Consider the following 125,379-nt stretch of genomic DNA (forward strand, 5'->3'; position numbering starts at 1 on the left):
GTGTCGAATGAGTGAATACCAGAATATGCCATTTTTATTTTATTTATTTTAGTGAGAGAGGGAAAGAGAGAGAGATGAGGACAGGCAGAAAGGGAAAAAGATGAGGAGTGCCAACTTATAGTTGTCAAACCTTAGTTGTTCATTGATTGCTTTCTCATATGTGCCTTGATGGGGGGGGGGGGCTCCAGCCAAACCAGTAACCTCTTGCTCAAGCCAACGACTTTGGGGTTCAAGCCAGTGACCATGAGGTCATGTCTATGATCCCATGGTCAAGCTGAAGACTCCATGCTCGAGCTGGTGAACCCGCGTTCAAGCTGGCGATTTTGGGGTTTTGAACCTGGGTCCTCAGCATCTCAGACTAATAATGCTTTATCCACTGCACCACTGCGTGGTCACACCAGAATATACCATTTTTAGAACTTCAGTGTGCTGTAACTATACAAATAAGTTCATAATAACAGTATTATCAAGTGTCCAGTGCCTAGCCTGTCCTAAGTGTGTATATTGTCCCTATTAATCCCCGCTTTAACCTGTTGAGGAAGCATTCTATTATATCCATTTGACTGATGAAAAGACAAATTAAAAAATGTAACTTACCCCAAATTATACCCCAGCCAGACAGAGTACAGGCAGGTGGTTACTTATCTGCACATTTGCAATCTTATTCCCCAAGAATTTACCAGGATGCTTGGCATTTGTAGCTGATTGTCTGTGATTTGCTAAATTTAAATGGTCGTGCCCTTTGATTCAGAAAGTCAACTTTGAAGAGTGTATGAATGTGGACATGTAGAAAACCATGTGGACACAAGAATATTTATTCCAGTATTTAGTGTTCTAACAAATGAGTAGAAACCTAGCTGTCATCGATATGGGGCTCGTTAAATAATCCATGGCTCATACAAGGGAAGTTCGGTGGGTCAGGAATTAGGTGGAACCATAAATGCTAAACACGTCACAAATTGAGATAGATCAGGTGCACAACAGAGAGCGCCATGTGCCATAAATGTAGTGAAACAGTGAAGGCTTCTCTCTGTGTTCATGTGTGCACATAGAAAGGCTGCCTGTTCGTTAACACGGTAAGAGGGTGTCCAGGCAGGAGAAAGAATATTCTGTATATTCATTTTGTTCTATTTGATTTTTACTCCATGTGTATTTATTAAATTTATTATCAAAAGCAAATTCTCTTTCTAAAGAGGTTGCTTTTCTGTCCAGTCTTATATGTTTCATTCATTCTACAGACAGAAAACTATTAATATCAGATGGCTCAGTTCAATAAGCAGTGGGTGACAAGCTCTGTTACACTGTAAGTGACTTTGGATCTTGCACATTATTCAATATAGAAGGAAGTTCAGGCCCAAGACAAGGTGGAGACAAAGGTGGAGAACATGAAAGGTCAGAGGTCAGGGTGATGAACCTCAAGGAAAACCCAACATTTTATCCCATTTCCATATTATTTTGTTCAGATCTGGGATTGTGAGAACAGCCCTATGAAACCAGTTTGGAATGAATGGAATAGTGGGTGTTAAAATAGAACTCTGGTTGGTCATCTGTTTGTTTATTCAGTCATCAAGCACACCCCTTGTGTCTGCGGTTCCCAGTGCTGAGGAATCCTGAGAGAAGCGAGGTAGGAGATGTCTGGGAAAAGTCATTTGATTCTTTATTGACCCACCACTTAGAGTGTTCCCTGCATGCCAGACAGTCTTCTAGGCACAACCCACGGAAGGCAGAATGGCACCCCGCCCACGTGCTCACAGAGCATGCAGGAAGAGCAGACACTGACTGAGTGCTTTCCGTGTGCCAGGCACTACGCTCAACATGCTGTAAATACGAACTCAGTCCTCATAATCACCCATGAAGTGGGTACTGCCATCGGCCCCACTTTACATCTGGAGCACAGGGAGGTCAGGTAACATACCTGGCCTCACCCAGCACTGAGTGATGGAACACAGTTTGAATCCAGAGCTTTACCAGCATGGCACTTGCCAGAAGGGGTAAGGCTTAGGCAGAGCCTTTACAGGGGCTGAGCAGGAACTTGTCAGTGCCACAGAGCAGAGGTAGAGCTTTGCTCTGCAGGAGAAAGGATTGCTTGTGCACAGGTACAGGGGCGGGTGGCCTGCCTTCCTCTTTTCCAGGGAGAAGTACTGCTACAGTGTAAAGTCCAAGGCTGATTAAGGGAACCTGTTGACAGATTCAAGAATACACACTGTGTTTATTCAGGCATCTGAAGGGTAGGATCAGGGTGGCTGCCTCTCCCCTTTTGTTGAACTCTTTTAATGTCCTTTCAATCCTTATTTGTCCAGGAGGCTGGGGCGGGGGGACTGTGAAGTACTAGGAGGTGGGGGTGGGAAAGGAAGACAAGAAAAGGCAAGAGAAAGATCCCAAGGGGGAGAAACATTTTCAGAAAGGGGCAGCGCTCTCCACCCTTCCTGCCCAGCCTCCAGTCTAGCCTCTCCTCCGAATTCGTTGGGCCTGACCCTGCATGGATTCCATGCCCAACTACAGATTCAGCCCCGTGCCCGGGGTCGAACCCCGCAGGAAACTCAGCCTCTCCACGAAAACCGGGCACGGGGTTGAACCCCGCAGGAAACTCAGCCTCTCCACGAAAAGGAAGGTCTGTCTTGGCATTACCATTATCACCATTCTTTGTGTCGTGCTGGTGGTCACCGCAGTGGTGGTCGGAATCCTGTGGCCCCAGGCGCCCAAGCACAAGGAGTGGAAGGGGACAGGATCCACCTCCAATTTTTCCGAGCTCGTCCTGGGAAGGTGTTACACCTACACTCAAGTCCTGCGGCCGGAGCTGAGGTGAGTGGGTGGCGGGGGCGCGGCGGGGGCGCACGGTGGCTACTGCGCAGCGTGGGCATTGCGGGCACGGGGCGGTGGTTACTGAGTGCGACAGGCTCGGCGGGTACTGCGCGCAGGGCGTACCGCGGTCACGGAACGGTAGTTTCTGCGCGTGGTGGGCTCGGCGGACATGGTGCGGTGGATACTGCGCTCGGCGGGCACGGCAGGCAGAGCGCGCGGGGGAGCTGTCGGATTGCCGAAACAAAGCAGCTCCTGTTCCGTGACAGCTACGAGCCGCTGGGCAGCGCTGCGGTCCGAGTACACGACTGCGCGGCGGGCAGCGGTGCCCTGGAGCGGCGCGCGCGGAGGAGAGCGCGCGCAACCGCGCAGACCGCTGCCCGCTGGGACCACTTGGCTGGGACGGCAGCCCTCTGGGCAAGGCGCCTCCTGCCTCGTGCCACTGCGGGGACCTTCCAGGATGCGCGCAGAGGTGGGTGGGGTTTGGTGGAGATCTGTACTTTGCACTGGGTTTCCGTTCACCGTTTAAGACTTGCAAGTGTCCCGACTGTTACAGAGGACACCTGCTTAAGTGGTTTGCGCAGCTTGAGGTGGAGGGATGGCGTCAGAGCCAGACCTCTGCACGGAGTTGCACTCTCTAACAGAAAACAGCACCCGATTCCTCCTGCGCGTCGTGAAATGAACGTGGCCAGAAAGCTCATTAACCAGACAAAACAAACCAATAACAAGTAACAATTGAGCTGTAACTAACACGGTAGCGGGAATCAGCTTGATGAATCTGTCCAAACCCTGGGAACACCATCCGCACCAGGCTGTGGGATCTTAACAGATGGTTCCTCATGCACCCTTCCTGCTGGCTACTGATCTCCCCCTGAAGGGAACCGCTGTCCTGGATGCCATTCCCAGGGCTTGGCTGCAGCCCGAGAACACATTTTTGAAGTTGTACATGAAGTAGATCGTGCTGGGGAGGAGAAAGCTGCTTCTCAGGCTGCTGAAAGCGGCAGGAATAGCCGTAACTTTATGCTATCAGTTTGAGACTGCACAATTTCAAGGCCCAAACACCTGCAGTTTCTAGACAGAAGTTGTAAGATGCCCCTCCACCCCATCTCCATCTTCCAGCCTTTATGCTCTCAGCCTCCAAGCTCCTCGCCTCCCTGGGGGCTCAAGGGTGAGGCTCTGTAAGATTTGGGTCCAGGGACTCTTAGGGAAAATGTCAACTAGCCAGGTTGAACTTTGGGTGACATGGAGCCAAGGCAGTCCCTTAACTCTCCATGTAAACAATTTCAGTTGCTAGCTTACAGCTCCCTGAACCTTAAACTTCATGCCGGTTAGCCATTCCCCACTTACACTTATCTGGACATTCCCTTGCTTGGTCATTAGTCACTACCTCCCCATTGTTTGCCCTCGCAGGTAACGCAAGTTTCCCCTGCAGCCAGAAACACAGCCACTCTCAGTCCGATAGAGGAAGGGGCTTTTCATCCTCTCGCTGTGGACGCCGCTAGGGTCAGTCTTATTCTTAATGCCATGAGGTGACTGAATAAGGTCCATCCACATTATGGAGAGTTATTCGCTTTACTCAAAGCTTATTGTTTAAATGTTAATCTCATCTAGACAGTACCTTCACAGAGACATTCAGATGTGTTTGACCACATATCTGGGTACCATGGCCCAGCCAAGCTGACACAGAAAATGAACCATCATACACATGTTTCAGGTTCTTGTTACGTAGCACCTCACTGCAGGTGCCACTCCCCTTCTGGTGCCTATTGCTGCCAACTAGTCAGCAAAGGTTCACTGGCTTGAGTGGGAAAGTCGTCTACAAAGTCTCAAATCTCACCAGCTTCAGCCTAGAAGTCATTAACATGAAAAGACCAACATCTTAGGCTTGAACAAAGGAACAGTGAATTGGCCCAGCTCAAGGCACATACAAAAAGCAATCAACCTGACAGGGTGGTGGCGTAATGGCCCAGTGGATGAAGCGTAGAACTGGGACCCAGAGGGCCCCGGTTCGAAACCTTGAGGTCACTGGCTTGAGTGCGGGCTCACCAGCTTGAGCATGGGGTCACTGGCTGGAGTGTGGGATATAGACATGACCCCCTGGTCACTGGCTTGATTCCAAAGGTCACTGGCTTGAACAAGGGGTCACTCACTCTGTTATAGTCCCCCCAGTCAAGGCACCTATGAGAAAGCAATCAATGAACAAATAAGGTACTACAACAAAGACTTGATGCTTCTCATCTCTCTCCCTTCCTGTCTGTCTGTCCCTATCTGTCCCTCTCTCTGTCTCTGTCACACACACACACACAAAAAGCAATTAGTGCACATGTAAAGTGGAAACAACTACAAATTGATGCTTCTCACCCTGTCTCTCAAAAAAAGAAAAATAGTAGAATATCATTACAATACTTCACAGCTTTAAGAGTATTTAATTCTTTTTTTTTAAAGTTTCTTTCTTTTTTTTTTAATTATTTTTTATTTATTTATTCATTTTAGAGGGGGGAGAGAGAGAGAGAGAGAGAGAGAGAAGGGGGGAGGAGCAGGACGCTTCAACTCCCATATGTGCCTTGACCGGGCAAGGCCAAGGTTTTGAACCGGCAACCTCAGCATTCCAGGTCGATGCTTTATCCACTGCGCCACCACAGGTCAGGCAGAGTATTTAATTCTTTAATCTTATCCAATGACCACCTATGTTCAATTTTCCACGTTTTTCTTTAAAATGGGACAAGGAAAGAAACACGAAATCCCTGTAGAGGTTCCTGTATTATTCAGACGGAGCTGATGTCATCTGGACAGTGATGGACGGTGGTGGAAATGCACAGAGAGAATGGAGTGTCCGTTTATTCAGTGACTCAGTTAAATAGGGGTCCAGTAAAAGTATTTTTACCATAAATAAATTTATATGTGGTCAGAATTTTTTGTTTGTTTGTTTGTTTTTTTGTGTGTGTCATTAAAGGCACCTCTTAGAAATGTCAGAAAATTACCAACACAAAGTTTTCTTTAAATAATGGATAGTGGAAAGAATGGATATAGATTTCTGAGAACAAAACAGGAAACTGAACGATAGATGAAATAAAGAAAGGATTTTTTGTGTGTGTTTAGATGTCTATGTGTGTGTTTCAAATACTAAGTATTTGGAAGGAGTCAGAGTTTAAGTATGTGGAAGAAGAGGAGTGGTAAAATTCAAGAAATTTTGTAGGTAATCTGAGTGGTGGATAAGGGTTATGTTTTTCAACAAAATATCACTGGTAAATATTCACTCTGGAACAAGGAAATGATAAAAACCTTTTTTTGAGAGAGAGAGAGAGAGAGAAAGAGAGAGAAGGACAGACAGACAGGAAGGAAGAGAGATGAGAAGCATCTTAGTTGTTCATTGATTGCTTTCTCATATGTGTCTTGACTGGCAGACTTCAGTCAAGTCAGTGACCCCCTTACCGAAGCCAGTGACCCTGGGCGCAAGCCAGCGACCTTGGGCTCAAACCAGCAACCATGGAGTCATGTCTATGATCCTACACTCAAGCCAGTGACCCTACACTCAAGCTGGTGATCCTGCACTCAAACCATGAGCCCATGTTTAAGTTGGTGACGTTGGGGTTTCGAACCTGGGTCCTCTGTGTCCCATGCTATTGCTCTATCCACTATGCAACCGCCTGGTCAGACAAGAACTTTGTTTTAGAAGGCAATAAAGAAAGTAAAAACTGAGGTCATAAATCTGAAGAACAGATGGAACAAAAGGATAACGTTCTGTTTCCTTTCAATGATTCTCATTTTTTTTTCTAATTTTAAAAGTGAAACAGTGTAGGACACTGGGGGAAGTAAAAAAAAAAAAAAAAAGGAAATAATACAGAATCACTTAACCCTGAAGTAGAATTCTAAATAGTGGGGAATGTCACAATATCAAAAAAAGTAAAAAGATTCACAAAATGAATCTATGTATCTGCTTAAAGTGATGGCCTCACCATACACAGTGTTATAGACATAACTCAAATTTCTTCAACAACCTGACCTATGATAATTTGCTAAGCTCAGTTTTTCACTTCCTATTGGAATGTAGCAAACATGATACACCCACAGGATAGGAAGTTATCTATATCTTTGGTGTTTGGATGTTTTAAAACAGTTATTAAAGCGTGACCTTACGGAACATTCGAAATTCCCCAAAGGCATATTGGACTTGGCCATGATCTGCATTTGCCTTGATATTGTTCAAATGATTTTTTTTTCCTGATTGGGACTATCAAGCAAATATAAAACCTTTTCTGCCTTTGACACCTCATGGTTTCAATATTCTGGAATTCATGATAAGGTTGGTTTCTTCATTATCTTGGTTCCTAGGAGTCAGAGTTTATTTATGAACTAACTCATCTAGAGCAGCAAAGTTGGCAATCATGAAACCACCTTGGGAATTCTTCAATAGCAAAGAAAGACTGAAAACATGCAGTTAAAATGCGGGAAACATTTAGAATCCCAAAGGAATGTTTGAGACTTAGATCAAAGTCTAATAGATCAATTGATCTCATTTTGGGGACTTGGTTTCATATTTTAATACTCTGAATATAATATTTTAAAGGTACCTTTGAACCCCAGGATATGAACATATCAGTTTATGGCTGAGAACGGACTTTTGTTTCCTCCAGGTCTAGTCTTCCTCGTTCTTTCCACTCAAGGGAACTTTCTCCCTCTTGCATATTTCGTCTTCCCCAGTCAATATCTTCTCTTAGTTTTTCTACTTTAAAATAAAAAAATGTTTAATTTTGAAAATTGCAAACACACTAACATGTTTAATTTTGAAAATTGCTAACACATTAACATGCCCACAGAATATTACATGTATTTATTTATTCATTGTGTGTTAACAGACAAGTTTTTTTTTTACCATATTTGCTACATATTTTTTTTCTAGTTTATAAAGAAATAAAATGTTAGAGAAGAGAATCAAACTACCTTCCCCTCAATTTCTTTTTTTTTTCTTTCTCCGAGGTAAATAATGATAGTTTTTTCCCTGTATCTTTCCAGAAATGTTCTCTGAATACATATGTTTATATTCATGACTTCCACACATACTCCTTTCTTCTGTGTCTCACTCCCCCCGTCCCCCCCCAACTACACATTACAGAACCTGCTGCATTGAAATCCTTATGTGTTTAAGATAGAATCCTGGAAGTGGAATCGCTAATTTAAAGACAATAATCACTGTTTTAATTTAGAAAACAACCAATTTCTCCGTATGAGGTGATTCTCTTGTGGCAATGAGAGTTTCTATTTCCTCATAACTATGTTGTTTTGATATTTGAGGGAGAGATTTTCTGGCTTTCTGATTTTTATCAGTATGACAAAGGGAAATGTTATTGCAGTTTTATTTTAATTTGTCTTCATTTTGTGTTTTTCCCTATAGAATAAAATTTGCTTTTCCCAGTTAGATTCCTAATTCTCCACCTGGCACTTCATAAGCACTCTGTATTTATTGAACAACAAAATGGAACTAGCCCTGGCCGGTTGGCTCAGCGGTAGAGCGTCGGCCTGGTGTGCGGGGGGACCCAGGTTCGATTCCCAACCAGGGCACATAGGAGAAGCGCCCATTTGGTTCTCCACCCCGCCCCCTCTCCTTCCTCTCTGTCTCTCTCTTCCCCTCCCGCAGCCAAGGCTCCATTGGAGCAAAGATGGCCCGGGCGCTGGGGATGGCTCCTTGGCCTCTGCCTCAGGCGCTAGAGTGGCTCTGGTCTCGGCAGAGCGACACCCCGGAGGAGCAGAGCATCGCCTCCTGGTGGGCAGAGCGTAGCCCCTGGTGGGCGTGCCGGGTGGATCCTGGTCGGGCGCATGCGGGAGTCTGTCTGGCTGTCTCTCCCCGTTTCTAGCTTCAGAAAAATACAAAAAAAAAAAAAAAAAAAAAAAAAAAGGAACTATAAAATAGATAAAGTTGTGTTTTACTAATATAAATATACTTTATAAGTTCATGTTTATATCAGTAGGATATTATAGCAACGATAAATAGATTTTAATGAATATAAGAAATTGAAGTAAAAGGTTACAAGTGACTGTCACAAAATGATTTGGACCTCAACATTAAATTTCCTTTGCTAATTTTTTTCCTTTACAGGTTTAAGATAATTTCCATTCCAACAGATAATTAGTAAGGAACGAGCTTGCTTAACATTGTAGGAGAAGATGTGTTCCAGCCTAAAATGGGGATGAGAGGAGGGAGCGTGAGAGCATACATTCCAGGATATTGCATTCTTAGTGATACACCAGTTAAGGTATGTTTTTCCCAGGATGTTTCTCCAATTAAATTCACAAAATACATTATTAAGTGTAAAAGAAAAACCAACAATTTAGGATTCAATAATAAAAAGATAGCCATTGCATTTGCAAATGAAAACGGCTCCTGACACGACTTCCTTGGTGATAATTCAGACGGTCAGTTCTCAGTCTTCATATTCCTTGACTAAGCAAGAGCATCTGACACCATCAAACATCTACCTGCCTAATGTACTTTCTTTAACCAGTGTCCAGTGTAAACCAATCTTCTATTTTTATGTCCTGTATCCCTGGAAGTACCGTTTCAGTCTTTGTAGGTTTCTTCTCCCAACCTCTTATGTTGGTTTCAAGACTCAGTTCTTGGTTATCTTGTTTTCTTTGTCTTTTGACGCTTTGGGTAGTTTCATGGCTTTATTTCTCCTGAACCTCAGGCTCATATATCCATCTGTTTATTCCACAGCGTCACTTGCATGTATTTGTTTATTTATTTATTTATTGTATTTTTCTGTAGCTGGAAATGGGGAGAGACAGTCAGATAGACTCCCGCATGTGCCCGACTGGGATCCACCCGGCACGTCCACCAGGGGCGATGCTCTGCTCACCAGGGGGCGATGCTCTGCCCCTCTGGGGCGTCGCTCTGTTGCGACCAGAGCCACTCTAGCGCCTGGGGCAGAGGCCAAGGAGCCATTCCCAGCGCCCGGGCCATCTCTGCTCCAATGGAGCCTCGGCTGCGGGAGGGGAAGAGAGAGACAGAGAGGAAGGAGAGGGGGAGGGGTGGAGAAGCAGATGGGTGCTTCCCCTTGTGCCCTGGCCGGGAATCGAACCCGGGACTTCTGCACGCCAGGCCGACACTCTACCACTGAGCCAAGACCTTTGGGTCTAGCCGCCAAGGATATCACTCTTTCACCATTGCCATAGCTGTCACAGCCTAAGGCTTTCTGTCCCATCCCTTCTTACCCCATTCACTGTACCTGTCATCTGGGAAAACCTGTGCCTGTTCTGGTCTTCAACTTGTCATGTGACGTAGGGAAACGGCCACCCCTCCGGGGTCTGAGGTCCTCGTTTCTCTGAGGAACAGCCTGTTACAAAGGCTGGGGCTTGTCCTGACCCTGATGACTGGACTGTCCCAGTGGAAACCCACGTCGTTGCCCTGAGGGAGTGCTGGGCTCTGTTCACGTGTTAACACACGTACACAAAGGAAGTTCCACCTGCTGTCTTCTCCAGCACCCTGTACAATCCTATCAGTTCCTCCTGGGCTGCCGGCCTTCTAGCCACCAGGAGATGTTTGAAGGGGACCTGCTGTTAGAATTTCCATTTCAGACATATTTCTTCTACTGGGGGGCCACTTCAGAATTTTCCAGAGAGATTATTCAAATATAAATTCAAATGAGATCAAATCCATGCTTAAAAGCGTCGAATGGCCACCCACGGTAATTAGACTAAAATTTGCAATCTTTTTTTTTTGGTCCAAAAGGTCTAAGGGATCTCCCTCTCAATTCTTCCCTGACTTGACTTCTTACCATACTGCCCCACCCTGATTTCGTTACACCACAGTGATGCCGTTTGTCTCAGTTCCACCAAATCAGCCAGTTCTTCTCCGTCTCAGGGCATCTGCATGTGCAGTACCCTTGGTCTGGAATGCACTTTTCCTCATCATTTAGCTGCAGCTTACACGGTCTCTCAGGGAGAGCGCTCCTGACCAGCCTCCCCACAGCGGTCCGTCCTTCGGTTTCTGCTGTCACACAGCCCTGTCGATTTCCTGCGTACTCACAGTCACCTGTGCTTTTTTTGGTAACTTATCAGCTTGTCTCTGTTCTGTTCTTCTCTCTAACCAGAGGATGAGCTCCATGTGGGCAGGGACTTGGTAGGGCAGGAAGGTTAATACTCACCCATAAGTGTGTTGTACAGATTAGGTGAGATTGTATATAGGGATTACACAGTACTCAGTAAATGCGTCCTACAGGACAGTGTTTGTGGGAGAGGGTAATTATTCTCCAAGGACATGTTTGCAACCTCATTATTCATGATTTATTTTATTTTTCATGTTTCATCTCACAGACATAAAGACTGCCACAAGATAGGGAAGGCGTTCATGAATGCATTCCTTTCCAAGGATCCCTGTGGCTCTACGGAACAAGACTACCAGCCGCTGATGGAGCTGACCAATCAAAGCGTTCCCTGCCACAAGGTAACTGGGTCAGGTTCTTGGTTTGTCCACAGAAACTGAGAGCCAGAGAGAAGCGGTCACAGGACCAAATGTAGACCAGGATGAAGGAAGAGGAGTAGGTGTGGTTGGAGGGGTGAGTCTGTGGGGTGAACAGGAGACCGAGATGTGATTGGGATTTAGGACGGGAGAGGGGAGTAAGAGAGAGAAACGGGAGCACACAAGCGGAGAAGGACTCTTGGTTAAAAATAAGGCAAAACAAACCTAACAGGAAACCAATCCAACCCCAAACAAATCCAGCCCAACCTCAGTAATTACAATGCCCTCCCCTGACCTCCGGTGATACAATAGCAACCACAACCACAATGACACCCGTTTGCATTTGCCGTCCTGTGGAAGAAGCAGGGCAGTGACTCCGTGCCCATCCCACCAGAGAGAAGGGGGCACCCTGGGGAGCTTAGGGGACCAGCACCTCCTCCGGTTGGACCATCTTGAAAGTGACTGGTTGAAATAGCACAGGATTTGGAGCCAGACAGGCCTGGCTTCTAATACACTGATTATACCGGGAGAGTCTGTCCTGGAGTGAATCTTTTCTGAACTCTGTATAAAAGGGAAAATGCACCATGCCCCAAGTCACCCTTGTGAGGCCCTAAGCCATGGACAGCCTGTAGTCCCATTGGGAGCGAGCAGGGCGCACAAGCACAGGGCTCTCACAGAAGAGCCGCGTGGCAATAAACATCCAGGGGCCACTGCGTGGAGGGGCTGTGCCCCCACATGGGACCTTGCACTTCACTCGCAGTGTCTCATTTAATCTCCTCCACATCCTGACAGTTTCTTTCAATTGTTCCTGTTACCATTTTATAGCCGGGGACAGTGGGGCTCTGCGATGCCGTGGTTGTCCCAGGTCAGGCAGCTCAAAGCAGTGACACTGGGCTTCATGAAGCCACGTGACTAGGGGGCCTGGGCTTCCAACCACAGCACCATAGCCTCCGATTCAGAAGAGAAGGTCCATGGAGCTGAGGCATGTTCTGAAATTTGGTTTTTCGTGCCTTTGAAAAGAACCCTGGAAAACTCTCTGAATTTGCTCTTTTCTTCTTAGTTTTTTTTCAGTGAGAGGAAGGGAGGCAGAGACAGATTCCCACATGCACCAACTCGGATCCACCTGGCATGCTCACCAGGAGGCGATGCTCTGCCCATTTGGGGCGTTGCTATTTTGCAACTGGAGACATTCTAGTGCATGAGGTGGAAGCCATGAAGCCATCCTCAGCACCCAGGCCAATGCACTTGAGCCAACTGAGCCATGCCTGTGGGAGGACGAGAGAGAGAAAGGGGGAGAGAGAGAGAGAGAGAGAGAGAGAGAGAAGGCGGAGGGGGAGGGGGAGGGGTGGAGAAGCAGATGGGTGCTTCTCTTGTGTGCCCTGACCAGTATTCAAACTCGGGACTTACACATGCCTGCTGATGTTCTACTGCTGAGCCAAAATGCAAGGGCCTCTTATTTCTTTTCATTTTTTCTTTTTTTATTTCTTTGGGGGTGATATGGGAGATTTGGGAGAGGAAGCAGGGGGTATAGAGCTCTTTAAGAAACAGAGAGAACTTCTCCAAAAAAAGAAGTAGCACGTAGGCAAAATTATTTTGCAAATAACTTTAGGAATTCTGTAACTTGCTAATGCCTCCTCCAGATGTGTTCCAATCTTGCATTTAATAAAGGATTTTGTTCAGTGGCTTTCAGAGGTTTTTTTTTACTTAAACCCAAAATAATAAGCTCATTTTACATTGTGACCTAGAACACACACACACACACACACACACACACACACACACCCACACACACACACACCAGCCATGCACTCAACAACACTCACTCAGACTATATGTGACTTACTCTGTTATCTATTGGTCTTTCATTTAAAAGATGTGGATGCTTTCCCAGCTTACTAAGTTGATCTCAATAACAGCTTATGCTTATTTGTTCCTAGACTGTCTTGTGGAGCAAATCCAGCGAGCTGGCACATCAGTACACAGGGATCCTGAGGGACATGTTCACGCTGGAGGACACGCTGCTGGGGTACATCGCTGACGGCCTCAGGTGGTGCGGGGACGAGAGCTCCTCTGGTGAGGACCTGGGCCCGATGGGACTGTCCATCAATGTGCGGGATGAAGGGGCTCTGAGCTCGCCCAGGGGCCCAGAAAGATCAGTGTGGAGGACAGAGCCCCTGTACCCACCTGACACCATCTATTCTTAGACCCAGCTCATGTGCACACCTTTTACCACACCTCTGTGCCTTTGCATGGAGCACCTTCCTCTGTCTCTGTCTGCAGGCTCTTCTTCATCCTTCAAAATCAACTTCAACGTCCACCTTCCCAGTGGTGCTGCCAGCGCCCCAGCCCCAGCTGATCTGTCTTCAGTTTATTCCATTATGTTGAATCACGTGGTCTCTGTGGGCAGGGCTTCTGTCTCTAATTGATCTCTCGGTCCCCAGAACTTAATTTAACACTGAGGTGTTTGTGCAGTCAGGTTCAATGGACAGAGAAAATGAGGCACAGGTATATGCATATACCATAAAAGACCATTCAGCCTTAAAAGTAAAAAAAGCAACCCTGTCATTTCCATCGACACAGATGGATAGGAGGGGCATTTTGCTGAGTGAAATAAAACAGAGAAGGAAAATACCACAAGATGTCCCTTATACGTAAAATCTAAAAATTTAAAATGAAATGAATGAACTCATAGAAAGAAAGTAGGAAAGAGTTTGCAGGCGCAGGGGTGGGTGAGACAGGGCCAGGCTGAAGGGGCACACACTTTCACTGAGAAGATGAGTGAGGTCTGAGCTTGTGCACAGCGCGGTGACTGTAGCGGACGCACCGTAGGAGCGTGACGGGAATGATCTGAGCGTAGGACCCGTGTGCTCTCTCACAGACACGCGCACATGCACACAAGAGAAATCTGTGAGGTGGTGGGTGTGCTAATTATCCGCACATGGGGAAAACTTTTTACAGTGAATATATGTGTATCAAATCATCACACTGTGCATCTTAAATATATATTTTACAATCTCATTTGCTAATGATATGTCAAAAATAACTAAAAACAGTGTGTTAAGGCAGTGTCCTTGGGAGAGGTGACATGGAAATTAGGCACAGACACGCATGCTCTGTGCTGCTGTGTCTCACGGGGCTTGAGCCTGTCTCGATGGGAGGGTGTGGAGACTCCGAGCCCTCTGAGCCCACCGTGTGGGGCTGAGGGAGGAGGGGCGCTGTCAACAGGAGAGGGTTGGCAGGAAGCAGAGGGGCCCAGTGTGGTCTCTGGTTTCTCCTGCACAGGGGATACTGTTGTGGTCTTGTCTATGTCTGATGATCTTTCTGCAGTTTCCCAGAAATGTGACTCAAAGCTGGTCACAGTGTTCCTGTGTGGGATGTGGAGGACAAGCTAAGGACTTGGATGGGACTCAGGGGCACTCAGTTAAATTGGGTCGAAACATGTCCATTCTCCATCCTCCATCTTGGCAGTGATGTCATTGGAAAATGGCTCCACTGTGACTAGTCAGGGAAGAACGGAGCTTAATTACTGCTTTTATTTTCCACTTTGATTATTTTCTATAAACTGTGTCTTTTAGAAATGAAGCATCAGTCTTGTCTGCAAGTGAGGGAAAACTGCAGAAGAAATATCATTTCTGTATTCTGGGATACGGTGTCTAAACCAGTAAGTATAAAATGTGACATTCTAGACTTCAGGAGACCAAAGCAGCAAGTGGTCATCTAGTCAGTGGTTGGTCTGAATTATTTTGGGGATTATTTCCTGTGGACAATGTTCTGGATACATTCCAGAAGACCTTCCCACATCATTTAGGGCAGCATGGAGGGCCCCTGGCTGCGGCTGGAGAATCCTTGCTCTTACCCAGTTTTTGGCTCTGGCGTCCAGGAATCTGCTGCTTGGTTTACCCTCTGGCCCCGGCGTTGCACAGTCTGTGATTCCTGGAGGAGTCCTAGTAAGCTGCAAGTGCAGCCCACTCCCTGTGAGCAGGCCCGGTCCTCAGGTCTGCTCATGGATTAACATCTTTCATCCTCACAGGAGCCCCTGTGACAGTCACCGTGCTGTCACAAGGATGTACAGGTGACAGAGCAGGCTGCGGGGAAGTATGCAGCCTGCTGGGTGTGCGCACTGTGTGGTGGTCTGGAAGCTGGCCTCACCCTGTCCCACTGCAGTCCGCAATCCCGGCTGGGAAATACCTTCTTCCTCGCACCCTTCTCTTTCTGACTTCACTCGAAATGTGTGTTTTAATTTTTCTTATAAGTCACTGCTTTGCACACAAGTGGACCTGGAGTAAAGAAAAACAGGAAAGTAAAGAAGGAAGAAAGGAGGAAAGGAAACGAGGGAGAAAGTGAATCTGTACCAATTGTCCCGTATTAAATGTAGACACTGAGGAGCAGGGGCAAGTGCATATTTCAGACAAGTCCTGAGCCGGGTCCTAACTCTACGTCATCCTAGTTAGTCCTCACAGTGGGTGCTGACGGAAGGTTATGATGAAATGAAGACTCAGAGGTTAAGGGGCTCATCCAGGGTCAGTGGGGTAGGAAGGAGACAGAGCCCAACTCCTGCTAAAGAGATTCAGGTAAAGCCTGATGGAATCAAGATAATAGCCTGCTAAGGGCCATAAGGAGACCATTCCAACTCAAAGAGATCTTTAACCACCATCTGACCTACAGGGTCCTCATTTGTCAGAGTCCTCATTGTGGGAGTGAAACTAATGCTTGTCCCATAGCGCTACCACAATGTTTAAACAAGACACCACTGCCCCGTTCAGTAAGAATGCGTTTCTTTAGCAAATAATTGTGGGGCACATACTAAGTGCTGCAAAAAATCAGAGGGACAGTATAGTTTTATGTTTGTTTTGTTTTGTTATTGAGAAAAGTTTCTGTTCTTTCTGAGAAATGTGTCTATTTTATCACTCTATGATATGTTCTGGGACCGTGCAGTTGATGTAAACTTTTAAAGCCAAGCCACATTTTACCTGGCAAGCACCTGCATGTGTTTTCCATATCATCCTGGGTCGTAGGAGCTCAGGTGAGGCGATCGCAGGTGCACCCTACCATTGAGAGCTATGCCGGACCGAACCTTTGTCTTGGCCAAATGCTCGCTCATGGATGTATGCAGACAGCCTTCTTTTATCAGACTAGATCCTGTCTTTTTCTGACCAGAGAGACAGTGCCTCTTGGGTTTGAATCCCATTCCACTTTGTTTCTTCCAAATGTCCTTGGGGTAAATGGACCCAGTATTTCCTTTGCAGGGGCTGTTGAAGATTACATAGTATTGCAGGCTCAGGGCTTGGCACCCAGTCAGCTCTTGGGTCAGTTAGCTCCTGTGAGTGATACTTTTAGGGCCTCTGTCCTCTGCTCATCACCCCCAGCAGAACGACAGAGGCCACATTGGATTTTCCCCATCCTTTTTCATATTGGTCATGGTGTTTCATCACCTGCAGACAGACTAAAGGTCAGGTTTCTAAGCAAAGCCTTCATGGCCCTCCATGAACTAAGCTTTCCAGCCTCAGAGACTGCCCTAGTTACCCCTAAACACCAGTCAGTGTTCTTCTGAGCCCCTCGGCCTTCTGTTTGCGGCTCCCTCCGCCTCTACTAGGGGAGTCCTACCCACCCTCCAGCTTGTGTTGCCCTCTGCTGTGTTCACTCTATTTCTTTCCTCACCTGCATCACGGAGGGTTTGGGCCTCTTGCTTCCTCTTTCCCGTCCTTCCTCCCTTCACAGGTTTCCAGGGGCGCCCACTCTGTGCCACGTGTTGGTGTCCAGGCCCCAGGGCTGAGTGGCAGCAGGACAGCCGGGCTCACTGCTCTCAAGGAGCTCTCGTGTCGTGGCCACACCCGCAGGAAGCTCATCCTCCCTTGTGAGATGGCCCGACAAAGTGAGAAGGGGACCTGGGCTGGTCCCCGCGGACGGTCGTCCTGCGGAAACATGTAGATGCCGTTGTTCTGTTCACTGTGTCTTCTCCAGCGCCTAGCAAAGGGTCCGGCTTGCTTAATATTCATTCATTCATTCATTCATTTCCCATTTCTCCTTGTGTCTGTGCAGGCCTCAGTGTCCCTTTCGTGGTGTCCCCATTTCCCTTACCCCTGAATCCTCTGTCCTGCGCCCTACATTAAATGTGCGGTGTCTACAGTTTATGACACTAAAGAAGCCCCTTCATCTCCCTCCTGCTGCGATGCTCCTCTTCCTCGTCTGCACGCTGACTTCTGAGCAGCGGTTGAGTAGCAGTGATGTTGAGCTTCCTTGTGCAGACACAGGGCAGAGCACCTGCTTCCAGAACTCTCCTGTGAAGCGGAACCTTCCAGGGTTTGTGCTGGAAGCACATCCTCCCGGCGTCCTGAGCTGGAACCACACAGTCTGTCCCCTCCCCCAGCTCGTGCTGAGAGCTGCTTTGGGGGCCGCCGCTGGGGTGTGCCGATGAAGTTTGCATGCTGATTGATTGTGGGCTTTCTTTTTATTTTAAGTTTGTGGAAAATGCCTGTGGTGTGGTCCAGTTGGTGCTCAATGGGTCCATCAGTAACACCTTTGATAAAAACAGGTACCTATTTCTCTGCGTTCTATTTGTAAGCGTTAGTTAGCCTCCATTGTGTATTTTGTCTATGAACACATATATTTCTTATCTTTAGGAACAGTACTGCAAATTTTTGCTAAGAAAGGTAAATCTTTTGTATTCCATGGAGAGATTTGTCTTTCTAAGTGAATGTTTTGTCTGTTCTCTCTGTTGCTTATAATCCTTTAAGGGTCCTAATGGTCCCACACTCTGACCAGCTCCTGTCTAGACTTTTCGAGGCCTGGAGGTATTTTCTCAGCTCTGGCCTCCAGTACACTCCATGATGCCTGTTTCCTGCCTTTGTTCACGTTCTTGCCCCTCCCATAACCTGCTCCCTCCCCTCTTCTGCCTATATAAGTCTTCACCATCACAAAGGTCTGTCTTAGGACCTGTCTCTCCTCCTTGAACACGTGAGTCCCAGTCCAGCACTACAGCTGCTATGGGGACATCAGGACCTGTGCTGGCTCTTGACCTCCATTATCTCTTTGCAGGTGTTGTCAGCAGTTTAGTTGAAGTGGGATTGCTGAGGCCCTCACGTTTGGCATATGTGATTCTAGGCAAGGCACTTAACCTCTACTTTGTTAAAAAGTTTTATTTAGTGATTCATGGAGAGAGAAGAGAGAGGAGAATGGAGTGAGAAGTTTCAACTCCTAGTTGCTTCTCTTTAGCTGTTCATTGATTGGTTGTCATGTATTTCTTTACCTGGCAAGTCCAGGATTTCAAAGGGGCAACCTCAGTGTTCCAGGTTGACGCTTTGTCCACCGCACCCCCACAGGCCAGGCAGGGCCCCTAACCTCTTTGAGTCCTTTAGTGAGCACGTGCAGGATGGTGGGTATTGAAGATTGAGATAAGGTGTGACAGATGCTGAGCTCTGTGCCTGAGAAAGAGAAAGTGCTCAGTGAGTCTCAGGTATTCTCCTCTCATTTAATCCATGTCCCTGGCCACACCTATGCCTTCAATTACTGCTGCCTTCTATGCTCAGTGTTTGCCACGAGGATGACCTTTTCCATCCTTGTTCCTCAGCCCTTCCCTGGGCAGGGCAGGACTGAGAGGAAGGAACAGTCCAGGTGCCCCAAATTAAATTTCCTTCTGTCTTGTTTTTATATCTAACTCTATGAAGAATCACATGTCCTTTTGTCTTCTTCTTTCGACCTCAACCTTGTGGGATTTGTGGAGAAAGTGCTAACATTCTGCATTTCATAATCTGGTGGGAGGGACCTAAGTACCTGCTGTGGAGTGGCAGGTGTGAGAGGCCAATGGGGAAGAGCTCAGTGTGGGGTCAGAGCAGGACACAGGGTTGGGCAGAGTCGTGTCCCACTTGCTGAGCGTGTGGGTCCCCTGGGCTTGCCAGACTGCAGAGGGTGGCTCAGTTGGGAGTGGGGACCCTGGGGCTGCTATTCCATGAGCCCCCAGCCAATGTCGTTATGTTGGTCCAAAGGCCCACTCTTGGACAAACAAGTACTTAAACGATCAACATCAAAGTACAATTAAGAATCTTCTTTTGAGGATCTTATTCAATGAGGGTCATGCTGAATGAGTAGAGATGGTGTCAGTTTCAGAGGGTGGGTTCTACCCCTTTTCAAAAGAGGCCGGGGTACCTGAACGACTTAGTTTGGTGCTGACAATGTTTCCTCTCTGTTCGATTTTAGCACATTTGGACTTGTAGAAATCCACCACTTGAATCCCCTGAGGGTTCCTATATTACAAGCCTGGGTGATGCATGACCTTGACGGAGCACATAGGTACGTGTTCCTGCCTCGCACCCACATGTTCTTAGGGTCACTGTTGGAGAGTCCACAAGAGAACCCACAGTCACAAGAATGCAGTGAGGAAAGACTGGCTCAGGAAATGAGTAGGGTCTTACTCTACATTCAGCCCATCCCAACGGCCTCTCAATTGTACTTCCCAAGTAGGTATCCACCTAGGGCACACCTTCTGCTTTCCTGCTGCCCTATGAATTCTTAGAAGTGACCTGTGCTCCCCCCCCCCCTTTATTCCAGCCTTAGTGCAAGGGATAGACTGACTCAGAGAATAATTGCACGACCCTGTTATGCTAACACTTTCTCCTTTCTTTCCCAGTCACTCCTGCTCGAGTCCCTCCATAAATGATCTGAAATTGATTTTAAACAGAAGGAATATTACATTCACCTGCCAGGATGACTACTGGTAATCAATCAATCAATCAATCTGTTGTTGTTGTTCTTTTTTTTTTTTTTTTTTTAGGTGATAGGAGGGGAGATAGAGAGGCAGACGCTTGCATCAGCCTTGACCAGGATCCACCCAGCAACCCTGTATGGGGCCAGTGCTTGAGTACTGAGCTATTTTCAGTGACTAAGACTGATGTGCTCCAGAGGAGCCATCCTCAGCTCCCAGGGCCACACTCAGACCAACTGAACCACTTGCTGCAGGAGGGGAAGAGAGAGAGAATGAGGAAAGGAAGGTGGAGAGAAGCAGATGGTCACTACCCCCATGTGCTCTGACTTGATATCATAATTTGGACATCCATATGCCAGGCTGATGCTCTACCCATTGAGCAACTAGCTAGAGTTGATTTGTTCTTGAAGAAGAAATAGCCATGTCTCCATCTGCAGCCATTTTCCCTTGGGCCCTGATGGTGATCTGGGATGTGACCTATGGCGATCTCTGTTCCCTCTCCTTCCCACCCACTACCTGACCCAGAGGTGCTCCCAGCCAGTGGCCTTCTGAAGAAAATATGGGGGTCCTTTCTCAGGGTGCTGCTTCTTGGTCATCAGCGACATCCATAGCCCATATCTCTGCCCTGTTAGAGCCAGACATTCATTTCCATCCCACATCTGAGCATCAGACAGTTCTCCTCAGTATTTACTCTGTGGGTCAAATGAAACTTCACAGGGCCTCCCTTGAAGTTATTCAGTCTTAGGTGCCTGGCTTCTTCTCCATGCTGTCCTGCAGGGGAGGAAACTGAACCGTGGATAACTTAACCTCTCGATCCTCTTCTTTACTTTCTTGTCACAGGCCCATCAAGCTGCTTCAGTGTGTGAAGAGCCCTGAGCATGCGCTCTGCAGTTCTGCAGCATAAGCCACCTGCACGGAGGTTTCAGGTCCTCGAGCCCTTGGCGACCTGGCTGTGATGCAGGGATGCACTAGAGGGGACCTGAGGGCCCGGGGGACCCTCCGTCATCATGTCAGCATCGGAAATGGGAGCTTTCCCCCCCCAGAGTCTTTACAATATCTCGAGCTAGTGGCATAGTTTTAATTTTCATTTCTTAATATTCAAGAAAAGAGTATTATGTAACAGAATGGCAATTTCTTGTTAACTGTTTTTAAAAATTTTTTATGAGTTGATTTGAGCCAAACTGACATATGCTGAGAGCTAGATCTTAAATGCTCTCTTACGTTATCTCGTTTTAATGTTCACATACTTCTGTATTATTTATATGTTGTCAGCACCCTTCCATTGAGGAATGAGCACATCGAGCTCTCTTATTGGAACAGGCCAGTAAAGAAAGGCAGATGCCCATGGTCTTCAGAAAATGTTACATTTCCAGATGAATCACTGCGCCCAGATATATTTCTGTGCCCTTTCTACAGATAACATTGGGAAACAAAATTTTTGTTGCATCCACAAAAACACTTGTTCTTACCTAATTCAAGTGTGCTGATCTCAAATCTGACATTACTTTTTCTCTGTAAGCTACAGTTTTTTTTGCAATTCAGGATTTTACGTCTTCACCTGATTGTAAAATTATCAACATTTAGTTTAACACAGGGGTCCCCAAACTACGGCCCGCGGGCCACATGTGGCCCCCTGAGGCCATTTATCCAGCCCCGCTGCACTTCTGGAAGGAGCACCTGTTTCATTGGTGGTCAGTAAGAGGAGCATAGTTCCCATTGAAATACTGGTCAGTTTGTTGATTTAAATTTACTTGTTATTTATTTTAAATATTGTATTTGTTCCCGTTTTGTTTTTTTACTTTAAAATAAGATATGTGCAGTGTGCATAGGGATTTGTTCATAGTTGTTGTTTTTTTATAGTCCGGCCCTCCAACGGTCTGAGGGACAGAGAACTGGTCCCCTATGTAAAAAGTTTGGGGACCTCTGGTTTAACATAATGAAGTAGAATGTCTTCTTGGGCATCATATTTGTGAAAATATAATAATTTATATAATGCAGTAAATACAATAAAAGATATGATTGCATCAGAAGTTGTCTACAATTTCAAAATAGAACATATTAAAACACTTATTTTAATCATAAAATTTGCGCAAAACTTATTTAAATTCTATTCAGGAAAAAATTGCGTTTGTAGCTCTTGAGTTTGTGTACTTGTTGAGGACGATCTTGTTTGATGCCCCAGCAGTAGTCAGCCATCATATTTCTTTCCCATCATCCCTGATAAAGCTCTTCCATCGTCTTCAGATTTTGATGAAAGCGTTCTCCCTGCTCATCACTAACAGCTCCAAGATTTTTGGGAAACTTATCAAGGTGACTGTTCAGGAAGTGAATCATAATGCTCCTGTTACATTGAATGTCACGGACAGCCAACAGCACCCTTTGAACCAGAAGTTCATAGTTTTCTGCTTTTTTGTTGCCAAGGAAGTTCTTTGTAACTGCCACAAAACACTGCCATGCTGCTTTCTCCTCCTTATTCATTTTCCTGGCAAATTCTTCGTCATGTATGAGGGTTCGAATTGGAGGTCCATTGAATACACTTGCTTTTATCTTCTTGAAAGACAAGGCAGGAAAAGCAGAAATAATATGTTGAAAGCATTCATTTTCTCTATTCAAAGCCTGAACAAAACTGCTTCATTAAGCCAAGTTTGATGTGAAGTGGGGGGAAAATGATCCTGTCTCGATTAACTACAGGTTCATTCACAATATTTTGCATCCCTACTTCCAGAGCTTCACGTTTCGGCCACTCCTTCTGTGTCCAGTGTTTCTCCCGAGCTCGGCTGTCCCACAAACACAGAAAGCAAGGATACTTCGTGAAACCTCTCTGTTTCATGAAGGAAATTTACCATTTTAAGATCCACACAAGTGATCCAGTTATGCTCCTCATACTTTCATCAGTTGAAGACAGTTTTTATGTCATTATAATCTTCTCGTAGATGAGTTGAATAACCAATTGGAATTGCTGCATAAACATTACCATTGTGTAGGAGAACACATTTCAGACTTCATTTAGAGCTGTCAAGAAATAGCTGCCATTCTGTTGGACTGTAAGTGGTAACACCTAGCTGGCTGAGAAGACTACTGATATCATGACAGTAAACAAAGTGTTTGTCTTCGGAAAAAAAGTCCACAAAAATTTGTTCACGCTTCCTGAAATGGGATACTTTAGCTGACCAGTGAAGTACATTCTTTTCTTGAAGCCTGGAGGCTAATAACTCAGCTGCTTTCTTTGATAGGCCCAAATCTCTTACTAAGTCATTCCATTCGGGTTGGCTAAACTGCTGAGGGGTTAATGACTGCTTGGTATCAGAAGAAGACCCTTCAGATTCTAAAACCATTTCCTTCTACATCTTATCAAAATGCACTTGATCACCATGTTCACTTTCTTCATTCTTAGAAGAAATGAAACCATTGAGAACTAGAACTGGGAGTGTCTCAGAGTGTGGGATAGGTCGTATTGCTGAAAGAATATTAAGATATTCGATCATATGCCGTTTTTTCTTGCTGATGCCCTTTGTATGGGTCAGACAGAAATAACAGTCACTGCTGTGGTCCGTAGGTTCACACCAAACCATGGGAATACCAAAAGGCATTCCTTTATGTTTTCCTTTTGTCCAGTCACAAAGCATTTCCTCACAATTATGACATACTATATGAGGAGCCCAATTCTTGTCTTGATCGCCAAAGGAAACTTGAAAATAGGCAATATATGCACGTGTCACAAATGATGAAATATTGTGCCTTTGACATTGAAGTGTGTAACAGCCACATATATAACAGAGGGTGTCAGGACTATTCTTATATTTACGCCTACTTGAAGAAGCCATGATTGAATCCTAAAACAAAATAAGAGGGTGTTTTTTATCAGATAATAATTTTTTACATTTAAAAACAACTACAATTATGTAAAAGTGATGCTTGTAAAACATTAATTGCCTTGTGGTTATGTTCAATCCAAGAGTTGTTGCCGTTTAACTCCAATTTAAAAACCAATGCATGCCATTAACAGTAACAAAAAGAGATTAAAATTGAATAAAAACTAGAGCATGCACCAAAAATCGAATTTCAGACTTGGAATCAGCAATGCAGAAATATATAGAAAAAAGTTATAAAACCTCATGCAACAGAAAATGAAAAAAAATTGTTCCCCAGTAAAAACTATCCTGCTGTGGTTATGGGTCATCTTGGGAAGATATTCTGTAGGATATAAGCTACCCGTTCACTTGGTGGCTTACCTTTAACCCTCTAACATCTCTGTGAGGTTGACATCATGATTCCCCCGTTTGATAGAGGAGAAGATGGAAGAGAGGTTATATAATTTGGCTAAAGTCATACATAGAGTTCAAGGTAGAGGCTGAGTTTGAACTCAGCTTTGTCTAACTCTCCAGGTCATGTGCTTTCTCCTTCTAGTCCTATAACACCAGCCAACACTGCCTTACGCTCTCTTCCAATAAGTGCCTGTTGAGTTAAACTGAATGCAACTGAACCTAGAATGTGCTTTTCCTCGATGATGTCAAAACAGATACATTTCTTGCTCCTCTTCCTCATGGTCCTGCTCCTGGTGCTCAGTGTCCCACAGAAGGAGGAGGATGGCAAACATGTGTCGCTCCTGACACTGGCAGTTCAGATTGTCCATTTCTCTTATTCTCTTGGTCAGTCTTGCTCGGGGGTTATCACTCCCGTTTCTCTCGAAGAACCATGATGATGACAGTTAACAGGATGGCACTGGACAGCAGGTTCTGCTAGGAGAGGCGGTCTCGGTGTCCTCATTGCACACACGGGGAGGTAACCATGTGAGGTGCTGGGTGTGTTAAGTATCTAAATTGTGATAACCATTTCACAGTGTGTACAGATACTAAAATATTACATTGTATACCAGGGGTCCCCAAACTACGGCCCACGGGCCACATGCGGCCCCCTGAGGCCATTTATCCGGCCCCCACCACACTTCTGGAAGGGGCACGCACCTCCTTCATTGGTGGTCAGTGAAAGGAGCATAGTCCCCATTGAAATACTGGTCAGTTTGTTGATTTAAATTTACTTGTTCTTTATTTTAAATATTATATTTGTTCCCGTTTTGTTTTTTTACTCTAAAATAAGATATGTGCAGTGTGCATAGGGATTTGTTCATAGTTTTTTTTTATAGTCCGGCCCTCCAATGGTCTGAGTGACAGTGAACTGGCCCCCTGTGTAAAAAGTTTGGGGACCCCTGTTGTATACCTTAAGATATATTTATTTGTCCATCATACCTCAATAAAGCTGGAAAAACCTATAGCAATCACCTCTGGCACTGATGGAAGAATTGAATAAGTGGGCAATGAGCTGCCCAAGGCAGCTGGTCCTCTCCACTCCCCTCCCAGGGTCGAGTGACATGGGCAGATAGACGAACCATGGACCGTTGTCCTGGGCATGTGTTGTGGGAGGGGGAGGTGGCCCCAAAGAGTCCACACTTACAGTCTGTGGAAGAACCCAGAATTCTCACTAACTCCTCTTTATCCCTTGAGACATCAATGGAGGATCAGTGCTGTTTGCTTTTTATTGAGAGCCACACAACACTCCTGTTCTGTATTAAGAAACCCCGCCCTGAGCTTTTCCGGAGTCTATGGGATGGAACGGTGAAACGTGAGATTATTAGCAAGGTGCACACATGTGAAATGTTTAAAGTCTTGATGCCAAATATGGACCTGCTGAGAGATACTGTCACACATTGTACCAGGCATTTCACTTGTGTGTCTGCCAGTGACCTCTGGGCCATCACAGAGTACCACTTAGGCCAGAAATCAGTTTTCCTGAGATTAACAAGAGCTTCCTGGTTCTCCAGGAGCCGAATAAAGGTTTGAAAGCCTCCCAGTCAAGAAAGACATCTAAAATTTCTCCATGGACTGGTCAAGCAGAGACGTCATTCTTGTCCTAAGGATTCTCAGCTGTTACGTTGTCACTGTGAGACATGGCCACTGTTGTTTCTGGGAATAGAAGTAATAAAGCGGTTGGCACACAGTTCATGGTAGATGGTGCATGAAGCGTGGTACCTGCCCCTTGCACCCAGCCCTGGCTCATGACTGCACAGAGCCTCCTGAAGCACCGGACATGACACAGGAAACGTACCAGTACAGAGCTCGGTTTTTCTTCCTGTGAAATGGGATGATGGTAGTGCCTATCTCTGCATTGTTTTAAGCATTAATTAAGATGATAGATATATTTTATACTAATGGTTGATTCTTAAGAAGAAATCTATTCTAGAATCTATGTAAACAATAAATTAATAATAAAAAAGAAAAAATCCATTAAGGTTGGGTTTTTTAACTTAAAAAAAAAAAGGTTGGAACCTGTTTTTATTCTGAGGAAATTCCTTGCCAACCTACTTGGTTGAGAAGCTGAGACCTGGGAGAAATGGAGATAAGGTATGGCCCTCTGACCATCAGCACGGTCAGCCACACAAGGTTTCCACGGACTTGGACAGCTAGGACGTGTCCACATGAGAGGACTGGGTAGGGACCCTCCTGAGACCTTCCAATACAGCTGAATCCGACCTGAAGTTGGATGTTAAATGGTATCTGGATGATATCCACATGCCCACCCACACAAAACCTAAGAATTAAAATTGTCATTCTTCAGCCCACCGTGAGCTCAGCAACTTCCCCTCGAATTGGCACTGTAAATCCAAGCCCTGCCTCATGACCAGAGCACAGCACTGTGGTGACAGTGAACAAATGTGTGCAGCTCGCTTTAGTAGCATGAAATCAGAAGCCACAATGTGCTGGGTGTACCTGTTCCCTCCAGTTGTGATCAGCGATTCTGTGTAAGAACAAATCCCCCTTTCTGAACGCTACTTCATAGTCAGTTCAGTTTCCAGAGTAGCCTTCCCGGGAACTTCTCACCAGTTCCGGTTTCCATTGACACTTGTAATGTCTGCAAGTACTCTTTTCCTTTCTCTCTGAGATCCTGTTGACTATCTCTATTTCCCTTGAAATTACTCAATTTCTTTTATTTCCAATGGTGATTCTTCCCCTTTCTCACTCAGCATTTTTTTTTTTCTATTCAGTAGAAGAGAAGCAATTCCTCCAAAGAAAGGCCATGCTGATACAAAAAGGGGGGAATGTTAGATGGAATGAACAATACATGTATATGACATTCTATCTCTTTTTTGTTTTTAAGTGAGAGGAGGAGAGACAGAGAGACAGACTCCCTCATGAGCTTGGATGTGGATACCTGGCAAGATTTCTGCTGGTGATGCTCTGCCAATCTAGGGTTGCTGCTCTGCAACTGAGCTATTTTTAGTGCCTGGGGTGAAGGCTCCAGGGAACCATCCTCAGTGGGGTGAAGGTAGGGGCAAATTGCTGGAACAAATTGATTCATGCATGCAGGACAGGAAGAGAGATAGAGAAGAGAGAGGGGGAGAGGGACAGAGCACATTCTCACTTCTCCTGTGTGCCCACACTGAAAGTTGAACCTGGGCTATCCACACACGGGGCCATCGCTCTACCACTGAGGCAACTGGCCAGGGCCAAGACTCACTATTTCTGTAGTAACATTATGCTGGTTTTCTTGTCTCTCTTTTCTCATCACAACACATAAAATTCGGCATTTCTTATTTTTCACTAATCATACTAGTACCTCTTATAACAATCGTAAACACTTATGGCAGTGTGGCAGTCGGGGGAAGGTAGCTTCTGTAAGACCAGAAAGCAAATTGCTTCCATTTTTAAAGGTGCTAAGGAGCTTCAATTTTGTCCTTAGAGCAATGGGGATTAAGTGAAGAATTAAAAACCTTTGACAAGAGAGATGTATGATCAAATATATACTTCAATCATTAATTGCTTCAACAAATATTATTTACTGTGTGTGTGTTCCAGGCAGTACTCTAGGTACAAGAATCTTTCAGCAAATAGACAAAATTTTGTGCCTTGTTGTAGTGCACATTCTAACTTAACAATCAAGAGTTTATGGAAAAAAGGAAATTGCAGGTTTTAGAGAAAAAATATAGCAAGGAAGGGGTATAGAATGCTGGGCTGGGGGCTATGGTATTAAATAGGGAGAACTAGATAGGAGTCCCGGGGAAGAGGACACCGTGGAGGGACCAGCCGAGCTGACATCGTGGGCAGAGCACTTCGGGCAGAAGGAGCAGTGGAAGCAAAGGCCCTGCATGTCCAGGACCAGCGAGGACCCAGGACGGGGGACCAGTGTCAGGGAAGGGAGGAGGTCCCGCTGGGTGGGTCGTCCAGGCCACCACAGACCTGTGGTCTTTTTCTGCCTCTGAACGATGTTGATGTTGCTTGTTCTTTAATGTTTTGTTTTTCAAACTGAAGAAAACATTTTTCTTTCTTCACTCTTAAGCTATCTATAACTCACATTAACATGATAAATATCTCTCATTCATTTTCTCTGAATGAGAGGAAGAGCCATTAGAGTCCCACTGGAAAGAGCCTCTGGCCACAGCAGGTAGATGCCCCACACTCTGGGTGAGGATATCAACCAAACAGAAATCACTAAGAGGGAAAGTGCCGACCTGGTAGTTCCGTCAGGCAGTGTGTCACCTTTCGCCTCTATGTCTTTAACGTAATGTCGTATCCGAAATACATCACAGCGTTCTCTTCTAGAATGTCAGATTACAAATGTTACAGCTTCTGTCAAAGCTGTGTCTATCTCAGATCTAACACAAATGTTCCAAAATTTTATACAGAACCACAAAAGACCCCCAGTAGCCTCAGCAATCTTGAGAAAGAACAATAAAGCAGGAGGTATCACTCTAGCTGATATCAGACTATACTATAAGGCCATTGTAATCAAAACAGCATGGTATTGGCATAAGAAAAGGCATACAGATCTATTGGACATAACAGGGAATCTAGAAATAAACCCATGCCTTTATGGTCAATTAATATTTGACAAAGGAAGCAAGGGCATACAGCAGAGTAAAGACAGTCCCTTTAATGGTGTTGGGAATATTGGAGAGTTATGTGCTTAAAAAAGAAAAGTAGACCAACAACTTATATTATATACATGAATAAACTCAAAATGCATACAATAGATTAAACGTAAGTCTCAAAGCCATGAGTATCCTATAAGGAAATATAAGCAGTAAAATCTCAGACATCTCTGATAGCAATATTTTTGCTATCCATCTTCTTGGGCAAGGGAAACAAAGGAAAAACTGTAAAAATGGGATAAAATCCAACTAAAAAGTTTTCAGAAAGCAAAAGAAAACATCAACAAAATAAAAAGGGAACCCACTGAGTGGGAGAACATCTTATAAGAGCTTGATTTCCAAAATATATAAAGAACTTACATACTTCTACAACATCAGGAAGACAAACCATCCAATTAAAAAATGGGCAAAGAGGCCCTGGCTGGTTGGTTCAGTGGTAGAGTGTCGGCCTGGCGTGCAGGAGTCCCGGGTTCGATTTCCTGCCAGGGCACACAGGAGAAGCGCCCATCTGCTTCTCCACCCCTCCCCCTCTCCTTCCTCTCTGTCTCTCTCTTCCCCTCCTGCAGCCAAGGCTCCATTGGAGCAAAGTTTACCTGGGCACTGAGGATGGCTCTGTGGCCTCTGCCTCAGGCGCTAACAGTGTTTCCCAACCTTTTTTGTTCCATGCCCCACCTTAACCTTTCTAAAATTTTTATGTCCCCCCCTATGTAACATACATAATTTTTAACATTAAAAAATTGATTTGTTCACTTAATAAACATAAATGATAGGTTCTAGGAAGAAATCACTATGAAATTGTTAACAAAACACAGTAAGTAAAATTTCAAAACATATAATGAAAAACAGAAATTTAAATTCCAAATAATTTTAATACAGATTTTTCTATATTAATTTATTATTTTAATTTAGTGTGATCCTTGCGCTTGATGCTTGCTGCACAGAGATTTTATATTAGGTTCCAATTTGGTTAGCTTTAGTCTCAAGTCTCCACGTTGTGTTATATCCAGCCAATTTCTTTTTTTATCAGTAAATCATTTACAGCACTAAATCCACATTCAGCTAAAAATGAAGATGGAAACAGTAGCAATAGTTTTCTTGCACATTTGGTTGAATTTGGGTATTTGATTTCTGTTTCCTCACAAAGCCATGCCATCGCTCCTTTGACATTAAATAAAGCTTTAACTGACTCATCATTTTGTAATTCTGCGAGTTCTTCTTGATACTGCATATTTGATATATCAGACAAATCCACTAACATTGGCTGCATCATCCATGTTGGGAAATCAATTTGTTTTAAATCAGAAAATCTTTCTTTTAAATCAGCCGATAGAATATTCAAATGATTGACAATAACAAGTAAAGCAGTATCAGTTACTTCACATTTTTGGAGCCAATGAAACTGTTTAAAGTTTTTGTTGTTAATATGTTTCTGACATAACTCAATATTGGTAATGAAACCAAATATCTTTGCTTTTGCATCAACAAGAGTTTTATTTGTTCCTTGAAGTTGCTTATTTAATATATTTAGTTTTTCAAAGATATCAGCTAAATAACTCACCAATGCTTTACCATCTATTGTTAACAGATACTTCATTTCAGGTTTGTCGCTTAAAAAATCACTAAGAGTATCAAACAGTTCCATAAATCTTTTCAAACAGTTTCCTTTAGATAGCCATCTTACTTCAGTATGAAGTAAAAGTCGCACTTGGTCTTCATTTTGTTCTTCACAAAATAGCTTGAAAAGACGCTCACATTTGGCACTAGCTCTAATAGCATTAACACACTTTATTACTGTATGTAATACTTCATTCATAACAGGCGAGATGTTTTTAGCTACCAAGTTTTCCCTATGAATAACACAATGCACAAGAATCATTTCTGGATTCGCATCTTTCGTCAATTTTAAGCAGCCATTTTTTTGCCCATCATATTGGGAGCACCATCTGCAGCACAAGATGTTATATTTTTCATTGGTATATCATTGACATCTAAGTAGTTTTTTAGCTTATTATATATATATATATCTTTGGAGGTAGTGGTGCTTTCTAATCTTTTACAGAACAACATTTCTTCAGCAAACTGTCCTTTGTCAATATATCTTATGTAAGTTATCAATACTGCCTCACTGTCTCTCAAAGTTGATTCATCCATTTGCAAGGAGAATTTTCTTGTTTTCAGCTTTTCAATAAGTTGTTTTTCAATATCCTCACTCATTTTGTCTATTCTTCTGCTAACAGAATTGATACTGAGTGGCATAGCTTTTACATCTTTGTCATATTTTTCAAGAACCGTTTTAAGAAATGCTGATATCGACGGTTTTATTAAATTCTCTCCAATAGTGTGATTTTCTCCAGTTTTAGCGATGAATAAAGAAATTTGATAACTAGCATCAAGAACACGATCATTAGTTGAAGTACGAGCAGTAAATAGAGACTTTAATGTTTTATTTTTTTCAAAATTTTTCTTTAAAGTTTTAAAATAACTGAAATCTGAATTAATATGAGCACTATGTTTCGCCTTCAAATGCACCTCAAGACGACCTCGTTTCATTGATTCATTGGTCAAGCATTGCTGGCATAAAAGACAAAAAGGAATCCGCTCATCATGAACAGCGGGTATGAACCCAAATTTTAAATATTCCTCCGAATATTGACGAGTTTTTTTCTTGCTTGCACCACTCATTTTACTATGGGCTATAATAAAAATAAGATCAATTAAAAACTAATATTAAAATATGTGTTAAAATATATTCAATGTGACATAGAGTAAACGTATACTAAAAATTCATATTTATTTAAATGTATATAACACATTTACTACACTACCACCACAAATCAAAAGGTATCTATATTTTTTCCACTTGACAAAATTTTCTGGAAAGTTATGCTTCTAAAATTAAAATTGTCATGCATGCACTATTATAGCCCCAATAATATTTATAAAATATTAGTGCTTTCTTGCCCCGATGCAAGAAGTACTTAATAAAGAGTTTAATATTGATAAAAATAAAATCAAATACTTACCAATTATATCTATACAATATATATATGTATATTTATTAAATCAACGAGCTTTTACAACAGTTTTGACTGACACTTATTTCAAATTAACACCAACTGAATGATGTGAAACACTACAGAAGTTGCGATGGGCCAATTAGGTGAGAATAACTGCGTTGTTTAGCGAATTTTTAAAACGTCTGGGGTTCCCCGCGGCAGATGGCACGCTTTGCGGTGAACCCAGGACAAAGTTTACTTGATGACACCAATCATCCAGTTGATATTTTGGTCTCGTCAAATGAAATTATACTTAATAATTATTTACCGCAATTATTTAAGAATTGCATTTTTTGTTAAATTTGGCACCGATACCTAGCATTGCATTTAAAGGGCCTGGGGCGAAAGAGTTAAAGTCATGTCGAGTCCATTTTCAAATTGCCCCCCTTAACTATCAAATTGCCCCCTGTGGGGTGTGGGCCCCACGTTGGGAAACACTGATCTAGACTTTTCGAGGCCTTGAGGCATTTTCTCAGCTCGGGCCTCCAGTACAATCCACACTGGCTGTTTCCTGCCTTTGTTCCGGCTGTCCCCCCATCTGTCCTGCCCCCTCCCTCCTTCTGTCTGTATAAGAGGTCTGTCCTTGGACCCCTCTCTCCTCCGTGGACATGTGAGTCCCAGTCCAGCACTACAGCTGCTATGGGGACATCAGGACCTGTGCTGGCTCTTGACCTTCATTATCTCTTTGCAGGTGTTGTCAGCAATTTAGTTAAAACCAACACTGCAGAGGTCCTCACATATGACATATGTGACTCTATGCAGGGTATTTAACTTCTTGTTTTTTTTAAGATTTTATTTAGCCTGACCAGGTGGTGGCGCAGTGGATAGAGCGTTGGACTGGGACACAAAGGACACAGGTTTGAAACCCTGAGGTCGCCAGCTTGAGTGCGGGCTCATCTGGTTTGAGCAAGGCTCACCAATGTGAGCCCAAGGTTGCTGGCTCGAGGAAGGGGTCACTCGGTCTGCTGTAGCTTCCCAGTTAAGGCACATACGGAAAGCAATCAATGAACAACTAAGGTGCTGCAATGAAGAATTGATGTTTCTCATCTCTCTTTCTTCCTGTCTGTCCCCATATGTCCCTCTCTATGTCTCTTTCTGACTCTGTCTCACACACATATACAAATATTTTATTTAGTGATTTTACAGAGAAAGGGGAGAGAGAGAAGAGGGTGGAGTGAGAAGTATCAACTCCTAATTGCTCCTCTTCAGCTGTTCATTGATTGCTCGTCCAACGTGCCTTGACCGGGGAAGCCCAGGATTTCTAACTGGCAACCTCAGTGTTCCAGGTGGACGCTTTATCCACTGCACCCCTACAAGCCAGGTGGAGTCCCTAACCTCCTTGAACCCTTTACTGAGCACATGCAGGGTGGTAGGTAATGAAGATTAACTGAGATAAGGTGTGACAGATGCTGAGCTCTGTGCGTGACAAACAGTAAGTGCTCGGTGAGTCTCAGCTATTTTCCTCTCATTTAATCCACACCCCGGGAACACCAACGCCTTTGGTCTCTGCTGCCGTCTACGCAGGGTGTCCTCGAGGTACAACAGCCTCGACATAGGACGTTCAGAGTTTATGATGCTCACTGCCATGAAAACTTTAAAAAATTGAGACGTGAGTGTTTCGGCTTACGCTGTTATTGTCGCCCTTACAGTCTACGTGGGCGAACTATGGTTTCCCGCGGTGGAAGGATACACCGTACAGTGTGCAGTACAGTATGTTTGTGTCCTTTTTCTTTGGCTTAATTGTGCTTTTATGTTCCAGATTATGATTTTAGAACTGTGTTAAGGTAGGTAAGTGACTTAAGCAAGGGTGTGTTTCAAGTTAAATCAAAATTGGGGTTATGTCACTATTGGAGGAAGGAAACTGCATCTCTGTACTCAGTGTTTGCCACGTGGGTGACCTTTTCCGTCCTTGTTCCTCAATCCTTCCCTAGGCAGGGCAGGACTGAGAGGAAGGACACTCCACGTGCTCCAAATTCAGTTTCCCTTTCTCTTGTTTTAATATTTAACTCTGCGAGGATACATGTGTTCTTTCGCCTTCTTCTTTGACCACAACCTTGTGGGCTTTGGGTTGAAGGTGCTAACATTGTGGATTTCATCATCTGGTGGGAGGGACCTAAGTACCGGCTGCAGGAGTGGCAGGTGTGAAGGCCAATGGGGAAGAGGTCAGTGTGGGGTCAGAGCAGGACACCAGGGTCTGGAAGAGCTGTGTCCCGCTTGCTGAGTGTGTGGGTCACCTGGGCTTGTATGACCGCAGAGTCTGGCTCAGCGGCGGTTGGGGACTCTGGTGCTGTCATTCCACCAGCTCCCAGCCAATGTCATTATGTTGATCAAAGGCCCACTCTTGGAAAAGCAATGAATTAAACTCAACATCAAGGTTCAGATTCAGAGTTTTATTTTGAGGATCTTATTCAATGAGGGTCATGCCGAATGAGGAGAGGTGGCGTCAGTTCCAGAGGGTGGGTTCTATCTGATGGCACCCTGCCTGCTTCCTTTTCAAAGGGGTGGGGTTGCCTGAACGATTTAGTTTGTGGCTGACAGTGTTCCTTGTCTCTTCCATCTTAGCACTTTCGGAGGTGTGGAAACCCACAACTTGAATCCCCTGAGGGTTCCTATATTACAAGCCTGGGTGATGCATAACCTTGACGGAGCACACAGGTACGTGTTCCTGCCTCGCACCCATATGTTCTTAGGGTCACTGTAGGAGAGTCCACAAGAGAACCCACAGTCACAAGAATGCAGTGAGGAAAGACTGGCTCAGGAAATGAGTGGGCTCTTACTCTACATTCAGCTCATCCCAACGGCCTATCAATTGTATTTCCCTAGAAGGTATCCACCTAGTCAGCACCTTCCACTTCCCTGCTGGCCTGTGAACTCTCAGAAATGACCAGTGCTCCCTTTATCCCAGGGCTTAGAGCAAGGCCTGCTACCTAGCGCACAGACTGACTCAGAGAATGATCGCACGCCTTGTTATGCTAACTCTTTCTCCTTTCTTTCCCAGTCACTCCTGCTCGAGTCCCTCCATAAATGATCTGAAATTGATTTTAAGCAGAAGGAATATTACATTTACCTGCCAGGATGACTACTGGTAATCGATTAGATTTTCTTTTGTTTTTGTTTGTTTTTAGGTGAGAGGAGGAGAGATAGACAGATTCCCATGTGTATCCCCACCGGGATCTACCCGGCAGCTCCATCTGGGGCTAATGCTCAAGTATGGAGTTATTTTCAGTGCCTGAGACTGATGTGCTCCACAGGAGCCATCCTCAGTGCCCAGGGACACGCTCAAACCAACTGATCCTCTGGCTGCAAGAGGGGAAGAGGGAGAGAATGGAGCAAAGAAGGGGGTGAGAAGCAGATGGTGGCTACCTCTAGGTGCCCTGACAGGATATCATACTTAGGACATCCATATACCGGGCTGATACTCTATTTCAGGTGTCCCCAAACTACAGCCTGTGGGCCACATACGGCCTCCTGAGGCCATTTATCTGGCCCCCGCTGCACTTCCGGAAGGGACACCTCTTTCATTGGTGGTCAGTGAGAGGAGCACTGCATGTGGTGGCCCTCCAACGGTCTGAGGGACAGTGAACTGGCCCCCTGTGTAAAAGTTTGGGGACCCCTGCATCACTGAGCCACTGGCCAAAGTCGATTTGTTCTTGGAGAAGAAATAGCCATGTTACCTTCTGCAGCCATTTTCCCTTGGGCCCTGATGGTGATCTGGGATGGTGACCTATGGCGATCTCTGTTCCCTCTCCTTCCCACCCACTGCCTGACCCAGAGGTATTCCCAGCCAGTGGCCTTCTGAAGAAAATATGGGGGTCCTTTCTCAGGGTGCTGCTTCTTGGTCATCAGCGACATCCATAGCCCATATCTCTGCCCTGTTAGAGCCAGACATTCATTTCCATCCCACATCTGAGCATCAGCCAGTTCTCCTCAGTATTTACTCTGCGGGTCAAATGAAACTACACGGGGCCGCCCTTGAAGTCATTCAGTCCTGGGTGCTGGGCTCCTTCTCCATGCTGTCCTGCAGGGGAGGAAAACTGAACCGTCGATGACTTGGACGGCCTCTCAATCCCCTTCTTTGCTTTCTTGTCACAGGCCCATCAAGCTGCTTCAGTGTGTGAAGAGCCCTGAGCACGCGCTCTGCAGTTCTCCAGCGTGAGCCACCTGCACAGAGGTTTCAGGTCCGCGAGCCCTCGGCGACCTGGCTGTGATGCAGGGATGCGCTGGAGGGGACCTGAGGGCCCCGGGGACCCTCCGTCATCACGTCGGTACCGGAAACGGGAGCTTTTCCTCTCAAAGTCTTTACAATAACTCGAGCTACTGGCACAGTTTTTATTTTCATTTGTTAATATTCAAGAAAAGATTATTATCTAACAGAATGGCAATTTTTTATTAACCTGTTTTTAAAAATTTTTTTGTAAGAGTGGATTTCAGGCAAAATAAAGATATATGCTGGAGAGCTAGATCTTAAATGCTCTCTTATGTTACCTCATTTTAATGTTCACATGATACTTCTGTGTTGTCTATATGTTGCCAGCACCCTTCCATTGAGGAATGAGCACATCGAGCTCTCTTATTGGAACAGGCCAGTAAAGAAAGGCAGATGCCCACGGTCTTCAGAAAACGTGATTCATTTCCAGATGAATCACCGCATCTCAGGATTTATCTTTGTGCCCTTTCTACAGATAAGCTACCCTGTTTATGTGCTGTGGTTATGGGTCATCTCGGGAAGATACTCTGTAGGATATAAGTTATCCTTTCACTTGTTTGCTTACGTCTAACATCTCAATGGGTTGATGTTTTGATCCCCCACTTGATAGAGGAGAAGATGGAAGAGAGCGTATATAATTCGACTAAAGTCATACATAGAGTTTAAGGTAGAGGCTGAGTTTGAACTCAGCTTTGTCTGACTCTCAAGGTCATGCGCTTTCTCTTTCTATTCCTATAACACCAGCCAACACTGCCTTATGCTCTCTTCCAATGAGTGCCTGTTGGATTAAATTGAATGCAACTGAATCTAGAATGTGTTTTTTTCTGGATGGCTTCAAAACAGATACATTTGTTCCTCCTCTTCCTCTTGGTCCTGGTCCTGCTGCTCAGTGTCCCACAGAAGGAGGGGGCTGTGAAACTGGTGTCGCTCCTGACACTGGCAGTTCAGATTGTCCACTTCTCTTATTCTCTTGGTCAGTCTTGCTTGGGGGTTATCACTCCCATTTTTCTCTCAAAGAACCATGATGATGACAGTTAACAGGATAGCACTGGACAGCGGGTTCTGCTAGGAGAGGCGGTCTCGGTGTCCTTACCACACACACAGGGAGGTAACCATGTGAGGTGGTGGACGTGTTATGTATCTAAATTGTGGTAACCATTTCACAGTGCGTACGGATACTAAAATATCACATCGTACACCTTAAATGTATATTTGTACGTCAATCAGACCTCAATACAGCTGGAAAATCCTACAGCAGTCGCCTCTGGCATTGATGGAAGAATTGAATAAGTGGGTGATGGGTTGCCCAAGACAGAGGGTCCTTTCCCCTCCCCCTACCCCAGGATCAAGTGACACAGGCAGCTGGACGGACCATGGGATGTTGTCCTGAGCACGTGTTGTGGGTGGAGGAGATCACCCAAAAGAGTAAATTTATAGTCGTGGAAGACCCCAAAATTCTCACTTAACTCCTCTTAATCCCTTGAGTCATCAATAGAGGATCAATGCTTTTTGCTTTTAATTGATAATTACAGAACACACCTTTGTTCTGTATTAAGAAACATTGCCCTGAGCCTTCCCGGAGTCTATCGGATGGCACGGTGAAACGTGAGATTCTTAGCAAGGTGCACACATGTGAAATGTTTAAAGTCTTGATGCCAAAAGTGGACCTGCTGAGAGATACTATCATACATGGTACCAGGCACTTCACTGTGTGTCCCCCAGTGAACTCCGGGGCAGCACAGAGGACCACTCAAGCCAGAAATCAATTTTTCTGGGATTATCAAAAACTTCCAGGTTCCCAATAAGCCCAATAAAAGTTTGGAAGCCTCCCAGTCAAGAACAACATTTAAAACTATTTCATGGACTGGTCAGGCAGAGAAATTGTTCTTGTTCTAAGGATTCTCAGCTGTTACTTTGTCTTGTGAGAAGTGGCCACTGCTGTTTCAGGGAGCGGAAGGAACTAAGTAGTTGGGGCACCTGTCATAGTAGATAGTGAATGAAGCGTGGCACCTGCCCCTGTGCCCAGCCCGGGCTCACGGCTGCCCAGAGACTCCTGATGCACAGGGAACATACCAGAACAGAGCTCTGTTCTTCTTCCTGTGAAATGGGGTAATGGTAGTGCCTATCTCTGCGTTGTTTTGAGCATTAATTAAGATGATAGAAAGATGTATCTCAGACTAATAGTTGAGTCTTAAGAAGAACTCTATTAACGTTGGGTTTCTAAATTAAAAAAAAAAAAGATTGGAACCTGTTTTTATTTCAGAGGAAATTCCTTGCCAACCTACTTGGTTGAGAAGCTGAGACCTGGGAGAAATGGAGAAGGAGGTAAGGTATGGCCCTCTGACCATCAGCATGGTCAGCCACACAAGGTTTCCATGGTCTTGGACGGCTAGGACATGTCCATGTGAGAGGACTGGGTAGGGACCCTCCTGAGACCTTCCATTACAGCTGAATCCCATCTCAAATTGGATGTTAAATGGTATCTGGATGATATCCACATGCCCACCCACACAAAACCTAAGAATTAAAATTGTCATTCTTCAGCCCCCTGTAAGTTCAGTAACTAACCCTTGAATTGGCACTGTAAATCCAAGCCCTGCCTCATGACCAGAGCACAGCACTGTGGTGACAGTGAACAAATGTGTGCAGCTCGCTTTAGTAGCATGAAATCAGAAGCCACAATGTGCTGGGTGTACCTGTTCCCTCCAGTTGTGATCAGTGATTCTGTGCGAGAACAAATCCCCCTTTCTGAACGCTACTTCATAGTCAGTTCAGTTTCCAGAGTAGCCTTCCCGGGAACTTCTCACCAGTTCCGGTTTCCATTGACACTTGTAATGTCTGCAAGTACTCTTTTCCTTTCTCTCTGAGATCCTGTTGACTATCTCTATTTCCCTTGAAATTATTCATTCAATTCCTTTTATTTCCAACGGTGATTCTTCCCCTTTCTCAGTTGGCAATTTTTTTCTATTCAGTAGAAGAGAAACAATTCTTCAAAAGAGGCCATGCTAGTGCAGAAAGGGAGGAATGTTAGGCAGAATGAACAATACATGTATATGACATTCTATCTCTTTTTTGTTTTTAAGTGAGAAGAGGAGATACAGAGAGACAGACTCCCGCATGAGCTCGGATATGCATCCACCTGGCAAGATTTCTGCTGGTGATGCTCTGCCAATCGAGGGTCATTGCTCTGCAACCGAGCTGTTTCTAGTGCCTGAGGCAAAGGCTCCAGGGAACCATTCTCAGTGGGATGTGCAGGATGGCAAATTGCTGGAACAAATTGATCCATGGATGCAGGAGGGGAAGAGAGATAGATAAGAGAGGGGGAGAGAGACAGAGCACATTCTCACTTCTCCTGTGTGCCCACACTGAAAGTTGAACCTGGGCTATCCACACACGGGGCCATCGCTCTACCACTGAGGCAACTGGCCAGGGCCAATACTCACTATTTCTGTAGTAACGTTACGCTGGTTTTCTTGTCTCTCTTTTCTCATCACAACACATAAAATCGGCATTTCTTATTTTTCACCAATCATACTAGTACCTCTTATAACAATCGTAAAAACTTATGGCAGTGTGGCAGTGGGGGGGAGGTAGCTTCTGTAAGACCAGAAAGCAAATTGCTTCCATTTTTAAAGGTGCTAAGGAGCTTCAATTTTGTCCTTAGAGCAATGGGGATTAAGTGAAGGATAATAAAACTTTGACAAGAGATGTATGATCAAATATACACTTCAATCATTAATTGGTTCCACAGATATTATTGTGTGTGTGTTCCAGGCAGTACTCTAGGTACAAGAATCTTTCAGCAAATAGACAAAACTCCATGCCTTATTGAAGTGCACATTCTAAGTAAACAATCAAAAGTTTACATAAAGAAGGAAATGGCAGATTCTAGAAAAAAATATAGCAGGGAAGAAATACAGAATGCTGGGCTGGGGTTTATTGTTTTAAATAGGAAGGTCCCAATAGGAGTCACAGGGAAGGGGACACTGTGGAGGGACCAGCCGAGCTGACATCGTGGGCAGAGCACTTCGGGCAGAAGGAGCAGTGGAAGCAAAGGCCCTGCATGTCCAGGACCAGCGAGGACCCGGGACGGGGGACCAGTGTCAGGGAAGGGAGGGGGCCCGGCTGGGTGGGTCGTCCAGGCCACCACAGACCTGTGGTATTTTTCTACTTCTGAACGATGTTGCTTTTTCTTCAATGTCTTGTTTTCCAAATTAAAAAAAAAACAAGAATACATTTTTTTTTCTCTTAAGCTATCTACAACTCACATGAACATGATAAATATATCTCACTCATTTTCTCTGAATGAGAGGAAGAGCCATTAGAGTCCCACTGGAAAGAGCCTCTGGCCACAGCAGTAGATGCCCCACACTCTGGGTGAGGATATCAACCAAATAGAAATCTCTAAGAGGCAAATTGCCAACCTGGTTGTTCCGTCTGGCAGTGTGTCACCTTCCACCTCTATGTCTTTAATGTAATTTCGTTTCCTAAATACATCACAGTGTTCTCTTCTAGAAAGTCAGATTACAGATGTTACAGCTTTCGTCAAAGCTGTGTCTATCTCAGATCTAGTAGAAATACTCCAAAAATTTATACAGAACCACAAAAGACCCCCAATAAACTCAGCTATCTTGGGAAAGAAGAACAAAGTAGGACCCATCCCACTGGGTGATATCAGACTATATATACTACAAGGCCATTGTAATCAAAACAGCATGGTATTGGCATAAGAAAAGGCATACAGATCTATTGGACAGAACAGAGAACCTAGAAATAAACCCATGCATTTATGGTCAATTAATATCTGACACAGGAAGCAAAGGCATACAACAGAGTAAAGACAGTCTCTTCAATAAGTGGTGTTGGGAAAATTGGAGAGTTACGTGCAAAAAAAGGAGAGTAGACCAACAACTTATACCATATACAATAATAAACTCAAAATAGATACAATAGATTAAATGTAAGTCTCAAAACCATAAGCATCTAGAAGGAAATATAAGCAGTAAAATCTCAGACATCTCTGATAGCAATATTTTTGCTATCCATTTCCCTGGGCAAGGGAAACAAAGGAAAAAATGTAAACATGGGATAAAATCAAACTAAAAAGTAATTTGCTTTTTTTGTGAATTATTTCAAGAACTTAAACATAAACTGTACATTTATATGTGTGTGTATGCAACTATATATTATATGTATATAAGCATGTATATATGTGATTGAAAAGATAAAGATATTTAAAAATTTGTAAATTGTGCATATTTTCAAATTATTTCACAAAAGCCATGCATTATATTTTTGATCTGAAAAAACAATTTAATAAATGCATTTTTTTAAAAAAGGAATAACTTATCTCTACATTCTTGGTAATATTCTCAGTAATTAATGCAATAAAGAGCTGAGCTACTTTTGTGTGCATGAGTTTTAATGATTAGAGCTTTAGATTGTTTCCATTTTAAATTTTTTAAAATTTTCATCATTTCTTATAATATCAGTAATAATATTTTCACCCAAATTCTAGAAATTTATTGTAAGAAGATTATAAAAAATGTGCCCAGAGCATTTTTTAGTATGTTATAGCATAGCAAAATATTGGAAATATTTGAAATCAGAATAATGATGCAATAAACTGTGGTATGGAAGATGATGCATTATTAGAAATACTATCTATTAAGAATGTTTAAAGGCATGTAAGATATTTATCATGTAACGTAGTTAAAATCCTAGAATATAAAATCTGAGAAAATGATCTATCACATCAAATTATTCATATTTATGACATTTGTTTCTGAGTGATGGATTTATTAGTAATTTTCAAAATTACAGATGAGCACAAAATTGTTCTAACATAAAAATTATTTGTAGAGATGTTATTTGCAAAAAGGGATACTTTTTTCTAACATAACTTTGAACTTTGCTTTGACTACTAATTAGCAAAAATAAGCAGGATTTTAAAATTTATCAGGTGGAAGAAACGTAGTCTCAGAAATGACACAAAATAGTCAAAATGTCCCTCAGAGAGAACGGATAAAGGCACTGTGTGCAGTCAGACAGGGGAATGGTATTCAGTACTAAAAGGAGCAATCAACCATGAAAACACATGGAGGAATCGCACACCGATTACCCAGTGAAAGAAACCAATCTGAAAGGGCTACCACTGTGTGATTGTGACTGTCTGACACTCTGGAGAAGCAAAACCAGGGAGGAAGGAAGTAGATCAGTGGCTGCCAGAAGTCAGGGGAAAGGAGAGGTGATAGGTAGAGCCCAGCGGATGCCCGGGGCAGGGAACTGTCCTGTATTCCACCACAGCAGTGGATACTCCCAGTTCCAGATTTGTCCAAGCTCATACAGCCTACAACGCCAAGAGTGAGCCCTAATGTGAGCTATGGACTTTGGTTGACTATGCTATATTACTTGATTATGATAGGTTCATTGACTGAATCAAAAGTAATGAATGTAGTTATCTAGGACCTCAACAGTGAGGGAAGCCATACATGTGTGGGGGCAGGGTCTTGGAGACTCCCTGCTTACTTCTGTTTTGCCATCAGCCTCAAACTGCTCTAATAATTTAAATTCATTAAAGTAAAAAATAATAAAGCAAAATAAAATCAGGGAATGATATTTAATATCCTTACTTTTCATGAATTCTACTTGGGGCTTTCCTTTAAGTTTCTCTTTGTTTTGTCGTTTGCCTGCTCTGAAGAACGCTAGGCTCGGAAAACATGGAAGAGTTGCCTCTTAGATACTCAGGTATGTGTTCCTCCCCCAGCTGAGATACTTGACCTTCAGTCTCTTTGTGTTGGAATATAAGAACAGAAAACACAAGCGTCCCGAGGAATCAAGTAAACTTCTCATAAGAAAAGCAGTTGAGAAAATCTTGGCATGAATTTTGGAGTGTTCCGGGTGGTCTGAAATGTATATGTGAAATGACTAATAGATAAACTTTGCCCAAGTTGCTTTGACAGGGCTAAATTTTTCATCAATAAGTGTGCTTATCTTCTGTTTTTGAAATTCAGCATCTATTTACCCTTATTTGGCGTATCTGGACGACATTCTAACCAACTGAACTATTTGGCCAGGGCTGTTTTGACAACTTTTAAAACTGTCAAAGCTTAGAATAAAGACGATAGGATAGATAACAAGATGTTAATGGTAGTTAATTTTGGGTTTTGGAACAGGGGAACATTTTTCTTCTTTTGTCTATTTCCAATATTTAGAATGTGATGATATTATAATACTTGCGTGACTGAAAATGACTAATGAAGTTGACCAAAGAAAGGTCATTCTAGAGCCAGCACTTCCACTGCCTGGCTGCGTGGCTGAGAAGACATTACTTCTCTGGAGTCCCAGACGTTCCAACATCCACACTGCAATTCTTCCTGGTCTGCTTACGTGCCTTTCCCCCCTTTTTGCAGTCCTTGCTTGCCTGTCAGCAGCCTGATCTAGTGTCACCATCTTTGCTAAGACTTCCTGTTACCTATTGGGACATATTCGATCTCCTGCCTGTACACAGCTGTCCCCGTATTGGTGTTTATTTGATGGACACTTGCTAGTGCTCTCTGCAGACCTCAGACACTCAGCTAGGTTCTCCACGTGCTTCTCCTGATTCAATCCTCAGAGTGATTCAGTGACGCCGGCAGAAATTTTTCAGCCGCTTTACAGAAGAGAAACTTGTCTTTCAGAGGAGTTTGGTTCCTTGCACGAGCAGCAGAGCCCACTCTGGTCTACCTGACCTAACTGCCCTATACTGGTTTCATCCAGGCCAGTCTGCTCCTGTGTCCGCAGCAAGCTGCATGGCGCCTGCCACACGCTGTTCCTTAATATGTGTCAAATGAATGAATACCAGAATATGCCATTTTTATTTTATTTATTTTAGTGAGAGAGGAAGAGAGAAAGAGAGGGAGACAGGCAGGAAAGGAGAAAGATGAGAAGTGCCAACTTATAGTTGTCAAACCTTAGTTGTTCATTGATTGCTTTCTCATATGTGCCTTGATGGGGGGGGGGGGGGGCTCCAGCCAAACCAGTAACCTCTTGTTCAAGCCAGTGACTTTGGGGTTCAAGCCAGTGACCATGAGGTCATGTCTATGATCCCATGGTCAAGCTGAAGACTCCATGCTCGAGCTGGTGAACCCGCGTTCAAGCTGGCGATTTTGGGGTTTTGAACCTGGGTCCTCAGCATCTCAGACTAATAATGCTTTATCCACTGCACCACTGCGTGGTCACACCAGAATATACCATTTTTAGAACTTCAGTGTGCTGTAACTATATGCAAATAAGTCCATAATAACAGTATTATCAAGTGTCCAGGGCTTATCCTGTCCTAAGTGTGTATATTATCCCCATTAATCCCTACTTTAACCTGTTGAGGAAGCATTCTATTGTATCCATTTGACTGATGAAAAGACAAATTAAAAAATGTAACTTACCCCAAATTATACCCCAGCCAGACAGAGTACAGGCAGGTGGTTACTTATCTGCACATTTGCAATCTTATTCCCCAAGAATTTACCAGGATGCTTGGCATTTGTAGCTGATTGTCTGTGACTTGCAAAATATAAATGGTCGTGCCCTTTGACTCAGAAAGTCTACTTTGAGGAGTGTATGAATGTGGACATGTAGAAAACCATGTGGACACAAGAATATTTATTCCAGTATTTAATGTTCTAACAAAGGGGTGGAAACCGAGCTGTCATCGATATGGGGCTTGTTAAATAATCCATGGCACATACAAGGGAGGTTCTGTGGGTCAGGATTTAGGTGGAACAATAAATGCTAAACACGTCATGAATTGAGCTAGACCAGGTGCACAACAGAGAGTGCCATGTGCCATAAATGTAGTGAAACAGTGAAGCCTTCTCTCTGTGTTCATGTGTGCACAGAGAAGGCTGCCTGTTCGTTAACACGGTAAGAGGGTGTCCAGGCAGGAGAAAGAATGTTCCACAGATTCATTTTGTTCTATTTGACTTTTACTCCATGTGTATTTATTATATTTATTATCAAAAGCAAATACTCTTTCTAAAAGGGTTGCTTTTCTGTCCGGTCTTAAAAAAATGTTTCATTCATTCTACAAGACAGAAAACTATTAATATCAGATGGCTCAGTTCAATAAGCAGTTTGTGACAAGCTCTGTTACACAGTAAGTGACTTTGGTTCTTGCACATTATTCAATACAGAAGGAAGTTCAGGCTCAGGACAGGGTGGAGATGAAGGTGGAGAACATGAAAGGTCAAAGTTCAGGAAGAGGAACTCCAAGGCAAACCCAACATTGTATCCCATTTCCATATTATTTTGTTCAGATCTGGAATTGTGAGAACAACCCCATGAATCCAGTTTGGAATGTATGGACTAGTGGGTGTTAAAATAGAACTCTGGTTGGTCATCTGTTCGTTTATTCAGTCATCAAGCACAGCCCTTGTATCTGGGGTTCCCAGTGCTGAGGAATCCTGAGAGAAGCGAGGTAGGAGATGTCTGGGAAAAGCCATTCGAATATTTATTGACCCACCACTTAGAGTGCTCCCTGCATGCCAGACAGTCTTCTAGGCACAACCCACGGAAGGCAGAATGGCACCCCGCCCACGTGCTCACAGAGCATGCAGGAAGAGCAGACATTTACTGAGTGCTTTCCGTGTGCCAGGCACTACGCTCAACATGCTGTAAATACGAACTCAGTCCTCATAATCACCCATGAAGTGGGTACTGCCATCGGCCCCACTTTACATCTGGAGCACAGGGAGGTCAGGTAACATACCTGGCCTCACCCAGCACTGAGTGATGGAACACAGTTTGAATCCAGAGCTTTACCAGCATGGCACTTGCCAGAAGGGGTAAGGCTTAGGCAGAGCCTTTACAGGGGCTGAGCAGGAACTTGTCAGTGCCACAGAGCAGAGGTAGAGCTTTGCTCTGCAGGAGAAAGGATTGCTTGTGCACAGGTACAGGGGCGGGTGGCCTGCCTTCCTCTTTTCCAGGGAGAAGTACTGCTACAGTGTAAAGTCCAAGGCTGATTAAGGGAACCTGTTGACAGATTCAAGAATACACACTGTGTTTATTCAGGCATCTGAAGGGTAGGATCAGGGTGGCTGCCTCTCCCCTTTTGTTGAACTCTTTTAATGTCCTTTCAATCCTTATTTGTCCAGGAGGCTGGGGCGGGGGGACTGTGAAGTACTAGGAGGTGGGGGTGGGAAAGGAAGACAAGAAAAGGCAAGAGAAAGATCCCAAGGGGGAGAAACATTTTCAGAAAGGGGCAGCGCTCTCCACCCTTCCTGCCCAGCCTCCAGTCTAGCCTCTCCTCCGAATTCGTTGGGCCTGACCCTGCATGGATTCCATGCCCAACTACAGATTCAGCCCCGTGCCCGGGGTCGAACCCCGCAGGAAACTCAGCCTCTCCACGAAAACCGGGCACGGGGTTGAACCCCGCAGGAAACTCAGCCTCTCCACGAAAAGGAAGGTCTGTCTTGGCATTACCATTATCACCATTCTTTGTGTCGTGCTGGTGGTCACCGCAGTGGTGGTCGGAATCCTGTGGCCCCAGGCGCCCAAGCACAAGGAGTGGAAGGGGACAGGATCCACCTCCAATTTTTCCGAGCTCGTCCTGGGAAGGTGTTACACCTACACTCAAGTCCTGCGGCCGGAGCTGAGGTGAGTGGGTGGCGGGGGCGCGGCGGGGGCGCACGGTGGCTACTGCGCAGCGTGGGCATTGCGGGCACGGGGCGGTGGTTACTGAGTGCGACAGGCTCGGCGGGTACTGCGCGCAGGGCGTACCGCGGTCACGGAACGGTAGTTTCTGCGCGTGGTGGGCTCGGCGGACATGGTGCGGTGGATACTGCGCTCGGCGGGCACGGCAGGCAGAGCGCGCGGGGGAGCTGTCGGATTGCCGAAACAAAGCAGCTCCTGTTCCGTGACAGCTACGAGCCGCTGGGCAGCGCTGCGGTCCGAGTACACGACTGCGCGGCGGGCAGCGGTGCCCTGGAGCGGCGCGCGCGGAGGAGAGCGCGCGCAACCGCGCAGACCGCTGCCCGCTGGGACCACTTGGCTGGGACGGCAGCCCTCTGGGCAAGGCGCCTCCTGCCTCGTGCCACTGCGGGGACCTTCCAGGATGCGCGCAGAGGTGGGTGGGGTTTGGTGGAGATCTGTACTTTGCACTGGGTTTCCGTTCACCGTTTAAGACTTGCAAGTGTCCCGACTGTTACAGAGGACACCTGCTTAAGTGGTTTGCGCAGCTTGAGGTGGAGGGATGGCGTCAGAGCCAGACCTCTGCACGGAGTTTCACTCTCTAACAGAAAACAGCACCCGATTCCTCTTGCGCGTCCTGAAATGAATGTGGCCAGAAAGCTCATTAACCAGACAAAACAAAGCAATAACTGTAACAATTGAGCTGTAACTAACACGGTAGCGGGAATCAGCTTGATGAATCTGTCCAAACCCTGGGAACACCATCCACAGGAGACTGTGGGATCTTAACAGATGGTTCCTCATGCACCCTTCCTGCTGGCTACTGATCTCCCCCTGAAGGGAACCGCTGTCCTGGATGCCATTCCCAGGGCTTGGCTGCAGCCCGAGAACACATTTTTGAAGTTGTACATGAAGTAGATCGTGCTGGGGAGGAGAAAGCTGCTTCTCAGGCTGCTGAAAGCGGCAGGAAGAGCCGTGACTTTATGCTATCAGTTTGAGACTGCACAATTTCAAGGCCCAAACACCTGCAGTTTCTAGACAGAAGTTGTAAGATGCCCCTCCACCCCATCTCCATCTTCCAGCCTTTATGCTCTCAGCCTCCAAGCTCCTCGCCTCCCTGGGGGCTCAAGGGTGAGGCTCTGTAAGATTTGGGTCCAGGGACTCTTAGGGAAAATGTCAACTAGCCAGGTTGAACTTTGGGTGACCTGGAGCCAAGGCAGTTCCCTAACTCTCCATGTAAACAATTTCAGTTGCTAGCTTACAGCTCCCTGAACCTTAAACTTCTGGCCAGTTAGCCATTCCCCACTTACACTTATCTGGACATTCCCTTGCTTGGTCATTAGTCACTACCTCCCCATTGTTTGCCCTCGCAGGTAACGCAAGTTTCCCCTGCAGCCAGAAACACAGCCACTCTCAGTCCGATAGAGGAAGGGGCTTTTCATCCTCTCGCTGTGGACGCCGCTAGGGTCAGTCTTATTCTTAATGCCATGAGGTGACTGAATAAGGTCCATCCACATTATGGAGAGTTATTCGCTTTACTCAAAGCTTATTGTTTAAATGTTAATCTCATCTAGACAGTACCTTCACAGAGACATTCAGATGTGTTTGACCACATATCTGGGTACCATGGCCCAGCCAAGCTGACACAGAAAATGAACCATCATACACATGTTTCAGGTTCTTGTTACGTAGCACCTCACTGCAGGTGCCACAACTCTTCTGGTGCCTATTGCTGCCAACTAGTCAGCAAAGGTTCACTGGCTTGAGTGGGAAAGTCGTCTACAAAGTCTCAAATCTCACCAGCTTCAGCCTAAAGGTCACTGGTGTGAAAAGACCAAGGTCTCTGGCTTGAACAAAGGAACAGTGAATTGGCCCAGCTCAAGGCACATACAAAAAGCAATCAACCTGACAGGGTGGTGGCGTAATGGCCCAGTGGATGAAGCGTAGAACTGGGTCCCGGAGGACCCCAGTTCGAAACCTTGAGGTTGCCGGCTTGAGTGCGGACTCACCAGCTTGAGCATGGGGTCGCTGGCTGGAGTGTGGGATCATAGACATGACCCCCTGGTCACTGGATTGAGACCAAAGGTCACTGGCTTGAACAAGGGGTCACTCACTCTGTTATAGTTCCCCCAGTCAAGGCACATACGAGAAAGCAATCAATGAACAAATAAGGTACTACAACAAAGACTTGGTGCTTCTAATCTCTCTCCCTTCCTGTCTGTCTGTCCCTATCTGTCCCTCTCTCTGTCTCTGTCACACACACACACAAAAAGCAATTAGTGCATATCTAAAGTGGAAACAACTACAAGTTCATGCTTCTCACCCTGTCTCTCAAAAACAGAAAAATAGCTAGAATATCATTACAATACTTCACAGAATAAAGAGTATTTAATTCTTTAATCTTATCCAATGACCACCTATGTTCAATTTTCCATGGTTTTCTTTAAAATGGGACAAGGAAAGAAGCACGAAATCCCCGTAGAGGTTCCTGTATTATTCAGATGGGAGCTGATGTCATCTGGACAGTGATGGACGGTGGTGGAAATGCACAGAGAGAATGGAGTGTCCGTTTATTCAGCGACTCAGTTAAATAGGGGTCCAATAAGAGTATTTTTGCCATAAATAAATTTAGATGTGGTCAGGATTTTTGTTTTGTTTTGTTTTGTTTTTTTGTGTCATTAAAGGAACCTCTTAGAAATGCCAGAAAATTACCAACACAAAGTTTTCTTTAAATAAAAGATGGTGGAAAGAATGGATATAGATTTCTGAGAACAAAACCGGAAACTGAACGATAGATGAAATTAAAAAAGGATTTCGTGTGTGTGTGTTTAGATGTCTACATGTGTGTTTCAAATACTAAGTATTTGGAAGGAGTCAGAGTTTAAGTATGTGGAAGAAGAGGAGTGGTAAAATTCAAGAAATTTTGTAGGTAATCTGAGTGGTGGATAAGGGTTATGTTTTTCAACAAAATATCACTGGTAAATATTCACTCTGGAACAAGGAAATGATAAAAACCTTTTTTTTTTTTTTTTTTTTTTTTTTTTTTTTTTTTTTTTGCGTGGGAGGGAGGGAGAGAAAGAGATAGGGACAGACAGTAAGGGAGAGAGACGAGAAGCATCTTAGTTGTTCATTGATTGCTTTCTCCTATGTGCCTTGACTGGCAGACTTCAGCCAAATTATTGACCCCTTACTGAAGCCAGTCACCCTGGGCTCAAGCCAGCAACCTTGGGCTTCAAGTTAGCAACCTTTGGGCTCAAGCCAGCAACTATGGAGTCATGTCTATGATCTCACACTCAAGCCAGTGACCCTGCACTCAAGCTGGTGATCCTGCACTCAAACCATGAGCCCATGTTTAAGTTGGTGACGTTGGGGTTTCGAACCTGGGTCCTCTGTGTCCCATGCTATTGCTCTATCCACTATGCAACCGCCTGGTCAGACAAGAACTTTGTTTTAGAAGGCAATAAAGAAAGTAAAAACTGAGGTCATAAATCTGAAGAACAGATGTAACAAGAGGATACCATTCTGTTTCCTTTCAATGACTCTTATTTTTTTCTAATTTTAAAAGTGAAACAGTGTAGGACACTGGGGGAAGTAAAAAAAAAAAAAAAGAAAGAAAAAGGAAATAATACAGAATCACTTAACCCTGAAGTAGAATTCTAAATAGTGGGGAATGTCACAATATCAAAAAAAGTAAAAAGATTCACAAAAGGAATCTATGTACCTGCTTAAAGTGATGGCCTCAACATACACAGTGTTATAGACATAATTCACATTTCTTCTACAACCTGACCTTTGATAATTTGCTAAGCTCAGTTTTTCACTTCCTACTGGAATGTAGCAAACATGATTCACCCACATGGTATGAAGTTATTTACATCTTTGGTGTTTGGATGTTTTAAAACAGTTATTAAAGCGTGACCTTACGGAACATTCGAAATTCCCCAAAGGCATATTGGACTTGGCCATGATCTGCATTTGCCTTGATATTGTTCAAATTCTCCCCCCACCCCGATTATGACTATCAAGCAAATATAAAACCTTTTCTGCCTTTGACACCTCATGGTTTCAATATTCTGGAATTCATGATAAGGTTGGTTTCTTCATTATCTTGGTTCCTAGGAGTCAGAGTTTATTTATGAACTAACTCATCTAGAGCAGCAAAGTTGGCAATCATGAAACCACCTTGGGAATTCTTCAATAGCAAAGAAAGACTGAAAACATGCAGTTAAAATGCGGGAAACATTTAGAATCCCAAAGGAATGTTTGAGACTTAGATCAAAGTCTAATAGATCAATTGATCTCATTTTGGGGACTTGGTTTCATATTTTAATACTCTGAATATAATATTTTAAAGGTACCTTTGAACCCCAGGATATGAACATATCAGTTTATGGCTGAGAACGGACTTTTGTTTCCTCCAGGTCTAGTCTTCCTCGTTCTTTCCACTCAAGGGAACTTTCTCCCTCTTGCATATTTCGTCTTCCCCAGTCAATATCTTCTCTTAGTTTTTCTACTTTAAAATAAAAAAATATTTAATTTTGAAAATTGCAAACACACTAACATGTTTAATTTTGAAAATTGCTAACACACTAACATGCCCACAGAATATTACATGTATTTATTTATTCATTGTGTGTTAACAGACAAGTTTTTTTTTACCATATTTGCTACATATTTTTTTTCTAGTTTATAAAGAAATAAAATGTTAGAGAAGAGAATCAAACTACCTTCCCCTCAATTTCTTTTTTTTTTCTTTCTCCGAGGTAAATAATGATAGTTTTTTCCCTGTATCTTTCCAGAAATGTTCTCTGAATACATATGTTTATATTCATGACCTCCACACATACTCCTCTCTTCTGTGTCTCCCTCCCCCCCGCCCCCAATTACACATTGTGTGTTTAAGATGGAATCCTGGAAGTGGAATCGCTAATTTAAAGACTGTAATCACCATTTTAATTTAGAAAACATAGCCAATTTCTCCGTATGAGGTGATTCTCTTGTGGCAATGAGAGTTTCTATTTCCTCATAACTATGTTGTTTTGATATTTGAGGGAGAGATTTTCTGGCTTTCTGATTTTTATCAGTATGACAAAGGGAAATGTTATTGCAGTTTTATTTTAATTTGTCTTCATTTTGTGTTTTTCCCTATAGAATAAAATTTGCTTTTCCCAGTTAGATTCCTAATTCTCCATCTGGCGCTTCATAAGCACTCTGTATTTATTGAACAAAAAAATGGAACTAGCCCTGGCCGGTTGGCTCAGCGGTAGAGCGTCGGCCTGGCGTGAGGGGGGACCCAGGTTCGATTCCCGACCAGGGCACATAGGAGAAGCGCCCATTTGGTTCTCCACCCCGCCCCCTCTCCTTCCTCTCTGTCTCTCTCTTCCCCTCCCGCAGCCAAGGCTCCATTGGAGCAAAGATGGCCCGGGTGCTGGGGATGGCTCCTTGACCTCTGCCCCAGGCGCTAGAGTGGCTCTGGTCTCGGCAGAGCGACACCCCGGAGGGGCAAAGCATCGCCCCCTGGTGGGCAGAGCGTCGCCCCTGGTGGGCGTGCCGGGTGGATCCTGGTCGGGCGCATGCGGGAGTCTGTCTGGCTGTCTCTCCCCGTTTCCAGCTTCAGAAAAATACAAAAAAAAAAAAAAAAAAAGGGAACTATAAAATAGATAAAATTGTGTTTTACTAATATAAATATACTTTATAAGTTCATGTTTATATCAGTAGGATATTATAGCAACGATAAATAGATTTTAATGAATATAAGAAATTGAAGTGAAAGGTTACAAGTGACTGTCACAAAATGATTTGGACCTCAACATTAAATTTCCTTTGCTAATTTTTTTCCTTTACAGGTTTAAGATAATTTCCATTCCAACAGATAATTAGTAAGGAACTGGCTTGCTTAACATTGTAGGAGAAGATGTGTTCCAGCCTAAAATGGGTATGAGAGGAGGCGACATGTGAGCATAAATTCCAGGATATTGCATTCTTAGTGATACACTCATTAAGGTATGTTTTTCCCAGGATGTTTCTCCAATTAAATTCACAAAATACATTATTAAGTGTAAAAGAAAAACCAACAATTTAGGATTCAATAATAAAAAGATAGCCATTGCATTTGCAAATGAAAACAGCTCCTGACACGACTTCCTTGCTGATACTTCAGACGGTCAGCTCTCAGTCTTCATACACCTTGACAAGCAAGAGCATCTGACACCATCAAACATCTACCTGCCTAATGTACTTTCTTTAACCAGTGTCCAGTGTAAACCAATCTTCTATTTTTATGTCCTGTATCCCTGGAAGTACCGTTTCAGTCTTTGTAGGTTTCTTCTCCCAACCTCTTATGTTGGTTTCAAGACTCAGTTCTTGGTTATCTTGTTTTCTTTGTCTTTTGACGCTTTGGGTAGTTTCATGGCTTTATTTCTCCTGAACCTCAGGCTCATATATCCATCTGTTTATTCCACAGCGTCACTTGCATGTATTTGTTTATTTATTTATTTATTGTATTTTTCTGTAGCTGGAAATGGGGAGAGACAGTCAGATAGACTCCCGCATGCGCCCGACTGGGATCCACCCGGCACGTCCACCAGGGGCGATGCTCTGCTCACCAGGGGGCGATGCTCTGCCCCTCTGGGGCGTCGCTCTGTTGCGACCAGAGCCACTCTAGCGCCTGGGGCAGAGGCCAAGGAGCCATTCCCAGCGCCCGGGCCATCTCTGCTCCAATGGAGCCTCGGCTGCGGGAGGGGAAGAGAGAGACAGAGAGGAAGGAGAGGGGGAGGGGTGGAGAAGCAGATGGGTGCTTCCCCTTGTGCCCTGGCCGGGAATCGAACCTGGGACTTCTGCACGCCAGGCCGACACTCTACCACTGAGCCAAGACCTTTGGGTCTAGCCGCCAAGGATATCACTCTTTCACCATTGCCATAGCTGTCACAGCCTAAGGCTTTCTGTCCCATCCCTTCTTACCCATTCACTGTACCTGTCATCTGGGAAAACCTGTGCCCTGTCCTGGTCTTCAACTTGTCATGTGACGTAGGGAAACAGCCACCCCTCCGGGGTCTGAGGTCCTCGTTTCTCTGAGGAACAGCCTGCTGCAAAGGCTGGAGCTTGTCCTGACCCTGATGACTAGACTGTCCCAGTGGAAACCCACGTCGTTGCCCTGAGGGAGTGCTGGGCTCTGTTCACGTGTTAACACACGTACACAAAGGAAGTTCCACCTGCTGTCTTCTCCAGCACCCTGTACAATCTCCATCAGTTCCTCCTGGGCTGCCGGCCTTCTAGCCACCAGGAGATGTTTGAAGGGGACCTGCTGTTAGAATTTCCATTTCAGACATGTTTCTTCTACTGGGGGGCCACTTCAGAATTTTCCAGAGAGATTATTCAAACACAAATTCAAATGAGATCAAATCCATGCTTAAAAGCATCGAATGGCCACCCACGGTAATTAGACTAAAATTTGCAATCTTTTTTTTTTTTGGTCCAAAAAGTCTAAGTGATCTCCCTCTCAATTCTTTCCTGACTTGACTTCTCAGCACACTGCCCCACCCTGATTTCGTTACACCACAGTGATGCCGTTTGTCTCAGTTCCACCAAATCAGCCAGTTCTTCTCCGTCTCAGGGCCTTTGCATGTGCAGTACCCTTGGTCTGGAATGCACTTTTCCTCATCATTTAGCTGCAGCTTACACGGTCTCTCAGGGAGAGCGCTCCTGACCCGCCTCCCCACAGCGGTCAGTCCTTCGGTTTCTGCTGTCACACAGCCCTGTCGATTTCCTGCGTACTCACAGTCACCTGTGCTTATTTTGGTAACTTACCAGCTTGTCTCTATTCTATCTGTCTCTCTAACCAGAGGATGAGCTCCATGCGGGCAGGGACTTTGTAGGGCAGGAAGGTTAATACTCACCCATAAATGTGTTGTACAGATTAGGCGAGATTGTATATAAGGTACCACATGGTAGTCAGTAAATATTTCCTACAGGACAGTGTTTGTGGGAGAGGGTAATTATTCTCCAAGGACATGTTTGCAACCTCATTATTCATAATTTATTTTATTTTTCATGTTTCATCTCACAGACATAAAGACTGCCAGAAGATAGGGGAGGCGTTCCTGAATGCATTCCTTTCCAAGGATCCCTGTGGCTCTACGGAGCAAGACTACCAGCCGCTGATGGAGCTGACCAATCAAAGCGTTCCCTGCCACAAGGTAACCGGGTCAGGTTCTTGGTTTGTCCACGGAGGCTGAAAGTCAGAGAGAAGCGGTCACAGGACCAAATGTAGACCAGGATGAAGGAAGAGGAGTAGGTGTGGTTGGAGGGGTGAGTCTGTGGGGCGAACAGGAGACCGAGATGTGATTGGGATTTAGGACGGGAGAGGGGAGTAAGAGAGAGAAACGGGAGCACACAAGCAGAGAAGGACTCTTGGTTAAAAATCAGGCAAAACAAACCTAACAGGAAACCAATCCAACCCCAAACAAATCCAGCCCAACCTCAGTAATTACAATGCCCTCCCCTGACCTCCGGTGATACAATAGCAACCACAACCACAACGACTCCCGTTTGCATTTGCCGTCCTGTGGAAGAAGCAGGGCAGTGACTCCGTGCCCATCCCACCAGAGAGAAGAGGGCACCTTGGGGAGCTTAGGGGACCAGCACCTCCTCAGGTTAGATGACCTTGAAAGTGACTGGTTGAAATGGCACAGGATTTGGAGCCAGACAGGCCTGGGTTCTAATACACTGATTATACCGGGAGAGTCTGTCCTGGAGTGAATCTTTTCTGAACTCTGTATAAAAGGGAAAATGCACCATGCCCCAAGTCACCCTTGTGAGGCCCTAAGCCATGGACAGCTCGTAGTCCCATTGGGAACGAGCAGGACGCACAAGCACAGGGCTCTCACAGAAGAGCCGCGTGGCAATAAACATCCAGGGGCCACTGCGTGGAGGGGCTGTGCCCCCACATGGGACCTTGCACTTCACTCGCAGTGTCTCATTTAATCTCCTCCACATCCTGACAGTTTCTTTCAATTGTTCCTGTTACCATTTTATAGCCGGGGACAGTGGGGCTCTGCGATGCCGTGGTTGTCCCAGGTCAGGCAGCTCAAAGCAGTGACACTGGGCTTCATGAAGCCACGTGACTAGGGGGCCTGGGCTTCCAACCACAGCACCATAGCCTCCGATTCAGAAGAGAAGGTCCATGGAGCTGAGGCATGTTCTGAAATTTGGTTTTTCGTGCCTTTGAAAAGAACCCTGGAAAACTCTCTGAATTTGCTCTTTTCTTCTTAGTTTTTTTTCAGTGAGAGGAAGGGAGGCAGAGACAGATTCCCACATGCACCAACTCGGATCCACCTGGCATGCTCACCAGGAGGCGATGCTCTGCCCATTTGGGGCGTTGCTACTTGGCAACTGGAGACATTCTAGTGCATGAGGTGGAGGCCATGAAGCCATCCTCAGCGCCCAGGCCAATGCGCTTGAGCCAACTGAGCTATGCCTGTGGGAGGACGAGAGAGAGAAAGGGGGAGGGAGAGAGAGAGAGAGAGAGAGAGAGAAGGCGGAGGGGGAGGGGGAGGGGTGGAGAAGCAGATGGGTGCTTCTCTTGTGTGCCCTGACCAGTATTCAAACTCGGGACTTACACATGCCTGCTGATGTTCTACTGCTGAGCCAAAATGCAAGGGCCTCTTATTTCTTTTCATTTTTTCTTTTTTTATTTCTTTGGGGGTGATATGGGAGATTTGGGAGAGGAAGCAGGGGGTATAGAGCTCTTTAAGAAACAGAGAGAACTTCTCCAAAAAAAGAAGTAGCACGTAGGCAAAATTATTTTGCAAATAACTTTAGGAATTCTGTAACTTGCTAATGCCTCCTCCAGATGTGTTCCAATCTTGCATTTAATAAAGGATTTTGTTCAGTGGCTTTCAGAGGTTTTTTTTTACTTAAACCCAAAATAATAAGCTCATTTTACATTGTGACCTAGAACACACACACACACACACACACACATACACACACACACACCAACCATGCACTCAACAACACTCACTCTGACTATATGTGACTTACTCTGTTATCTGTTTGTCTTTCATTTAGAAGATGTGGATGTTTTCCCAGCTTACTAAGTTGATCTCAATAACAGCTTGTGCTTATTTGTTCCTAGACTGTCTTGTGGAGCAAATCCAGCGAGCTGGCACATCAGTACACAGGGATCCTGAGGGACATGTTCACGCTGGAGGACACGCTGCTGGGGTACATCGCTGACGGCCTCACGTGGTGTGGGGACGAGAGCTCCTCTGGTGAGGACCTGGGCCCGATGGGACTGTCCATCAATGTGCGGGATGAAGGGGCTCTGAGCTCACCTAGGGGCCCAGAAAGATCAGTGTGGAGGACAGAGCCCCTGTACCCACCTGACGCCATCTATACTTAAGACCAGCTCATGTGCACACCTTTTACCACACCTCTGTGCCTTTGCACACGCGCTCTCTGCATGGAGCACCATCCTCTGTCTCTGTCTGCAGGCTCTTATTCATCCTTCAAAATCAACTTCAACATCCACCTTCCAAGTGGTGCTGCCAGCGCCCCAATCCCAGCTGATCTGTCTCCGGTTTATTCGATCACATTGAATCACGTGGTCTCTGAGGGCAGGGCTTCCGTCTAATTGACCTTTCGGTCCCCAGAACTTAACACTGAGGTGTTTGTGCAGTCAGGTTCAATGGACAGAGAAAATGAGGCACAGGTATATGCATATACCATAAAAGACCATTCAGCCTTAAAAGTAAAAAAAGCAACCCTGTCATTTCCATCGACACAGATGGATAGGAGGGGCATTTTGCTGAGTGAAATAAAACAGAGAAGGAAAATACCACAAGATGTCCCTTATACGTAAAATCTAAAAATTTAAAATGAAATGAATGAACTCATAGAAAGAAAGTAGGAAAGAGTTTGCAGGCGCAGGGGTGGGTGAGACAGGGCCAGGCTGAAGGGGCACACACTTTCACTGAGAAGATGAGTGAGGTCTGAGCTTGTGCACAGCGCGGTGACTGTAGCGGACGCACCGTAGGAGCGTGACGGGAATGATCTGAGAGTAGGACCCGTGTGCTCTCTCACAGACATGCGCACACGCACACAAGAGAAATCTGTGAGGTGGTGGGTGTGCTAATTATCCGCACATGGGGAAAACTTTTTTTTTTTTTTTTTTTTTAAATAAATTTTTATTGATGTTAATGGGATGACATTAATAATTTAGGGTACATATATTCAAAGAAAACATGTCTAGGTTATTTTGTCATTAAATTATGTTGCATACCCCTCACCCAGAGTCAGATTGTCCTCCGTCATCCTCTGTCTAGTTTTCTCTGTGCCCCTCCCCCTCCCCCTAACTCTCCCTCCCTCCCTCCTGCGTCCTCCCTCCCCCCACCCCTGGTAACCACCACTCTCTTGTCCATGTCTCTTAGTCTCGTTTTTATGTTCCACCAATGTATGGAATCATGTAGTTCTTGTTTTTTTCTGATTTACTTATTTCACTCCGTATAATGTTATCAAGATCCCACCATTTTGCTGTAAATGATCTGATGTCATCATTTCTTATGGCTGAGTAGTATTCCATAGTGTATATGTGCCACATCTTCTTTATCCAGTCTTCTATTGAAGGGCTTTTTGGTTGTTTCCATGTCTTGGCCACTGTGAACAGTGCTGCAATGAACATGGGGCTACATGTGTCTTTACGTATCAATGATTCTGAGGTTTTGGGGTATATACCCAGTAGAGGGATTGCTGGGTCATAAGGTAGTTCTATTTGCAGTTTTTTGAGGAACCACCATACTGGGAAAACTTTTTACAGTGAATATATGTGTATCAAATCATCACACTGTGCATCTTAAATATATATTTTACAATCTCATTTGCTAATGATATGTCAAAAATAACTAAAAACAGTGTGTTAAGGCAGTGAGTGTCTTTGGGAGAGGTGACATGGAAATTAGGCACAGGCACGCATGCTCTGTGCTGCTGTGTCTCACGGGGCCTGAGCCTGTCTTGATGGGAGGGTGTGGAGACTCCGAGCCCTCTGAGCCCACCGTGTGGGGCTGAGGGAGGAGGGGCGCTGTCAACAGGAGAGGGTTGGCAGGAAGCAGAGGGGCCCAGTGTGGTCTCTGGTTTCTCCTGCACAGGGGATACTGTTGTGGTCTTGTTTATGTCTGATGATCTTTCTGCAATTTCTCAGAAATGTGACTCAAAGCTGGTCACAGTGTTCCTGTGTGGGATGTGGAAGACAAGCTAAGGACTTGGATGGGACTCAGGGGCACTCAGTTAAATTGGGTCGAAACATGTCCATTCTCTGTCCTCCATCTTGGCAGTGATGTCATTGGAAAATGGCTCCACTGTGACTAGTCAGGGAAGAACGGAGCTTAATTACTGCTTTTATTTTCCACTTTGATTATTTTCTATAAACTGTGTCTTTTAGAAATGAAGCATCAGTCTTGTCTGCAAGTGAGGGAAAACTGCAGAAGAAATATCATTTCTGTATTCTGGGATACGGTGTCTAAACCAGTAAGTATAAAATGTGACATTCTAGACTTCAGGAGACCAAAGCAGCAAGTGGTCATCTAGTCAGTGGTTGGTCTGAATTATTTTGGGGATTATTTCCTGTGGACAATGTTCTGGATACATTCCAGAAGACCTTCCCACATCATTTAGGGCAGCATGGAGGGCCCGGGCCTGCGGCTGGAGAATCCTTGCTCTTACCCAGTTTTTGGCTCTGGCGTCCAGGAATCTGCTGCTTGGTTTACCCTCCGGCCCCGGCGTTGCAGAGTCTGTGATTCCTGGAGGAGTCCTAGTAAGCTGCAAGTGCAGCCCACTCCCTGTGAGCAGGCCCGGTCCTCAGGTCTGCTCATGATTAACATCTTTCATCCTCACAGGAGCCCCTGTGACAGTCACCGTGCTGTCACAAGGATGTACAGGTGACAGAGCAGGCTGCGGGGAAGTACACAGCCTGCTGGATGTGCGCATTGTGTGGCAGTCTGGGAGCTAGCCTCACCCTGTCCCACTGCAGCCCGCAATCCCGGCTGGGAAATGCCTTCTTCCTCGCACCCTTCTCTTTCTCACTTCACTCGAAATGTGTGTTTTAATTTTTCTTATAAGTCACTGCTTTGCACACAAGTGGACCTGGGGTAAAGAAAAACAGGAAAGTAAAGAAGGAAGAAAGGAGGAAAGGAAACGAGGGAGAAAGTGAATCTGTACCAATTGTCCTGTATTAAATGTAGACACTGAGGAGCAGGGGCAAGTGCACATTTCAGACAAGTCCTGGGCCAGGTCCTTATCTACGTCATCCTAGTTAGTCCTCACAGTGGGTGCTGACGGAAGGTTATGATGAAATGAAGACTCAGAGGTTAAGGGACTCATCCAGGGTCAGTGGGGTAAGAAGGAGACAGAGCCCAACTCCTGCTAAAGAGATTCAGGTAAAGCCTGATGGAATCAAGATAATAGCCTGCTAAGGGCCATAAGGAGACCATTCCAACTCAGACAAAGCATCTTTAACCTCCATCTGACCTTCAGAGTCTGATTTGTCACGTGGGAGTGAAACTAATACTTGTCCCATAGCACTACCACAATGTTTAAACAAGACACCACTGCCCCGTTCAGTAAGAATGCGTTTCTTTAGCAAATAATTGTGGGGCACATACTAAGTGCTGCAAAAAATCAGAGGGACAGTATAGTTTTATGTTTGTTTTGTTTTGTTATTGAGAAAAGTTTCTGTTCTTTCTGAGAAATGTGTCTATTTTATCACTCTATGATATGTTCTGGGACCGTGCAGTTGATGTAAACTTTTAAAGCCAAGCCACATTTTACCTGGCAAGCACCTGCATGTGTTTTCCATATCATCCTGGGTCGTAGGAGCTCAGGTGAGGCGATCGCAGGTGCACCCTACCATTGAGAGCTATGCCGGACCGAACCTTTGTCTTGGCCAAATGCTCGCTCATGGATGTATGCAGACAGCCTTCTTTTATCAGACTAGATCCTGTCTTTTTCTGACCAGAGAGACAGTGCCTCTTGGGTTTGAATCCCATTCCACTTTGTTTCTTCCAAATGTCCTTGGGGTAAATGGACCCAGTATTTCCTTTGCAGGGGCTGTTGAAGATTACATAGTATTGCAGGCTCAGGGCTTGGCACCCAGTCAGCTCTTGGGTCAGTTAGCTCCTGTGAGCGATACTTTTAGGGCCTCTGTCCTGTGCTCATCACCCCCAGCAGAACGACAGAGGCCACATTGGATTCTCCCCATCCTTTTTCATATTGGTCATGGTGTTTCATCACCTGCAGACAGACTAAAGGTCAGGTTTCTAAGCAAAGCCTTCATGGCCCTCCATGAACTAAGCTTTCCAGCCTCAGAGACTGCCCTAGTTACCCCTAAACACCAGTCAGTGTTCTTCTGAGCCCCTCAGCCTTCTGTTCGTGGCTCCCTCCGCCTCTACTAGGGGAGTCCTACCCACCCTCCAGCTTGTGTTGCCCTCTGCTGTGTTCACTCTATTTCTTTCCTCACCTGCATCACGGAGGGTTTGGGCCTCTTGCTTCCTCTTTCCCGTCCTTCCTCCCTTCACAGGTTTCCAGGGGCGCCCACTCTGTGCCACGTGTTGGTGTCCAGGCCCCAGGGCTGAGTGGCAGCAGGACAGCCGGGCTCTCAAGGAGCTCTCGTGTCGTGGCCACACCCGCAGGAAGCTCATCCTCCCTTGTGAGATGGCCCGACAAAGTGAGAAGGGGACCTGGGCTGGTCCCCGCGGACGGTCGTCCTGCGGAAACATGTAGATGCCGTTGTTCTGTTCACTGTGTCTTCTCCAGCGCCTAGCAAAGGGTCCGGCTTGCTTAATATTCATTCATTCATTCATTCATTTCCCATTTCTCCTTGTGTCTGTGCAGGCCTCAGTGTCCCTTTCGTGGTGTCCCCATTTCCCTTACTCCTGAATCCTCTGTCCTGCGCCCTACATTAAATGTGCGGTGTCTACAGTTTATGACACTAAAGAAGCCCCTTCATCTCCCTCCTGCTGCGATGCTCCTCTTCCTCGTCTGCACTCTGACTTCTGAGCAGCGGTTGAGTAGCAGTGGTGTTGAACTTCCTTGTGCAGACACAGGGCAGAGCACCTGCTTCCAGCACTATCATGTGAAGCAGAACCCTCCAGGGTTTGTGCTGGAAGCACATCCTCCCGGCGTCCTGAGCTGGAACCACACAGTCTGTCCCCTCCCCCAGCTCGTGCTGAGAGCTGCTTTGGGGGCCGCCGCTGGGGTGTGCCGATGAAGTTTGCATGCTGATTGATTGTGGGCTTTCTTTTTATTTTAAGTTTGTGGAAAATGCCTGTGGTGTGGTCCAGTTGGTGCTCAATGGGTCCATCAGTAACACCTTTGATAAAAACAGGTACCTATTTCTCTGCGTTCTATTTGTAAGCGTTAGTTAGCCTCCATTGTGTATTTTGTCTATGAACACATATATTTCTTATGTTTAGGAACAGTACTGCAAATTTAGGCTAAGAAAGGTAAATCTTTTGTATTCCATGGAGAGATTTGTCTTTCTAAGTGAATGTTTTGTCTGTTCTCTCTGTTGCTTATAACCCTTTAAGGGTCCTAATGGTCCCACACTCTGACCAGCTCCTGTCTAGACTTTTTGAGGCCTGGAGGCATTTTCTCAGCTCTGGCCTCTATTACACTCCATGATGCCTGTTTCCTGCCTTTGTTCACGTTCTTGCCCCTCCCATAACCTGCTCCCTCCCCTCTTCTGCCTATATAAGTCTTCACCATCACAAAGGTCTGTCCTTGGACCCCTCTCTCCTCTGTGGACACCTGCGTCCCAGTCCAGCACTACAGCTGCTATGGGGACATCAGGACCTGTGCTGGCTCTTGACCTCCATTATCTCTTTGCAGGTGTTGTCAGCAGTTTAGTTGAAGTGGGATTGCTGAGGCCCTCACGTTTGGCATATGTGATTCTAGGCAAGGCACTTAACCTCTACTTTGTTAAAAAGTTTTATTTAGTGATTCATGGAGAGAGGAGAGAGAGGAGAGAGAGGAGAGAGAGGAGAATGCAGTGAGAAGTTTCAACTCATAGTTGCTTCTCTTTAGCTATTCATTGATTGGTTGTCATATATTTCTTTATCTGGCAAGTCCAGAATTTCAAAGGGGCAACCTCAGTGTTCCAGATTGATGCTTTATCCACCACACCCCCACAAGCCAGGCAGGGCTGCGATTCCATGAGCCCCCAGCCAATGTCGTTATGTTGGTCCAAAGGCCCACTCTTGGACAAACAAGTACTTAAGCGATCAACATCAAGGTACAATTAAGAATCTTCTTTTGAGGATCTTATTCAATGAGGGTCACGTTGAATGAATAGAGATGCTGTCAGTTTCAGAGGGTGGGTTCTACCCCTTTTCAAAAGGGGCCGGGGTGCCTGAATGACTTAGTTTGGCGCTGACAATGTTTCCTCTCTGTTCGATTTTTAGCACTTTTGGACTTGTAGAAATCCACCACTTGAATCCCCTGAGGGTTTCAAAATTACAAGCCTGGGTGATGCATAACCTTGACGGAGCACACAGGTACGTGTTACCACTGTGCACCACATGTTCTTAGGGTCACTGTAGGATCAGTCCACAAGAGAACCCACAGTCACAAGAATGCAGTGAGGAAAGACTGGCTCAGGAAATGAGTGGGCCCCTACTCTACATTCAGCCCATCCCAACATCCTCTCAATTGTACTTCCCAAGTAGGTATCAACCTAGGGCACACCTTCTGCTTTCCTGCTGTCCTATGAATTCTTAGAAGTGACCTGTGCTCCCCTCCCCATCCCAGGCTTAGTGCAAGGGATAGACTGACTCAGAGAATAATTGCACGACCCTGTAATACTAACACTTTCTCCTTTCTTTCCCAGTCACTCCTGCTCGAGTCCCTCCATAAATGATCTGAAATTGATTTTAAACAGAAGGAATATTACATTCACCTGCCAGGATGACTACTGGTAATCAATCAATCAATTTGTTGTTGTTCTTTTTTTTTTTTTTTTTTTAGGTGATAGGAGGGGAGATAGAGAGGCAGACGCTTGCATCAGCCTTGACCAGGATCCACCCAGCAACCCTGGATGGGGCCAGTGCTTGAGTACTGAGCTATTTTCAGTGCCTGAGACTGATGTGCCCCAGAGGAGCCATCCTCAGCTCCCAGGGCCGCACTCAGACCAACTGAACCACTTGCTGCAGGAGGGGAAGAGAGAGAGAATGAGGAAAGGGAGGTGGGGAGAAGCAGATGGTCACTACCCCCATGTGCTCTGACTTGATATCATAATTTGGACATCCATATGCCAGGCTGATGCTCTACCCATTGAGCAACTAGCTAGAGTTGATTTGTTCTTGAAGAAGAAATAGCCATGTCTCCATCTGCAGCCATTTTCCCTTGGGCCCTGATGGTGATCTGGGATGGTGACCTATGGAGATCTCTGTTCGCTCTCCTTCCCACCCACTTCCTGACCCAGAGGTGCTCCCAGCCAGTGGCCTTCTGAAGAAAATATGGGGGTCCTTTCTCAGGGTGCTGCTTCTTGGTCATCAGCGACATCCATAGCCCCTATCTCTGCCCTGTTAGAGCCAGACATTCATTTCCATCCCACATCTGAGCATCAGACAGTTCTCCTCAGTATTTACTCTGTGGGTCAAATGAAACTTCACAGGGCCTCCCTTGAAGTTATTCAGTCTTAGGTGCCTGGCTTCTTCTCCATGCTGTCCTGCAGGGGAGGAAACTGAACCGTGGATAACTTAACCTCTCGATCCCTTTCTTTACTTTCTTGTCACAGGCCCATCAAGCTGCTTCAGTGTGTGAAGAGCCCTGAGCATGCGCTCTGCAGTTCTGCAGCGTGAGCCACCTGCACGGAGGTTTCAGGTCCGCGAGCCCTCGGCGACCTGGCTGTGATGCAGGGATGTGCTGGAGGGGACCTGAGGGCCCGGGGGACCCTCCGTCATCATGTCAGCATCGGAAATGGGAGCTTTTCCCCCCAGAGTCTTTATAATATTTCGAGCTAGTGGCATAGTTTTAATTTTCATTTCTTAATATTCAAGAAAAGAGTATTATGTAACAGAATGGCAATTTCTTGTTAACTGTTTTTAAAAATTTTTTATGAGTTGATTTGAGCCAAACTGACATATGCTGAGAGCTAGATCTTAAATGCTCTCTTACGTTATCTCGTTTTAATGTTCACATACTTCTGTATTATTTATATGTTGTCAGCACCCTTCCATTGAGGAATGAGCACATCGAGCTCTCTTATTGGAACAGGCCAGTAAAGAAAGGCAGATGCCCATGGTCTTCAGAAAATGTTACATTTCCAGATGAATCACTGCGCCCAGATATATTTCTGTGCCCTTTCTACAGATAACATTGGGAAACAAAATTTTTGTTGCATCCACAAAAACACTTGTTCTTACCTAATTCAAGTGTGCTGATCTCAAATCTGACATTACTTTTTCTCTGTAAGCTACAGTTTTTTTTGCAATTCAGGATTTTACGTCTTCACCTGATTGTAAAATTATCAACATTTAGTTTAACACAGGGGTCCCCAAACTACGGCCCGCGGGCCACATGTGGCCCCCTGAGGCCATTTATCCGGCCCCCACCGCACTTCTGGAAGGGGCACCTGTTTCATTGGTGGTCAGTGAGAGGAGCATAGTTCCCATTGAAATACTGGTCAGTTTGTTGATTTAAATTTACTTGTTATTTATTTTAAATATTGTATTTGTTCCCGTTTTGTTTTTTTACTTAAAAATAAGATATGTGCAGTATGCATAGGGATTTGTCCATAGTTTTTTTTTATACTCTGGCCCTCCAACGGTCTGAGGGACAGAGAACTGGCCCCCTATGTAAAAAGTTTAGGGACCCCTGGTTTAACATAATGAAGTAGAATGTCTTCTTGGGCATCATCTTTGTGAAAATATAATAATTTATATAATGCAGTAAATACACTAAAAGATATGATTGCATCAGAAGTTGTCTACAATTTCAAAATAGAACATATTAAAACTCTTATTTTAATCATAAAATTTGTGCAAAACTTATTTAAATTCTATTCAGGAAAAAATTGCGTTTGTAGCTCTTGAGTTTGTGTACTTGTTGAGGACGATCTTGTTTGATGCCCCAGCAGTAGTTGCCATCATATTTGTCCCATCACCCCTGATAAAGCTCTTCCATCGTCTTCAGATTTTGATGAAAGCGTTCTCCCTGCTCATCACTAACAGCTCCAAGATTTTTGGGAAACTTATCAAGGTGACTGTTCAGGAAGTGAATCATAATGCTCCTGTTACATTGAATGTCACGGACAGCCAACAGCACCCTTTGAACCAGAAGTTCATAGTTTTCTGCTTTTTTGTTGCCAAGGAAGTTCTTTGTAACTGCCACAAAAGTCTGCCATGCTGCTTTCTCCTCCTTATTCATTTTCCTGGCAAATTCTTCGTCATGTATGAGGGTTCGAATTGGAGGTCCATTGAATACACTTGCTTTTATCTTCTTGAAAGACAAGGCAGGAAAAGCAGAAATAATATGTTGAAAGCATTCATTTTCTCTATTCAAAGCCTGAACAAACTGCTTCATTAAGCCAGGTTTGATGTGAAGTGGGGGGAACATGATCCTGTCTCGATTAACTACAGGTTCATTCACAATATTTTGCATCCCTACTTCCAGAGCTTCACGTTTCGGCCACTCCTTCTGTGTCCAGTGTTTCTCCCGAGCTCGGCTGTCCCACAAACACAGAAAGCAAGGATACTTTGTGAAACCTCTCTGTTGTCCTAGCAGGAAATTTACCATTTTAAGATCCACAAAAATGATCCAGTTATGCTCCTCATACTTCCGTAAGTCGAGGACAGTTTTTATGTCATTATAATCTTCTCGTGGATGAGTTGAATAACCAATTGGGATTGCTGCATAAACATTACCGTTGTGTAAGAGAACACATTTCAGACTTCATTTAGAGCTGTCAAGAAATAGCTGCCATTCTGTTGGACTGTAAGTGGTAACACCTAGCTGGCTGAGAAGACTACTGATATCATGACAGTAAACAAAGTGTTTGTCTTCGGAAAAAAAGTCCACAAAAATTTGTTCACGCTTCCTGAAATGGGATACTTTAGCTGACCAGTGAAGTACATTCTTTTCTTGAAGCCTGGAGGCTAATAACTCAGCTGCTTTCTTTGATAGGCCCAAATCTCTTACTAAGTCATTCCATTCGGGTTGGCTAAACTGCTGAGGGGTTAATGACTGCTTGGCATCAGAAGAAGACCCTTCAGATTCTACAACCATTTCCTCATACATCTTATCAAAATACACTTGATCACCATGTTCACTTTCTTCATTCTTAGAAGAAATGAAACCATTGAGAACTAGAACTGGGAGTGTCTCAGAGTGTGGGATAGGTCGTATTGCTGAAAGAATATTAGGATATGAGATCATATGCCTTTTTTTCTTGCTGATGCCCTTTGTATGGGTCAGACAGAAATAACAGTCACTGCTGTGGTCCGTAGGTTCACACCAAACCATGGGAATACCAAAAGGCATTCCTTTGTGTTTTCCTTCTGTCCAGTCATAAAGCATTTCCTCACAATTATGACACACTATATGAGGTGCCCAATTCTTGTCTTGATCACCAAAGGAAACTTGAAAATAGGCAATATATGCACGTGTCACAAATGATGAAATATTGTGCCTTTGACGTTGAAGTGTGTAACAGCCACATATATAACAGAGGGTGTCAGGACTATTCTTATATTTACGCCTACTTGAAGAAGCCATGATTGAATCCTAAAACAAAATAAGAGGGTGTTTTTTATCAGATAATAATTTTTTACATTTAAAAACAACTACAATTATGTAAAAGTGATGCTTGTAAAACATTAATTGCCTTGTGGTTATGTTCAATCCAAGAGTCGTTGCCGTTTAACTCCAATTTAAAAACCAATGCATGCCATTAACAGTAACAAAAAGAGATTAAAATTGCATAAAAACTAGAGCATGCACCAAAAATCGGATTTCAGATTTGGAATCAGCGATGCAGAAATATATAGAAAAAAGTTATAAAACCTCATGCAACAGAAAATGAAAAAAAATTGTTCCCCAGTAAAAACTATCCTGCTGTGGTTATGGGTCATCTTGGGAAGATATTCTGTAGGATATAAGCTACCCGTTCACTTGGTGGCTTACCTTTAACCCTCTAACATCTCTGTGAGGTTGACATCATGATTCCCCCGTTTGATAGAGGAGAAGATGGAAGAGAGGTTATATAATTTGGCTAAAGTCATATGTAGAGATCAAGGCAGAGGCTGAGTTTGAACTCAGCTTTGTTTGACTCTCAAGGTCATGCGCTTTCTCTTTCTATTCCTATAACACCAGCCAACAGTGCCTTACGCTCTCTTCCAATAAGTGTCTGTTGAGTTAAACTGAATGCAACTGAACCTAGAATGTGCTTTTCCTTGATGATGTCAAAACAGATACATTTCTTGCTCCTCTTCATCATGGTCCTGCTCCTGGTGCTCAGTGTCCCACAGAAGGAGGAGGATGGCAAACATGTGTCGCTCCTGACACTGGCAGTTCAGATTGTCCATTTCTCTTATTCTCTTGGTCAGTCTTGCTCGGGGGTTATCACTCCCGTTTCTCTCGAAGAACCATGATGATGACAGTTAACAGGATGGCACTGGACAGCAGGTTCTGCTAGGAGAAGCTGTCTCGGTGTCCTCATTGCACACACGGGGAGGTAACCATGTGAGGTGCTGGGTGTGTTAAGTATCTAAATTGTGATAACCATTTCACAGTGTGTACAGATACTAAAATATTACATTGTATACCTTAAGATATATTTATTTGTCCATCATACCTCAATAAAGCTGGAAAAACCTACAGCAGTCACCTCTGGCATTGATGGAAGAATTGAATAAGTGGGCAATGAGCTGCCCAAGGCAGGTGGTCCTCTCCACTCCCCTCCCAGAGTCGAGTGAGATGGGCAGCTGGATGAACCATGGACCAGCGTCCTAGGCATGTGTTGTGGGTGGGGGAGGTGGCCCAAAAGAGTCCACACTTACAGTCTGTGGAAGAACCCAAAATTCTCACTAACTCCACTTTATCCCTTGAGACATCAATGGAGGATCAGTGCTGTTTGCTTTTATTGAGAATCACACAACACACCTGTTCTGTATTAAGAAACCTTGCTCTGAGCCTTTCCAGAGTCTATGGGATGGAACGGTGAAACGTGAAATTATTAGCAAGGTGCACACGTGTGAAATGTTTAAAGTCTTGATGCCAAAAGTGGACCTGCTGAGAGATACTGTCACACATTGTACCAGGCATTTCACTTGTGTGTCTGCCAGTGACCTCTGGGCCATCACAGAGTACCACTTAGGCCAGAAATCAGTTTTCCTGAGATTAACAAGAGCTTCCTGGTTCTCCAGGAGCCGAATAAAGGTTTGAAAGCCTCCCAGTCAAGAACAACATCTAAAATTTCTCCATGGACTGGTCAAGCAGAGACGTCATTCTTGCCCTAAGGATTCTCAGCTGTTACGTTGTCACTGTGAGACATGGATGGCTACTGCTATTTCTGGGAATGGAAGTAATAAAGCGGTTGGCACACAGTTCATGGTAGATGGTGCATGAAGCGTGGTACCTGCCCCTTGCACCCAGCCCTGGCTCATGACTGCACAGAGCCTCCTGAAGCACCGGACATGACACAGGAAACGTACCAGTACAGAGCTCGGTTTTCCTTTCTGTGAAATGGGATGATGGTAGTGCCTATCTCTGCATTGTTTTAAGCATTAATTAAGATGATAGATATATTTTATACTAATGGTTGATTCTTAAGAAGAAATCTATTCTAGAATCTATGTAAACAATAAATTAATAATAAAAAAGAAAAAATCCATTAAGGTTGGGTTTTTTAACTTAAAAAAAAAGTTGGAACCTGTTTTTATTTCAGAGGAAATTCCTTGCCAACCTACTTGGTTGAGAAGCTGAGACCTGGGAGAAATGGAGAAGGAGGTAAGGTATGGCCCTCTGACCATCAGCACGGTCAGCCACACAAGGTTTCCATGGTCTTGGACGGCTAGGACGTGTCCACGTGAGAGGACTGGGTAGGGACCCTCCTGAGACCTTCCATTACAGCTGTATCCGATCTGAAATTGGATGTTAAATGGTATCTGGATGATGCCCACATGCCCCCTCTCACAAAATCTAAGAATTAAACACAATTGTCAACCTTCAGCCCACCGTAAGCTCAGCAACTTCCCCTCAAATTGGCACTGTAAATCCAAGCCCTGCCTAGTGACCAGAGCATAGCACTGTGGTGACAGTGAACAAATGTGTGCAGCTCACTTTAGTAGCATGAAATCAGATGACACGATGTGCTGGATGTACCTGTTCCCTCCAGTTGTGATCAGCGATTCTGTGTAAGAACAAATCCCCCTTTCTGAACGCTACTTCATAATCAGTTCAGTTTCCAGAGTAGCCTTCCCGGGAACTTCTCACCAGTTCCAGTTTCCATTGACACCTGTAATGTCTGCAAGTACTCTTTTCCTTTCTCTCTAAGATCCTGTTGACTATCTCTATTTCCCTTGAAATTACTCGATTCCTTTTATTTCCAACAGTGATTCTTCCCCTTTCTCACTCAGCATTTTTTTCTATTCATTAGAAGAGAAGCAATTCCTCAAAAGAAAGGCCATGCTGGTGCAGAAAGGGGGGAATGTTAGATAGAATGAACAATACATGAACACAACATTCTATTTCTTTTTTTGTTTTTAAGTGAGAGGAGGAGAGACAGAGAGACAGACTCCCTCATGAGCTTGGATGTGGATACCTGGCAAGATTTCTGCTGGTGATGCTCTGCCAATCTAGGGTTGCTGCTCTGCAACTGAGCTATTTTTAGTGCCTGGGGTGAAGGCTCCAGGGAACCATCCTCAGTGGGGTGAAGGTGGGAGCAAATTGTTGGAACAAATTGATTCATGGATGCAGGAGGGGAAGAGAGATAGAGAAGAGAAAGGGGGAGAGGGACAGAGCACATTCTCACTTCTCCTGTGTGCCCACACTGAAAGTTGAACCTGGGCTATCCACACACGGGGCCATCGCTCTACCACTGAGGCAACTGGCCAGGGCCAAGACTCACTATTTCTGTAGTAACGTTACGCTGGTTTTCTTGTCTCTCTTTTCTCATCACAACACATAAAATCCGGCATTTCTTATTTTTCACCAATCATAGTAGTACCTCTTATAACAATCGTAAAGACTTATGGCAATGTGGCAGTGGGGGGAAGGTGGCTTCTGTAAGACAAGAAAGCAAATTGCTTCCATTTTTAAAGGTGCTAAGGAGCTTCAATTTTGTCCTTAAAGCAATGGGGATTAAGTGAAGAATAATAAAACTTTGACAAGAGATGTATGATCAAATATATACTTCAATCATTAATTGGTTCCACAGATATTACTGTGTGTGTGTTCCAGGCAGTATTCTAGGTACAAGAATCTTTCAGCAAATAGACAAAATTCCATGCCTTGTTGGAGTGCACATTCTAATTTAACAATCAAGAGTTTATGGAAAAAAAGGAAATTGCAGGTTTTAGAGAAAAAATATAGCAAGGAAGGGGTATAGAATGCTGAGCTGGGGGCTATGGTATTAAATAGGGAGAACTAGATAGGAGTCCCGGGGAAGAGGACACTGTGGAGGGACCTGCCAAGCTGACATCGTGGGCAGAGCACTTTGGGCAGGAGGAGCAGTGGAAGCAAAGGCCCTGCATGTCCAGGACCAGCAAGGACCTGGGACGGGGGACCAGTGTCAGGGAAGGGAGGCTGGGTGGGTCATCCAGGCCACCACAGACGTGTGGTCTTTTTCTGCCTCTGAATGATGTTGCTTGTTCTTCAATGTCTTGTTTTACAAATTAAAACAAAACAAAACAAAACAAAACATTTTTATTTTTTTCTCTTAAGCTATCTATAACTCACATTAACATGGTTGATGCATCTCATTCATTTTCTCTGAATGAGAGGAAGAGCCATTAGAGTCCCACTGGAAAGAGCCTCTGGCCACAGCAGTAGATGCCCCACACTCTGGGTGAGCATATCAACCAAACAGAAATCACTAAGAAAGCAAAGTGCCGACCTGGTAGTTCCGTCAGGCAGTGTGTCACCTTTTGCCTCTATGTCTTTAACGTAATGTCGTATCCGAAATACATCACAGCGTTCTCTTCTAGAATGTCAGATTACAAATGTTACAGCCTCTTTCAAAGCTGTGTCTATCTCAGATATAGCACAAATATTCCAAAAATTTATACAGAACCACAAAAGACCCCCAGTAGCCTCAGCAATCTTGAGAAAGAAGAATAAAGCAGGAGGTATCACTCTAGCTGATATCAGACTATACTACAAGGCCATTGTAATCAAAACAGCATGGTATTGGCATAAGAAAAGGCATACAGATCTATTGGACATAACAGGGAATCTAGAAATAAATCCATGCCTTTATGGTCAATTAATATTTGGCAAAGGAAGCAAGGGCATACAGTAAAGACAGTTCCTTAAATGGTGTTGGGAAAATTGGAGAGTTATATGCTTATAAAAGAAAAGTAGACCAACAACTTATATCATATACATGAATAAACTCAAAATGCATACAATAGATTAAATGTAAGTCTCAAAGCCATAAGCATCTAGAAGGAAATATAAGCAGTAAAATCTCAGACATCTCTGATAGCAATATTTTTGCTATCCATCTCCTTGGGCAAGGGAAACAAAGGAAAAAATGTAAAAATGGGATAAAATCCAACTAAAAAGTTTTCACAAAGCAAAAGAAAACATCAACAAAATAAAAAGGGAACCCACTGAATGGTAGAACATATTTACCAATGATACATCTTATAAGAGCTTGATTTCCAAAATATATAAAGAACTTACATACTTCTACAACATCAGGAAGACAAACCATCCAATTAAAAAATGGGCAAAGAACTTGGACTTGGTGAACATGTTAAGGACACTACTCTTTTATGGATTGTTGTTGTATTGGCCAAGAGTTTTCTTAAAGGCTTTAATCACTGAAAAAAAAATAGAAGACTGGATAAAGAAGATGTGGCACATCCAGGCGTCCCCAAACTACGGCCCGTGGGCTGCATGCAGCCCCTTGAGGCCATTTATCTGGCCCCTTGCTGCACTTCTGGAAGGGGCACCTCTTTCATTCGTGGTCAGTGAGAGGAGCACTGTATGTGGTGGCCCTCCAACGATCTGTGGGACAGTGAACTGGCCCCCTGTGTAAAAAGTTTGGGGACCCCTGCAGGGTATGCTACTCAGCCATAAGAAATGATGACATTGGATTATTTACAACAAAATGGTGGGATCTTGATAACATTATATGGAGTGAACTAAGTAAATCAGAAAAAACCAAGAACTTCATGATTCCATACATTGGTGGGACATAAAAACGAGACTAAGAGACATAGACAAGAATGTGGTGGCTATGGGGGAGGGGAGGAAAAGAGGGAGAGGGAAGGGGGAGGAGGAGGGGCACAAAGAAAACTAGATAGAAGGTGATGGAGGACAATCTGACTTTGGGTGATGGGTATGCAACATAATTGAATGACAAGATAACCTGGACATGTTTTCTTTGAACATATGTACCCTGATTTATTGATGTCACCCCATTAAAATTAATAAAAATTTATTTATAAAAAAAAATGGGCAAAGGACCTAAATAGACACTTCTCCAAAGAGGACATACAGATGGCCAATAGACATGAAAAAATGCTCAACATCACTAATCATCAGAGAAATGCAAATTAAAACCATAATGAGATGTCACCTCACACCTGCAATAATGGCTACTATCAATAAATGAACAAAGAACAAGAGCTGGAAAGGATGTGGGAACCCTCCCGCACTGGTGGTGGGAATGCAGACTGGTGCTGTCACTGTGGAAAACAGTATGGAGTTATCTCAGAAAATTAAAAAAGGAACTGCCTTTTGACCCAACAACCCTACTTCTGAGAATATATTTAGAAATCCCCCAAAATAATTGGAAAGAATATGTGCACCCCTAAGTTCATTGCAGTGTTATTTACAATAGCCAGGATTTAGAAACACTGCAAGTGCCCATCAGTAGCAGAGTGGATAAAAAGTTGTGGTACATTTACACAATGGAACACTATACTTGGTCATTAAAAATGGGGACTCTTACCTTTTGTGGCTTCATGGATAGATCTGGAAATTATTATGCTAAGTGAAATAAGGCAGTCAGAGAAAGAGAAATGCCATCTGATTCCACTTATATGTGGAATTGAATGAAGACAATAACTAACAAAATAGAAAAAGCATTGATACATGGTACAGACTGACAGATTCATTTATAGGGCATTCATTAGAGAATAGATGTGTAATTTTAAAAGGTCAAATAACATCAGCATTTTGATTAATAAGATTTAATATCAATTAGTGAAGTTATGTATAAACTATTTGTTGTCAATACTTCTATATTCCCATAAAGAAACAGAATAAACAGTTCCCACCTGAGCCATGTGCTCATCACAACTTACATGCTGGCATCCTTTTCACTGTGGGTAGCTGTCACATAGCTCAATGCCTTTTGTAGGGTATTGTGGCCAAGAGTCTGTGCCTGGAAGTAGGTGGACAGGGACTGAAATCCATGCCAACCACACATAACCAGTGGGTCTTTAGTTAATTGACTTCTCTCTGTCACTGTTAGGATTCTTAGTTATGTACAACAGAACTGTCTGCCACTAGTGCCGTGATGGCAAACTTATGACATGCATGTCAGCACTGACACACGTAGCCATTTTCAATGAGACACCGGAGAAGTATGTGGCTGCATGCCAAGAAGGACGTTTCATCCTGGGCTCCTACACGGCCAGGTGCAGTAGGCGGGGATAAAACATTTGCTGTAGTGTAGACACTGTGCCGGAGGTCTGTAGGCCAAAACAACAGAACTCCGGCACAGAGTGTCTAGTTCTGGGACTTCCGGTTAGGTGGTTAGGGGATCTTTGACCTCTCTTCTGGCCAGTGGAGCAGGGAGCAGCAGAATGCCACGGGGGACGCATCTCTGGGGGCCCTGTGATCGCCACTACCAGCAACCACATAACCACAGCAACCATCATCCAATCTACTGTTCTGGGGTGTCGTGATTTCTAATTGACCATCATTACTGAGATAAGTGAGGGGGAGGCTGGGAGAGGCGAGGGCCTGTGCTATGGGTGCCGTTTCCCACCATTAGAAATAGCAGCAGCCATCTTAATTTACATAAGATGCTACTTGCAGAATTTCAAGACAGCATCTGGGCTCAGGTGTTTGTCAACTTGAGGTCAAAGCTTGAGAATCTGGAAAGGTACCGCTTGGAGAATCAAGAGGGGTGCTACTACGAACAGGAAATTTGGAGTGCCTGGAACTGATTACCAGACACTTTTAGCACCCTGAAAAATATAGCAATGGCTTTACTCACAATTTTTCCCTCTATGTACTTTTGTGAGACCTTATTCTCAGTGTGTTAAATAATATCAAAACCAACAAAAGAAACAGATTGACAGATGAGTTAGTAGTGCTTGCTTGGGCTTGAAGTGTACAAAATACCAACCTTCAATTGAAGATTTAGCCAATGAAATTCAGCAACAAAAAAGTCACTAATAGGCAGGTTAGTTAAAGAATTCCCCTCTCCCTCACTGATCTTAGTTCACGACACCCCACACAAGTTAAATAATATCAAGACCAACAAAAGAAACCGACCTACAGATGAACAAAGAAGTCACTAAGCAGGTAAGTTAAATAATTAGTTTTTGGTTTATTAAATACAGTTATATATTGCAATTATATATTTTTTGTTATTTATACTATAAATATCGCGAAATTATGTTTTTTTTTCTTGAAGTGACACACTACCCAAGTTATGCTTGGTTTTTTGGTGAATTTTGACACACCAAGCTCAAAAGATTGCCCATCACTGCACTAGTGTAATGCAGGACATGAGGAAGCTCCAAATCTCTGGGAGGGCAAAGGAATTCGAAAAGAGCCAGAAATAACATGCAAATTACACTATTTGTCCAGTGGCTTGCCCAGGTGTCTAGGCAAAGAACTGAAGACTTCACCATAGATGTGCAGTCTGAGATCTAACAGATAGAATCCTCACCACTGCTACTTCTGAAAATTCCGTGCCCATCACTCAGTTTCTAAATCTGTAAAATGTGTATCATAACAGTACCTACCTCATGAGGTTATTTTGAGGATTTTTAAATTTTATTTAATCATTTTTAAAGAGAGAAGAGAGGGAGAGCGAGAAGGAAGGAGGAGCAGGAAGCATCAACTCCCTTATGAGCCTTGGCCAGGTAAGCACGGGGATTCAAAGTAGCGACCTCAGTGTTCCAGGTTGACACTTTACCCACTGCGCCACCATAGACTGGGCATATTTAGAGGATTTAATAACATGATATCCATAGAGGTCAGTATAATTTACACACACACAATTCTCAGTTAATGCTACGTCTTTAGTTCCTTCTCTTCCTCCTTCCTTTGCTTCTCCTTTATTTCCTTCTTTCTCCTCCTCTTTTATTTTCTTTCTTGTTCCTTCCCTCTCTGTTCCCCAACCCCTTTGTTGCTCTTCCTCCTCCTTAGGGACAAGAAGCAGCATATAATCACTCAGCCTATGACATAATGTTCCTGGGCCCAGAGGAGTTACAGACAGGGAGACGAAGCGGCCATCATGTCACTGGATAGCAGCATGAACTAACAAACCTGCAGCACACCTACCTCTTCCTTTTGCATCTACCCCCACCTGCCCCAGTGGCATCACATAGGAAATGGGCTTTCTTCACACCAGAGCCAGGAGATGGGGGAGGGAGCTGTGCTGGAGATGGGAGCTACATGAGGGCCAGGGTGTTAGAGCACATCTTTGTTCTTTAAATCTATACAATTCCCATGCCATGAACAATGTACCATACATCTATACACATACAGGTAGAGAATTCACGTACCGTAAAATTCATCCTTTTGAAGAATACAATTCAATGGTTTATAGTATGTTTACAATTTGCAACCGTCATGTAATCTAAGTTCAGAACATTCTCATCACCCTAAAAAGAAACCGTGTTTCCACTGACAGTCATATCTCCCTCCCTCCATGCAGCCTGAGGCAATCATACATCTCTTCCCTGTGGCTGGATAATATCCCACTATGTGTGTGGAGGTCATATTTGTAAGGTCGGTGGATAATAGGGGATGGTCATGCGGGGAACCCAGACCCATGAACTTTGGCTAGGACTGCCCACAACCAAGCGCGCCAAAAGAAGCTTCGCAGGAACCCTTTGGAAAAAAGCGACCGTCTGCCAGCCAGTGGGATTTCACCACATCATATTGCCGGACTTCCCTAGAGGACCCTTTAAATATCTCCCACACAGTATAATCCTTGCAACTTCCCTGGCCTCCATCTTTCTTTTTTGGGGGCCAGGGAACCTTGCCGGATAGGTTGCGTGCTCTGTACTCAATAAAGCCTTTTGTTATTCCGTATTTCGTGGCTCTGGCCCCTTCCTTCCTTCTTGGCAGGGAAAAATACCTTACATTTTGGTGCAGGAGAGGAACTAGAGAGAAGTCCCTGGTTCAATCCTGGGTTTCGGCACCAAAATGTAAGGTATTTTTCCCCACTGAGAAGGAAGGAAGGGGCTAGAGCCACCAAGTGTGGAATAACAAAAGGCTTTATTGAGTACAGAGCAAGCATCCCGCCCAGCAAGGTTCCCTGGCCCTGAAGAAAGAAAGATAGAGGAGATGGAGGCCAGGGAGGTTGCAAGGATTATACCATGTGGGAGATATTTAAAGGGTCCTCTAGGGAAGTCCGGCAATATGATGTGGTGAAATCCCACTGGCTGGCAGACGGTCATTTTTTTCCAAACGGTTCCTGTGAAGCTTCTTTTGGCGCGCTTGGTTGTGGGCGGTCCTAGCCAAAGTTTGCGGGTCTGGGTTCCCCACGTGACCATCCCCCATTATCCACCGACCTTACAATATTTTGCTTATTCATTCACTGTTCATGAACATTTGGGTTCTTACCAGGTTTTGGTGATTATGACACTGCCGCTATGAACATTCACGTACATTTCTGTGTGGATGTATGTTTCATCTCTCCTGGGCAGGTGCATAGAATTAGAAGGCCTAGTTGTATATCAGCTCCAACACTGAAGAACTGCCCGGGTGAGGGCAAGGATTTTCATCTGGGTTGTTCACTGCTGCTACAATGATGGCATATGGTGAACTCAACATAAATATTAATTAAACAAAAAGAATAAATGAATATAGTTCTCTGGTGAATACATATTTTTTATATACAAACATGCAGAGAAATTTTGTTTGAACAATAAATATGAAATACAGTTGTTTTTCTTTTTTTTTGTAACGGATGCTTATTGAAAATGAGATTTTGAAAATTCCACTCTGGCTTGTGTAATTCTCAGAGTTAGTGATGTCCTGTGTGCCACCCTCACAGACTGAAACAAAAATCAATTAACTGAGTGTGAAATTCAAATGAGATAATAACACATATGCTAATACTCAGTTAACATAAAACAATTATGCATTAGAGAACGAAAAAAAATATGAAAGTAATTTCTTTACTCTTCTAGGCTGTTTATTGGTTGGCAGCTGAAAACCACACTTTAAGACTGTATCTAGGACCCTAACAGGATGGCTCAGTGGACAGAGCATCAGCCCGGAGTGTGGACGTCACTGGTTCAATCCCCAGTCAAGGAACACATGAGAAATGGGCATCTGCTTCTCTTCCTCTCCCTCTTCCCCTTCTTTCTCTTCCTCAGGTACTGAATACAGCTCAATGGATTCCACATCGGCTCAAGACTGAGGTTGCCAGGTTGATTCCAGTCATGGTGCCTGTGAGTCTGTCTATCCCAGCTCCACCCACTTAAAATAAAAAAGGACCCTATCTAAAACATGAGAACAAGGATTTGAGTCCTAACTTAATTCATTCCCCATTCCCTCACTCGTACGGTCACACTTCCGCCCATGAGCGTGTATCCTGGCGTGCATAGCAATCAGCTATACTCAGTTAACAGGAATTCCTTCTCCAGAATAGACCATAGGCCTGTACGGGGCAGACACTTTGTCTGGAAGGCCTTTTATATTCCTGGAATCTGGCCCACAGCAGGGCACGTAGCACAGGCTCAAGGCAGTTTTGGAATGAGTATGAGAATGAATGAGTCAACTCCTGTGACATTATTTTGGTGCTGATAGGCCATTTTCTTTTTTCGTGAATGATTTTAAGAACTTAAATCTAAGCTATGCATTTATATAATGTGTGTATGCAACTATATATTGTTATGACATAAATACATGTATATATGTGATTAGAAGAATAAACGTAAGTACAAATTCGTAAATTGTGCATATCTTCAAATTATTTTGCAAAAGGCATGCATTATACTTTCGATAGGAAAAAACAATGTAATAAATGTCTTTTTAAAAAGAAAGAAAATAACTTATTTCTAGGTTCTTAGTAACATTCTCAGTAATTAATGCAGCTGTGAGCTGACTTGCATAGATGAGCTTGGCAATGGTGTGCACGAGAGGAAGGTGCTGCAGGACTTAAGAAAAAAAAACACAAGACACAGTGTAGGAAAAGGTGGGTACAGGGGACTCCCAGTCTCTAGGACTGAGAGCCAGATCTCTGCAGCCTCGTTGTATTTATTCGTTTCTTTAATCATCAAGCAAATTAGCAGAGCCTGGGTTCAGGTGCAGAGAGGATGATTAATTACACCTTTCAGGTGTGCAGGGATCCGCTGCTTCCTAAACAAAATTACCCGTGCTTGCCATGGGTTCAAAGTCTGCACCCAAGATTGGTTTCAGGACAGCAGTCTACTTGGCCTTTTTCCTACACCGACTCCTTTGGTTTGCATGCGTTTTCATGATTATAGCTTTAGAGTGTTTCAACTTCAAATTTCCTTTGATTTTTGTCTTTTTTCTTCTAAAATGAATAATATTTTCACTCAAATTCCAGAAACTTATTGTAAGAAAATTTTATTAGAGATATGGCAGAGAATTTTTAATAGGTTATCACAGCATAGCAAAAGATTGGAAATATTTGAAATCAGAATTATGATGAAATAAACTATGTATGATGACACCATGGAATATTATGCATTATTAAAATGCTATGGATTAAGAATATTTAAAGGCAAGTAAAATATCTATCATGCAAAATAATGTTAAAATCGAAGAATCTGCATTCTGGGAAAATGATATACTCATATATTATACTAAATTATTAATGTGTATGACATTTATTTCTAAGCAATGAAGTTCTGAGTAATTTCATTTTTTTCTTTGCCATCTTCTTAATTTTTAAAATTACATATGATCATGAAATTGCTATTATAACTTGAAAACATTATTGTAGGGCAGTTCCTTTGAATAAGAGAAATCTTTCAAAATATAAATTTGAACTTTGCTTGACTACTAATTAATTAGCAAAATAAGCAGAATTAAAAAAAATTATTAGATTGAAAGAAATTTAGTCTCAGAAACAACACAAAATAGTCAAAATGTCCTTCAGAGAGAACGGATAAAGGCACTGTGTGCAGTCAGACAGGGGAATGGTATTCAGTGCTAAAAGGAGCAATCAACCATGAAAACACATGGAGGAGACACACACCGATTACCCAGTGAAAGAAGCCAATCTGAAAGGGCTACCACTGTGTGATTGTGACTGTCTGACACTCTGGAGAAGCAAAACCAGGAAGGAAGGAAGTAGGTCAGTGGCTGCCAGAAGTCAGGGGAAAGGAGGGGTGATAAGTAGAGCCCAGCGGATGCCCGGGGCAGGGAACTATCCTGTATTCTACCACAGCGGTGGATACACCCAGTTCCAGATTTGTCCAAGCTTATACAGCCTACAACGCCAAGAGTGAGCTGTGATGGAAACTATAAATTTTAGTTGACTATGATATGTTAATTGATTATGATAGGTTTATTGACTGGATCAAAGGCAATGCATGTAGTTATCTAGGACTTCAACAGTGAGGGAAGCCATCATGTGTGGTCCTGGAAACACCCTGCTTACTTCTATTTAGCCATCAGCCTCAAACTGCTCTAAAAATTTAAGTTCATTAAAATAAAAATTATAAAGCAAAATAAAATCAGTAAATAATATTTAGTATACTTGCTTTGCACGAATTCTACTTGGGGCTTTCTTTTGAGTTTCTCTTTGTTTTGTCGTTAGCCTGCTCTGAAGAATGCTAGGCTGCAAACACATTGAACAGTCGCCTCTTAGATATTCAAGTATGTGTTCCTCCCCCAGCTGAGATCTTTGTGTTGGAATATAAGAACGGAAAACACAAGCGTTCCGAGGAATCAAGTAAAATTCTCATAAGAAAAGCTGTTGAGAAAATCTTGGCATGAATTTTGGAGTGTTCCGGGTAGTCTGAAATGTATATGTGAAATGACTAATAGATAAACTTTACCCGAGTTGCTAAGAGTGGGCTAAATTTGATGCCAGTAAGAGGGCTTGTCTGCTGTTCTTGAAATTCAGCACCTATTTGCCCTTGTTTGGGTGACAATATCCTGGTTTTCCTCCTGAAAACTTCCCCTGTGCCCTTCTAAGCCCAGGTGTGGCTCCACCCCCCAGTTCAGGCAGCAGAAGGTTGAGACCTAATCTGATCAGAGCAAGACATCCCAGGCCACAGTGATGGGCTCAGAGCTAATGGAAAAGATTTTCCTAAGTGACTGATATTCTGTAGGGTGCGCCTGAGAGTGTTTGCTTAGCCTACAGGTGGCGTGGCTCAGCAGAGCATGTGTTCCCGAGCCCACCACTTGGGTTTGAGTGTCAGTTCCCCAGTTCCACCACCTACTAGCTGGGTGGACTTGGGTAGGTCACCCTGGGTCCCAATCTCCCCATCGGCCCCACTTTACATCTGGAGCACAGGGAGGTCAGGTAACATACCTGGCCTCACCCAGCACTGAGTGATGGAACACAGTTTGAATCCAGAGCTTTACCAGCATGGCACTTGCCAGAAGGGGTAAGGCTTAGGCAGAGCCTTTACAGGGGCTGAGCAGGAACTTGTCAGTGCACAGAGCAGAGGTAGAGCTTTGCTCTGCAGGAGAAAGGATTGCTTGTGCACAGGTACAGGGGCGGGTGGCCTGCCTTCCTCTTTTCCAGGGAGAAGTACTGCTAAAGTGTAAAGTCCAAGGCTGATTGAGGGAACCAACTGACAGGTGCAAGAACACACAGTGTGGAATGGTTTCCTCTTTCTTTGTTTTTAGATTTTATTCATTGATTTTTAGAGAGGTGAAGGGAGGGGAGGAGTGGGGAGGGGAGGGGAGGCGAGGGGAGGGGAGGGGAGGGGAGGGGAGGGGAGGCGAGGGGAGGAAGAGAAAGGGAAGAAACCAGAAGCATCAACTCATAGTTGCTCCCTGTGTGTTCATATGTAGGCATAGTCAAGGGTTTGGAACCAACCACTGCCGCAGTGGAGAGCGTGGACCTGGAACGCTGAATTCATGGGTTGGAAACCACAGGCTTGCTTGGTCAGGGCACATATGAGAGTTGATGCTTCCAGTTCCACTCCCCTCCCCCGACCCCGGTAAAATGAGTAAAATAAAAGAAGACACAGTATGTTATTCAGCCATCTGAAGGATAAGATTAGGGTAGCTGCTACCCCTCTTTCCTTAAACTCTTTTTAAGTTCTTTCAGTCTTTACTGTTGCAGCCAGCGGGAGAGCTCTGAAGGATGGCGTGGGGGTGGGAAAGGAAGCTGAGAAAAGGCAAGTGAAAGATAACGAGGAGGCACATTAAGAGGCAGCACTCTCCACCCTTGCAGCCCAGCCTCCAGTCTAGCCTCTCCTCGGACTTCGTCGGGCCCTACCCTGCATGGACCCCATGCCCAACCACAGCCACGGATTCAGCCCCGTGCCCGGGGACGAACGCTGCGGCAAACTCGGCCTCTCCACGAAAACCAAGGTCTGTCTTGGCATCACCATTCTTGGTGTCGTGCTGGTGGTGGTCACCACAGCGGTGGTCCGAGTCCTGTGGCCCCAGGCGCCCAAGCACAAGGAGTGGAAGGGCATGGGGTCTACACCCCATTTTTCCGAGATCGTCCTGGGACGGTGCTACACCTACACTCAAGTCTTGCGGCCGGAGCTGAGGTGAGTGGGTGGCGAGGACTCGCTGCTCTGCACGACCCGGTGGGTACAGCGCGCGGTGGGCTCGGCGGGCACGGCGCAGCGGGGAGCTGTCCGGATTGCCGGAACAAAGCAGGTCCTGTTTCGGGACAGCTGAGAGCCGCCGGGCAGTGCTGTGTTCCCAGTACCCGACTCGCAGTTCGGCGCGGCGGGCAGCGGTGCCCCGGAGCGCGCGGGCCTTGGTCCGCTGAGACCACTTGGTGGGGAAGGCAGCCCTCTGGGCAAAGCACCTCCTGACCCGCAGCCGCCCTGGGCGCTCACGGCCCCGCTGCGGGAACCAGACTCTCCGCGGCCGCGCGCAGAGGTGGGGTGCGGTTTGGTGGAGATTTCTACTTTGCACTGGGTTTCCGTTCACCGTTTCTGACTGAAAGTGCCCCACGGTTACAGAGGACACCTGCTTAAGTGGTTTGCGGAGCTTGAGGGGAGGGATGGCGTCAGAGCCAGACCTCTGCACGGAGTTGCACTCTCTAACAGAAAACAGCGCCCGACTCCTCCTGCGCGTCGTGAAATGAATGTGGCCAGAAAACTCATTAACCAGACAAAGAAATAACTGTAACAATTGAGCTGTAACTAACACGGTAGCGGGAATCAGCTTGATGAATCTGTCCAAACCCTGGGAACACCATCCACAGGAGGTTGTGGGATCTTAACAGATGGTTCCTCCTGCACCCTCCCTGCTGGCTACTGATCTCCGACCCCCACCCCACCCCCACTACCCCAAGGGACCCGCTGTCTTGGCTGCCATTCCCAGGGCTTGACTGCAGCTGAGAACACATCTTTGCAGTTGTACATGAAGTAGTTCGCGCAGGGAAGGAGAAAGCTGCTTCTCAGGCTGCCGAAGGCCGCAGGAAGAGCTGCGATTTTATGCTGTGAGTTTGAGATTGCACAATTCGCGCCTAAACCCTGCAGTTCCAGGACTGGGCGCGGTGAGCCGCACCTGCACCCCATTTCCTGCTTCCCGCCTCTATGCTCCCCGCCTCCCCTGGAGCTAAGGGTTCGTTTCTGTCAGGTTTGGGTATCCATTAGCCAGGTCGAACTTTAGGTGACCTGGCGCCAGGGGAGTTCCCCTAACACTTCCTGCAGGAATCTTGACTGATAGCATTCCTCTGCTTGACCCTCAGCATCAGGCCTGTTTGCAGTCCCCCACTCACACTTACCTGGACAGCCCCTGCTTGGTCATTAGTCACTACCTCATGGCCTCATCCTGAGGAGAGGATTAGATAAAGAAGATGTGGTGCGGATAGACAATGGACTACTACTCAGCCATGAGAAATGATGACACACTCCATTTATAAACATAATTCCAATTTCTTCTATATTCTAACCCTTAAAAATTTGCTAAGCTCAGTTTTTCACTTCCTACTAGAAAGCAGTAAACATGATACACCCACATGGTAAGAAGTTATCTACCTATTTGGTGTTTGGATGTTTTAAAGGAGTTAGTAAAGCTTGTTTTTTTTTTTTTTGTTTGTTTTTTTACAGAGACAGAGAGAGTCAGAGAGAGGGATAGAGAGGGACAGACAGGGACAGACAGACAGGAACAGAGAGATGAGAAGCATCAATCATTAGTTTTTCGTTGCGCATTGCGCCACCTTAGTTGTTCATTGATTGCTTTCTCGTATGTGCCTGACCGCAGGCCTTCAGCAGACTGAGTAACCCCTTGCTTCAGCCAGTGACCTTGGGTCCAAGCTGGTGAGCTTTGCTCAAACCAGATGAGCCCGCGCTCAAGCTGGTAACCTCGGGGTCTCGAACCTGGGTCCTCCCCATCCCAGTCCTACGCTCTATCCACTGCGCCACCGCTTGGTCAGGCGAAAAGCTTGGTTTTAAGGGACATTTGAAATGAACCCAAGGCATATTGGACTTGGCCAAGACATAGAGATTTAGAATTCCAAAAGGAATGTTTAAGACATAGAGCAAAATCCAGCTGATCAAGTGATCTCATTTCGGGGACTTGGTTTCATATTTTAATACTCTGAGTATAATGTTTTAAAGGAACCTTTTAACCCCAGGGTATAAACATACCAATTTATGGCTGGGAACGGACTTCTGTTTCCTCCAGGTCTAGTCTTCCTCGTTCTTTCCACTCAGGGGACCTTTTCTCCCTCTTCCATATTCCTTCTTCCCCTGTCAGTATTCTCTCTCATTTTTTCTACTTTAAAATTAAAAACTGTTCAATTATGAAAGTATCAAATATGCTAAAACACCTATGGATAATATTACAAATATCTACTTAGTCCTTATGCCGTGTTAACAATTTTTTCCCATATTCTTTACAGATCCTTTTTCCAGCTTTTAAAGAAATAAAATATTACAGAAGAAAATAAAAATATCTCTTCCCTCAATTTCCTTTTCTTCTTTCTCTGAGGCAAACAATGCTATTTGTTTTCCCTGTGTCTTTCCAGAAATGTTCTCTGAGTATATACGTTTATATTCACTCCCAACTCACACACACATCCTCTCTTCTGTGTCTCACCCCCCCCCCATTACCACTGTACCTGGATAATTGGTGTAGTCTCCTTCTAGGTTACATAGTAATCCATTTTATGGACTTTTTAAAAACCATGTCTAGACTGATAGGGATGGACAATTAGATTGTTTTTAAACATTGGCGGTACATTACAGAACGTGCTTCATTGAAATCCTGTGCGTTGAAGACAGAATCTTGGAAGTGGAATCACTAGTTTAAAGACTATAATCACCATTTTAATTTAGAAAACATAGCCAATTTCTTTGTATGAGATGATTCCCTTCCTGGGGCAATGAGAGTTTCTATTTCTCCATAACTTTGCTACATAGGTTGTTTTGAAATTTGGGGGGATTTTTTGACTTTTTTATTTTTGCCAGCATGATAAAAGAAGATGTTACTGAAGTTGCATTTTAATTTACCTTTATTTTGTGTTTTTCCCTATAGAATAAATTTTACTTTTTCCAGTTAGATTCCTGGTAGCCTGCCTGGTGCTTCACAAGCACTCTGTATTTATTGAACAAAAGAATGGAAATATAAAATAAATAAAATTGTGTTTATTAATATAAATTTACTTTAGAAGCTTATGGTTATAGCAATCATATAGTGTAATAATGGTAAATAAATTTTCATGAATATAAGAAGTTAAGTAAAAGGTTACAAGTGACTGTCATAGAATGATTCAGACTTTGATGTTTAATTTCTTTTGCTAACTTGTTTTGCTTTGCAGATTTAAGATAATTTCCACTCCAATAGATGATAATTAGTAAGGAACGGGCTTGCTTAACATTGTAGGAGAAGATGTGTTCCGGCTTAAAATGGGGATGAGAGGAGGGGCATGAGAATATTACCCAGGATATTGCTTTCTTAGTGATACACTCATTGAGGTATGTTTTTCCCAGGATCTTTCCCCAAAATAAATTTATAAAATACATTATTAAGTGTAAAGGAAAAATCAACAATCTAGGATTCAATAACAAAAAGATAGGCCTTGCATTTGCAAATGAAAACAGCTCCCGACACGACTTCCTTGGTGAGAATTCAGACGGTCTGTTCTCAGTCTTCATATTCCTTGACTAAGCAAGAGCGTCTGACACCGTCAATCACGTCTTCCTGCCTAATGTACTTTCTTCGCCTGGTGTCCAGCATAACTCAATCTTCTCTGTTCTTGTCCTGTGTCCCTAGAAGTCCCTTTTCAGTCTCTCCTGGTTTCTTCTCCCAGCCGCTTAGATTGGTATCAAGACTTAGTTCTTTGTCATCTTGTTTTCTTGGTCTTTTTGAAGGTTTGGGTAGTTTCATGGCTTTATTTCTCCAGAACATCAGGCTCATATACCCATCTATTTGTTCCACAGCTTCACTTGCATGTGTAATAGATGCTTAAAACTCATTGTGTCCCAAACTGAACGCGTGATCAATGCCACCTCCACCTAAAGCCTACTTCATCTAAACAGCAACTCCATCCTTCCGTTGTTTCTGGTCCCCACCCTTGGAATTATCATTGACTCCTTAACATCCAACATCCAGTCCATTAGGATATTTACAGTGAATCAAGAATCTACCAGTTCTGACCATCGTCACTGCTACCACACTGGTCCGAATGACCATCAGCACCTGCCCAGATGACTTGTCTGCCTGCCCCTGTCCTTTCCCTCTTTCAGACCACACTCAACAAAGCAACCAGAGAAATCCTTTGTCATGTCAGTGACTTCCTATACCTCCTGTGACAGAATTCTCCACGGCTCCACAGTTCACAGTTCACCACGAGTAGAGGACAGGTTCCTTACAGTGGCTTATGAGGTCCTGCTCAGGCTGCCATCCTTATCCTTCTGAGTCCATTTGCTCCCACTCTCCGCCTGGCTCACTCTGTTGCAGCCACACTGGCTTCTTTGGCATTCCTTGAACATATTAGACATCATGACTTATGCTATGGCTGTTCCTTCTGGCCAGAATGCTGTTCCCTTAGCTGTCTGTATGACTGAGTCCTGCACTTCCTCCAGTTGTTTACTCAAATGTCATCTACTGTCAACCCTGTTCAATTGTAAACACTGCCACCACCCTCTGGGTTGCTCCTGACACACTTATCCTACTCTATTTTTAATTTTTTTCCCATGGCACTTACATATCTCTAGGGTACTCTATAACTTATTTATTGTTTGCCGGAGTCTGCCTCTGATTGAATGCAAACTCCCACAAGGACAGGATCTTTGCTTGCTTACAGGTATATCCTACATGTTTAAAAATGTACCTATCACAATGAATATCTTCCAGTTTAATGAATTGATGAGCTCTAAGCTTTCCTTTGGCTTGAAGAGTCTTCTAATTTGAAGACTGCTGAGAAAATCAGGAGTCTCACTAATCACCTCATCACAAGGTGGCAGTCTTGGCCTACAATGCTGACTCCAGTAACCAAATTTGAGAAATAACTGAATGAACCTGCTTGTTTTCTTTGGGCCAAGACAACCTGTCCTGCAGGACTTGTCAGCAGGAAAATTCACCAAGTGAGTGTAATCACCCTGGAGATCTACGTGCTTTAGAAACAGGACTGAAGGTCTCTGAGCTCTCTCTGGCGAGCAGTACAGTAATAATGGTGATGTCGCGTTAGTGACGGGACTGAAGTACAATTACTCGTGGGAAGGGTGTAGGTTTGGAGAGAGATGACAGCATGGTGTTATGACCCTGACGTAGGCTGACGGCATACAGGATGGGTCTAGCCGCCAAGGATATCTGGTCCTTCACCATTGCCATAGCTGTCACAGCCTAAGGCTTTCTGTCCCATCCCTTCTTACCCCATTCACTGTACCTGTCATCTGGGAAAACCTGTGCCCTGTCCTGGTCTTCAACTTGTCATGTGACGTAGGGAAACGGCCACCCCTCCGGGGTCTGAGGTCCTCGTTTCTCTGAGGAACAGCCTGCTGCAAAGGCTGGGGCTTGTCCTGACCCTGATGACTGGACTGTCCCAGTGGAAACCCACGTCGTTGCCCTGAGGGAGTGCTGGGCTCTGTTCACGTGTTAACACACGTACACAAAGGAAGTTCCACCTGCTGTCTTCTCCAGCACCCTGTACAATCCCCGTTAGTTCCTCCTGGCCTGCCGGCCTTCTAGCCACCAGGAGATGTTTGAAGGGGACCTGCTGTTAGAATTTTCATTTCTGACATGTTTCTTCCACTGTGGGGCCAGTTCAGAGTTTTTCCAGAGAGATTATTCAAACACAAATTCAAATGAGGTCACTTCCATGCTTAAAAGCATCGAATGGCCTCTCATTGTAACTAGAGTAAAATTTGCAATCTTTTCTTTGGTCCAAAAGTTTCAAGTGATCTCCCTCTCAATTCTTCCCTGACTTGACTTCTCAGCACACTGCCCCACCCTGGTTTCTTTACACCACAGTGATGCTGTTTGTCTCTTATTCCACCAAATCAGCCAGTTCTTCTCTGTCTCAGGGCATCTGCATGTGCAGTACCCTTGGTCTGGAATGCACTTTTCCTCATCATTTAGCTGCAGCTTACACGGTCTCTCAGGGAGAGCGCTCCTGACCCGCCTCCCCACAGCGGTCCGTCACACAGCCCTGTCGATTTCCTGCGTACTCACAGTCACCTGTGCTTATTTTGGTAACTTACCAGCTTGTCTCTATTCTATCTGTCTCTCTAACCAGAGGGTGAACTCCATGCGGGCAGGGACTTTGTAGGGCAGGAAAGGTAATGCTCACCCATAAATGTGTTGTACAGATTAGGCGAGATTGTACATAAGGAAACACATGGTAGTCAGTAAATGCTTCCTACATGAGAGTGTTTGGGGGAAGGGGTAATTATGCTCCAAGAACATGTTTGCAACCTCATTAATCATGATTTATTTTATTTTTCATGTTTCATCTCACAGACATAAAGACTGCCACAAGATAGGGAAGGCGTTCATGAATGCATTCCTTTCCAAGGATCCCTGTGGCTCTACGGAACAAGACTACCAGCCGCTGATGGAGCTGACCAATCAAAGCGTTCCCTGCCACAAGGTAACCGGGTCAGGTTCTTGGTTTGTCCACGGAGGCTGAAAGTCAGAGAGAAGCGGTCACAGGACCAAATGTTGACCAGGATGAAGGAAGAGGAGTAATTGTGGTTGGAGGGGTGAGTCTGTGGGGTGAACAGGAGACCGAGATGTGATTGGGATTTAGGACGGGAGAGGGGAGTAAGAGAGAGAAACGGGAGCACACAGCAGAGAAGGACTCTTGGTTAAAAATCAGGCAAAACAAACCTAACAGGAAACCAATCCAACCCAAACAAATCCAGCCCAACCTCAGTAATTACAATGCCCTCCCCTGACCTCCGGTGATACAACGGCAACCACAACCACAATGACTCCTGCTTGCATTTGCCGTCCTGTGGAAGAAGCAGGGCAGTGACTCCGTGCCCATCCCACCAGAGAGAAGAGGGCACCCTGGGGAGTTTAGGGAACCAGCACCTCCTCAGGTTGGACCATCCTGAAAGTGACCGGTTGAAATGGCACAGGATTTGGAGCCAGACAGGCCTGGGTTCTAATGCACTGATTATACTGGGAGAGTCTGTCCTGGAGTGAATCTTTTCTGAAGTCGGCAAGACAGGGACAGTGCACCATGCCCCAACTCACTGTCTTCCCACCGGGAGAGAGCTGGGGTTATCGTGGGGCCCCTGCTGGGCGCACAAGCACAGGGCCCTCGGTGAAGAGCCCTGGGTAATAAACATCTGGGCGACACTGCGAGGGAGGGGCTGAGCCCCACACGGGACCTGGCACTTTACTCACAGTGTCTCATTGAATCTCTGCATCCCGGGAGTTTCCTACAGTTCTTCCTGCTACCATTTTACAGCCGGGGACAGTGGGGCTCTGCGATGCCGTGGCTGTCCCAGGTCAGGCAGCTCAAAACAGTGACGCCAGGCTTCATGAGGACACGTGACTCAGGGGCTCGGGCTTTCGACCAAAATCCCACGGCCTCTGATTCAGAAGAGAAGGTCCATGGAGCTGAGGCGTGTTCTGAAATTTGGTTTTTTGTGCCTTTGAAAAGCAACCTGGAAAAACTCACCGTATTTGCTCTTTTCTTATTTTTTTCATTAGAAGAGGGGAGGCAGAGACAGACTCCCACATGTGCCAACCGGGATCCATCCGGCATTCCCAGTAAGGGGTGATGCTCTGCCCGTCTGGGCCGTTGCTCGGTTGCAACTGGAGCCATTCTAGGGCCTGAGGTGGAGGCATGGAGCCTCCTCAGAGTCCAGGCCAGCGCCTTTGAGCCAATTGAGCCATGGCTTTGGGAGGATGAGAGAAAGAGAGAGAGAGAGAGAAAGAAAGAAAGAATAAATAAATAAATAAATAAGGGGAGGAGAAGCAGGTGGGTGCTCCTCGTGTGTGCCCTGACCAGAATTTGAACCCAGGACTTCCACACACCTGCCAATGCTCTACTGGTGACCCAACTAGCAAGGGCTTCTTTTTTTTTCTTTTCATTTTTTATTTATTTTATTATTATAATTTTTTTGTGTGTGGGGATAGGGGAGATTTGGTAAAGGAAACAAGGGGTATAGAGCTGTTTAAGAAACAGCACTTCTACATAAAAAGAAGTAGCACGTAAGCAAAATTATTTTGCAAATAACTTTAGGAATTGTGTAACTTCCTAATAGCTCCTCCAGATGTGTTGTTCCAATGCTGTGTTTAGTAAAAAATTTTGTTCTGTGATTTTTATGTTTTGTTTTGTTTTTTACCTAAACTCAAAATAATAAGCTCATTTTACATTGTGACCTAGAACACACATACAACAGCCATGCACTCAACAACACTCACTCCGACTATATCTGACTTACTCTGTTATCTGTTTGTCTTTCATTTAAGAGATGTGGATGTTTTCCCAGCTTACTAAGTTGATCTCAATAACAGCTTGTGCTTATTTGTTCTTAGACTGTCCTGTGGAGCAAATCCAGCGAGCTGGCACATCAGTACACAGGGATCCTGAGGGACATGTTCACGCTGGAGGACACGCTGCTGGGGTACATCGCTGACAGCCTCACATGGTGCGGGGACGAGAGCTCCTCTGGTGAGGACCTGGGCCCGATGGGACTGTCCATCAATGTGAAGGGGCTCTGAGCTTGCCCAGGGGCCCAGAAAGATCAGTGTGGAGGACAGAGCCCCTGTACCCACCTGACGCCATCTATTCTTAAGACCAGCTCATGTGCATACTGTTTACCACACCTTTTACCACACCTCTGTGCCTTTGCACACGCGCTCTCTGCATGGAGCACCTTCCTCTGTCTCTGTCTGCAGGCTCTTCTTCATCCTTCAAAATCAACTTCAACATCCACCTTCCCAGTGGTGCTGCCAGCGCCCCAATCCCAGCTGATCTGTCTCCGGTTTATTCGATCACATTGAATCACGTGGTCTCTGAGGGCAGGGCTTCCGTCTAATTGATCTCTCGGTCCCCAGAACTTAACACTGAGGTGTTTGTGCAGTCAGGTTCACTGGATAGAGAAAATGAGGCACAGGTATATGCATATAAAATAAAAGATCAGCCCTGGCCGGTTGGCTCAGCAGTAGAGCGTCGGCCTGGTGTGCGGGGGACCCGGGTTTGATTCCCGGCCAGGGCACATAGAAGAAGCGCCCATTTGCTTCTCCACCCGCCCCTCCTCCCTCTCTGTTTCTCTCTTCCCCTCCCACAGCCAAGGCTCCATTGGAGCAAAGATGGCCCGGGCGCTGGGGATGGCTCTGGTCGAGGCAGAGCGACACCCTGGAGGGGCAGAGCATCGCCCCCTGGTGGGCAGAGCATCGCCCCTGGTGGGCGTGCCGGGCGGATCCCGGTTGAGCGCATGCGGGAGTCTGTCTGACTGTCTCTCCCCGTTTCCAGCTTCAGAAAAATACAAAAAAAATAAAAAAATAAAAAATAAAAGATCATTCAGCCTTAAAAGAAAAATAACAATCCTGTTATTTCCAACGACAGAGATGGATAGGAGGGGCATTTTGGTGAGTGAAAGAAGCCAGACAGAGAAGGAAAGTGCTGCATGATGTCCCTGATACGTGAAATCCAAAAATGTAAAATGAAATAAATGAACTCATAGAAACAAAGTAGGAAAGAGTTTGCAGGTGCAGGGGTGGGTGAGACAGGGCCAGGCTGTAGAGGCAACACTTTCACTGAGAAGATGAGTGAGGTCTGAGCTTGTGCACAGCGCGGTGACTGTAGCGGACGCACCGTAGGAGCGTGACGGGAATGATCTGAGAGTAGGACCCGTGTGCTCTCTCACAGACATGCGCACACGCACACAAGAGAAATCTGTGAGGTGGTGGGTGTGCTAATTATCCGCACATGGGGACAACTTTTCACAGTGAATATATGTACATCAAATCATGACATTGTGCATCTTAAATATTTTACAATCTAATTTGCCAATGATATGTCAAAAATAACTAAAAAGAGTGTGTTAAGGCAGTGTCCTTGGGAGAGGTGACATGGAAATTAGGCACAGGCACGCACGCTCTGTGCTGCTGTGTCTCACGGGGCCTGAGCCTGTCTCGATGGGAGGGTGTGGAGACTCCGAGCCCTCTGAGCCCACCGTGTGGGGCTGAGGGAGGAGGGGCGCTGTCAACAGGAGAGGGTTGGCAGGAAGCAGAGGGGCCCAGTGTGATCTCTGGTTTCTCCTGTACAGGGGATACTGTTGGGGTCTTGTCTATGTCTGATGAGTTTTCTGCAGTTTCCCAGAAATGTGACTCAAAGCTGGTCACAGTGTTCCTGTCTGGGATGTGGAAGACAAGCTAAGGACTTGGATGGGACTCAGGGGCACTCAGTTAAATTGGGTCGAAACATGTCCATTCTCTGTCCTCCATCTTGGCAGTGATGTCATTGGAAAATGGCTCCACTGTGATTAGTCAGGGAAGAACGGAGCTTAATTACTGATTTTATTTTCCACTTTATTTTCTATAAACTGTGTCTTTTAGAAATGAACTATGAGTCTTGTCCACACTGGAAGAAAGACTGCAGAAACAATACCGTTTCTGTATTCCGGGATACCATATACCATATCCAAAAAGGTATGTTCAAAATGTGACATTCTAGACTTTTGGAGACCAAAGCAGAAAGTGGTCATCTAGTCAGTGGTTGGTTGGAACTCTTTCTGGGATTCTACCCTGAGGAATATGTTCCTGAGTACATCCCAGAGTTTTTCACAGAGACTTTTAGGGCAGCATGGAGGGCCCGGGGCTGCGGCTGGAGAATCCTTGCTCTTACCCAGTTTTTGGCTCTGGCGTCCAGGAATCTGCTGCTTGGTTTGCCCTCCGGCCCCGGCGTTGCACAGTCTGTGATTCTTGGAGGAGTCCTAGTAAGCTGCAAGTGCAGCCCACTCCCTGTGAGCAGGCCCGGTCCTCAGGTCTGCTCATGATTAACATCTTTCATCCTCACAGGAACCCTTGAAGTAGGCACCGTGCTGTCACAGGGATGTACAGGTGACAGAGCGGACTGCAGGGAAGTACGCAGCCTGCTGGGTGCACGCAGTGCACGGCGGTCAGGGAGCCGGCCCCACGCTGTCCCTCAGCAGTCCGCAGTTCCGGCCGGGAAATACTCATTGTCTTCCTCGCCCCCCTCTGTTCCTGACTTCAGTCTAAGCTGCCGTTGTGTGTTTTTATTTTTCTTATAAGTCACTACTATGCACGCAAGTGGACTAGGGAAAGAAAAGAAAAAAAAAGACGTGAAAAAAAGAAAATGAGGGAGAAAGTGAAACAACACTACTTAAAATTCTCCAAATTAAAATGTAGACACAGAAGCAGGGACAAGTGCACATTTATGACAAGTCCTGGGCCTTGTCATATGTCCTTACCTGTGTCACCCATTTGTTCTCACAATGGTTATTGAGGGAGGGTTATGAGTAAAGATATGAGACCCAGAGGTTAAGGGACTCATCCAGGGTCAGTGGGGTAGGAAGGAGAGAGAGCCCCACCCACCGTAAGGAGATTCAGGAAAACCCTGTAGGGTTAAGGTGGTCGCCTGTGATTGGACATAAGGAGACCATTCCGACTCGGACAGAGTCTTTAATCACCGTCTGACCCTCAGAGTCCTCATTTGTCACGTGGGGATAAAATTAATGCCTGTCCCGTAGGGTTACCTCAAAGTTTAAACAAGACACCGCTATCCTGTTCACTAAGAATGCATTTATTTTTAGCAAATGCTTGTTGAGTACATAATATATGCTGTGAAAAATCAGAGGGATGGTATAGTTTTTTTTTTTATTTTAGAAAAATGTATTGCTCTTTCTGAAAAAAGTGTCTGTTTCATCACTCTATGATATGTTCTAGGCTGTGCAAGTGCTATAAACCTTCTATATGGCAAGCACCTGTATGTGTTCCCCACACTGTCCTGGGTCCTAGGAGCTCAGCGGTGAGGTGATCGCAGGTGCACCCTACCTCTGTGAGCTACGCTGGGACTGAACCGTTGTCTCAGCCAAGTGCTCACTCACAGACGCGTGCAGACAACCTTCTTTTATCAGACTAGAACCTTTGTTTTTCTGACAATAGAAGCAGTGCCTCTTGGGGTTTAAATCCCCATTCTACTTTGTCACTTCCAAATCACCTGGGGGTAGATGGAGCCAGCGCTCCCTTCACAGGGCTACTTGAAGATTACACGGTATTGCAGGCTCAGGGCTTGAGAGGTGTTGCAGGCTCAGGGCTTGGCACCCAGTAGGCTCTCGGCTGAGTTAGCACCTGTGAGTGATACTTTTAGGGCCTCCGGCCTCCGCTCATCACCCCCAGCAGAACGACAGAGGCCACACTGCATTTTCCCAATTCCATTTCAAGTTCTTCATGCTGTTTCATCACCTGCAGACAGACTAAAGGCCAGGTTTCTTTTTTTTTTTTTTTTTTTTTTTCATTTTTCTGAAGCTAGAAACAGGGAGAGACAGTCAGACAGACTCCCGCATGCGCCCGACCGGGATCCACCCGGCACGCCCACCAGGGGCGACGCTCTGCCCACCAGGGGGCGATGCTCTGCCCATCCTGGGGGTTGCCATGTTGCGACCAGAGCCACTCTAGCGCCTGGGGCAGAGGCCACAGAGCCATCCCCAGCGCCCGGGCCATCTTTGCTCCAATGGAGCCTTGGCTGCGGGAGGGGAAGAGAGAGACAGAGAGGGAAAGCGCGGCGGAGGGGTGGAGAAGCAAATGGGCGCTTCTCCTGTGTGCCCTGGCCGGGAATCGAACCCGGGTCCTCCGCACGCTAGGCCGACGCTCTACCGCTGAGCCAACCGGCCAGGGCCAAGGCCAGGTTTCTTAGCAAAGCATTCATGGCCCTCCGTGAACTAACTTCCCTACCCAACTTCAGAAGCTGCTGAAGTGTGCTTCTAAACTAAACACAAAAGCCGCTAGGCCTTCTGTTCTTGGCTCCCTCAGCCTCTACCAGGGGAAATCCTACCCGCCTTTCAGCTTGCATTTGCTCTATTTCTTTCCTCACCTGCATCACGGAGGGTTTGGGCTTCTTGCTTCCTCTTTCCCGTCCTTCCTCCCTTCACAGGTTTCCAGGGGCGCCCACTCTGTGCCATGTGTTGGTGTCCAGGCTCCAGGGCTGAGTGGCAGCAGGACAGCCGGGCTCACTGCTCTCAAGGAGCTCTCGTGTCGGTGGCCACACCCGCAGGAAGCTCATCCTCCCTTGTGAGATGGCCGGACAGAGTGAGAAGGGGACCTGGGCTGGTCCCCGCGGACGGGCGTCCTGGCGGAAACATGTAGATTCCGTTGTTCTGTTCACTGTGTCTTCTCCAGCGCCTAGCAAAGGGTCCGGCTGAATGTCTGCTTGCTTAATATTCATTCATTGATTCATTCATTCCCCATTTCTCCTTGTGTCTGTGCAGGCCTCAGTGTCCCTTTCATGGTGTCCCCATTTCCCTGACCCCTGAATCCTCTGTCCTGCGCCCTAGATGAAATGTGCGGTGTCTATAGTTCATGACACTAAAGAAGCCCCTTCATCTTCCCCCTGCTGCGATGCTGCTCTTCCTCGTCTGCACGCTGACTTCTGAGCAGCAGTTGAGTAGCAGTGGTGTTGAACTTCCTTGTGCAGACACAGGGCAGAGCACCTGCTTCCAGAACTCTCCTGTGAAGTGGAACCCTCCAGGGTTTGTGCTGGAAGCACATCCTCCCGGCGTCCTGAGCTGGAACCACACAGTCTGTCCCCTCCCCCAGCTCGTGCTGAGAGCTGCTTTGGGGGCCGCCGCTGGGGTGTGCCGATGAAGTTTGTGTGCTGACATATTGTTGCCTTTCTCTTTTTGTTTTAAGTTTGCAGAAAATGCCTGTGGTGTGGTCCAGGTGGTGCTCAATGGGTCCATCAGTAACACCTTTGATAAAAGCAGGTACTGATTTCTTTGTGTTCTATTTGCCTCCTATTGCATATTTCATCTACAGAAACAGAATTCTCATGTTTGAGGTCAGTACGGAAAATTTGGGTTAGAAAAGATAGTATTTTTGTATTCTTTGGAGAGATTTGTCTTTCTAAGTGAATGTTTTTGTCCGTCTTCTCCGCTGCGTGCAATTCTCTGAGGGTCCTAATGGTGCCCACACTGTGTCCAGCTCCGTCTAGACTTTTCGAGGCCTGGAGGCATTTTCTCAGCTCGGGCCTCCAGTACATTCCACACTGGCTGTTTCCTGCCTTTGTTCCGGCTGTCCCCTCATCTGTCCTGCCTCTCCTTCCTGTCTGTACAAATCTTCACCACCCACGAAGGTCTGTCCTTGGACCCCTCTCTCCTCCGTGGACACGTGAGTCCCAGTCCAGCGCTACAGCTGCTATGGGGACATCAGGACCTGTGCTGGCTCTTGACCTCCATTATTTTTTTGCAGGTGTTGTCAGCAATTTAGTTAAAACCAACACTGCAGAGGTCCTCACATGACATACGTGACTCTAGGCAGGGTATTTAACCTCTCTCTCTCTCTCTCTTTTTAAAGATTTTATTTAGTGATTTTACAGAAAGAGGAGAGAGAGAAGAGGGTGGAGTGAGAAGCATCAACTCATAGTTGTTTCTCGTTAGCTGTTCATTGATTGCTTGCTGTATGTGCTTTTACCGGGCAAACCCATGATTTCAAACCGGTTACTGCCGTGATCCAGGTCGATGCTTTATCAGGCGGAGACCTTAACCTCGTTGAGTCCTTTAGTGAGCATGTGCAGGGTAATGAAGGTTAATTGAGATAATGTATGAAAAGTGCTGAGCTCTGTGCCTGAGAAAGAGAAAGAGCTCAGTGAGTCTCAGCTATTCTCTCATTTAATCCACACCCTTGGGCACACCAATGCCTTCCGTCTCTGCTGCCTTCTGTGTTCAGTGTTTGCCATGTGGACGACCTATTCTGTCCTTGTTCCTCAATCCTTCCCTGGGTAGGGCAGGACTGAGAGGAAGAAACAGTCCAGGTGCCCCAAATTAAATTTCCTTTTGTCTTGTTTTAATATCTAACTCTACGAAGAATCACGTGTCCTCTTGTCTTCCTCTTTTGACCTCACCCTTGTGGGTTTTGGGGAGAAGGTGGATTTCATAATCTGGTGGGAGGGACCTAAGTTCCTGCTGTGGAGTGGCAGGTGTCAGAGACCAATGGGGAAGAGCTCAGTGTGGGGTCAGAGCAGCACATCAGGGTCTGTCAGAGTCATGTCCCGCTTGCTGAGCCTGTGGGTCACCTGGCTTGCCCGACTGCAGAGCCTGGCTCCGCGGGGGGTGCGGACTCTGGGGCTGCTATTCCACGAGCCCCCAGCCAATGTTGTTATGTTGGTCCAAGGCCCACTCTTGGACAAACAAATACTTAAAGGATCAACAACAAAGTACAGATTAAGGGTCTTCTTTTGAGGATCTTATTCAATGAGGGTCACGCTGAAAGAGGAGAGATGGCGTCAGTTCCAGAGGGTGGGTTCTACCAGATGGCACCCTGCCTTTTCAAAGGGGCCGGGGTGCCTGAACGATTTAGTTTGTGGCTGACAATGTTTCTTGTCTCTTCCATCTTAGCATTCTTGGACGTGTGGAAATCCACAACTTGAATCCCCTGAGGGTTCCTGTATTACAAGCCTGGGTGATGCATAACCTTGACGGAGCACACAAGTACGTGTTACCACTGTGCACCATATGTTCTTAGGGTCACTGTAGGAGAGTCCACAAGAGAACCCACAGTCACAAGAATGCAGTGAGGAAAGACTGGCTCAGAAAATGAGTGGGCTCTTACTCTACATTCAGCCCATCCCAATGGCCTCTCAATTTTATTTTCCCATAAGGTATCCACCTAGCACGCACCTTCCACTTCCCTGCTGGCCTATGAATTCTTAGAAGTGACCTGTGCTCCACCCCCCCCCCCTTATCCCAGTGCTTAGTGTAAGGCCTGCTACCTAGTGAATAGATTGACTCAGAAAATGATTGCATGACCCTGTTATGTTAACACCTTTTCCTTTCTTTCCCAGTCACTCCTGCTCAAGTCTCTCCATAAATGATCTGAAATTGATTTTAAACAGAAGGAATATTACATTTACCTGCCAGGATGACTACTGGTAATCGACTTGATTTCCTTTTGTTTTTTTGTTTGTTTGTTTGTTTTTAGAGATAGAAGGGGAGATAGACAGACTCCCACATGTATCCCGATGGGGATCTACCTGGCAGCTCCATCTGGGGCCAATGCTCGAGTACCGAGCTATTTCCAGTGCCTGAGACTGATGTACTCCAAAGGAGCCATCCTCAGTGCCCAGGGACATGCTCAAACCAACTCATCCTCTGGCTGCAAGAGGGGAAGAGGAAGGGAATGGAGAAAGCAAGGGGGTGAGAAACAGATGGTCACTACCTCCATGTGTCCTGACTGGATATCGTACTTGGGACATTCATATGCTGGGCTGATACTCTATTCACTAAGCCACTGGCCAGAGTCAATTTGTTCTTGAAGAAGAAATAGCCATGTCACCTTCTGCAGCCATTTTCCCGTGGGCCCTGATGGTGATCTGGGATGTGACCTATGGCGATCTCTGTTCCCTCTCCTTCCCACCCACTACCTGACCCAGAGGTGTTCCCAGCCAGTGGCCTTCTGAAGAAAATATGGGGGTCCTTTCTCAGGGTGCTGCTTCTTGGTCATCAGCGACATCCATAGCCCATATCTCTGCCCTGTTAGAGCCAGACATTCATTTCCATCCCACATCTGAGCATCAGACAGTTCTTCTCAGTATTTACTTCTATGGCTCTGCGGGTCAAATGAAACTACACTGGCCGCCCTTGAAGTCATTCAGTCCTGGGTGCCTGGCTCTTTCTCCATATTGTCCTGCAGGGGAGGAAAACTGAACCATCGATGAATTGGACGTCCTCTTGATATCCATCTTTGCTTTCTTGTCACAGGCCCATCAAGCTTCTTCAGTGTGTGAAGAGCCCTGAGCATGCGCTCTGCAGTTCTCCAGCATGAGCCACCTGCACGGAGGTTTCAGGTCCGCTAGCCCTCGGCGACCTGGCTGTGATGCAGGGATGCGCTGGAGGGGACCTGAAGGCCTGGGGGATCCTCCGTCATCATGTCAGCATCGGAAATGGAAGCTTTACCTCCCAGAGTCTTTATAGTATCTCAAGCTACTGGCACAGTTTTTATTTTCATTTCTTAATATTCAAGAAAAGATTATTATCTAACAGAATGGCAATTTTTATTAATTAATTTTTTTTAATTTTGTAAGAGTTGATTTGAGCCAAACTGATGACATATGTTGAGAGCTCAATCTTGAATGCTCTCTTATGTTACCTCATTTTAATGTTCACATGATACTTCTGTGTTGTCTATATGTTGTCAGCACCCTTTCCATTGAAGAGTGAGCACATCGAGCTCTCTTATTGGGACAGGCCAGTAAAGAAAGGCAGATGCCCACGGTCTTCAGAAAATGGGACATTTCCAGATGAATCACCACATCTCAGGATACATTTCTGTGCCCTTTCTCCAGATAAGCTATCCTGTTTATCTACTGTGGTTATGGGTCATCTCGGGAAGATACTCTGTAGGGTATAAGTTACCCGTTCACTTGGCAGTTTACCTCTAACCAACATCTCTGTGATGTTGATGTTGCCTGTTGGATTAAATTGAATGCAACTGAATCTAGAATGTGTTTTTTTCTGGATGGCTTCAAAACAGATACATTTGTTCCTCCTCTTCCGCTTGGTCCTGGTCCTGGTGCTCAGTGTCCCACAGAAGGAGGATGAAGTGAAACTGGTGTCACTCCTAATACTGGCAGTTCAGATTGTCCATTTCTCTTATTCTCTTGGTCAATCTTGCTCAGGGGTTATCACTCCCGTTTCTGTGTCGAAGAACCATGATGAGGTTAACAGGACGGCCTGGACAGCGGGCATTGAAGGAAGAATTGAATAAGTGGGCGATGAGCTGCCCAAGGCAGCGGGTCCTCTCCCCCGCCATGGTCAAGTGAGACGGGCAGCTGGACAGACCATGGACCGTTGTCCTGGGCATGTGTTGTGGGTGAGGGAGGTGGCCCCAAAGAGTCCAAACTTACTGTCTGTGGAAGACCCCAGAATTCTCACTAACTCCTCTTTATCCCTTGAGACATCAATGGAGGATTAGTGCTGTTTGCTTTTTATTGAGAATCACACAACAGTCCTGTTCTGTATTAAGAAACCTCGCCCTGAGCTTTCCTGGAGTCTATGGGATGGCATGGTGAAATGTAGTATACTTAGCAAGGTGCACACATGTGAAATGTTTAAAGTCTTTTTTTTGTCTTTCCTTGTATTTTTGCGAAGCTGAAAACGGGGAGGCAGTCAGATAGACTCCCGCATGCGCCCGACCAGGATCCACCGGCATGCCCACCAGGGGGCGATGCTCTGCCCATCTGGGGCATTGCTCTGCCACAATCAGAGCCATTCTAGCGCCTGAGGCAGAGGCCACAGAGCCATCCTCAGCGCCCGGGAAAACTTTGCTCCAGTAGAGCCTTGGCTGTGGGAGGGGAAGAGAGAGACAGAGAGGAAAGAGAGGAGGAGGGGTGGAGAAGCAGATGGGCGCTTCTCCTGTGTGCCCTGGCCATGAATCGAACCCGGGACTCCTGCACGCCAGGCTGACGCTCTACCACTGAGCCAACCGGCCAGGGCCATGTTTAAAGTCTTGATGCCAAAAGTGAACCTACTCAGAGATACTAACACGCATCTTACCAGGCATTTCACGACTGTGTCCCCCAGTGAGCTCCACTGCAACGATCAAGCACCACTTGGGCCAGAAATCAATTTTTCTGAGGTAATCAGGAACTTCCAAGTTCTCTGGGAGGCCAGAATAGGTTTGGAAGCCACCCAGTCAAGAACTACACAAGAAATTACTCCAAAGACTGGTCAGGCAGAGAAGTCTTTCTTGTCCCAAGGACTCTTGGCTGTCACTTGGTCACTGTGAGACGTGGCCACTGCTGTTTCTGGGAATGGAAGTAACAAAGTAGTTGGTGCATGGTTTATGGGAGATGGCACACAAAGCCTGGCACCTGCCCTGGCACCCTGCCCGGGCTCACAGCTACACCGAGCCTCCTGACGCACCCGCCCTGAGACAGGAACGTGCTTAAACAGAGCCAGTGGTGGGATTCAGCCGGTTTGCACTGGTTTGACAGAATCAGTACCTAATTTTTTGTTGAATCTGGCGAACCAGTTGTTAAAAGGGCACTTGTCATCAGGGTTCTCTCTAAGGTGGGGACCTGGACACCCGCCCAAAGTGGAAATCACAATTTTACATTTCTTACTCTTTTTTAACGTTCTTCTGCACAATAGTGTATTCTAAGTGCCTGTAGTCATGTTCATTCCATCCATAGGTGAAAGAAATAGCCAATGAGGATGCCAATCAAGAAGTAATATAGAAATATATTAAATAACAGTTTTATAATGTTTTTTAATCAGGTATTATTTGATTTTTTGTTAATACTTTAAAACTCTTTCTTATAATCTAGTTGTGTGTACCTCTTTGTTCTTATTTCAGTATTAAATGCATGAAATAATAAACTACCTTTTATATATATTTTTATACTTAAAATGGTCATGAGGGCAGAGAATGGGTTGTTAAATTATTTGATTCCCACCGCTGAACAGAGCTCAGTTTTTTAACCTGTAAAATAGGGTGATAATAGTACCTATCTCTGGGTTGTTCTGAGTATTAAGCAAGATGATAGAAAGATATCTCTTAGAATATGGTTGATACTTAGAAAGAATGCCCATCTGGGGCATTGCTCTGCCACAATCAGAGCCATTCTAGCGCCTGAGGCAGAGGCCACAGAGCCATCCTCAGCGCCCGGGAAAACTTTGCTCAATTAGGTTAGTTTTATCAATTAAAAAAAAAAAGGTTGGAACCTGTTTTTATTCCAGAGGAAATTCCTTGCCAACCTGCTTGGTTGAGAAGCTGAGACCTGGGAGAAATGGAGAAGGAGGTAAGGTATGGCCCTCTGACCATCAGCACGGTCAGCCACACAAGGTTTCCACGGTCTTTGACGGCTAGGACGTGTCCACATGAGAGGACTAGGTGGGGACCCTCCTGAGACCTTCCACTATGAGCTGGTGCCCACCCCAAACTGGAAGTTAAATGGTATCAGGACGACGATGCCCACGCCCCCCCCACACACATACCAAATCTAAGAATTTAACATTTATAATTGTCATTCTTCAGCCCACCGTGAGTTCAGCAACTTCCCCTGGCATTGCCAATCCAAGCCCTGCTCCGTGACCAGGGCACAGCCCTGTGGTGACAGTAAACAAATGCGAGCAGCTCTCCTGAGTAGAATGAAATCAGAACACAGTTGCCCGATGTAATCAGCCCAGCGTTTAGGTGCCAGAACAAATCCCCCTCTGTAAAGGCCACTTCATAATCAGTTCAGTTTCCAGAGCTGCCCTCCAGGGAATTTTACCTGAATGGCGAGTCATCAGATCCAAGTTGACTGCTGTTCGGAGAAAGGCCCTCTGGGAGCCACTTAGTCTCAGATCACTCTCGCTCGCTCAGAGTTAATGACCTTGTCTGGCCCTGGGCCATAGGGGCAGACCCCAGAGCTTCTCCAGGCACAGCTTGCTTGGACCAATGGGGTGGGAGGGAGCGGCTGTAGTCCTTCCTGCTCCCAGAAGGTGGGGAGGCGTCACTGAGTCAGACTGGATTATTTTATAGACCTGTGGTCAAGTGTCACCTGTGACCATTAACATCACAAATACTTTCACAATGAAGTGAACAAAAAAGACATTTCTGTAATACTTTATTACAGATTGATGAGAGAATAACAGCCTTGTGGCTGCAGAACAGTGACCTAACCTCTTCACCAGAGGAGTGAGGAAACAGACCCCCCCGGGGGTCCTGGTGGGTGGGTGTCAAGTCTCCCCTGGGGATCCTGGAGGGTGGGTGTCTATTTTCCCCCAGGAGTCCTGGAAGGTGGGTGTCGAGTCTCCCCGGGGGTCCTGGAGGGTGGATGTCTATTCTCCCCTGGGGGTCCTGGAGGGTGGGTGTCTATTCTCCCCCTGGGGGTCCTGGAGGGTGGGTGTCTATTCTCCCCCTGGGGGTCCTGGAGGGTGGGTGTCTATTCTCCCCCGGGGATGCTGGAGGGTGGGTGTCGAGTCTCCCCCGGGGGTCCTGGAGGGTGGGTGTCTATTCTCCCCTGGGGGTCCTGGAGGGTGGGTGTCTATTCTCCCCCTGGGGGTCCTGGAGGGTGGGTGTCTATTCTCCCCCGGGGGTCCTGGAGGGTGGGTGTCGAGTCTCCTCTGGGGGTCCTGGAGGGTGGGTGTCTATTCTCCCCCGGGGGTCCTGGAGGGTGGGTGTCTAGCCTCCCCTGGGGGTCCTGGAGGGTGGGTGTCTATTCTCCCCCGGGGGTCCTGGAGGGTGGGTGTCTATTCTCCCCTGGGGGTCCTGGAGGGTGGGTGTCTATTCTCCCCTGGGGGTCCTGGAGGGTGGGTGTCTATTCTCCCTGGGGGTCCTGGAGGGTGGGTGTCTATTCTCCCCCTGGGGGTCCTGGAGGGTGGGTGTCTATTCTCCCTGGGGGTCCTGGAGGGTGGGTGTTGAGTCTCCCCCGGGGGTCCTGGAGGGTGGGTGTCTATTCTCCCCTGGGGGTCCTGGAGGGTGGGTGTCTATTCTCCCCTGGGGGTCCTGGAGGGTGGGTGTCTATCCTCCCCCGGGGGTCCTGGAGGGTGGGTGTTGAGTCTCCCCCGGGGGTCCTGGAGGGTGGGTGTCTATTCTCCCCTGGGGGTCCTGGAGGGTGGGTGTCTATTCTCCCCTGGGGGTCCTGGAGGGTGGGTGTCTATCCTCCCCCGGGGGTCCTGGAAGGTGGTGTGGCGTTGCCCACAGTATTCAGGAATCCAGGTTTTCCTCCCTCACTGTCTCTATTTCCCATCACAGAGCCTAAGACCCACAAACACGATCACGAGCTGCAGAGGTGAGTGACTATGGCTTCGTATTTATCATTTTCTTGTTTTTCTTAATAAATGGCACTTGTTAACTCTCCATTTTATAAACTAGAAACCTGGTTTCCAGGCCACAGAATACATTCTCAGCTCTACAGTGAAGTTAGGCCACAGGGATGCGAGCGGACATGATTAGTGGAAATGTCTAGTGATCTTCAGGGCCAAGCACTGCCCCGCCTTCCCTTCCCCTTCCCTTTGCGGAAGGACAGGAGACTCCTGAAACATCCTGAGGCCCGGAGATGCAGCCACACTGTGACAGCGAGTCTGACCGTCACAGAGGAAACGTCCCCATCCTGAGTCACTTTCTCCCGGAATCTCAGCTTCACGCCTGCGAGACTTGGTCTGTTTTGTGCACGCCTTTATCCTTAACCCCGGGCACACAGTAGAAACTCCAGAGGTGTATTTGCTCTCCGAGCCTCTGTTTCCATGACGCCCCGTTGTGTTCTGGCCTCTGCCTCTCAGTTCCCTCCTCTGGACTTGGCTTTGCTGGTCACTGCAGCCTCACTCTGAAATAACCAACTTACTGAGTCTTCAGTCCATCACCAATTGTAGTTGCTCTTCTTCCTGGTTAGAGTCTAGTCCAGGGGTCCCCAAACTACGGCCCGCGGGCCACATGCGGCCCCCTGAGGCCATTTATCCGGCCCCCCGCTGCACTTCCGGAAGGGGCACCTCTTTCATTGGTGGTCAGTGAGAGGAGTATTTCCCATTGAAATACTGATCAGTTTGTTGATTTAAATTTACTTGTTCTTTATTTTAAATATTGTATTTGTCCCCTTTTTGTTTTTTTACTTTAAAATAAGATATGTGCAGTGTGCATAGGGATTTGTTCATAGTTTTTTTTATAGTCTGGCCCTCCAATGGTCTGAGGGACAGTGAACTGGCCCCCTGTGTAAAAAGTTTGGGGACCCCTGGTGTAGTCTTTACACTGAAGAGAAAGGTCAGCGAAGGACGAATTCGAGCGCTCTTCAAGCTTGAAGGGACAGAGCAGGGCAGCCTTTCTCTCCCGTTCACTGGCTTTTCCCCCGCTTTTTCCCCGAAGCACATTTTGTTGAGAGATCAGCCAAGTTAGTTCTACCTGGAAAAGGCCAACTCTCTGTGTAACTAGTGCCCAGCCCTCCCCTTGGGCCGTCAGGACTCTTCCGGGCCACTGGCTTTCTTCAATATTTCTCATATTTCCTCGTCAGTGGTAGAAATGTTTCCAGTTTTTAAGAAGAATGTTTCTTATGCTCTAAGCATCTCTGCATGGAGGCAGCTTACCTCCACAAAGGCATGGAGATATGGCGGGAAATTGCCGTGTGGCCTTGGGTGAGTCACTTCACTTCTCTAGACTTCCATCTTCTCATCCGTATAATGAGAGAGCCGGACAGGATGGGTGTTAAGATCACTCTTGCTCTAATGGTCTATGATCCTCAAACCACAGAGTCAATAAATCGTCCATGCGTGGAAAGGAATTGCTTTAAGGAGATTAGTATAGCAGTAGCTTGTAGAGCAGACTGAGGAATCTAAGAGACCCTGTAAAGAGAAAACCATGGAGATACCCAATAGAATCAGGGATCCTGGCCTCTGCTTTTGTTCCCAACCCGAGGGACTAAAGTACCCAAGGCCTCCCCTTCCCCACCACAGGCTATCTGATACCCAGCTAGCTCCCAGCGGTTCATAGCAAGTACTTCCACCTTTCTTACTAAGGGATGCCCAACTTAAGCAATTTTCTAACGAATACTCTATGATTTCCTTGAAAATATTGAACATTGCTATTTCCCGGAAGCCTTTGCGATGCTTTTGTTTTTTCCAAGACCATAGGAAGTTGGGTGCACTGTTTAAGGTTATCAACCCTCCTGGCTTCTCGTGACCCATCTCCCTAGTTATATCAAGTTCATTTAGATCAGACAGTGCCACTCTGGGTGTGACTTGGCGTGGCATCACTGCAATGGCCAGACTCATAGTTTGGAAGTTATCAGCTGATCTTTGCATCCTCACCTTTTATCCTGGCTTAACAGAACTTCATGAGCAACTAGAAAAGGTTACACAAAAATGTCCACGTTTCAATGAACTTTTGAGTACCCTTATTTGAATTCAGTCAAAAGTTTTTGACAAAATAGGCCCTGGCCGGTTGGCTCAGTGGTAGAGCGTCAGCCTGGCGTGCAGGAATCCTGGGTTCGATTCCCGGCCAGGGCACACAGGAGAAGTGCCCATCTGCTTCTCCACTCCTCCCCCTCTCCTTCCTCTCTGTCTTTCTCTTCCCCTTTGAGAAGGAGATTGAGAGCAGAAAGTTCAAGGCTCCACTGGAGCAAAGTTGGCCCGGGCACTGAGGATGGCTCTGTAGCCTCTGCCTCAGGCACTAGAATGGCTCTGATTGCGGCAGAGTGACGCCCCGGATGGGCAGAGCATCGCCCCCTGGTGGGCATGCCGGGTGGATCCTGGTAGGGCGCATGCAGGAGTCTGTCTGACTGCCTCCCTGTTTCCAGCTTCAGAAAATTACAAAAAAAAAAAAAAAAAAAAGAAAAGCTTTTGACAAAATAATAAAATGTATTTATTTGAGGCAACAAAGTAAAAAGCCAAACAAATATGCTTGGGAGAGAGGAAGCAATAATTTTGTGAAATATTTTGTCCTTTTAATGTGAAAGTGACAATATGTTGATTTTTCCTGAGTTTAGGATCAAATATAGTCAGTTAAGAGTAAATTCTAAATAAACATGTGGAAAAGAAAAAAAAAATGGATATAATCTTTGGATGACAGATTCTAGGTCGGAGTAATAAACACAATAGGATTTGGTCCCAAACTCTCAAGTCCAGGTTCTGCCTTTCTTGATGTCCATGATGATTCTGTCAGAGACGAAATTCCAGGAAAACATTTTATTCCTTTTCTTACAGAATTTGTCTGAGGTCAGTGGGAAGTACTTAAGAGTTCTTTTTTCTTAGTTTCAAAATGGAAATGATTCATAAAATAGTCAAGCTATTTTTTTGCATACTAAAGAATTAATGACAAGTTTGTATATCCCAAATCTTGAAATTCCAAGCTTATTCTTCAACTTCTGTTGAACTTTCACATCTTATTTTTGTATGTCTCAGGCTTTTCAGAGTGGAGAGCAGAATTCGAGGTTATATGTAATATAAATATCACAGCAAATGTTTGTTGAAATGCTTAATATAATGAACATTTATTTATGTAAGGTTTATTTATAAAATAATTTTCATAACTTTGTATATAGAATCACCAAAAAATTTTTCAAATATTCTAAAAGAGGAAGAAGAATATAAAAATCACTTCTAATTCCATCACCCAGACTTAATCTCCATTTTCAAATTTTTGGTGTAATACTGACTTAACGTCTGATAAAAAGTAGATATATCCAAAGTATTAGTTCATTGGCTATGTCCTCAAGTTTTTATTATGAATATGTTTTTAATTGCAACCACAGCGTGTGAACTGTTTTGTAACCAGCTAGTTAATATACAACTCAAAATTACAAGGTAAAATGAGTTTTCTGTTTCAAAACAGAGCCCTTGGAAATATTTTCATGAGTTAAAACAAGTTGGTGGATGTTTTTCTCTGAACCAGCCTAGGGAATACGTGTGTTGTAGGTCAGGGTCCCCAGGAAATAGACTTTGAGAAGGAGATTGAGAGCAGAAAGTTCATCGGGGTGCTTTCGGGATCAGTAGTTCAGGAGGGAAGCAGAAGACTCGGGACTAAGGTAGAGAGAAGGAGAGCTAAGAAAACTCCTCAGCCACAGGAAAGGAAGACATCTGGTTTTAAAGCAAGTCCTTAACCTAGTGTCTACCAGTTATAAGGATGATGGGTTATTCATCCGCCTTAATTTTTAGATGCTTCTTAATCAGGATGTAATTTCTTGGTTCCTTAAAGTCTTAAGACATGTTTATTAGGGAAAAATTGGAAACTTCTGAGAATTGTAAAGAGAAGTAACATTCACCATTTCACCAGGCAAGGACTACAGTTGGTATATTTCCTTCTGCAAAATTTTCTTTTTAAAATAAAGAGAAATAAAAAGTAAATCTTTGCCTGACCTGTGGTGGCACAGTGGATAAAGCGTCGACCTGGAAATGCTGAGGTTGCCGGTTCGAAACCCTGGGCTTGCCTGGTCAAGGCACATATGGGAGTTGATGCTTCCAGCTCCTCCCCCTTCTCTCTATCTGTTTCTCTCTCTCCCTCTCTCTCTCCTCTCTAAAAATGAATAAATAAAATTTTTTTTTTAAAAAAGAAAAAGTTAAAAATTTCTAAAAAAAATAAAAAATAAAAAAATAAAAAGTAAATCTTTTTTTTAGAAACTATTCACCTCAAACAATTTTGAAAAATACAAAAATTAAATAAAAATAGAACTCACTCATAAACTTATCTGTTGATCCTTATTTGTTTTCCTATGAATTTTTAAATTGGTTTTAAATAACCCAGGTCACATTGTAGACATAATTTGGGGGGTTACTTTTCCCTTTGTTTTTATTTCTCTCAGGTTTCATAGATGTACATAGTTATAGTCAAAATGTTTTAAGAGACTTGTCAAAATCCAGTCTCTTGACTTCACTGATCCCCCAATCCTCCTCTTTTCAAAAAAAACCAAACTTGTTCAGCTCTTTTGCTGTATCTTACAATGTATAGTATCTTAAATTGGATGAATTGAGGTATATATTAAGAAAGCCTTACAGAGTTAATAGCCCGGCCCCAGCTGTGTAGCTCGACGTTGGAGCATTGTCCCCATATGCCAAGGTTGCAGGCTCGATTCCCAGACACATACAGATGTTCTGCAGGCCGGACGTCTGAGATCAGGGTGTCGGCAGAGCCGTGCTCCCTTCGGACGCAGAGTGAATCCTTCCTGCCTCTTCCCCGTTTCCGGCAATGGTTGTTGCTCCTTAGCTTTCCTTTGCTCGACTTCAGCTCTCCAAATCTGTCCCTGTCATCACATGGTATGTTCCTCTTCTTATAAGACCATCAGTCATATTGGATTAGAGCTCACGCTACTGAACTCATCTCAATTTAATAACATCTGCAAAGACCCCATTTCCAGATATGACCACATTCATAAGTACAGGGGATTCAAACCTCAACATCTTGGAGGGAACACAGTTGCACTCATAGCATGCAGGTAATAGTTACCATTCCCCCCCTAGAACTTACTTTGAGTCAAGGACTATTCTCTGCACTGCACGTATTTCTTCTTTGAAAGTTGTGCCAACGTGTAAGAAAATATAGCGTAAAAATCTCAGCTTCCAGGATAAAAAATCACCCTACAGTGATTCATCTTTTTAAAAATGATTTAAGCTCTATAAAATGTTCACCGCTGATTTTCTTGAAGTGGAGACTTCTATTTCATTAAAATAAGATTTGATTTGCACAGGTTTTATTTACACAGACTTCTAAAAGACGGGCACTAATGTGAAAAGCAAGGCCAGCCTATCATAAATCTAATGAATATACTACAACCTCTGTCAGGAAGCACATTCCCTTTGGCTGACTTTTGAGAAATCATAAAGTGAAATATGTCTGATCGAGTCACTAGGGAGCAGAGGAAGTTGGTACACAGCTGAGAGCTGAATTGTGTGTCTCCAGCTAACCACGGTTGTGCTCTGAAGCTTGTCACTCTGTAAGTAAAATCTTCAAGTTCTTTATGCACCCCGAATGGACTATGAAGTGAAAGAAAAGAGAAGTTCATTATCAACCTGGGAGAGCCTAGAATTGTGTTCTAACCTCTGCTCCACACTTTTTCTGTGAGCCTGGGTGTTTCCCTTCCACCCCCAACATTTAGTGCCTCAGAAAAATAACCGTTTTCCTGGGCAGAATTCTGCAGGCTGGGACTCGAAGCACGGTCGGTCGGTCGGTGGAACAGCTTATGTCTGCCCCCATGTGGTCTCAGCTGGGCTGGCTCGTCTGGGACTGGACCATCATTCACAGGTTCCGAGCCTTAAATGGAACGGCTGGGACGTCCTGGGACGGTTAGGGTGACTAGACCCCCTTCTTGCGGTGTCAGCTGTAATCACGCATGCGTCCGAAATCCAGATTCTCCTCCACGTGGTCTTGTCTGTCCACAGGGAAAACTCGGGCGTCTTCGCCTGGCCCGCTGGGTTCCCCTCGGAGACAGAAGAATCCACGTGGCTTCTCAGGGTCCCGGCGCACGAGTCCCAGGGCGCCGCGGTGGCTGCCTTCAGTTGGTGGAACCAGGTCCCAGGGCCAGCCCCGGTTTCAGGCTGGGTAAGCTGACTCCTGTCCCGACGGGACGAGGGGCCTGGTGACCATTTTTGCGGACAGCCAGGCAGCCTGTGCCTAATCCCGTATCCATCGCAGACGGCATCCGGATCCGTCAACCCAGAGCTCTCTAACCGAGGCCGCTCACGTCCCCAGTGCTCCTCCCGACATGGCCCCAGGTGACCGTCGCCAATCTGGTAGCTCGGAAAAGAGAGGAACCCTGCTGCCCACACGGGCTCCACTGCCGAGGGCGAGGGGAGACGGGCCGTATAGACCACACGCCCCAGGTGGATCCTGGACCCCCTGCCCTCTCCCGCTGAGGCCACCGTTAGCCCCTGAGCTTGGGGACCACCCGGGGCCCTGAGAGAAGAGGTTCTCCTACAGGACTGGACTCCGTTCTCACAACACAGCGGAGAAACGAGGAAGCTGAGGCGGGGAAAATGCTGAACGACCCGTCCAGGTTCCACCGTGGGATGGTAGAACCCAACCAATCCCCTTCCACTGCCCACGGAGCCGCACACGGCCTCCCACTCTCCGGGTCCCGGTCCGGAAAGCTGAGAGGTGCCATCAGGCCCAAGCCCTTTGTTTTATAGATTGGGAAACAGAGGCCCAGCAGGCTCACGGTCTTTCTGGCGGTCAAGTCCCGTAGGACAAGCGAACTTGAGGGCTAGCGCCCAGGGTCCCTGATTCCTCGGGAACTGACCTTTACCTCCGTTTCGGGGGAGTGCAACCATGCCACTTGGCTACTGCAAACTTTTGGCTCGTCCCCTTGGCTGGTCCCAGATCCGAAGTCCAGCAGGGAAGGTGGTTCCTCACGGATTCTGACCTACAGCCTGCAGCGGCCCCTGTGCCTCCTGTCTGGTGTAAAGGCCGTGGGACACGTAAACAGACCTTCAGGTTTCAAATTCATGTATCCAACAGGATGGCAAAGACCTGCCAGATGTTGAAGTTGCCTTTGATGTAATATTTTAATAGGAGGCATTTCACGCAGTGCCTGAGGCACTTTATTAAGAATATAATGTTTTAAAAATCTGATGAGCATTTATGGATAGAGCAAACCTCACTGGCTTCTCAAATTTAATCTAAGAGAAGGGCCACCTCTCCCTGGAGAGGTTTCTGAGAGCTGGAAGTTCTAAGTAGGGGACCAGGAGACAAGTCAGGGGGTGTCATTTTCTGAGAACTGTCGGGAACTAAGCACTCCCCCCAGGTGAAGTCATGTAGCCTCTACAAGGCCTAGGCCAGCGGAGCGTTACAAGCCCCAGTTACAGGGAAGGAGAGGAAATCTCAGAGGAGCGTTGTAAGCCCCAGTTACGGGGAAGGAGAGGAGATCTCAGAGGAGCGTTGTAAGCCCCAGTTACGGGGAAGGAGAGGAGATCTCAGAGGAGCGTTGTAAGCCCCAGTTACGGGTAAGGAGAGGAAATCTCAGAGGAGCGTTGTAAGCCCCAGTTACGGGGAAGGAGAGGAGATCTCAGAGGAGCGTTGTAAGCCCCAGTTACAGGTAAGGAGAGGAGATCTCAGAGGAGCGTTACAAGCCCCAGTTACGGGGAAGGAGATGAGATCCCGAGAGGCTGTCCGTCTCCCCGGCAACCACTCTGTCTTCCCAGCCACTGCCACACACGGTGTCGAAACCGCTGGCCCTGTGGACCAGATCCTGCTCCTCAGCCTAGGCAAGTGCACCTTCCCCCAATTCCCATCTACTCTCTCTAACGTCTTTTTATTTATTTTTGCTATTTAATAAAAAACTAACAAACAGGACCCTTGCATTGGTGACCGCACTTCTCAATTCCCCTTCGCAACAAAATTCCAAGGAAGGGAAAATGGACTGATTCCTATTCTTTTTCCCCACATTCTCTCTTGAACTCACTCCATCTGTTTTTGTTTCTGGTTTTTCGTTTGTTTGTTTTTATGGATTTGTGTGTTTGTATGTGTGTGGCTCATCTCTCTACCAACAGAGCTCTTGCCAAGGTTGTAACAACCCACGTGTTGCTAAATCCACCAGTCGTCACCTTCCTCAGCATTGGACACGCCGATCACTGCGTTCTCAGCCAGTATACCTTCCTCACTGGCCCCCAGGGCTCCCTGCTCTCCAGGGTTATGTTGGACCGTATTGCCCCCACCTTCTCTGACTCCTTTGCCACTTCCTATTTTCCACACAGACCTTGTCATGTTGGAGGTCTGGGTCTCAGTCCTGGGACTCCATCTGCCCCTGTCTGCCTCTAACCTCAAGGTTTGGACACCCTCCACATACCGATGAGTCCCACCATTAGACCTCCTTCCCAGATCTCGTCCCTGAACTTGAGACACGAGTATGCAGCTATCTAGTGTAATCTCCGCTTGGCTATTTAAGAAGGATTTCAAAATGTGATGTATTCCAAATGGATTCAGGCTTCACCTCTCTCAGTTATTGGCAACGTTCTCCTTCTTGTGGGTTGGGCTCAAACCTTTGACTTAGTCTTTATATACTACACCCCATATCAGGCAGCCAATCAGTTGCACTTTAAACTACATATAGCATTTGCATGTACATTGTCATTTTACCTGTTGTCCTTGTGATCCAAGACACTCTCACCCCTTATTTGGATCCTGGCAATAATCTCTGACCTGGTCCCACATCTGCCCTTGCTGCTTGATAGTATATATATCTTCTCCAAAGCAACCAAAGATGTCCTCTCAAAACACACGTTGGAGCAGGGCACTCCTCTGTGCAACACTCTCCAATAACCCTCCTCACTCTGAGGTAGGAGCTTGGGGCCTCACCGTGGTCTCAAGGCCCCATGTTCTCTTGGACCTCGTCTCCTACTTCCCTACTTCTGCTCTTCTTCCAGTCTCACTGAGCCCCCTGTGAGTCCTTAGCATACCGGGCCAAGCGGCCTCAGGACCTTGGCACCAGCGCTTCCCTCTGCCTGCAATCCTTTCTCCCAGTTACACCCCTCCCTTTTCAAGTTTTCCCCAAATGTCACCTTCCCTTGGAGGCTTACCCTGATGACTCTTTCTAGAATTGCAACTCAAGCCTTCATCTTTCTTACCCAGTTATTCAATGTTATGTTTTCTTTTCTTCCCCCCCTCTCTTTTAAATGAGAGTAGGGGAGATACAGAGACAGAATCCCACATGCACCCCAACTGGGATCCATCTGGCATCCCCCATTTGGGGCCGATGTTCTGCCCATTCACCGAACTATTTTTAGTACCTGAGGTGGAGGCTTGACAAAGCCAATCTTAGTGCCCAGGGCTGATATGCTCAAAGCAATTGAGCCATGGCTGTGGGAGGAGAAAAGGAGGGAAGGGGTGGGAAGAAGAAGCAGATAGTCACTTTTCCTGTGTGCACTGACCTGGAATTGAACCCTGGGCTGATACTCTACCATTGAGCCGACCGGCCAGGGCTTTATTTTTGTTTTTTATGTACTTATCAGGATAGTATAATTTGTTTATTTTTGGTGTCTGTTATATATTGTCAACTCCTCCCCCCACTGGAATGAAGCTCTTCAAAAGTAGTGACTGTCACCTGTTTAATTCTCTAATGTACCCCAACTTATGGAACAGGGCAGGGCACAAAGCAGGTGCTCAGTGAGCCTTGGTTAAATGGATAAATGAAATTAACCTCCCATGCTATCATGGTACTCCCAGTAGTAAGCATCAGATCCTAGTTGGCTCACGACCAACATACTCACTCACACCTTCCACTTAGTGCTCACAATTGAACTGGAGAAGGCCCCGGCAGAATCAAAAGTGCGTTCTACATTCCAACTCATCTGGTCCTAGAAATAATTCTCTGAGGTGGATACTAACACTCCTGACATTTCCATTTATGACACAGGTAATGACATGGAGCTTCTATTTGATTTTCGAAATTTAGTTTGCTGTTGGATGATGGGACTTCCCCCCTTGGAACAAGGAGGGCATCTACATTATTCAATGGTTAAAACTATATGGAGAGATGAGCATAGCAAAGCCTTGTTTCCTAATTAGGCAACGTTGGGCATATTTAGCCACTCATGGCTGATGTTCTCGCCTGCAAAATGGTAATAAAACTTTCTATCTCATAGAGCTGTTGCGTGGATTAAGTGAGGGAACATGTAAGGTGCCTAGCGTGGTGCTGTTCCAGTGTATGTATTCAATACAACGGCAATTTAAACTGCTTCAACATGGCTTCCACCCTCGGGGCTTCCCTGTATAGAACAGGCTTTCTCCTCTGCACCCAGAACATCTCAAGTACCTGGTGGGCTAAAAGGAAGACCTTACATACAGACCAACTGAGATGGAACCGGGCTTGTGTCAGATCCCAGGAATTCAAGAGTGTTCTCCCGGGTTATGCTCCATGAGCGATGCAGCCAGAGGTAAGGAAGAAAGTGGTGGACTCTGAGACTGTTCTTCCTTTCAGAACTGTTGGAAATTAAGTTGCAGACACTCTGATACTTTACCCCCAAATATTCTGGCAAGTGCTTCCCGGTAACAATAACCTTCTCTTTCTAAGCATATTCCATTAGCACACCTAAGACTATTGATAATGATTCTATAATCTAATCTAGTAGTTAACCTGTGATAAAACGTCTCTATGTGTGCCAGAAATAGCTTTTATAACTTTTCCTCACTTCTTTTTTTTTTTTAATTGATATCAACAAATATGGCACATTGCTTTTGGTTATGTCTTTTTCTTCTATTTTAATCCAAAGCATCCCCTCCCAGATATGTTACCTTTATCGTTGCCTTTTTTTTTTTTTTTTTTTTTTTTTTTTTTGTATTTTTCTGAAGCTGGAAACGGGGAGAGACAGTCAGACAGACTCCCGCATGCACCCGACCGGGATCCACCCGGCACGCCCACCAGGGGCGACGCTCTGCCCACCAGGGGGCGATGCTCTGCCCCTCCAGGGCGTCGCTCTGCCGCTATCGTTGCTTTTTAAATAACCGAGGCCAGTTGTCTCCAGGAGCATGCCACCTTCGAAGTTCAGTGTTTCCTCCTGCAGTCATTTAAGTGGTGCCCTCAGACCCTGTATCTCCTGCAACCTAGATGGAGGTCAGCCACTCGACTGGATTCGCATTAAACACTTCTCCCAGAATACGTACGTCTCAGCCTCCTATTGCTGCCGTAACAAATGATCACAAGTGTAGTGGCCGGAAGCTACACAACTGTATTCCTTCACCTTGCTGGAGGTCAGGAGTTCAACATAGGTCTCTGGGATCTCAAATCAAGGTGTTGGCTGCCTTCCTTTCTGGAAGCCCTAGGGGAGACCCTGCCTTTGTTGTTGTTCATCTTCTAGAAGACACCCTCTTTCCTTGGTTGGGCCCCCTCCTCCATTCTCAAAGCCAGCTGTGCTGACTCTCTGACAGTCTCCTGAGGTCACGTCTCCCCCTGAAGTTCCTCTTCTCTTTGAAGGGGTCATATGACTAGATAAGGCCACTCTGGATAGAAGGGTACCATCCCCATCTCACATTCTGTCACTTCACCTGCAGAATTCCTCCTGGCACGTAAAACAACCCATGCACAGATTCCAGAAATTCTAGCATGGACACTGGGGTTGGGGAGGGGGAGTGTTCTATCTACTACAATTTTATAGTATTTTGTGTGTCATCATGTGAATGACAGTCCCTCTAGGGGACCATCCCTCTAACAGTGAAGCTAAAATCCAGGGGTTTTTAGATGTGGATTAGAGAGAGAAGCAGTGAACAAAGCTACATGTGCCTCCGAATGACCTGGGTGTGCGTGGAGGGGGGAGCTAAAAATGTCGCTGCCGGAGCTTCACCCCACCGACCCCGGTTCATTCGGCGAGGAGCTGGTGGCTGTCATGTCAGATCCCCTTGCTGCATGGAGAAGTGAGGGCATCACACTTGCACATGTCTGGGACTCAGCCCTTCGGGAAACAGGCGGGAGAGAAGAGGTGGAAGCTTGTCTTCTTGATTCCCCTTCTGAGGTCTGGCCTCTCAAGGACACCTCGGTGGTGGAGTCATTTCCTAATTTGTCAACAGTCACCAGCAAGAATGAACATGAAGGCAGCAGTCAGAATGGGGGAGCTTCCTGGGGAAATGGTCCCCATCTCACTTCCTTCCTGGGGCACAGTGAGTGGACTTACTCACCCAAGTCATCTGCCAGAAAAAGCAGGGGACAAGACTTCCTTGCAATTGTCTTTCTTTGCAGTATTTAGTATTTAAATTATATGAATATATTTTGTTGACTAATTTTATTAATTAAGGTGGTAATAGAATAAATTCAAACATGTATAAATAGGTAAGCTTCCCTCCCCAGATACAACTGCTATTATCATTTTCTTGTGTGCCCCTCGCGTAGATGTATTACATATATACAAACATATTTATTTAGACATGTCCATATGTTTCTCTTTTGCAGATGAGACCCCTTGTACACACATTGTTGCACAATTGCCTTTCTGCCTCAGACCTGATCTCACATTAGCTGGTAAGATCGATTGCATTCCCTTTCACAACACACACCTTGCTACAGGTGTCTATGACTTATCTTGTCTCTTTCCTGTTAATGTTCCTTCAGGGTTTTCTAGATTTTGCTACAACAGCAGTCATTCCTTACCTTGGTGAAATGACTAATCTTGGGTAAATGTTGTTTCCCACACATCTGTGTCTATTATAAGGCCGGCAAGTATCTAGAAATGGGTTGGCTGAGTTCAAGGGTTTGTTCATTTACCAGTTTGATAAGATATTGCTACATTGCTGTGGCTACGATAACCACCAGTGTGAGAATGTCTGCTTGAAAGCATCTTCTTCTGTATCTACTCAGAAGCAGTGAGAGTCTCATTTGGAGTCTGTTTTAGGAGACGCTGGTTGCCCAAGGCCCAGCTGATGAGTGTGGGAGAAAGAACACCAGTCTAAAGATCAGAGCACCACTGACCAGTCACTTCTCCTCTGTGGGACCCAAGATTCTCATCTGATGACAACGCCTTTGAACTGGAGAAGTGCTGACTCCACGATCCCAATCTGTGATTCCACCCCATCTGTATGAAAGCAACCCAATCAACAAGGGTTGATGAAGTCCCATACATAGCCAAGCTCTGTGTGTTAGGTGGGTACCCAGTGAGATAAAAAGGATAAATAAAATGTGATACTTGACCTCTTAAGAGTGATAACCAGCAAACCTCAAGGAAGCAGTAAACCACAGTGACAGCATATAGTCAAGTGTCACACTGGGTGCCACAGACTATAGGAGCTCAGATTGTTCAGAGGAGGGAGGCCTGACTATGCACTTTGTGCCATTTACCTAAGATTTTAAAGATACGTAGAAATTTACCAGGCAGTGGTGCTAGAAGGGAAGTTGGGGCATAGGGGTTGGCTCAAGCCAACTGACACAATGGAACAGCACTCTGGGACACGGGAAACGCCCCCACACCCAATGTGGTGGCGCTTTATCGCTTGTTTGCACAACTGCTGAGAAACAAATGTGAACCCCTGGTCCCCGCTACCAGCGTTCCTTTCCTGTCTCAGGGAATGGCAACTCTATTCTTTTGGTGTGATCATACCTTCTGATCGCCTTTGACCCCTCTTGTGCATGACCCGGAGCCAGTTCACCACCAAATCCTATTGACTCTCTATCTTCAAAAGAGATCCAAACCCATGTCCTTCTCCCCGCCTTCCCTGCTCTCGCTTTGGTCCTTGGTTGCCACCATCTGTCCACTGGATGACCACGAGCGCCTCTTGCCTGGTGCGAGGCCTCCGCCCGTGAGCCCCTGGATGCTGTGCTCAGCGCAGGGGAGGGCGACCCTGACAAGGTGAAAGTTCAGGCGGGTCACTCCTCCACTGGCCTCCCATGGCACCTAGATGAGAGTGGGCCTCTCTAATGACCTGTTAGATCCTACAGAACGTGACCTGTCCCCCACCTCCTTCAGACCTCAGACCTTGTCATTCTCTCCCTCCCTCCCTCCCTCCCTCCCTCCCTTCCCTCCAGCCCACTGGCTTCCCAGCTGCGCCAGGTGGACTCCAGCCTCAGAACCACTGCACTGGCCACTTCCTCTTCCTAGAACATTCTTTCCTAAGACAGCAGCAAGCTCGTGCCCCTGCTGTCTCCTCGATGAATCTTACCCGGAAAACCCTGTTATACCCGCAAGCTGCTCTCTGTCCCTGTGCTCTCCGTCCTCCTTATCCTGCTCTGCTTTTTCTCTTAGCACCTACTTTATTATCCAGTGAAATCATTTCCTTACATTTGTTGTTTATTGCCTGTCTCCCCTACCTCCCACCCCACTAGAATGTCAGCTCCATGGGGATAGGAGTTTTATGCATGGTCATTGCACCTTAATATGGTGCCCATCTCACAGATGGATGGAGGGACAGTAGCCGTGGCTGTCGTGGCCGTGCACATGCAGGTTCTCATTGGATTCGGACAGACGGTAAAGAAACAGTGGAGCCAAAAAATGGTGGGCCATTTCTTTATTTTCGCCTCGCAACTGGCCGGCAAGTAAACACACAGTGGGAAAACACTTCCCTTTCCACTCAGGGCTCCCAGAGCCACTGACTCATTCGGTTTCTCCTAGAATCAAAGGCCCCCACCAGTCTCAGTCACCTCTGGTTCCCCATCTGCCAACATGGCTTCTTAGTCGGCAAAACTGGCTTCTCTCTCCTTCCCTTCCATCTGGGCTTCTCTTCCTTTCCTCCTTAAAATGGCTTCTCTCTCCTTCTCTTCTGCTCCTTCCTTTTAAAGCTTCTCTGGCACCAAAAACCTCTCCTCCAGCAACTTCAGCATAACAATGGCTCTTCCCCAGCAAGAAGGTAATTAGCAGTTTCAGCTGGGCAGCGCCATTTTTAACAATAAAAGTGAGTAAACTCAAAAATCATATTTTACACTCATTTGCCCAACAAGGGATTCAGCATGTATTTGTTGAAGGAATGAATGAATGAATGAAGGCAGAAAGGAATAAAAAAATGAATCATAGGACTTTCCGATGAGCTGCTATGAAGATAAAATGGGCTAGACAGTTATTATCAAACGGGCATTTCCCTTGGTCTTGTTTTGTCCCCTGTCAAGAAAACGAGAATGTTCTGTTTGACTCTGAGCTGATGTCCACCCATCTGTTACGGAGCAGGAGAGGTGGAAACTCAGAGTGGTTACCGAGGGGCTTTGCTCTCTGTCTCCGTTGCTTACCTTGTGTGTAAATCTCTCTCCCTAGATCTAGATTTTCTTGTTAGAAAAAATTCAGGGCGAAGATACCCACCTCCCAGGAGAGAAGATTCAATGTGCTAACAGTGTGGAAGGCAGGGTGGCTGCCATTTTGTAAGCACTCTGGACAGTTTTCAGGGGTCCCCAAACTTTTTACACAGGGGGCCAGTTCACTGTCCCTCAGACCATTGGAGGGCTGCCAAATACAGTGGTCCTCTCACTGACCACCAATGAAAGAGGTGCCCCTTCCAGAAGTGCAGTAGGGGCTGGATAAATGGCCTCAGGGGGCCGCATTGAGGCCTGCGGGCCGTAGTTTGGGGACACCTGGAAGTAATTACTGCCGGTACTCAACAGAACCACCAGGGTTTTCCCTAGAATGGTCAGGGAGCACTCCAGGTCAGGGAGGCTCCTGGCCCTAAGGAAACCAGGGTGGCACTGGTGGGGATGGGGGTGGGGGGTGGGAGGGGGGCTGGCAGTCGCCCCGTCCCTGCCCAGACCTAGCCAGCACTTTCCCCACCTTTCCAGCCCCTCTTCTGGGCACTTGCCTCCCGGTGACCATCTTTGCCTGCCAGCAAAGCAGAAAAAACCAGTTTGGGTCTTAGGGTAGAAAAAAAAAAAAAAGGCTGTGCTCAAGGCCAGCATTAAGATGTGCCCTCTTGCTGGTAGTTCCCTTCGCCACCCCTCCCCTTCTTTAGGAATTAAGGAGCCTGTCTTTAAGGGGAGGGGGCCTCAGTGGGAATGAGATGGGGGAGACACTGCAAAGGGGGGAGACCAGGAGTCAGGGAAGCATGGTGACGGTGCACGCAGAGGAGGTGAGGGCGACAGTGCTCTCTCCTGCCCACCCCACCCTCGCTGGAGCAGGTGAGAGCCCGGCACCTGGCCGGGGCAGAGGCTGTGCTGATTGGTGGGAGCAAATGGGGCGACATCAGGCTGGCGGTGGCGCGGGGGCCTGGGGCGGGGCGGGGCGGGGCGAGGCGAGGCGGTGGCGCGGGGCCTAGGGCGGGACCGGGCGGGGCCGGCGGCTGGCCTTCCGTTCCCAGTGTGAGTTAGGCAAGCCTGTGAACTTCTGAGCCCTGTCCGCTGCCAGCTGCGTGACTAAGTCAGCCCGGGGCAAGAGAGAGAAAGGGAATTTAGAAAGAATGATAAAAAGGTTTCCCCACCCCCCACACCGCCTGCTCCATTCCCACAACAGCCGTAAGTAGGGGCTGCTTGTTGTTCCCATGTTATAGATGGGACACTGAGGACCAGAGGCCGCGAACTGCCCGCGCACTACAGCCAGCCAGTGGCACAGTCTGACTCCAATCCAAGCACTTGGCTTTGAAGAGGGCAAACCACTCCACTATATAGATTTCTGAAGGACTATACATTTTCGTTAATGAAGCACAATTAAAAAAAAAAAGAGAAATATAACTGACATAGAACATCGTCTTTGTTTCAGGGGCACAACGCGACTCGGTATTTGTGTGTATTGTGAAACGGTCATAACACGTCTAGTTAACGTTCCTCACTGCACATCGTCACATACTTTTTTTTTTTTTTTTTTTTTTTTTTTGCATTTTTCTGAAGCTGGATACAGGGAGAGACAGTCAGACAGACTCCCGCATGCGCCTGACCGGGATCCACCCGGCACGCCCACCATGGGGCGACGCTCTGCCCACCAGGGGGAGATGCTTTGCCCATCCTGGGTGTCGCCATGTTGCGACCAGAGCCACTCTAGCGCCTGAGGCAGAGGCCACAGAGCCATCCCCAGCGCCCGGGCCATCTTTGCTCCAATGGAGCCTTGGCTGCGGGAGGGGAAGAGAGAGACAGAGAGGAAGGCGCGGTGGAGGGGTGGAGAAGCAAATGGGCGCTTCTCCTGTGTGCCCTGGCCGGGAATTGAACCTGGGTCCTCCGCACGCTAGGCCAATGCTCTACCGCTGAGCCAACCGGCCAGGGCGTCACATACTTTTTTCTCGGGCTGAGAACCCTTCAGGTCTCCTCTCTTGGGCATCTTCTCGTTTATCCCAGATTTGCTGGGGGATTGAAACCAATTTCCCTCACTGCAGGTAGAGACAAGGGAGTCCCCACACATCTCCACCCCCCACATCCATTGTGGGCCCTCCTACCCAAAGCTGCTTCTCTTGAGTTCCTTATGTCACCAGGTCAGCACGTCAGAAGTTGCCGCAGCCCACCTCCTCCAGACTGTTCTGGGCGCAGACAGACTGGGGTCTATAAAACCCTTCTCTAAAATGCCTTGGGGATTTCCTCGGTGGGCTGGGGTCCCCCTCCGCTCCCCCCAGTCCCAACTCCAGTCCTGCCGAACAAGCCAGGACCCACCAATCCTCACCGGGTCCCTCCGGACGGGGTGTGACCCTGCCCTGTGACTGCCAGGCTCAGTGGTCCTAGACATTTTGGCCTCAGGACCCCTTTTTACACTCTAAAAAATTACTGAGAGCTCCAAAAAGATTTTGTTTCTGTGAGCAATAGCTATTACTATTTACTGGAGTAGAAATTAAAACCGAGAAAATTAAAAACTATTATTTTTAAAACAATAGTAAACCCATTACATGCGAACAGAATTTTTTTTTTTTTATTAAAAAACAGAAAACAAAACTGTAAATTCCAAAACAGAATCATTAAAAGAGTGAAATTGTTTTACATGTTTGCAGATCTATTTGGTCGTCTGGCTGGATGGGAGCCAGCCGGGCGTGGTCCCTGCTGTTCCGTGCCATCTGGTATGATATTCCTGTCGCCTCTGGAAACTTCCACTGCTCTCCAGAGGGAATGAACGAAAAGGCAAATGCCTTCTTAGTGTATTTGGCCAATAGTTTTGACTTTATGGGCCCTGAAAGGGTCTCAGGGACTTCCCAGGAGTCCCCAGACAACAGTGAAAACAGCTGGCCGGTTTTAGAATTTCTGGCCGGTTTTGCTCTGCCGGGCACTAGCTGTCTCCCTGTTCTAATTCATTCTCCGCCGGTTGTTTCTGCCCTGAGATGGCTGGTATAGATAGATGTCGCAAGCGGCTCAGATAGCCAACAATAGAAGAACATAGGTAACTCCCCAACTCAAACCAAACAGAGCCATTTAAACAAAATTTATTTTCTTACTTCGATTCAGTATCTGCTCACCTGCCATGAAAAGAGAGGACAGTGAAGACCCATAATCTCTTCTGCCCGAGGAGAGTCACTGTTAACACCTGAGGACACATAGCACCCACCTTCTGTGAGGCGGGGGGGGGGGGGCCTCCGCGTGGGGCGGACAGAATAACGCCCCTCACCCCAGATGCCCAGATTCTCACGCCTGGAACATGTGAATAGGTCACTTTACATGGCAAAAAGGACTTCGCAGATGTAATAATATAAGTTAGAATCTTGGAATAGGGCGAATATCTCGAATTAAATACGTAGAGTATGTCTGGACTCAGGAAATATCCAGAAATAGGCTGGTGTGTGCTTCAGCTGTTTTCTAGGCATGAACGCACCCACCCGGGGGTGAGAGCACGCTGTCTGCGCCCTGCCTCCCTCTGGGCCCCTGCCTCTCTCTGTCTCCCTCTGGGGGCAGAGGGAACAGCTGCAAGAACAAGCGCAGCCAGTCTGTTATGGGTGACCTGGCTTCCTGGGAATTCTTTCAGGAATACCCAATCCCTGTCCATTGCTGGGACAGAGCTGACTAAAACACTATTCTCAACTTAGACTCGTTGGATTGTAAGATCATGAAGGGACCCCAGGAGTCAGTGAGCCATTCAGGAAAGTTTAATGAGCACCTACTATGATCCAGGTATGGGGCACAGAGAGTAAGAACCTAAAGCTGGGTCAAAGCGGGCAGGAAGCTGGGGTGGCAGCGTAACAAAGACAGAGGGGGGTTTTGGGGACCTGAAGAGAGTCAATGACCAACTCACCTGGACGGATCACAAAAGCTTGACACTGTCTCTGAGGTGAGTTGACCCCCAGCAGAGTGGGCTCCCTCATACAGTCTTGGTGGGAGCATCAGCTGAGGCTCATTTCAAAGGTAGAGATTTGTCACAGCCCATCCAAACGAAGCCTGCAAATATCCTTTGGCCCAGCAATTCACACTATGAGAAGTTGGCCTGTGGATTTATCTGCAAATGTTTGCACAGATACACAGGAAATGGTGTCCACTGCCATTGTGTATAACGGGGAAAGCACAGGAAACAACCAAAGCGTTCACCCTCGGGGCCGGATAGAAGAAAGGAGGACCCTGAGCCGGAAGCTCTGTGGCCCGTAGAGGGAGGCAGCAGCGTGGGGACGCACAGGTGGCCAAACTGCGGAAATTATAACCCCGTTTCTCTAGACAGTTTCAATGGTGGCTGGGGGTGCTGGTCTGTGCATATGAATTAGGTGGGTGGGAACCCCAAGAAACATCCCATAGTGGTTTGCTATGGGGAGAGCCGCGGGGAAGAGAAAAAAAGGCCTCCCATTATTATGTGTATCTTCTGTTCTGCTGGAATTCTCCAACTGTGTGTTATAAGCTAAATTATACTCATCCCCCAAATTCCATATGTTGAAGTCCTAATCCCCAGCACCTCAAAATGTGACTGTGTTCAGAGGTAGGGTCTTCACAGAGGTGATTAAGGCCTTAAGTCAGTATGACTCTCTTCTTTATAAGAGGTGGAAATGTGGCCACAGACACACACGGTAGACACAGGGAGAGGCGGCCAACCCTGCCAACACCTTGTCTTGGACTTCTAGCCTCTAGAACGCTGAACAAATAAGTTTCTATTGTTGAAGCCACCCAGTCTGCGGCACTTTGCTATGGCAGTCCGAGCAAACTCATACAGGGCCCCCTTTGGATCCACTTCACTTAAGGAAGCAGGGGTGTGTGCAATCTCTGTTCAGATTCATGTATTCGAGTGGATTCCCAGGTCATAGACTGTATCTTGTGAAATAATAGGAACAATGTATACTGGTCTCTGCCCTCAGTTCCTGGCACAGAGCCCCTGAGACCCATGTAGATTCTAAGTGAGAGGGAACTAGGGGCATCTTCTGTTCGAATATCGGGTCTCTGCCCTCAGCTCCTGGCACAGAGCCCCTGAGACCCAACAGAAAGTCAGGGGAGGGCTGTTGCTTTTTAACATCTCTGTATTTTAGAAACATTCTCTTCAGTATTATGTAGAACAGTGAGTTGGGCATGGGTTGGGGGGAGGGGAGGAGAAGAGAGGAAGCAGGGTAAGGGGAAGCACAGAAGCTCAAGGTCCCCGAGTACTTCCCTGGCAGGAGCAGTCAGGGACAGTGGCTGCGGGGACAGTCTCTCAATGAGACCCGAGTCTGCAGAAGTTATTCAAGGGCAGGGCTTGT

The 125,379-nt window shown here is 45.8% G+C and overlaps 3 protein-coding genes across 4 annotated transcripts; all 3 read left to right on the forward strand.

The window, feature by feature from the left end:
• Positions 1-2,479: 2,479 nt before the first annotated feature.
• Positions 2,480-21,594, forward strand: LOC136406441 (ADP-ribosyl cyclase/cyclic ADP-ribose hydrolase 1-like). The gene is made up of 8 exons (XM_066386521.1): positions 2,480-2,802; positions 11,110-11,239; positions 13,192-13,327; positions 14,830-14,915; positions 17,713-17,786; positions 19,448-19,540; positions 19,878-19,964; positions 20,793-21,594. Exons 1-8 carry the CDS (start codon positions 2,480-2,482, stop codon positions 20,854-20,856), a joined length of 993 nt encoding a protein of 330 aa, XP_066242618.1. The 3' UTR covers positions 20,857-21,594.
• Positions 21,595-46,447: 24,853 nt separating this feature from the next.
• Positions 46,448-65,561, forward strand: LOC136406442 (ADP-ribosyl cyclase/cyclic ADP-ribose hydrolase 1-like). The gene is made up of 8 exons (XM_066386522.1): positions 46,448-46,770; positions 54,869-54,998; positions 56,939-57,074; positions 59,240-59,325; positions 62,106-62,179; positions 63,255-63,347; positions 63,680-63,766; positions 64,589-65,561. Exons 1-8 carry the CDS (start codon positions 46,448-46,450, stop codon positions 64,650-64,652), a joined length of 993 nt encoding a protein of 330 aa, XP_066242619.1. The 3' UTR covers positions 64,653-65,561.
• Positions 65,562-82,572: 17,011 nt separating this feature from the next.
• LOC136405508 (ADP-ribosyl cyclase/cyclic ADP-ribose hydrolase 1-like) lies at positions 82,573-100,081 on the forward strand. 2 transcript variants are annotated; one of them, XM_066384988.1, is made up of 8 exons: positions 82,573-82,925; positions 89,299-89,428; positions 91,333-91,468; positions 93,358-93,450; positions 96,677-96,743; positions 98,373-98,465; positions 98,819-98,905; positions 99,735-100,081. In XM_066384988.1, the coding sequence occupies exons 1-8, from the start codon at positions 82,651-82,653 to the stop codon at positions 99,796-99,798; spliced, it is 945 nt and encodes a 314-aa protein (XP_066241085.1). In that variant the 5' UTR covers positions 82,573-82,650; the 3' UTR covers positions 99,799-100,081. The 2 variants fall into 2 exon arrangements, with proteins under 2 accessions (XP_066241085.1, XP_066241087.1); XM_066384990.1 differs by lacking the exon at positions 98,373-98,465 and having other exon boundaries at positions 82,577-82,925.
• Positions 100,082-125,379: the final 25,298 nt, after the last annotated feature.

This window comes from Saccopteryx leptura, chromosome 5 (genome assembly GCF_036850995.1).
Source record: "Saccopteryx leptura isolate mSacLep1 chromosome 5, mSacLep1_pri_phased_curated, whole genome shotgun sequence".
NCBI classification, from domain to species: Eukaryota; Metazoa; Chordata; class Mammalia; order Chiroptera; family Emballonuridae; genus Saccopteryx; species Saccopteryx leptura.

Bases quoted from the DNA above. Each gene is read 5' to 3' on its own strand.
- LOC136406441 (XM_066386521.1), top strand. From the start codon at position 2,480: ATGGATTCCATGCCCAACTACAGATTCAGCCCCGTGCCCGGGGTCGAA. The intron at 14,916-17,712 runs GTAAGTATAAAA...TTTTATTTTAAG, and splicing joins GGGATACGGTGTCTAAACCA to TTTGTGGAAAATGCCTGTGG. The intron at 17,787-19,447 runs GTACCTATTTCT...GTTCGATTTTAG, and splicing joins AACACCTTTGATAAAAACAG to CACATTTGGACTTGTAGAAA.
- LOC136406442 (XM_066386522.1), top strand. From the start codon at position 46,448: ATGGATTCCATGCCCAACTACAGATTCAGCCCCGTGCCCGGGGTCGAA. The intron at 59,326-62,105 runs GTAAGTATAAAA...TTTTATTTTAAG, and splicing joins GGGATACGGTGTCTAAACCA to TTTGTGGAAAATGCCTGTGG. The intron at 63,348-63,679 runs GTACGTGTTACC...TTTCTTTCCCAG, and splicing joins AACCTTGACGGAGCACACAG to TCACTCCTGCTCGAGTCCCT.
- LOC136405508 (XM_066384988.1), top strand. From the start codon at position 82,651: ATGGACCCCATGCCCAACCACAGCCACGGATTCAGCCCCGTGCCCGGG. The intron at 91,469-93,357 runs GTGAGGACCTGG...TGTGTCTTTTAG, and splicing joins CGGGGACGAGAGCTCCTCTG to AAATGAACTATGAGTCTTGT. The intron at 98,466-98,818 runs GTACGTGTTACC...TTTCTTTCCCAG, and splicing joins AACCTTGACGGAGCACACAA to TCACTCCTGCTCAAGTCTCT.